Below are 139,936 nucleotides of genomic sequence, written 5' to 3'. Positions count from 1 at the left end.
TACAGTTTAACGTTGCGTCGTTTGTTTTCTCTTATTTTTGAGTGTAAATTGACATTGCGATAATAATAATAATAATAATAATAATAATATCTTTATTTAAAGAGAGTGACTCATTTGGATTAAACCAATTTTCAATAAGGCTCTCTACATGCATACAATGTTAACAATATGAATAAAAATAATTAATCTACTGTTACACACATGTAAACAATAGACGTATATAAAGTAATATAACAACAACAACAAAAACAACTATGGTATACATTGTGGCTTAACTTATAAATTCAACACTTTTAAAAATAAAATGACTTGTAAGAGTTTTTGAATGCAGATATACTTTTTGATTTTTTAATTTCACTGGACAGTGAATTCCACACTTTTGGACCACTAAAAGAAAAACTTGATTTGTATAATTCTGTATTTGATTTAGGGACAATAAAATTATCCGATGATGAAAGTCGAGTATTGTACGATTGTTTACTACTTGTAGGCACAATAAGATTGGATAAATATTTTGGTGCCAGTTGGTGTTTTGATTTATACATTAATAATGATTTGTGGTAAAATATTCTCTTAGTAACAGGAATGATTCCAGATTTTTCAAATAGTTCAATAGATGGTTTTCGAATATCGTGTTCGTTTAAAATAATTCTAGCTGCCCTTTTTTGCAATTTTAGTAGACTGTCAACTAAAAACTTGTTACAGTTTCCCCATACTGAACAACAGTAATCCAAATGTGGAAGAATATACGCATTGTAAAATAGAATTCGTGCATTGTGATTCAAGTATTTCTTGATTCTTTTTAATAAAGCTAATGAAGAATTAACTTTTTTGATTATATGATTAATTTGATCATACCAAGAAAGAGTTTTGTCAACAAAAATACCCAGGACTTTTTCACAGTGACTTTCATTAATCTTTTGGCCATTAATGGATACATTTAATGTGTCATTACACATTACAGACAGTTTTTGTTTTGAACCTATACACATTGTCTTAGTTTTTGACACATTAACTAACATTTTGTTTTCATCAACCCATTGACAAATATTTTCTAATACAACATTGAGTGTCTGACTTATATACCTTTTGTCTTTTCCAATTACAGAAATAGTGCTATCATCAGCAAAAAGATCAAGATTATGATTAGGATTACACAAAGGCAAATCATTAATAAATATTAAAAATAATATAGGACCTAAAACGGACCCTTGAGGTACACCTGCTTTTAATGTAGATACATCTGAAAAAGTATTTGAAATTGATACGACTTGATGTCTATCAGCTAAATACGAAGTAAACCAATGAATTGAATTATAAGAACATTTATATTTTTGTAATTTTTGAAGGAGCAGTTTGTGATTTAGAAGATCAAAAGCTTTACATAGATCTAAAAATACTGCCCCTACTAAATTTCCTTCATCAACGGCTTTTAACCATTTATCTAACAAAGAAGTCATAGCAGTTTGACAGGAATGGTTTGCACGAAAGCCTGATTGCATGACATACAATAGATTATATTTGTTTAGAAAATTCATGAAATGAGTTTTTACGTGTCGCTCAAGGATCTTAGATAGTAATGGTAAAATTGCAATAGGTCTGTAATTAAAAACATCATTTTTTGAACCTTTATTTTTAAAAACTGGTAGAACTTTAGCCAGTTTGAATAACGATGGGTACACTGATTTTCTTATGCTTAAATTAAAAATGTGGCATAATGGAACTGAAATTAGGTGTGATGACATTTTTAAAAACTTTGCACTGATATTATCAAGACCTGTTGCTTTTTTCTCATCAAGTGTGATTAATTGATGGAGAACAAATTCATTAGTTATTTGTGGTATGGTAAAAAAGACATTTTCTGGTACACGACATGAAATATAATTATCAAGTTTTCCAGAACAACTGGTGCTTGAGTTTGAATTAAGATTAACATTTTCAGTAATATTTGTAAAATAATTATTGAAAGTATCAGCAATGCTTTTAGGGTCTGTAATTGGTTTATTACTACAGTCATTTAAGATTGCATGGTTATGATGATTTTCACTACCATTTACATTATGCAAGTGTTTCCATAATTTGCTACTATTTCCTTTTTCTTGTTCTAATACTTCAGTATAAAAATTTTGTTTTGAATTTTCTATGAGGTATTTAACCTTATTTCTCCAAAATTTATAGTTATATGTGTCTTTTTTCTTATGATAATAATCACGTTTTTTCATGCCCTCCTTAATTTCATCATTTATCCACTGATTTTGATAAACATGTTTAACTCGCTTTTTAATGAGAGGAGCATGATGATTTAACACTTCAGTAAAAATATTTATAAAACTTAGTAGCGCTTCATCAGGATCATCAATTTCTAGTATACTGTCAAAGGGACACTGAGATAAATGGTGAATAAAATCAGTCTCGTTAAAATATTTTGTAGATCTATAAGTTATATAATCATGAATTTGCTTTTTCGTTTTGAACCCTCTTTTATGAGAAATACATACTGGATAGTGATCACTAATTGAATATTTTGGAACTGCAATATAATTAATATTTTCTGGCAGATTACAATACACATGGTCAATTAAAGTAGATGAAGTTTTAGTTACTCTGGTAGGTTCTGTAACCATTTGACTCATGTTGAAAATATTTTTGATGTGTGACCACTTAGCATGTTTTTTACTTGACATTATATCAATATTAAAATCTCCCATAATAATAGTTTCCTTTTCTTCAGTGTCAACTTTTAACATCATGGTTTCAAACTTAGTAACCCAGTCAGCATTACTGTTAGGTGGTCTATATACATAACCTAGTAAAATAGGCTTTTGATGAATATTAATAACTTCTATCCACATTGACTCAATTTCTTGCATTTCCAAATCGATCCTTCTAAGCGTATTTATTTGTTTTGAAGTATAAAGTAAAAGCCCACCCCCAGATTTATCAATTCTGTCTTTTCTATGTAAATTGTACCCTAGAATATTGATCTCTTTATTTTTGACACTACTTGACAAAAATGTTTCACTCAAACATAAAATATGCGTGTTTGATTTTGAATCCGAAATTAAGTATTGTATTTCGGCAAATTTTGGTAAAACATGGTTTATATTTAAGTGACAAATGTTAAGGGATTTGTGCGGGAATATAAAAGGATTGATCTGGGTATACTTGGAGCATTCTGAATTTTGCTCAAGAAGAAAAATCGCAATACAAACATATACAATGAGAATAACTATAGAATGATATAAAATACAATCGTGTGCTTGACTTGAGCAGAATTCAAAAGTTTCTTCTAATTCCAGACGTTTGGACGAAATGAATTGTGGATGTTGATAATCTTGATTGGTTGTCTCTAATGGCGCATATCTCCTCCCTGTTATCCTCTCCGAATAAAAATTTTGTTCAAATTGTGAATTTGAATCGTACAATCTAAGCATTGTGTTAACACAAGAAATAATGTTATGGCTTAGAACTTTAGCACCGTCTACGTTGGTATGTACATGGTCCTGAAAAAGCAATTGATTAGGACGATTGCCGTACAAAAAGTCTAACGTGTTATCTAGTATTTTCACTTGATTATCTTCAACTGTTAGTAACTGCTGGTTTACTTCAGAAATAATATGGTTTGACTTGTAATCTGAAGGCCTTGGTAGAATTGATGAAATAATTATTTGCGTTTCCGGTAAGCTCTGTTTTACCGTGTGAATAAGATTTTTATAATCATTTATTATAGTACGAACAGTATCTCTATCAGACACATTGTTGGTTCCAACATGCACAGCTATGACATCAACACAGTCGAGTTTGCCATCAGATATATGCTCTATAAGGCAATTCTCAATATCCCTTATTCTTCCTCCACGGATAGTCTTTACTTTTGTTGTGATGCTATTTGTTGTCATTTTTCTGGCCGACATTCGTTTTAGTGTAGAACTTCCTATTAGAAATAAGTTTTTCTTGTTACTGTTTTTCTCAAATAATGGATATTTGGGACGTTCCAATTCTGTCACATGATACTGAACGTTTGGTATTTGTTCACCCCTTTGTCTCAAAAACGGTTCTGGTGTGTTTGGAGTAGTTGATTGGCTTGTTCTATACTGTAATCCACTTTTTACTGCATTACTGTATGTTCCAGGTGTCATTTTTGTTGAGGTTAAATTATTTTTTTCTCTTTTGCTGTTTGGGGTACTGGTATGTATTTGGGCAACTCGTTCTTGCATAGCGATATTTTCGTTTGATGCCTTTAATGATTTAACTTCTTGGATTACTGAGTTAAGTTTATCCCATAAACTCTTAGATTTGTCAACGAACGTTTTGTTATTAGAGTTAATGTCCGCTTTTATGATCTGGGTTTGTTCTAACACTTCTTCAACAGAGGCTGATGTTGAACTAGTTTGCACTTTTACTGTGTTTGCCAAGGAAACAAATTTATCATTGATATCTTGAAATTGTTTATTTGAAGTGTCAATGTGACAGTTTACAGTGTCGTTTAAATTTGAGATATCTTCAGATGTAGATAGAAGTAAACCTTCAATTCTTCTTAATGCGGAAATAACACCAAATGATGGCGAGCTGGTAAGACGTGTCACGGTACTTGTCTATCCCAAATTTATGTATTTGGTTTTGATGTTATATTTGTTATTTTCGTGGGATTTTGTCTGATGCTTGGTCCGTTTCTGTGTGTGTTAGTTACATTGTAGTGTTGTGTCGTTGTTCTCCTCTTATATTTATGCGTTTCCGTCAGTTTTAGTTTGTTACCCCGATTTTGTTTTTTGTCCATGGATTTATGAGTTTGAACAGCGGTATACTACTGTTGCCTTTATTTAAAGGATAATGCTAGCTCCTGTATGCAGTCTGTCTCATATGACATGCGGGTTTTTTTCTGGAAGATAATTCATAACATATTAATTCAAATAACAAATTAACATGTTAAGAAACATTGACCATATTATCTATAAAACAGCAACACCATGACAAAAAAGAAGTAAAGATCTAGACTTACAACAAATAAAGACATTACAAAATTAATATTATATAACACAAGTTTATTGATGTCGGCTTACAGAGTAAGCATTCCCGGCTTCACGTGTAGCATAACTCGAGTTCTTCATACGTCTCAAAATCAGATGATAGGTATTATTCAGTGATGACATAATGACGGAAAGAATTGTGGTTACGACATGTAGAAGATATATGTGGTCATTTAAGTTTTGAAGTTCGGCAAGATAAAAAATATTAGGTACAATAATTGTATATGAGATACAATAAACGAAATCATGATAAAGATTTGTCATCTAACTGTGAAACCATTGCCAGTAAATTAGACGGAGATTTATCAATACATACTTACAATATCATAAGCCATGAATTTGTTATTCTGTAGTGAAGAATGAATACCGATCAGATAATATAAGAGAAAAACAAATCATATCTTTTTTCTTTTGTCTTAAATTAATATTATTTATTAATTTATACGACTGCCCTTTTCTAGAAAACTGCAGAATCAATTCATTAATTATCTTAAAAAATCACATGTAATAATTTTATTCAGCTTTTTCCGACAAAATTAGAACGTTTAATAACTTATGAAAATATTCATGTTTTAAAACTTATATCATATATAATAACTAACAGAAAATAGTGATTTACTTTATGATCCTATCCAAATTTGAAATATCAGAATTATGGAGTTGTTTCCCTGTGTCCGAATATAGCTGGATGTTCTCAATACGACTGCATTCCTTTTATACTAAGTTTAAAAAATTTATACAAGCTATCTAATTATTATAATGAACCATAATGTCTTGTAAGCTTACAATCACATATACAATTATCTGTATATATATAAGTGCCTATAAATCGGAATCGTCAACTGTGAAATTCCAATTTTTACAATAAATTAACCACAGATCCAACACAAACTACCATTCGAGATCAAAACCACCTTTCAAGAGATGTACGACCAAAAACATATCGATGACACCTTTGACTATCTTCGACCTCTTGAGAACGGAGCAAAGGCTGGAAGATTCTATATGTTGCCAAAAATACACAAAACTGGCAATCCAGGTCGACCTATTGTTTCAGCGAATAGTCATCCAACTGAACAGATATCCGAATTAGTAGACAATCACTTTAGACCTCATGTTAAAGAACCGTTACATTCAGGATACGAGTGATTATTTAAAGAAAATGGAAAGCCGTAATCCTCTACCAAACAATACTCGCATCCATAGACTCGTCTTCTTTATATACCAACATTCTACAAGACGAAGGAAGAGTATCGTGTGAAGAGGTATGGATAATTTGTAGTGAAAAAAATCCTCCAAATGAGTGCCTTGTTACACTTCTGAAACTGTTTACTGAGACATAAAATATGTTTTATTTTTTTCATTTTCTTCTGGTTCCTCTCATACAACCATGTCTGGATGAATATTGTTTTATTCTTCTGACATCTGACCTTGAAATCTGACCTAAAGGTAAAACTACTTGATGTTTTTATGATATCTGTCCGTGACATAACTTTTCAATCCTTTGACATAGGCTTTTTATAATTGACGCGTGATTGCAACACCTAAATATGATGTTTCTATAACCATGAAAGATCACTGACGTCTTACTTTGATCCTTGTTAGTGTCAAGAAATAAAATTACAAAACTATTGTTCATGTTCACCCCAAAACCCATATACAAGTTTATATTCTTACTTGCCATGGCACGACTTTTTCATTGCAACTAAGTGTTTGCCCTGTACATCAGGTTATATTTCTAAAAATGTTTCATATACCCAATTTTAAACACTATATATTCTTAATTCTGCGTTAACTACACCCCGCAGCCCTAACTGTTTAATTACTTGTCTTGCAGCATTTATCGAACTTGGTCATTTAAGGATGTGACCACAGATATCTCCATTTGTTTGTAGAATAAGGATACTATAATTATGCAGTCAGAAATGAGTTTATATTGACTGATACAACCAATGCAATAGATGAAATACCAAAAAAACTAAACTAGAAACAATGCAACAACATGCAAAGTCACTTATGAAAAACGGTTCAAATTTTTATTTTTGATCTTCATCTTCAAATTCCATGAAGGTATGCTACGATAAGATAAAATTGGACATTATACTATTTTCTATAATAGCATTCAAACAAAGGTAATATAAAACGTGGGAAAAAATCACTCTTTCTAAATTTCGTTTATTTTGGCATATGACTGGTGTAGAAAAGTAGTTAATCAAAATATCACTTCGGTATCTTTCGTATGTTTAAAGAAAGATGATCGTAATCAGATGTAGTATTCTAGATAAACAGAGAATTAGATTACAGGTATTATACTATACACCTGTATGGGTATTTCCAATTTGCAGGTTTGATCCAACATTGATACGAAAAACGGGTACAGGTATCCTTTATATTTTAATTTGTGCTGTATATTTAAGATTTGAAAAAAATAATCAAGCCGAGGGCACTTAATAAAGGATTACAAGCCTAACTATTTTCAATAGAATCTGTTTTAGATACTACGCATTCACACATTTGATGTTATCTTAAAACTAATGAATCAATTTGCAGACTTCTAAACTACACTGGTCAGCGAGGAAAAAATGAAAGTGTTTGTTTTGCTGTCTTATGGTAATTAATGACATAAACTGAAATATCAAATGATAATTTGATAAATCGTATTTAAAGATTAAGATGAACTGAATCGTGTATAAAATAGCACAAAAATATTCAAGGCGGAAGTTTGTTTTACGCACCATTACTTTAAACTTTCATCATGTTTCGAATATATACCAATAACATTTAACATTCGTAATTTAGGCTAAATTGTACGGGAAAATTTGCTTCTGTAAAATCATATCTAATTTTGACACTTTGTTTTTTTTTTTTCTCTCTTTTTTAATCTTCCAGAAATTAATCCGTATTAATTTACTGCCAGATTGAAATTCCGAACTGAAAATTTTGAAAATTCGTAGACAATCAGAAAATTTCCTAAAAACGTAAAAAAGCTTACAAGTGTTAGAATAACTAGAACACAACCGCGAAAACGCGGGCATTGAGAGCGTTGTGGAAAGTATGTAAACCGTTGTAGGATGAATTTTTGTAAAAAAAGATTTTATGACTGGAGAATTTCAGGAAAATTATCAAAATCATAGGTACTAAGGGACAGGACAATTTTTTTTAGCCCCTTTTTTCTAAAGTCCTTTATTTTTATGTTTTCTGTTTATTTCAATTATTTTGGCGTTTTTCTGTTTACTATTAACATACATATATACTATAGATAAAGTATATTTGCTATTTACTATCAATTCCAAGTTTACTATCCACGGCGGACGGTCACTGAAATGTTATATACTATATAAAGAGTCTTTTTATTACATATATATCAGTGACCGCCGTGGATAGTAAACTTGGAATTGATAGTCTCTATATAATATATCTGTGACCGCCGTGGATAGTAAACTTGGAATTGATAGTAAATAGCAAATACACTTTATTTTATGTATATGTATCATCATAGTTAACAGAAAAAAAGCGAAAATAATTGTCCTGTCCCCAACTACTTATAAAAATTATGTCACAGTGATTTAAAACTGTCCTAAACGGAAGTCTTGTCTGTGACTTAAAAGTCCGTCCGATGACGGACACCATATCCGGACGCCTTTATTTTCGTTTTCCTCCAAAATTAACCCAAACCGAATAATCATATGCGAGAATGACAAATGTGACTATGCATGGTACCTATAGCACATAGAGGCATGATGATTAATTTATTGTGGTAGGAATAGACGAGACACAAAAAAATTAGGTCTTCTCATTTAATAGTATAGATGTTTTAGCTATATGATGATATCAAAATTGTATATTTGCCGTTCATGGTTGTATAGCATTTAGAAAAAAATCAAAACATTGTATTTTTTGTTTTGAAATCCGGTTCAAACTTGCAGTCTTTTTTAATAAGGCTTATTATTAAAAGTTTATAGCAAACATAGGTCAAAAGACATCAGACTTATACCTAAGGGGTACCTTTTACCTGAAAGAGTAACTATATATAGTTTGTACTTGTCTTGGTATTCATTCTCCTTTATATCTTCTCAAGCAAGATGACCTAGAGAATTCAGCTGACTGGCATATATAACAGGAAATTGACCACCGTCATGATTCTTTATATTATTCATCACACCGAAACATACATGGATAATAGCTCCACGAGATTCCCGATTGATCTCGAGCCTCGTTTTCATTCATTTTAAGTATACAATTTATTAGTTTCAGCAAATATGCAAAAAGTAAAATGGGTAAAAGATATAAGGTTTAGTTCATGTCTGAAATCATTCTAATATATTGTAGCAAGGTACCCCCACCCCCTCTTTACTTTGGTAAGAACACCCCCTCCCCCTCTTTTGTTTTTGTAACAGTAAAGAGTATTTTATTTGTAGGTGTAATATATGGAACGCCATGACTGCCTTATGTTAATGATCAGCATTATATGCAGTGCTCACAACATTATATGCAGTGCTCACACCATTATATGCAGTGCTCACAACATTATATTAAGTGCTCACAACATTATATTAAGTGCTCACAACATTATATTAAGTGCTCACAACATTATACGCAGTGGTCCAAACATTATATGCAGTGGTCACAACATTATATGATGTGGTCAAAACATTATATGAAGTGCTCACAACATTATATGAAGTGCTCACAACATTATATGAAGTGATCACAACATTATACGTTTTTTGTTGTATGATGAGATTGATGTATGATGAGATCATTCGGTAAACTTCGTTTTTTAGCGGAAATTACCGAATCCATAATTGGTAAATTACGGTAATGCCCAGCAAACCATATCCAGAAATCAACGCCACTTTGCTTATTTGAATATTATACTAAAGAAATCGGATACGGGTCACGGAAATTACATTAAAATGATAGGGAATTTTCAAAAAATGTCTGTTTTAATTTTAATTTAAGTGGTAGACAGGTTGCCGGGGCAGAAAATGAATATACACAACAATATACATCATTTAAACGAAACATAATGACTGTTGTTGCAAAAATACAGGTTCCTGAGCTATTTTAAAAATCGAAGCGAGAGGCTTTTAATATTGCAGTGTAAAATACAGGCTAAAATGGCTGAAACGTCAAATTTGCAGACTTCGTGTTGAAAATTGGCTACTATGGTCATTACAAAAACAGGTTGCGGGGTGAAATTTGAAACTTGAATTTCCCAAAGAATAAGCAAGTCCAAACCTTGTATGTGTAGTCGTTGAACTCTAGGTTCCCACGTAAAGTTAAAATGTCACTATTTCAAGAAGAATAAACTCACGAAAGCACGAAAAATTCACTAAATTCGCGTTCATTGTTTTGATTTTGACCGCCTGACAACTTTACGGAAATATCAAAGTGATTGTAAATAAGGACTCTGTGACGGGCAACTTATAATATCCGTGTTTTAAAGATTTTAATGATTTTAATGATATCAAGCCAGTCCAGTTCAAACTACTATCACGTGGTACAATTCTCATTTACATATTATGAATTTTAATTAGCAAAACCACTACTAATTTCTGGCTATGCAAATTTAAACAGTTATTAAAGTCATGTTATCATAAGGCAGTATACAATATTTAAAACTGATTGAAATAAGTAAGGAAAAGATGAAACTAAGAGGTGAATGATTGAAGTAGTTCTGTTCGTCGTAAGAAATACGAATGGCAAAATGTAAGTTAAATAATAAAATGTTTATTTAATGAAATATCGAAGGAAAATTTGTATGATATATTCCTCGAGTTCATTTCCTACTGAAGAACTTTAGCAAGGTGCCACTTTATAGTCCGTACTCAGTCTTAAAAAGCTTAATTACCTTTTAAATAAAACAGTCAGCTTTCTATAACACATACGTGCCATATTACGCTAGCTTATATGTCATGATAGAGTCATTTTTGGCATCGATTTTCAGAATTTGGCATTTTTACATAAATAAGTATCTAACCGATATGGAAAATGCAGTTTAAAGCATTTCATTGTAGGTGTTTAACATAACTTTACATCAATTATTCCATTTTTTTACAAGCTTTTTAGCACGCCAAGTAGTTTGTCTTCTTAGTATGATCAGCAGTCTTTTTTATTTGGTCGGGTTGTTGTCTCTTTGACACATTCCCCATTTCCATTCTCAATTTTATATAAAAATATAAACTTTCATAAGAAAAATTTACCCTTTCAAGACCCAGTTTAACATCTTCATCTAAAGTTATCATCTCTTATGAAAACTGAGTTTGTGGGGATGAATAAAACGTTTACTACGTTTGTTCGTCAGTTTGCACGGTTAATATATATACAAAAGTGGTATGCTTGCCAATGAAACAACTTTCCACAAGAGACAAAATGACATCACAGAAATTAACAACTAAACGGCCACAGTACGGCCTTCAACAATGAGCAAAGCCCATACTGCATAGTCAGCTACAGAAGGCCCCGAAATGATAAACGTAAAACATTCCTAATTTATGTACAAACAAACGATCGAAAAACTAACATGTATATAACACATTAACAAACGACAACCACTGAAATAAAGGCTCCTCCTGACTTGGGACAGACACATATATACAGAATGTGCGGCGGGTTTTAACATGTTAGCGGGATACCAACCCTCCCTCTAACCTGGGACAGTGGTGTAACAGAACAACATAAGAACGAACTATGAAAATCAGTTGTAAAAGGCTTAACTCATCAGATGGGTACAAATATAAATACATCTAACAAGAAAATAGAGTGGACGTGGGCGGGTACTTGTATATCCCAACAACAAAAAGACACTATAAGTACTGATCTGAGAGTACTCGCAGTTACTGACAGCTAGTTCAAAGCCACTAACAACTAATAAAAAAAACCATGCATCAGTGGCGGATCCAGAAATTTACATAAGTGGGGGCCCACTGACTGACCTAAGAGGGGGCCCGCTCCAGTCACGCTTCAATGATTCCCTATATAAGCAACCAATTTTTTTTCTCAAAAAGGGGGGTGCCCGGGCCCCCTGGCCCCCCTCTAAATCCGCCTCTGTGCATCTAAGTTTTGCATTTAGGTAAAGATTGAAACAAACTGTGAGTAAAAAAGAATGATTTACTATATTGGATAGTAACGATTGTCCATGAAAAAAGAGTCATTTTCAATGCTCTTCAACTTTGTACTTGTTTGGATTTATAAATATTTTGATATGATCGTCACTGATGAGTCTTATGTAGACGAAACGAGCATCTGGCGTACTAAATTATAATCCTGGTACCTTTGATAACTACTTGACCTAAAATAATTCTGGTTAAGGTACATTAAGATACAAAATATAATCAACTACAAGTCATAGAAGAATAATATCTTTTAGATCGCACTTCTTTGATAACAATGGACCTCGAAAAAAGATTCAAATTTGTGTTTAGGTCCAGATGATAGCAACAACACATAAAAGAGGAATGCTATGTGTGCTGAGCACTTCTTTGATTTTATTTTAAGTCCACACAATTTATTTTGTAACAGAAGCACAAAAAAAAAACGATACTCGTTATTATGTCAATATATAATTGTAATATAATTATATTAATGGAAAACTTCTAGTATTGTTTTACTGTGAATTCTTCTCGTTGTTGTTATTGGCGTTCTAATTCTTCACATACACATACAAGCTTGTCTATAGTCTGGGGATTTCTGTTATTTTTGCTACTAATTTTTTTTCCATATCCCATGTTAGGATCAATGTAAAAGGTTGAAAATTTCATATCTGAATATTTTTTTTCGTTATCTGGAAAGTTACTTTTGGCGACGGATCTTGATTGTTTCTGTGGGACTTCTTTCTCATGGATATGGATCACTCGCGGAAAAAAAATGGAAAATTGTCGAAACTAATTTGACTTTTATGTAAAGCATAGACCGAATTATATTCTTAAAAGAATTTAAATTCACAAACTTGTTATTTTGCACCAAACATTGCTGTGACATGCCTTTTTAAAATATGATTGAAAATCGTAAATGTTTAAGTTAAATTCTATTTGCAATTGATGACCAACATTGATAAAAAAAAATGCAATGAACAGTATACTTCTGACAGATATTTGGTTCTCCTTGAAAAATACTGGGTCATAACATATCTTAATTACAATCCCGAGTAATCTGTATATATTTATTCAGAAATCCACAATATATGTGTATAAATCTACATGTTTTAATACGACTGCAAGAAAAAATGAAAAAAAAAAAATGGTCGTATATTGCTATCACGTCGTCGTCGTCAGCGTCCCCGAAGACAGATGTTTTCCGGATAATAACTTTTGTTTAAGTAAATAGAAATCAATCAAATTTTAACACAAGGTTTATAACCACTAAAACCGTGGCTCAAACCGTTTAGGAATTAGAGGCAAAAAAGAGGGAAAAACAAGGGTTTCTTGGTTAATGGTCATTTAAGACAATTTGAAACAAGTGTAAAGAAGGTAATCCAAATATATGAAGGTAATCCAGACATGTTTGATTACCTCCCTTACACTGCTTTAAAATTATGTGTAAAGATTTTTTTTTCCCCATATCAGATTTCAGAAATTAAAAAGAAAAAAAGTGGGGGATACATTTTTCTTTTCTTGAGGTTGGGGTCAGTATGCAACAGCATAGTATATTGCACAAAACAACAAAAAAAGGAGGGTATTTTTTTAATTTTTAATTTTTGGAAGGGGTGGGGCAATTCGCAACAGCGTAGTGCAAAAGCAAAAAATTAAGTATAAATTCAAATTATATAACCAATTTTTAGTTCTTTGACTACAGTTATTCTGTGTCAGAAACCTATTATGTGTCAAATATTTAATTACATTCCAAATTCAGACCTGAATCAAGCGTGAATAGTGTGTCCATTTTTGTCCGAACGGTTCAAGGTTGGACCTCTGCGGTCGTATCCAACTGCGTTCGGCGAAGCAATTTAATAAAGACTTAAATATAATTTTATATACATATTAAGTTGTGAATATGGTGAAACTGATCCTCAAAATAAGTTTAAACTGCCCTGGTGTGGAATAAATTTGTGTTAAATTGATCATACTTCTTAATTTACTTATTTCAATCAGTTTTAAATATTGTATACTGCCTTAATGATAACATATATAATAATAACTGTTGAAATTTGTTTGCTGGGCATTCATTTACCGTAATTTACCAATTATGGATTCGGTAATTTCCGCTAAAAAACGAAGTTTACCGAATGATCTCATCATACATCAATCTCATCATACAACAAAAAACGTATAATGTTGTGATCACTTCATATAATGTTGTGAGCACTTCATATAATGTTGTGAGCACTTCATATAATGTTTTGACCACTCCATATAATGTTGTGACCACTGCATATAATGTTTGGACCACTGCGTATAATGTTGTGAGCACTTACTATAATGTTGTGAGCACTTACTATAATGTTGTGAGCACTTACTATAATGTTGTGAGCACTGCATATAATGGTGTGAGCACTGCATATAATGCTGATGGCACTGCATATAATGTTGTGAGCACTGCATATAATGTTGTGAGCACTTAATATAATGTTGTGAGCACTTAATATAATGTTGTGAGCACTGCATATAATGTTGTGAGCACTTCATATAATGATGTGAGCACTGCATATAATGTGAGCACTTAATATAATGTTGTGAGCACTTTATATAATGTTGTGAGCACTGCATATAATGGTGTGAGCACTGCATATAATGTTGTGAGCACTAAATATAATGCTGATCATTAACATAAGGCAGTCATGGCGTTCCATAGTAATGCTGTTTTATGACAAGAGTTATATACTGTGGTCTAGACAGCTGGCCAAAACATAATTGGCTTTATAAGTATCTTATAATTGTTTACATATGAGATTCTGTAATGTTTCTGAAGTTTCATTGTTGACATTGTTTTTATTATGTTTTGGAAAAATGATTCTTCAGGCAGAAGACATGAAGGTATGTACAGGTGTTGATGTAAATGGTATAGAAGCAGAATTTCAGTTTAATGGGTTACAAAGATATAAATCTCCTCCAGATTATTGGAAAAACCTTGGAAATTCCAAATCAAGATCAACAGACCAAAAAAATGTTGGAAAACACATAATAATGGAAAAACTAAGTCATCTTCCAGCAAATTCATGTATAGCATTTACTGATGGGTCCTGTCTTGGTAGTCCTGGCCCTGTAGGAGCAGGTGCTGTCATCTTTCCATCAAATAATCAACCACAAATTGAAATTAGTAAAGCCGTATCCAAGAAAGGATCAATACTAATCGGAGAACTGATCGCCATTAAACTTGTTGTTGACCACTTTTTAATATCAGAAAACAGACAAAACACAGACTCAATTACACTTTTTTCAGATAGTCAGACCTCAATTGGAATTTTAACTTTAAACTGGAAATCAGAGAATTACATCAAAGTCATAAGAGAAATTAAGAAAAACATGAAAGTATTAAAGATGAATGGAATTCCATTAAATTTTGAATGGACACCTGGTCATGCTGATATCCAAGGAAATGACATTGCTGATTCACTGGCCAAAAAAGGAGCTAAAGAAGCTGAAAAAATAGAAGAACCATCAGAAGTAACCAGGCAGGATATAAAACGTGCAGCAAGAGAAAGTGTTTTAAGAAAATGGCAGAACCAATGGGAATCAAGTCAACGTGGCAGAAATTATTACAACTATCATCAAAAAGTCTGTCAGAAAATACCAAAAGATTTACCATCCAAATGGTCGTTTTCAATTACTACTAGTTTGAGAACAGGTTATTGTGATCTAAATGATTATAAATCCAAAATTATACCATCATCAGACAAAAACTGTTCCTGTGGAGAGCCAGAAACTGTAGAACACTACCTTTTACATTGTTCTAACTATGAGGAGGCTAGAGAGAGGATGAGAACATCTATTTACTTTATTACAGGAAATATACACATGGATTTAGACACCTTATTAGGAATCGATGAAGAAGACATTAATAGAGACAATCGAAACGAGATATTGTGCCATCTGGAAAATTATTTAACGGAGTCTGGTAGATTCAAAAACACTATACAGCAAAAAACACTATAAATCTATATCAAAATTAAGTCAAAATTTTTTAAGCAGCAGCCACAATTTCAATTAAGTACATGAGTGAACATTACATATGTGAAGAAACTACAAAAGAGGAAACGTACACAAGTGTTTACAGTGTCATTTGGGACACTTACTAAAGACTAAAGACATGTTCAACAATTTCTATTTATAGCTTGGGGTTCTTACATATTGCTTCTAAGACTTTCTGAGTACAATAACTGTGTATAACTATAGTAGTCGGGGTATGCTTTTAGAATATGGATGTAGTTTTACCTGAAATATGTTTTTCAGACCGTCTATTATTTTGAGATTTTCCATCATTGTAAAAGTTGCAGAAGACGTTCATTCACACGGACTTTTAGTAAAAACTGAGCCATGTCAGCTAAAATTACTTATACATGTATTTTCCTGAAGTCGAATTGACTTTCAGAATTCATATTAGATCAGTGAGAAGTTGTAAATTACGGCTTTATCTGTCAAACCTCGTGTCACTGCAACTTCTGCCATCCTCGCAATCCGCCATTGTTAACAAGTACGGTCTGCGATTCGATTGGCTGGGAAAACTAAAATTCTTTATTTTTTATTCTTTTATTTAAATAACTTTGTACACTATACCATTTTTAAGTACATACTTATCTGCCATCCTCGCAATCCGCCATTGTTAACAAGTACGGTCTGCGATTCGATTGGCTGGGAAAACTAAAATTCTTTATTTTTTATTCTTTTATTTAAATAACTTTGTACACTATACCATTTTTAAGTACATACTTATTTTAAAATATGTTTTAGTAATTCAAATGTTCGATTCTGTTGTGTCAGAAGCACTGTAGCACACTAGCGCACATTTGAACTCTCGAAAGGTCAATGGTGTACGTGTGTAGATGATTTGATTGGTTATCGATCTGCAAATGCACAGTTGACCTAAAAGGGGTGAAATGTGCGGCGCGGGTAGTATGAAAAGGGCCCGAAAACGCTACTTCGACGTCACTTTTTCCATATTGACATAAGGAAGGACTTTAGGTAGCAATAAACAGTTAGGAAAAAATATTAAAATTTGCCCTTATAAATTTTACCATCCCCTTTTCATTGCTTTCTTGCAATATCCAGCTTACTGTTTGTGTCATATATGGGCATATGTATGTAATCAGAATCTTCCATAGATTTTATATCCAGTATATAAAATGGTTAAATATAATTTCTTTTGGGTGTATCCATGGCAACAATCTGCATTTATTTGTTATAAAATATTGCAAAAAGGGGGGAAAAGATGTCACATATTTCCCCAAAATTTGGCTAAAAGTAGAATTTCAATCGCTTGAAGTAATACCTTTTCAGAAACTGTGTACATATATCATTCAGCAAATCCAATGAAAACCATATGTCTTTCATCTCATTTTTTTGTAAAATTGCGTCAAAAACTTCGTGTAGAAAAAAAGTGTTTGTAAACATTACATTAATTTCTGGACCGATGGCCGGTCTAGCTATGAAAATACGGATTGTCAAATAGAAAACAGCCCATAAAACATGTAAAAAATAATCTTGATGCTCTTATAAACCATCTTTGAAGGCTAAATTAGCACTCAGCTGTCTAAAAATGAATTTTATTACACAATAACTTTCCTATTTGAAAAATCCACAGGGGCCAAAATGCGAAACTAAACTCCTAACTGTGTATTGCTACCTTAATAGTAAATATTTTTTTCAAATTCTCCCTTTTAACTTATTTTCTGTGTTCTGCTAGGTAAATCGAGCAAAATGGCCTTTTATTTTTGGAAATTGGTTGAGTAATGAATATTTTATGAAGGTTAGCAATTGACACTGAAACGCGACAAAAACTGATTTTAAAGAAAGGTGCCAAGTCAAAGTGTAAAATCTTGTCTCTACCTCAATTTTTAGCAAAATCTTAAAAACTATACCTCTTTTGTCAGTTTTTTAATGTTGAAAATCTTAATAAGATCTCTGATGATGCAAAATAGTACAAAATTTAGCAATTTCAAGCATAAAAATGTTAATCTTTATGCTTATTGCATACCAAAGACTTGATTAAAAAACTTGGGGATAGGGAATCAATTTCTTACTTCTGATTTAACTATACATTTAAAATATGCCAAAATGTAACATGAAATCTTGATTAAAACAATAATTTGATATATTCGCAAGAAAAAAACCAACGCGTTCAATACTTAGGCTACTACATGCAGCCCAATCCTTCAGAAGCAAGAGTTAAGCCGATAGAGTACAAATATAAGCCTTGTGTCAAAATGTCTAATTTTGGTTGCTAAGGACTGTAAACAATAAAATTAATATGTATTGTCATTCTTAAACACTTAATTTCCTCAGAAGTTGATTTAGAATCTAAATATCAATAGATTTGTGGCATGAAAAGTCTTAAATTATACAATTCTGAGCTTGGTAAGTATGCCATCAAATAGTAAATATTTTTTTCAAATTCTCCCTTTTAACTTATTTTCTGTGTTCTGCTAGGTAAATCGAGCAAAATGGCCTTTTATTTTTGGAAATTGGTTGAGTAATGAATAATTTATGAAGGTTAGCAGTTGACACTGAAACGCGACAAAAACTGATTTTAAAGAAAGGTGCCAAGTCAAAGTGTAAAATCTTGTCTCTACCTCAATTTTTAGCAAAATCTTAAAAACTATACCTCTTTTGTCAGTTTTTTAATGTTGAAAATCTTAATAAGATCTCTGATGATGCAAAATAGTACAAAATTTAGCAATTTCAAGCATAAAAATGTTAATCTTTATGCTTATTGCATACCAAAGACTTGATTAAAAAACTTGGGGATAGGGAATCAATTTCTTACTTCTGATTTAACTATACATTTAAAATATGCCAAAATGTAACATGAAATCTTGATTAAAACAATAATTTGATATATTCGCAAGAAAAAAACCAACGCGTTCAATACTTAGGCTACTACATGCAGCCCAATTCTTCAGAAGCAAGAGTTAAGCCGATAGAGTACAAATATAAGCCTTGTGTCAAAATGTCTAATTTTGGTTGCTAAGGACTGTAAACAATAAAATTAACATGTATTGTCATTCTTAAACACTTAATTTCCTCAGAAGTTGATTTAGAATCTAAATATCAATAGATTTGTGGCATGAAAAGTCTTAAATTATACAATTCTGAGCTTGGTAAGTATGCCATAAGGTAGCAATAAACAGTTAGGAAAAAATATTAAAATTTGCCCTTATAAATTTTACCATCCCCTTTTCATTGCTTTCTTGCAATATCCAGCTTACTGTTTGTGTCATATATGGGCATATGTATGTAATCAGAATCTTCCATAGATTTTATATCCAGTATATAAAATGGTTAAATATAATTTCTTTTGGGTGTATCCATGGCAACAATCTGCATTTATTTGTTATAAAATATTGCAAAAAGGGGGGAAAAGATGTCACATATTTCCCCAAAATTTGGCTAAAAGTAGAATTTCAATCGCTTGAAGTAATACCTTTTCAGAAACTGTGTACATATATCATTCAGCAAATCCAATGAAAACCATATGTCTTTCATCTCATTTTTTTGTAAAATTGCGTCAAAAACTTCGTGTAGAAAAAAAGTGTTTGTAAACATTACATTAATTTCTGGACCGATGGCCGGTCTAGCTATGAAAATACGGATTGTCAAATAGAAAACAGCCCATAAAACATGTAAAAAATAATCTTGATGCTCTTATAAACCATCTTTGAAGGCTAAATTAGCACTCAGCTGTCTAAAAATGAATTTTATTACACAATAACTTTCCTATTTGAAAAATCCACAGGGGCCAAAATGCGAAACTAAACTCCTAACTGTGTATTGCTACCTTAATAGTAAATATTTTTTTCAAATTCTCCCTTTTAACTTATTTTCTGTGTTCTGCTAGGTAAATCGAGCAAAATGGCCTTTTATTTTTGGAAATTGGTTGAGTAATGAATATTTTATGAAGGTTAGCAATTGACACTGAAACGCGACAAAAACTGATTTTAAAGAAAGGTGCCAAGTCAAAGTGTAAAATCTTGTCTCTACCTCAATTTTTAGCAAAATCTTAAAAACTATACCTCTTTTGTCAGTTTTTTAATGTTGAAAATCTTAATAAGATCTCTGATGATGCAAAATAGTACAAAATTTAGCAATTTCAAGCATAAAAATGTTAATCTTTATGCTTATTGCATACCAAAGACTTGATTAAAAAACTTGGGGATAGGGAATCAATTTCTTACTTCTGATTTAACTATACATTTAAAATATGCCAAAATGTAACATGAAATCTTGATTAAAACAATAATTTGATATATTCGCAAGAAAAAAACCAACGCGTTCAATACTTAGGCTACTACATGCAGCCCAATCCTTCAGAAGCAAGAGTTAAGCCGATAGAGTACAAATATAAGCCTTGTGTCAAAATGTCTAATTTTGGTTGCTAAGGACTGTAAACAATAAAATTAATATGTATTGTCATTCTTAAACACTTAATTTCCTCAGAAGTTGATTTAGAATCTAAATATCAATAGATTTGTGGCATGAAAAGTCTTAAATTATACAATTCTGAGCTTGGTAAGTATGCCATCAAATAGTAAATATTTTTTTCAAATTCTCCCTTTTAACTTATTTTCTGTGTTCTGCTAGGTAAATCGAGCAAAATGGCCTTTTATTTTTGGAAATTGGTTGAGTAATGAATAATTTATGAAGGTTAGCAGTTGACACTGAAACGCGACAAAAACTGATTTTAAAGAAAGGTGCCAAGTCAAAGTGTAAAATCTTGTCTCTACCTCAATTTTTAGCAAAATCTTAAAAACTATACCTCTTTTGTCAGTTTTTTAATGTTGAAAATCTTAATAAGATCTCTGATGATGCAAAATAGTACAAAATTTAGCAATTTCAAGCATAAAAATGTTAATCTTTATGCTTATTGCATACCAAAGACTTGATTAAAAAACTTGGGGATAGGGAATCAATTTCTTACTTCTGATTTAACTATACATTTAAAATATGCCAAAATGTAACATGAAATCTTGATTAAAACAATAATTTGATATATTCGCAAGAAAAAAACCAACGCGTTCAATACTTAGGCTACTACATGCAGCCCAATTCTTCAGAAGCAAGAGTTAAGCCGATAGAGTACAAATATAAGCCTTGTGTCAAAATGTCTAATTTTGGTTGCTAAGGACTGTAAACAATAAAATTAACATGTATTGTCATTCTTAAACACTTAATTTCCTCAGAAGTTGATTTAGAATCTAAATATCAATAGATTTGTGGCATGAAAAGTCTTAAATTATACAATTCTGAGCTTGGTAAGTATGCCATAAGGTAGCAATAAACAGTTAGGAAAAAATATTAAAATTTGCCCTTATAAATTTTACCATCCCCTTTTCATTGCTTTCTTGCAATATCCAGCTTACTGTTTGTGTCATATATGGGCATATGTATGTAATCAGAATCTTCCATAGATTTTATATCCAGTATATAAAATGGTTAAATATAATTTCTTTTGGGTGTATCCATGGCAACAATCTGCATTTATTTGTTATAAAATATTGCAAAAAGGGGGGAAAAGATGTCACATATTTCCCCAAAATTTGGCTAAAAGTAGAATTTCAATCGCTTGAAGTAATACCTTTTCAGAAACTGTGTACATATATCATTCAGCAAATCCAATGAAAACCATATGTCTTTCATCTCATTTTTTTGTAAAATTGCGTCAAAAACTTCGTGTAGAAAAAAAGTGTTTGTAAACATTACATTAATTTCTGGACCGATGGCCGGTCTAGCTATGAAAATACGGATTGTCAAATAGAAAACAGCCCATAAAACATGTAAAAAATAATCTTGATGCTCTTATAAACCATCTTTGAAGGCTAAATTAGCACTCAGCTGTCTAAAAATGAATTTTATTACACAATAACTTTCCTATTTGAAAAATCCACAGGGGCCAAAATGCGAAACTAAACTCCTAACTGTGTATTGCTACCTTAATAGTAAATATTTTTTTCAAATTCTCCCTTTTAACTTATTTTCTGTGTTCTGCTAGGTAAATCGAGCAAAATGGCCTTTTATTTTTGGAAATTGGTTGAGTAATGAATATTTTATGAAGGTTAGCAATTGACACTGAAACGCGACAAAAACTGATTTTAAAGAAAGGTGCCAAGTCAAAGTGTAAAATCTTGTCTCTACCTCAATTTTTAGCAAAATCTTAAAAACTATACCTCTTTTGTCAGTTTTTTAATGTTGAAAATCTTAATAAGATCTCTGATGATGCAAAATAGTACAAAATTTAGCAATTTCAAGCATAAAAATGTTAATCTTTATGCTTATTGCATACCAAAGACTTGATTAAAAAACTTGGGGATAGGGAATCAATTTCTTACTTCTGATTTAACTATACATTTAAAATATGCCAAAATGTAACATGAAATCTTGATTAAAACAATAATTTGATATATTCGCAAGAAAAAAACCAACGCGTTCAATACTTAGGCTACTACATGCAGCCCAATCCTTCAGAAGCAAGAGTTAAGCCGATAGAGTACAAATATAAGCCTTGTGTCAAAATGTCTAATTTTGGTTGCTAAGGACTGTAAACAATAAAATTAATATGTATTGTCATTCTTAAACACTTAATTTCCTCAGAAGTTGATTTAGAATCTAAATATCAATAGATTTGTGGCATGAAAAGTCTTAAATTATACAATTCTGAGCTTGGTAAGTATGCCATCAAATAGTAAATATTTTTTTCAAATTCTCCCTTTTAACTTATTTTCTGTGTTCTGCTAGGTAAATCGAGCAAAATGGCCTTTTATTTTTGGAAATTGGTTGAGTAATGAATAATTTATGAAGGTTAGCAGTTGACACTGAAACGCGACAAAAACTGATTTTAAAGAAAGGTGCCAAGTCAAAGTGTAAAATCTTGTCTCTACCTCAATTTTTAGCAAAATCTTAAAAACTATACCTCTTTTGTCAGTTTTTTAATGTTGAAAATCTTAATAAGATCTCTGATGATGCAAAATAGTACAAAATTTAGCAATTTCAAGCATAAAAATGTTAATCTTTATGCTTATTGCATACCAAAGACTTGATTAAAAAACTTGGGGATAGGGAATCAATTTCTTACTTCTGATTTAACTATACATTTAAAATATGCCAAAATGTAACATGAAATCTTGATTAAAACAATAATTTGATATATTCGCAAGAAAAAAACCAACGCGTTCAATACTTAGGCTACTACATGCAGCCCAATTCTTCAGAAGCAAGAGTTAAGCCGATAGAGTACAAATATAAGCCTTGTGTCAAAATGTCTAATTTTGGTTGCTAAGGACTGTAAACAATAAAATTAACATGTATTGTCATTCTTAAACACTTAATTTCCTCAGAAGTTGATTTAGAATCTAAATATCAATAGATTTGTGGCATGAAAAGTCTTAAATTATACAATTCTGAGCTTGGTAAGTATGCCATAAGGTAGCAATAAACAGTTAGGAAAAAATATTAAAATTTGCCCTTATAAATTTTACCATCCCCTTTTCATTGCTTTCTTGCAATATCCAGCTTACTGTTTGTGTCATATATGGGCATATGTATGTAATCAGAATCTTCCATAGATTTTATATCCAGTATATAAAATGGTTAAATATAATTTCTTTTGGGTGTATCCATGGCAACAATCTGCATTTATTTGTTATAAAATATTGCAAAAAGGGGGGAAAAGATGTCACATATTTCCCCAAAATTTGGCTAAAAGTAGAATTTCAATCGCTTGAAGTAATACCTTTTCAGAAACTGTGTACATATATCATTCAGCAAATCCAATGAAAACCATATGTCTTTCATCTCATTTTTTTGTAAAATTGCGTCAAAAACTTCGTGTAGAAAAAAAGTGTTTGTAAACATTACATTAATTTCTGGACCGATGGCCGGTCTAGCTATGAAAATACGGATTGTCAAATAGAAAACAGCCCATAAAACATGTAAAAAATAATCTTGATGCTCTTATAAACCATCTTTGAAGGCTAAATTAGCACTCAGCTGTCTAAAAATGAATTTTATTACACAATAACTTTCCTATTTGAAAAATCCACAGGGGCCAAAATGCGAAACTAAACTCCTAACTGTGTATTGCTACCTTAATAGTAAATATTTTTTTCAAATTCTCCCTTTTAACTTATTTTCTGTGTTCTGCTAGGTAAATCGAGCAAAATGGCCTTTTATTTTTGGAAATTGGTTGAGTAATGAATATTTTATGAAGGTTAGCAATTGACACTGAAACGCGACAAAAACTGATTTTAAAGAAAGGTGCCAAGTCAAAGTGTAAAATCTTGTCTCTACCTCAATTTTTAGCAAAATCTTAAAAACTATACCTCTTTTGTCAGTTTTTTAATGTTGAAAATCTTAATAAGATCTCTGATGATGCAAAATAGTACAAAATTTAGCAATTTCAAGCATAAAAATGTTAATCTTTATGCTTATTGCATACCAAAGACTTGATTAAAAAACTTGGGGATAGGGAATCAATTTCTTACTTCTGATTTAACTATACATTTAAAATATGCCAAAATGTAACATGAAATCTTGATTAAAACAATAATTTGATATATTCGCAAGAAAAAAACCAACGCGTTCAATACTTAGGCTACTACATGCAGCCCAATCCTTCAGAAGCAAGAGTTAAGCCGATAGAGTACAAATATAAGCCTTGTGTCAAAATGTCTAATTTTGGTTGCTAAGGACTGTAAACAATAAAATTAATATGTATTGTCATTCTTAAACACTTAATTTCCTCAGAAGTTGATTTAGAATCTAAATATCAATAGATTTGTGGCATGAAAAGTCTTAAATTATACAATTCTGAGCTTGGTAAGTATGCCATCAAATAGTAAATATTTTTTTCAAATTCTCCCTTTTAACTTATTTTCTGTGTTCTGCTAGGTAAATCGAGCAAAATGGCCTTTTATTTTTGGAAATTGGTTGAGTAATGAATAATTTATGAAGGTTAGCAGTTGACACTGAAACGCGACAAAAACTGATTTTAAAGAAAGGTGCCAAGTCAAAGTGTAAAATCTTGTCTCTACCTCAATTTTTAGCAAAATCTTAAAAACTATACCTCTTTTGTCAGTTTTTTAATGTTGAAAATCTTAATAAGATCTCTGATGATGCAAAATAGTACAAAATTTAGCAATTTCAAGCATAAAAATGTTAATCTTTATGCTTATTGCATACCAAAGACTTGATTAAAAAACTTGGGGATAGGGAATCAATTTCTTACTTCTGATTTAACTATACATTTAAAATATGCCAAAATGTAACATGAAATCTTGATTAAAACAATAATTTGATATATTCGCAAGAAAAAAACCAACGCGTTCAATACTTAGGCTACTACATGCAGCCCAATTCTTCAGAAGCAAGAGTTAAGCCGATAGAGTACAAATATAAGCCTTGTGTCAAAATGTCTAATTTTGGTTGCTAAGGACTGTAAACAATAAAATTAACATGTATTGTCATTCTTAAACACTTAATTTCCTCAGAAGTTGATTTAGAATCTAAATATCAATAGATTTGTGGCATGAAAAGTCTTAAATTATACAATTCTGAGCTTGGTAAGTATGCCATAAGGTAGCAATAAACAGTTAGGAAAAAATATTAAAATTTGCCCTTATAAATTTTACCATCCCCTTTTCATTGCTTTCTTGCAATATCCAGCTTACTGTTTGTGTCATATATGGGCATATGTATGTAATCAGAATCTTCCATAGATTTTATATCCAGTATATAAAATGGTTAAATATAATTTCTTTTGGGTGTATCCATGGCAACAATCTGCATTTATTTGTTATAAAATATTGCAAAAAGGGGGGAAAAGATGTCACATATTTCCCCAAAATTTGGCTAAAAGTAGAATTTCAATCGCTTGAAGTAATACCTTTTCAGAAACTGTGTACATATATCATTCAGCAAATCCAATGAAAACCATATGTCTTTCATCTCATTTTTTTGTAAAATTGCGTCAAAAACTTCGTGTAGAAAAAAAGTGTTTGTAAACATTACATTAATTTCTGGACCGATGGCCGGTCTAGCTATGAAAATACGGATTGTCAAATAGAAAACAGCCCATAAAACATGTAAAAAATAATCTTGATGCTCTTATAAACCATCTTTGAAGGCTAAATTAGCACTCAGCTGTCTAAAAATGAATTTTATTACACAATAACTTTCCTATTTGAAAAATCCACAGGGGCCAAAATGCGAAACTAAACTCCTAACTGTGTATTGCTACCTTAATAGTAAATATTTTTTTCAAATTCTCCCTTTTAACTTATTTTCTGTGTTCTGCTAGGTAAATCGAGCAAAATGGCCTTTTATTTTTGGAAATTGGTTGAGTAATGAATAATTTATGAAGGTTAGCAGTTGACACTGAAACGCGACAAAAACTGATTTTAAAGAAAGGTGCCAAGTCAAAGTGTAAAATCTTGTCTCTACCTCAATTTTTAGCAAAATCTTAAAAACTATACCTCTTTTGTCAGTTTTTTAATGTTGAAAATCTTAATAAGATCTCTGATGATGCAAAATAGTACAAAATTTAGCAATTTCAAGCATAAAAATGTTAATCTTTATGCTTATTGCATACCAAAGACTTGATTAAAAAACTTGGGGATAGGGAATCAATTTCTTACTTCTGATTTAACTATACATTTAAAATATGCCAAAATGTAACATGAAATCTTGATTAAAACAATAATTTGATATATTCGCAAGAAAAAAACCAACGCGTTCAATACTTAGGCTACTACATGCAGCCCAATTCTTCAGAAGCAAGAGTTAAGCCGATAGAGTACAAATATAAGCCTTGTGTCAAAATGTCTAATTTTGGTTGCTAAGGACTGTAAACAATAAAATTAACATGTATTGTCATTCTTAAACACTTAATTTCCTCAGAAGTTGATTTAGAATCTAAATATCAATAGATTTGTGGCATGAAAAGTCTTAAATTATACAATTCTGAGCTTGGTAAGTATGCCATAAGGTAGCAATAAACAGTTAGGAAAAAATATTAAAATTTGCCCTTATAAATTTTACCATCCCCTTTTCATTGCTTTCTTGCAATATCCAGCTTACTGTTTGTGTCATATATGGGCATATGTATGTAATCAGAATCTTCCATAGATTTTATATCCAGTATATAAAATGGTTAAATATAATTTCTTTTGGGTGTATCCATGGCAACAATCTGCATTTATTTGTTATAAAATATTGCAAAAAGGGGGGAAAAGATGTCACATATTTCCCCAAAATTTGGCTAAAAGTAGAATTTCAATCGCTTGAAGTAATACCTTTTCAGAAACTGTGTACATATATCATTCAGCAAATCCAATGAAAACCATATGTCTTTCATCTCATTTTTTTGTAAAATTGCGTCAAAAACTTCGTGTAGAAAAAAAGTGTTTGTAAACATTACATTAATTTCTGGACCGATGGCCGGTCTAGCTATGAAAATACGGATTGTCAAATAGAAAACAGCCCATAAAACATGTAAAAAATAATCTTGATGCTCTTATAAACCATCTTTGAAGGCTAAATTAGCACTCAGCTGTCTAAAAATGAATTTTATTACACAATAACTTTCCTATTTGAAAAATCCACAGGGGCCAAAATGCGAAACTAAACTCCTAACTGTGTATTGCTACCTTAATAGTAAATATTTTTTTCAAATTCTCCCTTTTAACTTATTTTCTGTGTTCTGCTAGGTAAATCGAGCAAAATGGCCTTTTATTTTTGGAAATTGGTTGAGTAATGAATATTTTATGAAGGTTAGCAATTGACACTGAAACGCGACAAAAACTGATTTTAAAGAAAGGTGCCAAGTCAAAGTGTAAAATCTTGTCTCTACCTCAATTTTTAGCAAAATCTTAAAAACTATACCTCTTTTGTCAGTTTTTTAATGTTGAAAATCTTAATAAGATCTCTGATGATGCAAAATAGTACAAAATTTAGCAATTTCAAGCATAAAAATGTTAATCTTTATGCTTATTGCATACCAAAGACTTGATTAAAAAACTTGGGGATAGGGAATCAATTTCTTACTTCTGATTTAACTATACATTTAAAATATGCCAAAATGTAACATGAAATCTTGATTAAAACAATAATTTGATATATTCGCAAGAAAAAAACCAACGCGTTCAATACTTAGGCTACTACATGCAGCCCAATCCTTCAGAAGCAAGAGTTAAGCCGATAGAGTACAAATATAAGCCTTGTGTCAAAATGTCTAATTTTGGTTGCTAAGGACTGTAAACAATAAAATTAACATGTATTGTCATTCTTAAACACTTAATTTCCTCAGAAGTTGATTTAGAATCTAAATATCAATAGATTTGTGGCATGAAAAGTCTTAAATTATACAATTCTGAGCTTGGTAAGTATGCCATAAGGTAGCAATAAACAGTTAGGAAAAAATATTAAAATTTGCCCTTATAAATTTTACCATCCCCTTTTCATTGCTTTCTTGCAATATCCAGCTTACTGTTTGTGTCATATATGGGCATATGTATGTAATCAGAATCTTCCATAGATTTTATATCCAGTATATAAAATGGTTAAATATAATTTCTTTTGGGTGTATCCATGGCAACAATCTGCATTTATTTGTTATAAAATATTGCAAAAAGGGGGGAAAAGATGTCACATATTTCCCCAAAATTTGGCTAAAAGTAGAATTTCAATCGCTTGAAGTAATACCTTTTCAGAAACTGTGTACATATATCATTCAGCAAATCCAATGAAAACCATATGTCTTTCATCTCATTTTTTTGTAAAATTGCGTCAAAAACTTCGTGTAGAAAAAAAGTGTTTGTAAACATTACATTAATTTCTGGACCGATGGCCGGTCTAGCTATGAAAATACGGATTGTCAAATAGAAAACAGCCCATAAAACATGTAAAAAATAATCTTGATGCTCTTATAAACCATCTTTGAAGGCTAAATTAGCACTCAGCTGTCTAAAAATGAATTTTATTACACAATAACTTTCCTATTTGAAAAATCCACAGGGGCCAAAATGCGAAACTAAACTCCTAACTGTGTATTGCTACCTTAATAGTAAATATTTTTTTCAAATTCTCCCTTTTAACTTATTTTCTGTGTTCTGCTAGGTAAATCGAGCAAAATGGCCTTTTATTTTTGGAAATTGGTTGAGTAATGAATAATTTATGAAGGTTAGCAGTTGACACTGAAACGCGACAAAAACTGATTTTAAAGAAAGGTGCCAAGTCAAAGTGTAAAATCTTGTCTCTACCTCAATTTTTAGCAAAATCTTAAAAACTATACCTCTTTTGTCAGTTTTTTAATGTTGAAAATCTTAATAAGATCTCTGATGATGCAAAATAGTACAAAATTTAGCAATTTCAAGCATAAAAATGTTAATCTTTATGCTTATTGCATACCAAAGACTTGATTAAAAAACTTGGGGATAGGGAATCAATTTCTTACTTCTGATTTAACTATACATTTAAAATATGCCAAAATGTAACATGAAATCTTGATTAAAACAATAATTTGATATATTCGCAAGAAAAAAACCAACGCGTTCAATACTTAGGCTACTACATGCAGCCCAATTCTTCAGAAGCAAGAGTTAAGCCGATAGAGTACAAATATAAGCCTTGTGTCAAAATGTCTAATTTTGGTTGCTAAGGACTGTAAACAATAAAATTAACATGTATTGTCATTCTTAAACACTTAATTTCCTCAGAAGTTGATTTAGAATCTAAATATCAATAGATTTGTGGCATGAAAAGTCTTAAATTATACAATTCTGAGCTTGGTAAGTATGCCATAAGGTAGCAATAAACAGTTAGGAAAAAATATTAAAATTTGCCCTTATAAATTTTACCATCCCCTTTTCATTGCTTTCTTGCAATATCCAGCTTACTGTTTGTGTCATATATGGGCATATGTATGTAATCAGAATCTTCCATAGATTTTATATCCAGTATATAAAATGGTTAAATATAATTTCTTTTGGGTGTATCCATGGCAACAATCTGCATTTATTTGTTATAAAATATTGCAAAAAGGGGGGAAAAGATGTCACATATTTCCCCAAAATTTGGCTAAAAGTAGAATTTCAATCGCTTGAAGTAATACCTTTTCAGAAACTGTGTACATATATCATTCAGCAAATCCAATGAAAACCATATGTCTTTCATCTCATTTTTTTGTAAAATTGCGTCAAAAACTTCGTGTAGAAAAAAAGTGTTTGTAAACATTACATTAATTTCTGGACCGATGGCCGGTCTAGCTATGAAAATACGGATTGTCAAATAGAAAACAGCCCATAAAACATGTAAAAAATAATCTTGATGCTCTTATAAACCATCTTTGAAGGCTAAATTAGCACTCAGCTGTCTAAAAATGAATTTTATTACACAATAACTTTCCTATTTGAAAAATCCACAGGGGCCAAAATGCGAAACTAAACTCCTAACTGTGTATTGCTACCTTAAGCACACATTACTAGTAAAGTTTCTAGTGTAGTGCATTATTATTTTAGCATAATGAATAAACGTATTTTATAGTAAGATACATAAGCTAGTAAGCTCTAGCTGCATTTCTGATCATATAAGGTTAACTTTATTAACAAGGTGTTTAATAATTAAACACATATTTTAGAATTCTATCAAAATTCATTCTATTCACAACTCTGAAAAAGAACATTATTTAAGTTTTCTATACATAGAAGATTGGCAGTGTAAACTGGTTAAACATTACATTGTATGTGTTTAGATTCTTAACAATTAGGGATATACTCAGATACACCTTTATTATTAGTAACTTTATATTAACATGTACAGATAGCTTATATGTTACTTGTGACCCGTTACTAGTAAGTTTCTAGTACCCTTGTCCATCATTTTGGACTTTCATTAATTGTAAAGACTTCAAATATACGTTACTGGCATTGTCTCCAGTATGAATGTTATTCAAAATTACCCCTTTTAGTGACCAAACACCTTAGCAAACTGTACCTTATATTTATATGTATATATATGTATAGTGATCTCAGTATCTGTGCATCTGGAGAAAAACTAAAGAAAGCTCATGAAATAGCTCTGGTACAGTCAATCTAGCATTTTAATGTTTGTCAAATTGAGTAATATATTGAATTTTTGCATGAACATTCTGCCTGAGCAAAATGTTGAAATAAAGTATTGAAACTTGAAACTTATCCATTTCTATTAACATAGAGACATTATATAGACCGCAGACATAGATATTACTTTTTGGTGTTTATTGTTTCTTTCGGTATTTGGTCAGTGGTTCTTTTTTTTTAGTCAGTTCTTGAATAGTTTCATGGTCTAATAGTGTTTAGAGATTTTGGTGGTCATTGATACCCTCTATCATGAAAACCCCTTGCACGCTACAATATGTTCACGTTTGACTGTTATCACGGGTGTCATTCGGTATATTGAGAAAAATGATCGTGAAATAATACCTAACGGTGGTCAAGTACTGCGTTTGGGTCGTGAAAGCTCTGGTATAAGATCGTGAATGAAATCTTATCGAGAACACATATTCAAGGTCAAGTACTAATCTATTTTTTTTATAAATTATACAACAAATTTACAAAATAATAAAGCTGTCTGTCAAAACTACAAAAAGCAGATTGCCCCTCGACATTTCAATGACATTAAATATGTTACAAACAAACAATCTTTTTTTCATAATTCGAATGACTATTAATGCAACTTTTCTTTGAAAAATGTCATTTCATTTTAATGATTCAAATGGTTCTTAAACTTACTTTGTATTAGCATAGTCAGCAATTTTGCCAAAAAAATAAAAATTTACAAAAAAATGATTTTTCGGATCGTGAAAGATCGCCTACCGTATTTTGAAGATCGTGAAAAGGATCGTGAAAGATCTGATGCTATGAAAACGTTGAAAACATTGTCTAATTATAGAATAATTTATATTTTCAATTGGTGTAGCAAATACTAAACTTGCATGACTCACCTGGTTATTTTTTTGTTGGTGAATAGAGCTATAATTGTTCAATGCCATAGGATCTGATTATTTTATAATACTTCACCGACTAAGTGCCTTATAGCAATATCATTCCATTTGTCCGTTTATCATAAGTTTTGATTTCTTATACAAATTTAATATTGAGATTAGAACTTATCGACTCAATCTAATTAAAATTAAATCTCTCACTCGCTCATTTTTTAATGCTTGGTCGCTGCGTTGGAGCTCCCACGCAGCGACCAAGCATTAAAAAATGAGCGAGTGAGAGATTTAATTTTAATTAGATTGTTATCGACTAAATTACAATTCAATTTGGGCATCATGCATAATTGAGGTACGTTGATTGGTAATTTCCCCAAGAATTTGGGTACAATGACGTATAGCTATTGTGAAAAGAATGATCAAACGATCAAGGTATCAACCCTTACACCAAAAAAAGCGTACACATGTATATATATTCAGGATGGATGCATTAAGCATTATAGAAAGATATATCATACTTACATGTATACTTTTCGATAATTTAAGCTCCCGAAGGTCTTTTCATCTTGTAAATCTACTTAACTAGACAGGTTTTTAATTAGTTTAATAAATTTTAAGGAAAGGTGTAAAAAAAATGAAAACATTAATGTTCGTTCTTGTTACAACATTACACGCTTCCACTAGTTGCAAGTATATCAATTGATAAAAGAAATTTGTTTTCTGACTATTAAGTCTGGTCCGGTGTGGTACCTTTGCGCTTTTGGTAGGAAAATTGCGATTTTTAAATGAACATTTGCACTTTAATTTTTTGGGACATTTGCACTTTTTAAAAAAAGGACATTTGCGCTTTATCAACATATCATAAAAAAAAACATTTAATATAAAAAAAGAACAGAAAACATTTATATATTTACATACAGCTAAAATCATCAAGAGGGTGGATGGGAGTAAATTCCTTATAACAACCATGACTCTTTCTAAAAGTACAGCAGGTGGTTAAAAAATAAAATTTCGGTCTTCACTAATCGAAACAAGGTTAGATAAACTATGATGGTATAGTTTCTCGGACTATTCGTGCAACAGATTTGACACAAGAGGAACATAGTTTCCAATTCTAAATCCACTAATAAGAAAGCTAATTAAAGAATAACATCAAATTTAAATGTTTAATCCATAAACGGATTTTTTTTTAATATGTCTGGTTTACCAGGGAAAACATCTGATTTTGTCGTTTGTTCGGAAAAACTTTCAAAGAATATGTAAACATCTTTCCATGACTTTGGTAAATTTTCTAAAGATTACAGATAAACTATAATTGGTAAAAAGCGAAAATGTCTTGTCAGTTCTGTACAGGTGTATCAAAGTTGAAAGCGCAAATGTCTATAGTGTATGAAACGCAAATGTCATTTGGTGTTACAAGTGAAAAGACGCAAACGTCCTGCGTCCGTCTGGCCACGCCTTGTCTTTCACGGTCAAGATAACGTGTTGCCCGATCTTTCACGATCAAAAAAATGTGATACGCGATCTTTCACGATCAATAATGATAAATGATGAAAAATCATGAAAATTCAATGTTTTCAAAAACAAAAAGAACGGTTTCAAGGAAACAAACTTTTATTTAACTGTAATATCTGACACACCAAAGATTCAAATTAAAAAAATATCATTATATATTGGAATGTGACCATTATAGGTACAAAAAGTGGTGTTTTTTAATGAATCCCATAGACTTGTGTTGCGCCTTTTGTGTTTTCTCATAAAGTACTGCACATTTTCTTTTTCTTATTGCACAGTATTATTGAGAAAGTCAAATCCTTTTGACAGACAATTTTTTTTTTCAGATTTGTTCCGCGTTTCGAAAATACAGCAGATTTTTCACAGATTTTGAAGTAGAATTACAATAAATTACATTCACGATCCGATACCAGATCTTCCACGATTTAAGCGCAATGCTTGACCGTTAAGTATTCTTTCACGATCAGTTTTGCCTATATACCGAATGACAACCGCCGTTATAGTACTTAGTTATAGTACTTAATTGTTTAAAAACGACAAAAAACAAAACAAAACAAAACACACACTGAATAAAAATGAGGGTCACTCAGAATAGTTGAAACACTTTTTTTAGACCTTAATAGATGTAAGAGTGATGTATGGGATGTTTTCATAGTCATCATGAGAAAAACATTTATATTGTATATAGCTTGAATTATTTAGTTTGTTGTGAATTTGCTTCAAGTTTTTTCTTTCTTATATTCATTCAAAGTGAAACATGTTTTGATCTGAGCGTCACTGATGAGTCTTATGTAGACGAAACGCGCGTCTGGCGTATTAAATTATAAGCCTTGTACCTTTGACAGCTATTAATGGAAATTTAGTTACCGATTCAATACGAATTGTTCTATTGCTTTTGTCAATTGAATTTAAAGATTTTTTGTAAGAAACTATTTACCTCGTCTCATTATTGTAATAGTTCCCCGTTTCAACGCAGTGCGTGGGATATATAAAAAACGTGCACACGTGCATGATCTCAGTTTTTATATAAAAAAAATGTATAAATGTTTATTTTAGAAACTAAATCTTCTAAATTCTACGTTTCTTGTAGTATTCTACGAAATTTACACCAAATGTTCATATCAATAAAGTCTTTTACAAGTCTAAAATCAGAGCAGTTCAATTATTTGTGCAGGACTTACTTGGAAACGTAAATTCTATTGAAAATATAATATTAGATGCAATCTCAAGGTTACTTATCTTGTCCGAATTGTATACAATTCATACAAAGGACCAATGCTATTGTCATGACCACACTGATCTCTGAATCTGCAACAACGAATGACATATTCCATTGTCAGCTGACAGGTGGTAATTGATTTCATTGTTCGTAATAACACATTTACATATTTAACAGACAATGATTGAAATAAGCATTATTGGTTTTTTTCTCTAAGAGAAACGTTGCTTTTTTAAGAAGAAAAACTGCGGAAACATCGTTATAATTTTTAAGTTATTCAACATGAAATGGGCTTTTATTCTGGTATTATGTATTATATTATTTGTAGTTCATATTTTTGCAGCAGTTGCTTTAGTTAAAACCAGAAAACTAGGAAAAACAGATTTTTTAAGTTGGCTTTTTTTCTGATCATAAGTGACGCCTATTTGATGATTGTTTATGCGTGGCATACAATTATAATGAACACCAATTATTATAATACTGAAGGTGCACACCAAGATCAGTGTTTATTCATGATACATTTCATTCCTGCATCAATCCAATATTCCCTGTTGATGACAATCCTTATGTGCCTGTACAGATTAAACGCGACATTCAGAACACCAAAACAATTGTTGACGCTTTTTGCCTATTGCTATAGGACTAGGATTTCTGTTTTCACACATTTACTTCTTTGTACGAGGTGTCTTGGAGTTTCTCGGGAAAATCCAACACGAAGAATTTTCATGTGGACCGAAATATAAAGCACAGAAACGTTTTCTTCTTTTTGTAGATGTTCCAAATGCCTTGTTTGTTGCAGTGATTGTATTCTGTTATGTCATAGTAATTTTGAGAATAATTCGAAATCGGCGTCAGGTAAATGTAATCGGAAACTTGACTGACTTACAACTTCAGCAGAAAAAGAGAGCAGCATTGCGAATGCGCAATAACATGATTATCTTTAGTTGTATCATTATCGTAACAGCTGTTTCAATTTTACCAAGAACGCTCTATGGTCTTTATGTCAACTTTACTGGTACTATCGATGATGACATCGTTAGAGCCACTAACAATTTGCTTTTGCTCAATCCTTTAGTAGATCCCTTCATATATATTTTCAGTATCAAAGAAGTGCGAAGTAAGTTAACATGCAAATTTTGCCAAACGAACCATACAGCTCCTGTGACAACAGCTATACAACTAGCAAATTCGGTTACACCTGGTGATATATCTGATGTACCGAAACAGCCTATGACCACACGGATATCATGAAAAATGGAGGGAACACTGTATTGTAATTTTTAAAATGATCTGACGGATATCAAAAAAGTATCAGAGGACGAAAAACAAAGACGATTTAAAGGGTTTTCTATTTTGAATGGAATTCATCTTCCAGTAACTACAATAAATTATTGATAGCTGTGTGGTAGGCATTAGAAATAAACAATTGACATTAAAACAATTCTTAATACAATGTACGTTTTTATTAATTTGCACTATAAATAAAAGATGCCATTGGATTATTTGTCAATGAAAAACACCCGACAATAAAACGGCAAAAAGCATAGATATATTGAGGACAAAATAGGAATTTTCAAAATGAGAAAACGCTTGAATAGTAATTTGCCCTGAGCCTAGACAAGTTGTATATAAACAAACAAAAAACCCTTAAACTTTTTTGTCTTTTTAGATTATTTACTTTTACTGTTTAGTCTATTTTTGGTAGTGTCCATTTGACATAGCTCAGTACTTGTACATCCCATCATTGTGTTATTGTGATGTTGTAAATTTTTGTATTCTTGTCTTTCGTTTTTGCTAATGTGCTTTGCATATATGCCTTTTCGGTATTCTTTTTTGACATATTTGTTTGTTTTTATAGTGATTGGGATTATAACACAATGTTGACTGCTGTACCCCTACTTTTTACATTTTTACCTATTATCTCTGTATGTTTTGTTCACACATCGTTGTTAATATAATAAAATTTTATGCCACTGTCATACAAGTGAGAGGTTAAGCTAACTATAAAACCAGGTTTATTCCTACATTTTCTACACAAGAAAATGCCTGTACCAAGTCAGGAATATGACAGTTGTTATCCATTTGTTTGATGTCTTTGAGCTTTTGATTTTGCCATTTGCTTAGGGACTTTCCGTTTAGAATTTTCCTCGGAGTTCGGTATTTTTGTTATTTTACTTTTTATATAATATATAATAAATATTTAATTTGGACTTAAAATTTTCAGTTTAAGAATGGCTCATCTGGTACTTCATGAATATAACATAATTTTGTTCATGACCTTATGGTACTACAACAAGCAGGCAATTATGAAACAGCAAACTACAAGATTTAATAAGGAGTTTATTGCACAATATAAATTGAATGTAAAATTAATAACTACATTATGAAATGCTTATAACATTAAGTCGGTGTTAATGTAAAAAAAAAAAAAAATATTTAAAAATACAAAAAAACAAATGAAAAAAAACCTAACAAGATCTTATTCAATGAGATTCTTATCAATAAAATACATGTTATTACACACACATAGACATCAATAGTTCATCATACATTCTTATATAAAACACAAAGAGACATACCACATAACAAGGTTTGTTCACTTGAAAATTTTATTTCAATTTACAGTGAAAAGACGTTTTACGCAAGGTGTTCATTTATTTATTTATATATTTTTTTTGTAATTAATTGGTTTTAATTTATTCAGATGACCAACTGATTTTAAATCTTACAAAAAATTTTTTACAAATGGAGTTGTATATGAAATAAAATCATCATAGAAAACAATATAAAAATTTGTTTGCCACACTCATGTTTCATCTTCAAAAGACTCATCAGTGACACTTAATTCAAACAAAAGCCAAAATAACAAAGAAGGTTGACAAGCATTGAAGGCCAACAAATCTGAAAGGTTTTGCAAAATACAGATATAGTAATATTTTCCAAATAAACAGTGAAACATGAAAGTGCTGGATACTTATGTGGATGCACTATACTACCTTTATGCCATTCATGTAAATTCAGTCCTATGATATAAATATTTTGTGTGTTTGAATAACTTCTCTGTTTTATTTAGGTCCATCAAAGGGAATACAGAAGATACATATAAACTAGAGGCTCTCAAGAGCCTGTATCGCTCACCTGACTCTACTTGGGTTTTTGAAATCATATAAAAACAGATAAAATTTGGCTACAAAGTAACAACACTTGGCCAGCACCTCATAAAGAAAGGACTATTCATGCTATGTTTGATTTCATTCAATTCCGTGGTTCTATAGAAGAAGACTTTTGTATGCATTTCCCATAGGGTCCTATGTTAAACTAAGCCCCCTGCTGGCAGCTATCTTGGATGATGGATCGGAGACAAAGTAACAACACTTGCTCAGCATCTCATAAGGAACATTCATGCTATGTTTGGTTTCATTCCATTCAGTGGTTCTCTAAAAGATGTCATTTGTATGCATTTCCCATAGGGTCCTATGTTAAACTAAGTCCCCCGCTGGAGGCCATCTTGGATCATGGATCAGCTACAAAGTAACAACACTTGGTCAGCACCTCATAAGGAACATTTATGCCATGTTTGGTTTCATTCCATTTAGTGGTTCTCTAAAAGAAGTCATTTGTATGAATTTCCCACAGGGTCTTATGTTAAACTAAGTCCCCCACTGGCGGCCATCTTGGATGATGGATCGGCTACAAAGTAACAACACTTGGTCAGTACTTCATAAGGAACATTTATGCCATGTTTGGTTTCATTCCATTCAGTGGTTCTCTAGAAGAAGTCATTTGTATGCATTTCCCATAGGGTCCTATGTTAAACTAAGTCCCCCGCTGGCGGCCATCTTGGATGATGGATCCGCTACAAAGTAACAACACTTGGTCAGCACCTCATAAGGAAAATTCATGCCATAATTGGTTTCATTCCATTCTGTGGTTCTCTAGAAGAAGTCATGTGTATGCATTTCCCATAGGGTCCTATGTTAAACTAAGTCCCCCGCTGGCTGCCATCTTGGATGATGGATCGGCTACAAAGTAACAACACTTGGTCAGCACCTCATAAGGAACATTCATGCCATGTTTGGTTTCATTCCATTCAGTGGTTCTCTAGAAGAAGTTCAAAATGTAAAAAGTAAAGGATGACGACGACGACGGACGACCGACGGAGGACGCCAAGTGATGAGAAAAGCTCAGGTGAGCTAAAAAAGAGATATTACATGTTGATTACAAGTACAGTTCAGCAGTTCTTAAAAATCGATGCATGTATATAAAAAAAAACTTTATAAAAACACCTCTTTCAAAATCAATACCACATAAATATTTCATAGATGGAGAACATTTAACACTATAAAATTAACAAAGAGACAAAAAAAACCAAGGAGATGGTAATGAAAGAGGCAACAATACAAAAACAGAATTTAAAAAAAAAAAAAACATATCTAAAAATTACATTACACAATCCTAACAGATACTATACATTGAAGGCCTTCAATAAACATAATGATTGTAATTGTCAATTTGTCAGTAAGATGCCGAGTACAAATATTTTTTATTTCCATTTAAGTACATGTATAAACAATTTTAACATACATAGTGCTATAAAAAAATGTAGATTGGGAAGGGTATATATAATATGATAAAACACATAATCTTCCATATTAATATGGAAGGTCTTACACATGAATTATATACCTCTCTGGAAATTTTCATATTTTAATAAAGATGTAGAACAATTTTTAATTGCTATTTCAAAATCATAGATTGAAGAAGACACCATAGCTGCCTTAAGCAAACTCAAATGGATCAAAACATTTAAAATGGTATTTCTTGTGTCCTAAATGTCAATCAGTTGGATTCTTAAACATGTTAGAGATGCATATTGAACAAAAATATATTGTAAAAAAAAAAATATCTAACCTTATTATTTCCTTTGGAGAAAAAAACTGAAGAAAAAAAAACAATGAACATAATTCAAATGTTTTGCTTTGATAAACTGCCATTAATGAATTAACAGTTTTGGACTGTAACAAATCCAAAAATAAATTAGGATTATTTCTCCTTTCCCAATTTTCTCTAATTATCAACATTATTTATTAATTACTTTTTAAGTTTTTTGACAATTTGAGCAAATTTTAAGATGAATGATTCATAAAAGATTTGAAATGTTAATATATTTTCATGTTAGTTAATATCATATGTTATGTTATTACAAAGGAATTAATAATATATTTTGTTCCCCTTGGCCTACCCTGTTAACAAATGGAATTGAAAACATTTACTTTCCATTTCTACATGTACACATACAGTGGCTCTTTAACAAATAAACAACTTGAGCATAGATTAAAACACAAAACGAAATCATTCAGAAAAAAAACTAAATGAGTGGACATGGTCAGATGAATAATAATGTCATTAAAAGATACTAAAACATGTTGACTTAAAAAATTACTGAAATTGAATACAACATTGAAAGTCATGGTTATGTTTTTTCTCAATTGTAATACCCATTTCAGAGGAAAATGCTTTACAAAGTTCTTCCTAAGTTAGTATACATATGTAAAGTGAGAATATTGACCATATTTGAGCATCTGCAGGTTGGGACTATATATTTTCTGAATTTCAATTTTAAGACTTTTACAGGTTACTATATTTATTGTGCCAATGGTAGGGCTTGGTTAAAAATGTATTATATATTTTACTCTATAACATGGAAGAGACATCCCTCAAAACATTTGATACATTTGCAAAAATACTGAAAAAATATCCTATTCAGTTCTTTCTTTAATTCTATAAGACAGAACAGCCAAAACAGCTTTGCTGAGGATAGTCAGGAGCATGAACTTTCTTGTCTAATCCATACACTATAAAGTCAGAGTCTGTGTCTTCCCATTTGTAACGACAAACTGTCACTGGTACTATCCTTACTCTGTGTCTCTGTAAAAACATAAAAAAATGACATGTTTACTTTAAAAAGCCGAGCAGGATATTCAACAAACAAACATTAAAAGATACATTGGCATCTGTCTTAACGATGTAATAAGCACAGAGAGTCGATCTGTCTTAACGATGTAATAAGCACAGAGATTCGATCTGTCTCAATTTGAACGATGTAATAAGCACAGAGATTTCGATCTGTCTCAATTTGAACGATGTAATAAGCACAGAGAGTCGATCTGTCTCAATTTGAACGATGTAATAAGCACAGAGAGTCGATCTGTCTCAATTTGAACGATGTAATAAGCACAGAGATTCGATCTGTCTCAATTTGAACGATGTAATAAGCACAGAGAGTCGATCTGTCTCAATTTGAACGATGTAATAAGCACAGAGAGTCGATCTGTCTCAATTTGAACGATGTAATAAGCACAGAGATTCGATCTGTCTCAATTTGAACGATGTAATAAGTACAGAGATTCGATCTGTCTCAATTTGAACGATGTAATGAGCACAGAGATTCGATCTGTCTCAATTTGAACGATGTAATGAGCACAGAGATTCGATCTGTCTCAATTTGAACGATGTAATGAGCACAGAGATTCGATCTGTCTCAATTTGAACGATGTAATAAGCACAGAGAGTCGATCTGTCTTAATTTGAACGATGTAATAAGCACAGAGATTCGATCTGTCTCAATTGTGCTATTTTATGAGATGTATCATGCACCAGGAATCTTTATAATTTCTGCTCTTTTACAAGATGTATCTGCACAGAGTCTGTTTCATTTGTGCTCTTTTTCAATTACTATATTTGTGGCTTTTAAAACTTTTTGTCTATTAAAAGTGAACATGATGCAGGATTTTATCAGATACATGTCTTGTGCATACAAAAAATGCATTGTAAATATTAACTCTGGTAAGTTTTATTATCTTTTGTAAATTAACATCATGAATTTAAATGAAATCAAGTTAGTTAATTATTTATAGTTAAATCAGGTCAGTCGTATTTAGAAGGGATAGATCTCTTGGTATCATTACAGAAATCCTTCAGGACTTCATTTTGATGAAAGATATTTATAAAAAGTGTGGGGTAATCCCATTTGTTCAAATCAAGAAAACCAAAGGTTAGGGAAAAACACCACTACCTCAAGAAAGAAACAACAAACAAGAATGTGTCCAAAGTACACGGATGCCCAACTCGCATTATCATATTCTATGTTCAATGGACCGTGAAATGGGGGGTAAAAAATCTAATTTGGATTTAAAATTAGAAAGATCATATCATAAGGAACATGTGTACTAAGTTTCAAGTTGATTGGACTTCAACTTTATCAAAAACTACCTTGACCAAAAACGTTAACCTTAAACTCACACTCATTTTCTAAGTTCAGTGGACCGTGAAATTTGGGTCAAAAGTCTAATTTGGCTTTAAAATTAGAAAGATCATATCATAAAGAACATGTGTAATAAGTTTCAAGCTGATTTGATTTCAACTTCATCAAAAACTACCTCGACCAAAAACTTTAACCTGAAGCGGGACAGACGGACGAACGAATGGACGCACAGACCCCTCTACTATTGTAGGTGGGGCATAAACACAGTTAAGACAGCTTAAGCAACATGAAGCACATTAACAACTGCACTTTAGTGTTAATGTTACGGTAGGTACCTGCATGAGAACTCTCTCTGAAGGAACACAGGTGTTTAGAGAGAAGACAATTGAAGAGTACCTGCATGAGAGCTCTTTCGCCCTGAAACTTGTGTTTGGATATAAGAATATGATATAATACTTGCATGAGAACTCTCTGCATAGAATACTTGTGATTATATATAAGATTATGATATGTTACCTGCATGAGAGCTCTCTCCATGAGACACTTGTGTTTGGATAATAGATTATGATAGTTTACCTGCATGAGAACTCTCTCCATGGGATACTTGTGTTTATATATAAGATTATGATATGTTACCTGCATGATACTGCTCTCCATGGGATACTAGTGATTGGATATAAGATTATATGTTACCTGCATGAGAACTCTCTCCATAGAATACTGGTGTTTAGATATAAGATTATGATATATTACCTGCATGAGAACTCTTTCCATGGGATACTGATGTTTGGACATAAGATTATGATATGTTACCTGCATGAAAACACTCTCCATGGGGTAATGATCTTTGGATATAAGATTATGATATGTTACCTGCATGAGAATTCTCTTCATGGGATACTGGTGTATATATATATATATATATATAGAGATTAATACATGGCCTTTTCCATATCAGCCTGGGTATCATCCCGAGACCCCCATATCAGCACCTCAACTCCGTCTCGGGCTGATATGGGGGTCTCGGGATGATACCCAGTTGATATGGAAAAGGCCATGTATTAATCGCTTTATCATATACTTCCGATGATAGTTTCATGTAAGGCAAATAAACAAATGCAATAACTAAAACAGTCAAAAACTTTATAAAGAAGTTAAATTATGAATCAAATATACTATAATTGTCCAACAACAGCACCACTACCTCCATATATATGTATGGTAACATTTCCTACAGAGGCATTTGAAACATTGGAAATTTGGAAGAGTTTTATGATCATTATTACTCCATGTTTGTTGTACTATAAAATGATTCTTAATTGTCAATGGCATTTGTTAGCAAGTACTAAACTATCCCCACAAAAGTTCCCGTAAATTTTGACGTCGTCATAAAAAATATCTGACGTCACAATGGAAAAGAAAACAATCGATACCGGAAACACCGGAAGTAACTTGCACGAGAAGCACTGTTATGGGTTTTTGCACAAGAGGCCCCTGATATGGGTTATCAGCCCGAGTGGGAAATTATGGCTTGTGTACTTCCGCTCATTACACATATGCAAAAGCTATCATATCAATGCTAAGTATATGATAAACAAACTGTGCAGTAGTACATTAAAGTAAAAAAGTTCAAAGGGGCGTAACTCCTAGAAAAAAAATTGAATCGCAATTTCCTGTCGATATGCACAACTTCATAGTATGTCCTTATTATCTAAAATGGTTTCGTGAAATTCTGTTGTGTGGTTTGAGAGAAGTTCCAATGACAAACTGTTGCAGTAGTACATTAAAATAAATAAGTTCAAAGGGGCGTAACTCCTAGAAAAAAAATTGAATCGCAATTTCCCGTCGATATGCACAACTACATAGTATGTCCTTATTATCTGAAAAGGTTTCGTGAAATTCTGTTGTGTGGTTTGAGAGGAGTTGCGATGACAAACTGTTGCAGTAGTACATTAAAGTAAATAAGTTCAAAGGGGCGTAACTCCTAGAAAAAAGATTGAATCGCAATTTCCCGTCGATATGCACAACTACATAGTATGTCCTTATTATCTGAAAAGGTTTCGTGAAATTCTGTTGTGTGGTTTGAGAGGAGTTGCGATGACAAACTGTTGCAGTAGTACATTAAAGTAAATAAGTTCAAAGGGGCGTAACTCCTAGAAAAACAATTGAATCGCAATTTCCCGTCGATATGCACAACTACATAGCATGTCCTTATTATCTGAAAAGGTTTCGTGAAATTCTGTTGTGTGGTTTGAGAGGAGTTGCAATGACAAGAAACAGGACTGACGGACGGACGGACGGGTCAAAAACATTATACCCTCCACAACCCGTTGCGTGGGGTATAATAAGATTATGATATGTTACCTGCAAGAGAATTCTCTCCATGGAATACTGGTGTTTAGATATAAGATAATGATATTTAACCTGCATGAGAACTCTCTCCATGGGATACTGGTGTTTGAATATAAGATTATGATATTTAACTTGCATGGGATACTGATGTTTTGTTATAAGATTTTGCAACGTTACCTGCATGAGAACTCTCTCCATGGGATACAGGTGTCTGGATATACGATTCTGATATGTTACCTGCATGAGAATTCTCTGCATGGGAACCTGGTGTTTAAATATAAGATTATTATATGTTACCTGCATGAGAACTCTCTCCATGGGATACTGGTGTTTGGATATAAGATTATGATATGTTACCTGCATGAGAACTCTCTCCATGGGATACTGTTGTTTGGATATAAGATTATGATATGTTACCTGCATGAGAATTCTCTCCATGGGATACTGGTGTTTGGATATAAGATTATGATATGTTACCTGCATGAGAACTCTCTCCATTGAATACTGGTGTTTGGATATAAGATTATGATATGTTACCTGCATGAGAATTCTCTCCATGGAATACTGGTGTTTAGATATAAGACTAGCTGATGCATTATTGATTTCTTGCTCTGCAAAATGCTGGATTGGATATACCTTCAAATATAAAATGATTTACAACATATGTGTACATATAAGAATATTATGCCACTTAAACATGCTTTAAAGATTGACATAAAGACAATTCAGTCTCCGTTATTTAACACAATTTGTGCTTCTACATATATGAAGTAATTAATTTCACACCAAAGGTACAATGGCATAAGTTCATTTTTTATGATAGCCTCATTGGTTTCTCCATTAGATTTTTACTAAATGTTTAGACTTTCACTAAATGTTTTCTCATGCATCAGAGGTCCCACCAACCTTAACTAAGAGACAACATGCTTTGTCTATCATTATAAACGTTAACATAGCCAAAGTGTTATGAAGCTGTCAATTTATTGTTCATTTAGCCAAGCAATCTCTTGTTAATAATACAATAATTAATCTATCAACCAATCTTTTTCATGGCAAAAATTTGCACACAAAAAAGAATCATGTAAGACATATCTATTAATTAATAAAAAATATATAATTGAAAAAGCAATTTATATGCTAAAAGATCGATTCCATCAAAAATGGCTGAAATATCAAAATGGAAATACACTATCAATGAACCAAAGAAGATATCTATATGACGATGGGCAAAATAATAATCAGCATATTCCTTTTACTACAATAATAAAAAGTTACCCTAGGATAAGTTTCTTCAAATGCAGTCTGTCCTTCCACCTTCTTCACAAGTTTGTCAGGTAAACTGGTTCTTTCTACAATGTGGTTGTCATCATGCTTATGCCTATAAACATTAAAATAGTCTTTTAATAGCATCTATTGTAAATTTATTATTACAATGCATGCTGGTATTTATGACTTCTCTTGCACTGAATTTGAATCTTATTTATAATAAGATGTACAGTGAAACCTGGCCAACCAAATCTTGCATAAATCAAAAACCTGTCTAAACCAAAAATGTTCTCAAGTCCAGTCATATCAAACTTAAGGCATTGTGAACCTGATCAAACTGAACATCTGCCAAAACTGAACAAAATCTTTTGTCATGACGAGGAAATTGACATGTTTCACTGTACTTGAAAAGGTGGACAATGGGATCCCTCAAAGTTTGAAGTCATTGACACAGGTATAAAGTGTAAAATTTCCCATAATTGAGAAATAATTGATGCAAGCTATACTTTTATTGTAGTTTTAACATGGTTAGGCATTATATTCGTGATTATTTTTGCCAGAGCAATAGTGAGGGCTAAAATAACACAAATGTAATGCCTGCCCATGTTAAAACTACAATAAAGTTTAGCTTGCATCAATTATTTGGTTTCTGATTACCGGTAGGACAATTCTGGTAATTTCTATGTCCGATGTGTATGAATGTAGATCATCTGTGTAGGCTCTTCCATGAACCTCCTATCAAACGACAGGAAATGTGATTTTTCAGAGGGAGGAGTTTTGAACAGCCGGCCTGAACGGTTGTCATATCTAGGTCAAATATGTCATTTTAGAATTGCAACACATTACAGTCATAATAAATGAACTACAGTCGAACCTCGTTGTGTCGAAGTCGAAGGGACCGGACCAAAGTATTCGACTCATCCGAGGTTCGACTCATCCTAGGTTGAGTGTGTCGTCATAAATTTTGAATGCATGAAATACGGTATGAAATGTGTGTAAACTAGATACAATGAACAGTGTGCCTTTTTTCGATATGACACTTTATAACTGTGTATTCAATCTCCATTTTTGGTCCTTCGTAATAATTAAAAAACACAAGTACAGATACAAATCATGCACAAATAAAATCAATAGTCTACACAAATACAAAAATGTATTTACAAAGGTCAGTCACTATAAATTATGAAATCACTCGTGGCATGAAATAAGTTCTGAACAGTCTCTGAAGAGGTCATCTGCTTTACATTAAATAATCATGAATCTATTATAATTGTCCTAATCCTTTTATCTATTGTAATTAATGAGTTTTAAATCTAACGATTCATTGAATCTCGGCTTGGGTTATTTAAATTCGTTTCGTTTTTATCTCGGGTGAAAAATGTTCAACACACTAACATTCCGCTTGAACGATCATCAAAGGTGTTAATTAGCGGTCACCATAAACATGTCATTTTAACTGTTATACAAACAAGTATGTTTACTCAGCTTCAATCTCTTTTGAAAATGATTAGTTGACATACGAAATACATCCAATTTAAATTTTTATCATTAGGTCTGCATCTTTCGAAAATTCTTACTTTCGAAGTTCGAGACATCAGGGTCAATTTACATTAATTTTACTTCGACGGGACTATAAAATTTACTCGACTTAACCGAGTATTCGAATCAACTGAGTTTGACTCATCAGAGGTAATTATGCATTGATCAAACGGGAATTTTACCGGGACTGAGAAATTACTTTGACTCATCAGAGTTTTCCACACAACCGAGTTCGACACAAGGAGGTTCGACTGTAGTAACAACATGCATCATTTAAAAGTTTGGAAGTGTTCTAAGTTGATGAAATATCAAATGCATGCCAATTTGAAAAAATTCATTATTCTGCAGTAGTCAATGTACGCATGTGCAAACTAATTTTATTGGATTTAGAGCATGGGTTTATCCACAAAGCGAAAGAAGCATGTCATATTAGAATGAGAGATAATGGATTTGTTTTAGAACAACAACATTTAAAAATAAAGTTCAAAAATATTTGTTTAAAGGGATTGACAAATACCAGAAATTACTCTAATACTGTAAATGGTTAGCCATCATAATACATAATTCTAATCTATTGGTACTTACCATTTAATGGTCAGTTGTATGAAGTATTTGAGTATTCTATGACCTTGACATATTTTACAAATAACATTGCCTTTACTGTGACAGGTCAAACAACTGTAAATCAAATATTGTTTCTTTATAAAGAATCAAAAACAACAAAACAGATCAAAGGAATTGTATTGTAATCTAAATATGAATGTTTTTCATTTTACTGAAAATGTTCGCAAAAAACATATATACAAATGTTGATTGCAAATCTGCACATAATTTTTATATAAATTATGGAATATGCATATAACCAAACATATAAATATATATATACAATTCATCTAAACATCAACCCAACAATGTTAGATCTGTAAATTTGCTTTCACAGATTTTTTGTCCTTCCCTCGCCAGGATTCGAACCCCTGCTACTGAGATATCGTGACACCAAATCGCCTGCACTGTATCCGGCGCGCTACAGAGGCGGATTAAGGGGGCCCGGGCCCCCCTTTTCGGGGAAAAATTTGGTTGCTTATATAGGGAATCACTGAAGCATGACCTGAGCGGGCCTCCTCTAAGGCAGTCAGCCGGCCACCTCTTATAAAAATTCTGGATCCGCCACTGCGCTAGACCACACGACCACCTTGGCTTCACAAAAATAAAGCTTTCGGTGGCCGGGTGTTACCTTTCCTCGTCAGTTTTAATGTAGCGATGTAATACAGTACATGATATATAAGGCATGAAGATGTTATTGTTATTTATATCAAATCGGATGAGAATCCAGGATTTTTAAAGGGGGAGGGGTCTAGCAAGTCAATATTTAAGGTAAAACTATATTTAAAAAAAAGGACTACGCATCTACCATACACGAAGCTCCTTGAAAAGGGCGTGCCTTCCGCTCCCTTCTCCCCCCAAAAAAATCTGCCTCGTCAATTTTAAACCCTTTTACCCAATATATTCATGTAGCTGTACAGTGGAGGCTACGGGACTACAAAGTAAGTAGATATCAGATTCTGAATCACCGAAAATCAACTTATATTTTCATGTCTAATTTGATAATTAAATTTTAACACATTTATACCTTTTTTTAAATTTGTTCTTGACAATTTTTTGTTCATTTAAAAATATAGGGACAACTGAGTTGGTGTTCAATTCCCACCCTAGGCATTCATTTATATCGGCTGGTGCAAAGCGGGCAGTTTAGCTTAGTGGCCCCACATTGACTCTGTTGTTCATATGTCAATTTAAAAATTCAGGCAGCCTCCTTTAGGTCTTGCCATCTTTGTTTTTCTTTTCGAAAATCATACACAACAAAACCATGGTATAACCAAAGAACCAAAGAACTGCTTGTATATATATATATATATATATCCAAATAAAGGGATTCAGGGGCTTGTGTAGCATTCATAAAGCAATTGTCTTAAAGAAATGGAGAAATATGCAAAGAGTAGCCACCTAAAAATGAACTTCCAGATGTGAATTTTTCTTCTATATCACTTTATGCAACAGAATAGAACTTACTCTCTTTTACCTGTACCATTACAAAATGGACATGCTTCTTCATCATCCATTCTTTTCCCAGATCCAGAACAACTTGTACATCTATTCTGAAATTAAATAGGATAAGTACATTTCACTAGAAATCAAGGCAATTTCACTATCTGTACAAATCTATATTCATAAGGAAAACGAATTTACATAAAATAAGAATGTGCCCCACTAGCAATATCCTTTTTCTATGACTCAAAGAATGTGCCCCACTAGCAATATCCTTTTTCTATGACTCAAATGACCACAAGACAACTAGAGGCAGGTGTATATACAATAAAATAACCTCTAAATTGTTCGAACCAAAAAAAAAAGATGTGAATAAATTTTAGCAGAGATGATCAAAGATCTTCTATATAATTCACTCAATTTCAAATCTGATAAAAAATAATTAAGATATGACAAAAGACCATCAATAACACAATCCCTATGCTGTAGCAAGGATACGGATACGACAAATTGTTAAACTCGTGTTTGGTCAACCTCCAACAGAAAATTTGACATCAATACTCACAATAAGAATAATCAAATTTGAAAAAAAATGGAATTAAAGGGGAGATTAATGATCACAAAGCAATCAACCAACAACAAAAAAGAACAACACAAGACATGACATGTGTTTGATTTTATGATATAAGGTGTAAATGACAGAACTGATTGTCAGTGGTAAATTTATTTACAAGTTTTGTAGACCCAGAGCTTAACCAATCAATAGAGACCTTAGAGCTTGATATATCATCAAATGTCTGTTGTACTTATTAATGACCTCTTAAGATGTTTAAGTCATTGGAATGTTTATTTAATTTTAATTCACTTATGTTAACCAAATCAAAATATTTTGCCGACAGATTTTCTGTATGCAGCAACTTCAATTTGACCAAGTCTCTCTTTAGCAATTTTATAATTTCACTGCAGAAATGTGATCTGAAAAAATGATGGAAAAAAGTATACATGGATTTGAAAGAAAGAAGTATTAATTGATTTTGAGAGAAAAATTTGATTGAGGCATATGTAGACTTTCTACATTTTATTGTGTCCTAAAGCTTACCTGTCCTCTACCCTGGCAGTGCCAACATCTTATAAAACCAACGGCAAAACAATTGTGGCAAGGCTAAAATAAGAAATTGTGAAATTTGTGAATCATGTCTCAACAATAAATAACTTTATCTCATAGATTGAAGAGGTTGGACTTGTTTATCATATCTGTAATGCACCTGTATAAATAGGATTTCAGTTCTGAACATATTATCCTCAATGATAAGTCAACATCTGTTCAATATTCCCGCATTTCTATTCTTGAATTTCTGTTGTAACAACCAACTTTATTTCTAACAAGTGATATAATGCAAAAAACAGAAAAATTCATTTTTAAATCTTTCATCTTACCGGAATTTTTCAATCAGATCTGATTTTGAAGACCAATTATGTTTATGCTATCTTTCAACCTAAAAATCTTGACGATTTATGAGACTATTTATTTCTTTCCATACTTTATAGTGTGTCTTTCTATGTTGTGATGTTACACTATTGTTTTGTGTAAGGGTGAAGGTTAGTACCTATTATCACATTTAAACCCGTTTGTTTGCACCTGTTCTAGGTCAGGAACTTGATGTTCAGTAGTTGTCATTTATTAATGTGGTTCATAAGTGTTTTCTCCTTTTTCATTTTTTATAAAGATTAGACCATTGATTTTCCTGTATGAAGGGTTTTTCACAAGACATATTTTGAGGCCCTTTATAGCTTACTGTTTGGTGTGAGCCAAGGCTCTGTGTTAAAGAACGTACTTAGACCTATAATGGTATATCTTTTATAAATTGCGACTTGGATACAGAGTTATCTCATTACATTGGCAATCATACCACATCTTCTTATATCTATTTACAGGATTTTGTAATTTCTCTTCTTCACATTTGTGTCCTCGCCCCATACTATTACCTTAGTTGTAGCTGTATGTGGAACTTCTGATTCTCTCTTTTCATCTTTAAACAATTTTTTACACTGAGCAGGGATATCCCATGGTCCAGGGGCTGGTCCATTCTCAGGTCCATCTAATGGTCCTCCTGAATAGTAAAAATAACTCTTTATAATATATAAGCAGGTACACTCCTTGGAACAGGACTTACTCATTATCTGGTCCTGCAAATGGTCCTCCCAAAAATTTACACTGAGCAAATATATCCATGGGACTAAAGGTATGGTTTATATAAGCTAAAGATTCAAGGCAATCAATCCTTCACACGATTTTCAGAAATTTCTTCTCTATTTTCAATTCTTACTAATGAGTGGAACCATGTTTTTTTTGAAAAGGTAAAGTGTGATTGATATTAATTCTTAAAGATGATAACAAATTTATCCTGTAAACAATTTTTGGGTAGCAAAAACTGGGTCTTTTACATTATTTTTATATCTACTGGTATATCATTTTTTTGTCAAATTGTCTTTTATTTTTGATGACAGAGACATTTGACTAAACTTTTAAAACATACTTCATAAAGATGATGCAGGCCATGTTTGGTTTAAAATGGCCAAGTGAGTGTTATAGATATCTTTTTAAGATTGAAAACAGACTCTCGGTGATGACAGAAGTAGACACTAGGTCTTGGGTTTTAGAGCATTAGGAAAATAATCCTTATAATCATAATAACATGTATGAATGAACCCCTTGCTATCTATATCTTATTCTTATAACTTACACTTACCCGTGTATGGTACAAAAGTCCACTCTGTTGATCTGGCTTCTGTGTATGTGTCTAATTCATACTAAAAAAATATAAATCTCATTAGCATCTAAAGAGGTTTAAAGAAACTGATATCACTTTCACTACGTGTGTGTATATATATATATATATATACTAACAGTGTTGTAACCAGATGCTCCGCAGGACACAGCTTTATACGACCGCAGAGGTTGAACCCTGAACGGTTGGGGCAAGTATGGACACAACATTCAAGCTGGATTCAGCTCTAAATTTGGATTGTGATTAAATAGTTGACACAGCATAGGTTTCTGACACAGAATGAATGTGGTCTAATGAACTTAAAATATTTTTTTTGCCTTTGAGCAATTCACTATGCTGTTGAATATTAATCCTCTCAAAAATGTTTGAAGAAATTTTCTTTTTATTTATGAAATCTGAAATGAGAAAAATTTAAGCCCCCCCCCCCATTTTTTTTTTCACATCCCCCTTTCCCTTTTTCCAAAACTGATCTCAATTCAAATTTCTAATGGAGTTTGCAACAATAACTACTCATTTAAATACATCATAAAATATTAAAATTTAAAATAAAGTGCTTGTTATCACTGAATGGTAAAGATTGTTTTAATTTATCAGTTGGTAGTAAAAGTGAATATACATTGTATATTGTATAAAACCAGGTGCTCCGCAGGGCGCAGCTTTATACAACCGCAGAGGTCGAACCCTGAACAGTTGGGGCAAGTATGGACAAAACATTCAAGCGTGATACAGCTCTGAATTTGGATTGTGATCAAATTTTTGACATTATATGGGTTTTTTACACAAAACAAATGTCAAGATTTTACAAATCAATTAAAGATTTCTTCTTCAAACTTATTTAAATCTAAAATTAAATAGTTGACACAGCATAGGTTTCTGACACAGAATGAATGTGGTCTAATGAACTTAAAATTTTTTTTTTTGCCTTTGAGCAATTCACTATGCTGTTGAATATTAATCCTCTCAAAAAAATGTTTGAAGAAATTTCCCCCCCCCTCCCCCATATTTTTTCACATCCCCCTTTCAAATTTCTAATGGAGTTTGCAACAATAACTACTCTTAAATACATCATAAAATATTAAAATGTAAAATAAAGTGCTTGTTATCACTGAATGGTAAAGATTGGTTGGTAGTAAAAGTGAATATACATTGTATATTGTATAAAACAATGATTTAAGTTGATTCAACTACTATTCTGAACAAAGAAAGATAACTCCAATTGAAAATTTCTTGTTATTGCACAATATTGTGCAATTAGATATTTCTTGCTATTGCGCAATACTTTGCAATTGAAAATATTTGCTATTGCACAATACTGTGCAATTGAAGATTTCTTGCTATTGCGCAATACTGTGCAATTGAAAATTTCTTGCTATTGCACAATACTGTGCAATTGAAGATTTCTTGCTATTGCTGAATACTGTGCAATTGAAAATTTCTTGCTATTGCACAATACTTAATATAATAATTTTGGATCCTTATTTGAACCAACTTGAAAACTGGGTCCATAATCAAAAATCTAAGTACATGTTTAGATTCAGCATATCAAAAAAGCCCAAGAATTCATTTTTTGTTAAAATCAAACTTAGTTTAATTTTGGACCCTTTGGACTTTAATGTAGACCAATTTGAAAAAGGGACCAAAAATTAAGAATCTACATACACAGTTAGATTTGGCATATCAAAGAACCCCAATCATTCAATTTTTGATGAAATCAAACAAAGTTTAATTTTGGACCCCGATTTGGACCAACTTGAAAACTGGACCAATAATCAAAATCTAAGTACATTTTTATATTCAGCATATCAAAGAACCCCAAGGATTCAATTTTTGTTAAAATCAAACTAAGTTTAATTTTGGACCCTTTGGAACTTAATGTAGACCAATTTGAAAATGGGACCAAAAATTAAGAATCTACATACACAGTTAGATTCGGCATATCAAAGAACCCCAATTATTCCATTTTTGATGAAATCAAACAAAGTTCAATTTTGGACCCTTTTGGCCCCTTATTCCTAAACTGTTGGGACCAAAACTCCCAAAATCAAACCCAACCTTCCTTTTATGGTCATAAACCTTTTGTTTAAATTTCATAGATTTCTATTTACTTATACTAAAGTTATGGTGCAAAAACCAAGAATAATGCTTATTTAGGCCCCTTTTTGGCCCCTAATTCCTAAACTGTTGGAACCAAAACTCCCAAAATCAATCCCAAACATCCTTTTGTGGTCATAAACCTTGTGTCAAAATTTCATAGATTTCTATTTACTTAAACTGAAGTTATAGTGCGAAAACCAAGAAAATGCTTATTTGGGACCTTTTAGGCCCTTTATTCCTAAAATGTTGGGACCAAAACTCCCAAAATCAATCCCAACCTTTCTTTTGTGGTCATAAACCTTGTGTTAAAATTTCATAGATTTCTATTCACTTTTACTAAAGTTAGAGTGCGAAAACTAAAAGTATTCGGACGACGACGACGACGACGACGACGACGACGACGCCGCCGTGATACCAATATTCGACCAAAAATTTTTCCAATTTTTGTGGTCGTATAAAAATTGTGTAAACTTAAATTTAATGACAGCAACAACAATCTATCGTACTTATCTGAAAAAAGCATTTGTGGCAACCCATCCTGGAATTTTACATTACAACTTTATTTCTCATATTGTTAATGTGAATTAGACATACAGGCCAGTCTTTTAAATATACAGCTTGACTTATTTTGTTTTCACTGATTTATTGTGGGAAACAGAGTGTTTGGGTCCATTGCATTTACACCAACTTTTACAAAATCAAATCTTTCATTTGCGCCACAGGGTTATATTTCATTTGCACCAAAAGATATAAATTATATTGCACCATTTCTTCTGATTTTTCTATTGTGACATTCTAAAATAAAGTGACCATGTCTGATGACATCACATATAAAGAACACAACTTTCTGAAAATCTATGAAAAGGAAGGATAGAAATCATTTGAGAAACAGTTTCCACAACTCTTGTATAACAATATTTCTCCACTCTTAACAGTTAAATTTTAATTCTTTAAAAAGCTTGTCAAACCTTGTGCTTTAAATATTAAAATTTAACTGTCTTGAGTGGAGAAATATTGTTACACAGTGGTAGACTCTATATATATCTAACCTTCTACCCAATAATCTTACATGAAATGCATTAGATGACTGTAATTCTGTAAATGTTAATTCTTCTACAGGCTTTTTACCAAAGCAACAGTTCTCTCCAACATACAGTCTCAATGCTTGTCTGGCCTCATCTTCTGATATAACTGATAGACTGTTAAAACATTTTAAAAAGTTCAAGTTACCATAGCAACAGTTCTCTCCTACATACCGTTCTAATGACTATCTGGCCTCATCTTAAATCACAGCCAAAAATGATAAAACAAATCCAAGATTTTACGCATTGATTAATGAATTAGGGTAGGTCACATTCCAGTCGCATTTTGGTACTGAAGTAATCCCCCACCCTTTTCATGAGGAATTGATGCAGTTCCCCAAGAGGAAAAGCTCTTGCCATGTAAAAGTCTGTTGTTTAATTGTTGAGAGTGTCAAGGGAATGTGTATCACAAAGTGTTTCAGTGTAAGGTCAATATTTAACATATCTGCTACGAAAACTAATTTAATTTTGCGGGGCAGACATGCAATGACAGCATGTAAATTTCAGATCCAAACTGGCTTTTGTCTCATTTTAACCCCCAAATGATCTTGAAATGGACACATAATAAAGTATGCTGGTCATTACCCCATTGTGGAATAAAACAATATTCATGGATTTTATGTGAAAGAAGAAAAACGGGACACCCAATTTCAACTTTATTCATTTTAGTAATATAGATAGTCATGAATAGTTAAAAATGCCCAAATATTGTAACATTTACCCTTCAAGTACTTAAAAGGAGTGGTCTGACAGTTTCAGTCAAAAGAATAGCATGTAGATCTTGACATTCAGAACATTTCTGCTCTGTTCAATTTTCTTTGTCTATCATTGTTTACAACCTGCATTTTACTCCACTGTTATATTTCTAACCATGGCTACCTAGTGTGTTGACAGTTAACCAAGAACAGACAACAGATGCCAAACAATATAGAGAGCTCACACATAACCAGGTGAGCTGAATAATTAGGGATTTTCTCTCCAGCAAAAAACAACAATTACCACATTTCTTTTTATACATTGTTTTAGCTCTGGAAACTTACTGTTGATGTACTTATGTCGAGTTTGTCTGCAAATAAATTTAAATAACCACTATCATAAATTTGTAAACATACTTGGTTATATCTTTTCTTTCTTCCGGTGGCTGTACTACATCTTCAAATGGAGGAGGGGGTAAAAAATCTGGATGAAAAAAATATATTTTCAATTTAAGTGGCAACAACCTTGGTATAAACTGTAAATTGAACATAATTGCATTTTAGATTTATTTTTTCAAAGTCTTTACTTTTGTAACTCAATGTGGAAGTTAGCAGAGAAAGTAAAAATCACAGATACATGTATTACATAGAATATTTTGAAATCTAGCCAATGGGAGATAACCCATGCTTAACACATTTAATCACATTCGTCTCAACTCGGCCGATTCCGTACCCTAATCTAAGGAGAGTAGCGGATTCTATCGAGGATTGCCGAATGATTTAATCAAGGACAAAATTTTGTCAGGTAATAGACGGTAACTATATCTGTACACGATAAATCTATTTCATTATTTAAAGTCATAAGAAACGAGTGACCAGTGAAAAATAATGTTCTTCCAATTCTTACACCAATGCATACAAACATCATAAACTTAGTCTTCTGTGCACGAATTTGTCATTTTTTTCGTGTTAATTTCGTCCAATCGTCAAATTTTTTTTCAATCGGTCAGTGTTGTTATGAAAATATGGCAGGTAATTAAAGTTCGTGTTTTGAAGCCGAAGTTTAACGATTGTCACCTGTTTGTCAACAATCGACAAAAAATCAACAAAAAAGCATTGAAATTCAGCACGTATTTAACATGTAAATTCCGATAACAGTTTATTTTAAGGACATCCATGCGTATTGTGGTCACCAGATTTTTACGAGATGGGTCACACTGAGGTCACTTTGCATACGGAAAATATGTTGGGGGAATTGCCTGGAAGGAAGCAATGAAAATAAAGTAAACTTCTTCTAAATATGAATAAATTAACGAATTTTGTTCAGAAAAAAGTATATGTACATAAGTTTTATAATGAAAACTATCCATTGAGTTATAAAAAAACATATGCATTATTTTTTTTTGATTTGAGATTTCTTATGACTTTAAAGGTGGGTTTACATAGTACAATATTCTATCCTTTTCTATCAGATATTTTTTTTCTAAAATGTAATTTTTTTTCAATGAGCACTAAATTCAGATGTTGTTTGGTAAATGAATAAAAAATCATATCGTGATAACAGAATCCTGTATGATTTTCCAAGACAACAATATCGAATCAGATGAAAAATCGGTTGGAAAATCGAATCTTATGAAAGTACCTTTAGGTACCATTTTCATGAGTAATGTAATGAGCAATTCTATAAAAATTTAGTATTAATTTTTTTATGAATGGATGTTAGAATATCAAAATACATGTGCATCCGATGAAATTATCATATTAAATATCAATATAAAAGTTTCTTTGCTAATAACATTTACTTTTGAAAAAAAAACTTATAATATAGAAAAGTATATATTAATTACGTTATAAAAAGGTAGCATATTAACATGACTATAGCTATTTCAAATTTACCTTTTATAAAAAATTACTGATTACTTGTAAGCTGTACTAACTTAAATACTTTTAGTTCAATAGTTTATGTGAATCTTTCTTGAAGTAACACATTTAAATTGAACTTTAAAAGGGCTTCAATGTATATAAATTTATTTGCAAATTATCAAAATAGGCAATTTATTATTAAATTAAATTTGAAAATTATTTATTACATGGTCTTTGATCATCACTTAAATAATACTTAAGTTTGTTAAAGCTCAGTGATTATAAATTTTTTGAAAAATGTAATAAATGTAATAAAAGACTACATATGCATGACAAATTGTATTTTCTTTTTCATCACATAACTTCAAATATGCACACACATAAATAAATCAATATCCTTACTAAATGATTCACATCCATTTTAAAAGATTTGAATATAACAATTAATCAATATAATCAATCAAATTATAACTTCTGAATATCTCCACTGAATTAATACTATGTAATGAATGTGGGTCCCAATGTCACAGAAATCACCAAGAATTGATGGAAGATGAATTGTATCAAATTAGAAATAAAATTAATGATTAAAAATCATTTGATATTTTCTAATATACTTATATTTTCTGAACCTGTTCTTTGATCATGTTATAATTTTACTATTTAAGAAAGTACATTTAAATTCTTAAATATCATAGTCATAATAACTGATATGTTATCACTGTCATATGGATACAAAAACTTCACCCCGTTCACCCCTTCATTTAATTCCTGTTATTAGAATGATTTTAATATCTTAACCTGCAACATCTGCAGACAAATGATTAAACTGTAAAATGTCATACAAATATCTTACCTCCAGAGAATCCAATATTCTGGTACCCAGGTATTGGGCTCAACCCATCCAGAGTAGGTGCTGTAGGCTCTGGAGGTGCTGCATCTGGATTATGATCTACATCTTCATCTGGCATGTCCCCTGCATACTTTGGCACCTCTATTTTAGGGGGTGGGGTAGAATGTAAAGGTAAAACAATTGACATAGTGAACAGAATAAACAGAATATCCAATGGTTACTACAATAATATTTCTCAATTATTCAAAGACTTCCATCATGAAAGTATTTTTTTACGATACAACAAACCACATTCCATAAATTGATTGCAGATTATACTGATCAGTCACTGCAAAATTCATTAACTGTAAAGGTATGAAGCAATCAAATAAAAATCATGTTTGTGTCTCACATGGGTGGTTGTTATACTTTCACAGAGGATCTTTACAACATAAAGTAAATAAATAACATTCATACTTTACAAGATGTTTGCAGATGAGTATTTAACTCTACATGAAAGGTCAACTAATTGTAATTTTTATTGGAATACCTTCATTCATATTTTACTTAAAATACCGTTAGTCATAATAACCGCACCTTGATATTTCAAAATACAAATTGAATTTTTTTAATTCTTTTTAATAAAACTTAAACTTGTGGTTTAATTTATTATTTCAAAATCAATTTCAGCAAATTCAGTTTATGGGTGAGATATTCAGTAGTAATTGAATATAATGAACTTTTCTATTTATTTTATAAAACATGTTTACAGGATACAATGGTAAAAAGGTCCCACCCAAGAGACAATACACCAGACAAAAGATCAACTGATCATGAATAATACTATACAAAAATCTTTTACCTTTTTCACATTCAAATATTCAATATACAGGAAATTTATATTTTCAAAAATTTTCTTTTTTTTCGTTAATAAAATGTATGCTTCCTTAACTTTTAAAATTACAATGAAAATTTCATACAAAGCAAATATAAACACAAAAAAATACAAACAGAAGATTATTTTTTAATATTACAAGATATATAAAAAATTGAAATTGATAGTAGAGAAAATTTGCCTTCAACAGTAACATGTAGCTCTAAATAGCATTTTAATTTCAATGAAATATGTAAAATTATGAAACAGAAAATATATTTACCCTTCACCTATTCATTTTACTTTTCATAGTATTAGACCAAAGTTATGTCATATTCAAACTTACTAACCGGGGAAAACTGTGGATTCATGTGTATTTTTTTAATTTTCAAGGGTACCAATTTTCATGGATTAAGGAAAATTAGCATGTTCGTGGATATTTAATTTCATGGTTTTATTGTAGTCTGCATATAAGTCTATAGAAAATTTGATTTTCATTGACATTAAATATTGTGGTTAACCTGTACCCACAAAATCCATGAAAATAATATGGTATCCATTTATAAAATAACACAGTTTGATGGTTTTACATTTGTCATTTTAGGGTAATTTATGGCTTACTATGTGATATGGGATTGGCTCATTGTTAAAGGCCATACAGTGACCTTTATGGGTGAGATATTCAGTAGTAATTGAATATAATGATCTTTTCTGTTTATTTTATAAATATAAAAATTATTAATTTCTGTGTCATTTGGTCTCTTGTGAAGAGTTGTCTCGTTAGCAATCATATCACATCTTTTTTTATTATATCCAACAAATAATAATGAATCCATATTAGATACTTTTTGCTATAATTTGTTCTTTGCTTTGAATACCTAATTCTGGTGGTGATGTTTCACAGTGAACAAGTTTGATAGATTTAGACTACAACAGAATGGTTTCTGGTACAGGGTTAATATAAAAAGAAAGATGTGGTATGATTGCCAATGAGACAACTCTTCACTAAATGACATGTAAATTAACAACTATAGGTAACTGTATGTGTACTAGTAATACTACTTAAGGTGACAGACCTTATTAGAAACATCCTACAGTTGAAACCAAAGTTACAAGATTATCACTTATCACCAAAATTGACAACTGTCATTTTCACCAACCAAATATACTAGCTGAGTAAAAGCTCAGACAGAAATTAACATGCATGAAAGTAGGTTGAAATAATTACACCACCCACCTACCATGCCTAGCATTTACAATGAAAAGAGGGTAAAACTACACTGCACAGACTGCAGTGCATTTGGGTCATTCCAGAGCAGTGTTTTCAGTGGCTAGCATTATTTACCTATAAACTTTAATACATATCTCTTAATTTATCACTTATTATAAACAGCGAAAACAAATAAGCCTTGACAAATACAAAATGAATGCTTGAAAAGATTGAGGTTTACTTTACTCAAGCATTCATTTGGGCAGAGTTTTGCTTACAGTAAGCTGGTGAAGTTGAAGCAAAATTCTGCCAATAATAAGCTAAAATAAACTAGCAAATTCAAGTGCATTTACAGAGAGGGTTGTGAAATGGTGGAGTAAAGAATGATGCCTGATGGTTTAATTTCTATATGTCTTTCCTTCATTCTAAGTCTAATCATAACAATTTCTATATAAATCTATAGGTAACTTATGTAAAAATTTCAGAAGAGATATAAATCAGATTGTTTCTACATAAGTGAAACTTTTCAAATATTTGTGTTTCAGGTTTCTTATCAGCCTGCTGTAAACTCTGAAATTTTTGCAATGACTTTTTTTTTTTTTTTACAAAAATAGCACAGAAATAGTTTTTGCCCAAAAATTTTGATTGCATTATTCGAACCATTTTCTGAAATCATAATAATTTAAATATTGCATTTATATTTCTGTCCATTTTTCAAGAATCCAATAGTATATATACAAGTGCACAGAATTTGTAAACTTTACTTTTTTTAAGTTTCATACCTTACATGTGTACATCCTTATCATGAACTGTCTAAACCTTTCAGAAAAAATTAAATTTGTTGTTGGGCTGCTGTAAGTTTGATGTGAAACTTACCATTATAAAGATATCAAGCTGAGTTATTTATTCGGAAATAAAAGGAGTTGTGATGAAAGACATCTACTAAACAACACAAACAAACAAACAAAAAACAATTACCGGTACAAGTAAATATCACAAAAGGACCTTACCTATAAGAAACCTGAAACACATATAACAGGCTATTATTTAAACTTGGAATTATTTTTAATTATGGAATTTGCTTGTTTTCTTGTTATTGAAATTTTTAATAAATTCCATGTTTATTGTGTACTGAAATGTTCTGTGCTGTGCACAACACTTTCCATAACAAAGAAAATAGTTTATTTTCAATAGAATGTGCTGTGCCGCGCACAACACTATCTAACCAAAATACATTTCAAAAGATTATAATACCAAAAAAACATGGAATTTATTAAAAATTTTAAACACAAGAAATTATGCAAATTCCATAATTAAAAATAATTCCAAGTTCAAATAATAGCTTGTTATATACTTACTTGTTTGGCCTATGACCTATAAAGCTATGAAAATAAACAAGTTCTGATGAGACACTTACCCATGAACACTGAAGAGGTAACCTAGGTTTCAACATGGTTTCCATTAATTAAAGAATTACAATATCTTTTGTAATAACGAAAAAAAATACTTTCCAGTTCGTACAGTAAAGAGTTATACAACAAGAACATATATTACATTTTAAACAGAATTACAAGCTTTTTTATTTGTTGCCGTTGTTATTTCAAGATAAATAGGGTGATTCTGCAAATTAAGGAACAGGTGTTTTACTGAATTTATGAAAGAAAATGTGGAAACGAACAACAAATTATAAGACACAAAATTGGAAAGGTCTGGATATTGTTGAATTTTGAAAGGACTTACTATCTATATTCAAACACATGCTCTCAATGTGTGTTGGGTGGGGTATTAAAAAGCTCTTGCCTTGTTGATATTAGACGGACAATATCTATGATGAAGATTCTTACCTCCTGTCTGTCCACCCTCTGCAGAGTTGCTAAAATATAAAGACAGAGTGGTAGTCAAAATATAAGTTATAGTAAACATGTTATTTAGGTGGTACCTAACACTACAGGGAGAGAACTCTGTAAAAATTAGCTAAAACGTTTAAATCACGTTGTATTCCTAAGGAAATACTAAGCGTCTTAATGATCTAAATTAGTGTTTGTCAAACTGCTGTGTATCCAATGATTTTTTTCCAAGAAAGTCTTTGGTTCAATGTTTTTGAAGTTTTTATATTTTTGTCAAAGGGTCAAAGTAAATATTTTGTTAAAATTTTATGAAATTAAACAAACCAAATTTATTTTAGTCCAGGTGTTTGGTACCACCTTAATTTTCTGACCATGCCAGACCCATTATTGGTAGTCAAAATCTTTTTAAAAATCAGGTGCTCCGCAGGGCGCAGCTTTATAGACCCTAGTGGTCGAACCCTGAACAGTTGGGGCAAATTTGGTCACAATATTCAAGCTTGATACTGTTTGAATTTGGATTGTGATCAAATTTTTGACATAATGTATGTTTTTGTCAAAAAATTAATGTGGTCAAAGATCTAACAAATCTATTGCACAATACTATTTAATTGAAATTGCTTCTTGAAGCTTTTCAAAATTCGAAATTTGAAAAATTGTGAAAAAAATGGAATCCCTTAAAATAATGGTAAACAAAAAATCCATCCCCAACTTGAAAACCCCCTTATAGCAATAACCCTTAAACTCAATCCCATGCTTTCCTTTGTAGTATTGAACCTTGTAGTACAATTTCAGAGAGATCCATACACTTAAACACAAGTTATTGTCATGATTGTTTGGAAACTAAAAACATTCTTCTTTTTGGCCCTTTTTTTGGCCCCTAATTCCTACATATTTTGGGCAATTAACCCAAAACTTAAGCCTCTTCTTTGTTTTATGGTACATAGTGGTACAATTTCAGAGAGATCCATACAATTACACACAAGTTATTGTCTGGAAACTAGAAAAATACTTGTTTTGGCTCCTTTTTGGCCCATATTTCCTAAACTTTGGCCCCATAACCCCTAAAATGAAATCAAAACCTTCTACTTGTAGTTTTCAACATGGCGGTATAATTTCAGAGCAAATGAAATACTTGTACACAAGTTATTATCCTGAAACTAGAAAAATGCTTCTTTTGGGTCCCTTTTGGGCGGCTAATTTCTAAACAATTGGGACCATCATCCCCAAAATTGATCCCAACCTTCCTTTTGTGGTATTGAACCTTCTGAAAAAAATTCATAAAGATCTATCCACTTAAACTAAAGTTATTATCCGGAAACAATGTGTCTTCGGACGATGATGCAGACGACAACATCATACCATTATACGATCCAAAAATTTTTTGGGGGTCGTATAAAAGTGATGTAGTTGTTTGATGCTAATCATTTTATATAATTAATCCAGAGGGTTTAGTTAAGGGGGTTGTGAGTTAGAATCCCTTACAGTGCAGGTGAACTTCTAAACGGTTACCTATTCAACACTATAATTAGATCATTGAATATTGTTTTTATTGGTATAAATACTGATTCTGTTATCAGTAAATCAAAAGCAAACTAAATATTATTTTTATATACATATACACATTCATGGATCGACAATCTGTCGATACCTGTATCTTGGCATTGCACAAGGTCATGTTTTTCTCTGACTGTTTATGATGTCTTTACATTGGATGTTGGTTATGTACTGATTGATAACTTAGTCTTAGATGCATGATTTTTTTTTTATTAGTTGTTAGTGGCTTTAAACTAGCTGTGAGTAACTGCCAGTACTTTCAGATCAATATAAAGCATCTTTTTGATGTTGGGATATACAAGTACCCGACCAAGTCCTCTCTGTGTTTTTGTTAGATGTATTTCTATTTGTATCCAACTGATGAGTTAAGCCTTTTTCAACTGAATTTTATAGTTCGTTCTTGTATGTTGTACTGTTACAACACTGTTCCAGGTAAGGGGGTGGGAGTGAATCCCGCTTACAGGTTTAACCCTGCCACATTCTGTATATATGTGCCTGTCCCAAGTCAGGAGCCTGTAACAGTGGTTGTCGTTTGATGATGTGTTGCATATTTGTTTTTTGTTTATTTTAACATAAACTAGGCCTTAGTTTTCTTGTTTGATTAATTGTTTTACATTTGTCATTTTGGGGTCTTTTTTAGCTGACTATCTTATATGGGTTTTGATCATTGTTGATGGCTGTACAGTGACTTATAGTTGTTAATTTGTGTTTTTTGGTCTCTTGCGGAGAGTTGTCTTATTGACAATCATACCACATCTTCCTTTTTATATTATTGACACCAATCTTAATTGACTAAGATTGTCAATTTTCCTACTGAAGGTTGTTGGTTTTCTCTGGGGCACTCACTCATTTGTATTTCTTTAATGTCTGTTTATGCTAATATATTCCTAATCACAAAGTTTCAGAAGAGGACAGAAAGATAATACAATGTAAGCATTTTCCTAATTACTGTTTAACTATCCAATATTTTTTGTATGGAAATGGAATTGGACACAAATGACGGAAAGACAAATGTAGTCATTTACTCTAGTCAAACTTTGTTCCAAGAAATTTTTTTATGACCTTAGGTTTAACAATGAACCATAGAGATTTGAAGCATGTTTCTAGAATGCACTGAAGCAGATATGTTTTTAGGTGTAGTACCACAAAATCAGAGTGCGTCACATGTACATCTGATTGCATACAAAAATAGGTCGAAAATAATATTTCCTTAAATTTGAAAGTTGTAGATACTTTATTTCATATCAATTTCATTTCATTGCAGCAAAACATTTCTGGGTCATAAACCTTATATCTTGGGTATTTTTAAAAGCACCATTATTTCTTTATTTGGCCCACAGTTGGTCCTGTCATTATCAGAGTAGGTCATGTCACTTTTTCTAAAGTTTCTTACAATTTTTTTTAATTTTTTTTCTTAAATCTATTTATCAAATGATGAAATCTGATTAAATTTCAAATTTGAGATCAATCCTTTGAAAATTGAAAAAGTTATAATTTGCATTTTTCATTTGGTCCTGTCATTCGGGTCCGTGTAACACTTATCAATTCAAAGTTTTAAAAAGTTTTGAAATTTTAGATTTTTGGAATTTTGATCAAAGCTTTAAAATATCAAAATTTCAAATTGTGTAAAAGTTTTGAAATTTTGAAATTTTAACCAAATTATTAAAATATTAAAATTCTAAATATCGTTTTTAAATTTGATAGTTTATTTTGTAATTAAAAATGATTTGATATATTTCATGCTATTTATTTAATATAAGAATGATTGTTATCAGAGCTGTGTTTACATCAGTGTTTACAGGTACCCCTCTTTTCGCCCCGTTTCTATTTTTGATATTTTAATCAAAAATTTAAAAAATCAAACTTTCAAAAAGTGAAATAATCAAAATGGCACGTTAGAAGGGGGAGGACAGGGGTAAGGGAGACAGGGAGAAAGGGGGTAGGAGAAAGGAGAAAGGAGAGGAAGGCTGGGAGAAAGGAGAAAAAATAAAATATCTCTCCTTTTAAAAACTTTTCTAATATTTCAAGAAAAAATATCTCAAAAGGAGATGTTTTATTCTAATGGGAGAAAGGAGAACGGAGAAAGGAGAAGAGGGGTGGGAGAAGGGAGAAGGGTACCCCCCTGTCCTCCCCCTCACGTTAGGTTTAATATTTTAAAAGTTTTGATAAAATTCCTAAACTATCAAATTTATAAGCGATATTTAGAATTTTAATATTTTAATAATTTGGTTAAAATTTCAAAATTTCAAAACTTTTACACGATTTGAAATTTTGATATTTTAAAACTTTGACCAAAATTCCAAAAATCTAAAATTTCAAAACTTTGAATTGATAAGTGTTACACGGACCCATTCGGTCCAGTCATTAGTGTAACCCATGGTTTACTTCTCGGGTGAAGAAATCTGGTACATCTGACTACCAGCTAATCACTTTAGGCTCTTCAATGTTTGGCCTTATCAATAATCAAGTTTTAGAAAAAATAATAAAACTTGTTTCTTGTTTACATTGCATAATGAAAACGTCAGCATCTTTTTATGAATCACGAATGCATTTGATTATCACTTTGTAGTATACTTTCCAAAACGGAAAACTTTTATGGGCGGGTCTATTTTCGTTTTTGACAAGTCCCCAAATCGCAACCGTATAGTGTTGTAAATGTATATTAATATAAACGAATGAAAGTATGCTTGTCATGTTTTACCTGTTATCCATTTTACTACAGCTCTTTTTCTGTTGGTTTTCTTCAAAGTGGTCACTCTCCAACTGGTCCAAAACAAGAAACCGGACACAAAAGTATGGTCAGTCTCAGTACCAGCGAACCACAATTTTTAAAACAAACAAGTAATAAGTTGCCTTCTTAAAAGAAAAAGAAATGCAATCGTGAACCTAATTAATGCAAGTTAGGTTATATAAGATAATTTTTTTTATAAAAATGCATGATTTCACCTTATTCATAGAACTTGTTTATAAATGTACTTTTAATAAAATATAAGTATCAAATATCATAAAAAGTAAAATCTCAAAAATATTGAACTCCGAGGAAAATTCAAAAAGGAAAGTCCCTAATCAAATGGCAAAATCAAAAGCTCAAACACATTAAACGTACGGGTAACGACTCTCATATTCCTGACGTGGTACAGGCATTTTCTTATGTGAAAAATGGTGGATTAAATATGGTTTTAAAGATAGCTAAACCTCTCACTTCAAGCTTGTTTTACAGTCGCATCAAATTCCATGATTATATTGACAACGATGGATGAACAAAACAAATAGACATAGAGTATAGATAAAAATGTCAAAATAGGGATACAGCAGTCAACATTGTGTTTTAATCTTAATCACTATAAAAACCACCAAATATGTAACAAAGAAGTACAAAATGGCATATACATATATAGACCAAGCATCATGATTAGCTAAAATTAAGGAAGAATACACATATTTACCATAGTACAACACATTAGGATAATATGGTCTTAAGCAATGTCTAGCTTAAAAAGCAGGTTGTCAATTTATACCGTTTCCCATATTTGCATATTAAAACGCATATAAATGATGATATTGGAGAAGGAAGACTGCTTCTTTTATCTCAATTCTTTTCTTGGATAAGATGAAATTTCATGTTCACCGACTCCAATTCTCATATTTGATTTATAACCTACTAAAACGTATGTCCAAATTATAAAAAAAAAAGTCTGCCAAACTAAAACCAATAATTAATAAGGAATGTGCTCTATGACATGTATCAACAATTCGTTTGTATTTTTGTCTAGACGCTGTCTAATTAACCAAAGGATTTTTCTATGTCTGTTAGATTCCATATTAACGGTTAATTATGTTTTGTCACACATTACTGATTGAACAAACACATCCTATTTCGCTTTTTTTTTTATATCTCGTAGCTTATGTCCCTTTAATGTCTTTAACATATTAAAAATAAATCAAACATTTAAACATTCAGCCTTATTTTCATAATTTGAGAAACGCCACTCTATATGATTCTAATGAAGGCAATTGATACAAATGGACAAACATGCAATTCGGTTCTACGAACACGTTACTGATGAAGGCTTTTTGATACAAAATTGCAAATGGAATTGGCTTTGCAGTCAGTAAACTTAACTAAATCTTTGAAGTTTTTATTTTAAATTGCCGCTGTTGAAAAAAAATAAATTCAGGATGATATTGGTCCTATACCTCATTGATTTTAAAGTTAAATCTACCTTTCATATCAATACACATTTATGCATTGTACTACGAATAGGCAAACATGTTATCCAGAGGGTGTCTGTTTCACGTTTGCCTGAAATCTTATGTACAGTCACGTACGGCTTATCGAAAGTGCGAACGTTTATTGAGTTCAGACATTGTCATGCACCTTTCTCTGGTGTTGAACATTCCATTCGATGACAATCTCTATGGGCAGGGCGTAATAAACAACTGCAACTTTCTTCTAGTGGTCTACACTGAAATTAAGCTATGTATTCAATTTGATTATTTGCTAGCCATCAGATATTAGAAGTTAACAGTACGAGTGTGCTTTGATTTTTCAAATCACGATTTAAATTTACCGGAATCACTCATGCGAATGTGTGATATAACCGTTTAATAACCTACTTTACTTTACAGTACACAACACTGTTATTGAAAATAAAACATGTCGTAGTTTATAATAAACTTTCGCTCACTTTGGACAAGGACATTATATACACATGGGTCAGAAGGGAAGCAAAGGAAACAAAGGTAATAATTAATAAGACATTGAGTGTCGTCTCTGTTTATATTTGAAATAGGTCAACCGAAACATATTGAGATAATCGAAATTATACACTAACATATATTAGTATAGATTGATCAGTCTAATCTTATTTATTATATTGACACACCACAACCATATGTTTGTTTTTGTTTTTACATATGGCTATACGAGTTGTATAATGTGCAAGAAAATACTAATTATAGATGTTTCATGTTTTTTTTAATTCTTAATTCTTGCTGTATTTCTATTTGAAGATTTTTTCCATTTTGCTCTTTCAATTACTATTTTTAACACCCCCCACCCCCCCCCCCCAAATGGATGTAATAAGGTGCTCTGAAATGGTACGTGCGCGAGTTCTATCTCCAATATTTTTCTTTTGTAGTCTTGTCTCTCGATGCAATTTAAAAATACAACGATAATTAAGTCGTATTCGACCGTATGCCACAAACGACAAAAAAAAAAAAGAATGGAGTAAGATTGACTGTTCTTACGGAAAGTGAAATATATCTTTATAAAAGTCAGGGGTGGGTCCAGGTAAGGGCGTAATGGGCGTATGCCCCCTTTTAAAAAACAAACAAACAAAAACCTATCGTAATCTGCTTATATTGTATTGAATATGGCAATTTATCATATTCATTAATTTATGGAGAGAATTCGGCATACAAAATTTCAAACTCTGACACTTTAACTATAAAATTTACATGTTCCAAGTCAGGAACCGTTGCATTAGTGCATTTCACAATTAATTTATGTTTTTAGCCACAAAAAAAAAAAACGCCCCTGAAAGTGAGGTTATATGTGGTATAATTGCCTATGAGACAACTACGTATATATCCACCAGAATTAAAATGAAGTGGTAGAATAAAGTAATTATAGGCCACCATGCATGACCATTTGTTACACATATAGACCATATATATCAGTTTTGATGTCGTCCACAAAATATTCTTAAAGTTGACATATGAACGATTTTATACTAGACAAATTAAAACGTAAAAAAAAATTAGAATTCAACAATACGAATCAATACGTATCTGCTCAAAATCCGATGTGAAAACTACCTTTCTTTTGTAGGACCTTCAGTTAATCCACAGAGTGGCCAGTATGGATGGTTTAAATTTCTTTGTGACAGTTCAGAAGAGAATATTTTTCTATTTCTCAAAGAAAACTCTTCGATAGTAAACATCTCTATGAGAGTTAGTAAGTTAAATACTGTTGGTTTATATATAACAATGCCAAATATATCCTGTTATACCAGGGAGAACTATACTCATACTAAGATATTTACACATCCATATAAATAAAAAGAAAATCACCAAAGGATTACCAAAGATCTAATTATTTGTAACAGAGACATATATACACATGTATATATGTCTCTGTTTGTAACATATTGTTCGAGGCCTGCCGTTAAAGGAGTAGGTTCAGTAAGACCCCTTTTTTGCCCAAAATATAGCAGTTTTAGAAAATTGTGAAAAAGTAATCTTTAAGCTATATTTTGGAAAGTAAAATGCTTCTGCTACATAAATGAGAGCTGTTTTTGACAATACAATGCACACATATCGCGTTCTAGCATCATTAAGTCATGCTAAAATACTGAAATCTTCAAAATCTTAGCATTTTGGTTAATTTTTACACGGTTTCCGTCTAAAATGAAAGTGGCCGCATTCGTGTTCATTCATAATATTGAAATGTAAGTTGTATTTGATAATAATACAAACCATATATAAAGGTTGAGGATGAACACGGATGCGACCACTTTCATTTTTGACAAAAACCATCTAAAAAGTGACGTTTTTTGGCATATTTGATACATTTTTCATATTTAAGCTTGAATCAGCGTGTTTTTAATAACTAAATCAGTTAAAATCTTTCACCTAAACTAATCGAATCAATTGAAATAGACACTTAAGTGTTTATAAAGTTGTCCAAAAACTTTCGTTAGATGAACCTGAAATTTGAGGCCAAAATCGGCCCTTACCGGACCTACTCCTTTTATCATGATAGAGTTATTAATTGCAAGGAAGCCATTGCATTAATGCCATTCCAACTGACAAAGTTGAAGCTGTTCTTAAATGATTTTACGAACGCCACCATGATTTTGTTGCCCGATTTTTAATATACCGAATGTGACAGTGTTATCACTGTATTTTTACGCAACACGACTGGTGCTACTAGTGAGAAGTAACTGCTAACGTTTCCGGAACACATGAGTTCCACCCCGTTGACTGGCATAATTCGATGTGGCATCTGGCATTGGAATTTCCAAAATGGCTGCAGTTACCATGGAAAATGCGAAAAAGGTCAAAATGCTGCCGAAACCTTAAAATACAATTTACTTCATAAAAATGGTAGGTCAAACCCAGTGATGGTTTTGATGGTATGTTCCCTCTCTTGTACAAAAGTGGCATCTGTTATTAAAGTTTTGGAAATGGTTGCCGTTGGAAACAGCAAAAAAAAATAAAAAATTAAAATACTCAAACTTAAGGAAATGAAATAGCAGTTTTAGTTGTTATTGATGTTTGTCTTTTAATTGTATGATTTAATTTCGCTATAGTGTTTTTTTTTTTTTTCTGTTTTTATCGGACTTAGCCTATAGCAAACAATAACGATCACCTAATGTCTGGCAATACCCTTTTGAAAATCTTTACTGACCTCCAAATGTTGGGTGTTTCTCATTGAAGTGTTTCCTAGATCTTCCTTCTTCCATTCATATATATATATGCTGTAGAAGAAACATATAACATTTTAGATTTGTTTTATTCGAGCCCTGACCTATAATGATCTATAATAACACTGTTACTTAGTGCTATTATTCAGACGTACGAATAAGACGGTAACATTAAAACAAAATATTCTTTAACTTTCATTATATTTTGTATTACAGATGTGTATAAAGACTTGTCATCTGGGGAAATGTGTTCCTGTGCGTTCTTCTTAGAGCAAGGATTACTTCCAGAGTCGATGGGTTCCACGTCAGCTATTAGAGTTCTAGGAAAGTGCATTATGCGTGGCATGTGTCCTCATGTTATAATGGATTTGTGTGGTGAAACCGATATTTTGAAAATCCCATCTTTTACAGAAAAGATTTTTGAACAAGATGTCACAATAAAAGGCCCATTAGAAGAACGAGCTTATGGTGGTCTTTATCTCATACATATACTTGTTATTCTTGGCAAAACAGAAAAATTGAATGAAATTATGTCATATTTTAAGCCCTCATGTTCTGGAGGCTCTATGGAATTAACTATGATAACAGATGCTCATTATTTTACGCCATGTTATTTAACACTTGTACATAACCAAACTAAATGTCTTTTTGATCTCCTACAGTATAACGAAAAGATGATTGAGTATTGGCACTATGAGAAAACAACAGAAAATACTGATCATGATAAACAATGTACATTGCTAGTGTCGTGTGTTAAAATGGACAGACATGACATTTTGGACATGTTATTATCAAGATTTGACCGAAACCCGTCTTTTCACACAAAATATCTTGAACGCATTTATTGGGCAGAGAAAAACACAGCACTGGAGTATGCAGTTGAACATCGAAAAATTGAAAGTATGAGAATTCTTAACAAATATGACACAACAGTTGATACACACAGACAAAATGTACGAACAGCGGCGGATCTATGTGTTATCAATAATGATATGGAATGGATGCGTGCATTTCTTGAGTTAAAGAGTAAAAAAGAGTTAGAAGTATGTTCTATCTTCAACTTAATAGCAAAAGGTAAATTATTACAGTTTGTCTTATCTTAAAACAACTAAATATATAAAAGGTAAATAACTGAAGACAGTATATCCTTTCTTCAACTTAATATTTGTGCGTTTTTCGATCTCGAACTTAACATCAGCAAATAAATCACAGAAGTATGGTCTATCAATCTCCAAGTTATCATCAACAGGTAAATTACAGAAGTATGGTATATCAATCTCCAACTTAAAATCAACAGGTAAATTACAGAAGTATGGTCTTTTTATGTATTTTTATGTGCGTATTGTTATGCTTTTACTTTTCTACATTGGCTAGAGGTATAGGGGAGGGTTGAAATCTCATAAACATGTTTAACCCCGCCGCAATTTTGCGCCTGTCCCAAGTCAGGAGCCTCTGGCCTTTGTTAGTCTTGTATGATTTTTAATTTTTAAATTAGTTTTTTGTGTATAATAAATTCGGAGTTTAGTATGACGTCCATTATCACTGTACTAGTACACATATGTTTTGAGGGGCCAGCTGAAGGACGCTTACGGGTGTTGGAGTTTCTCGCTACATTGAAGAACCATTGGTGGCCTTCGGCTGTGGTCTGCTCTATGGTCTGGTTGTTGTCGCTTTGACACATTCCCCATTTCCTTTCTCAATTTTATTTATCAATCTCAAACTTATCACCAACAGGTAAATTACAGAAGTATGGTCTATCAATCTCAAACTTATCATCAACAGGTAAATTACACGAGTATGGTCTATCAATCTCAAACTTATCATCAACAGGTAAATTACAGAAGTATGGTCTATCAATCTCAAACTTATCATCAACAGGTAAATTACAGAAGTATGGTCTATCAATCTCAAACTTATCATCAACAGGTAAATTACACGAGTATGGTCTATCAATCTCAAACTTATCATCAACAGGTAAATTACAGAAGTATGGTCTATCAATCTCAAACTTAACATCAACAGGTAAATTACAGAAGTATGGTCTATCGATCTCCAACTTAACACCAACAGGTGAATTACACGAGTATGGTCTATCGATCTCCAATTAAAACCAACAGGCAAATTACACAAGTATGGTCTATTGAATTAAAACTTAACATCAATAGGTAAATTACACAAGTATGGTCTATCGATCTCCAACTAAACACCAACAGGTAAATTACACAAGTATGGTCTATTGATCTACAATTTAACATCAACAGGTAAATTACAGAAGTATGGTCTATCGATCTACAATTTCACACCAACAGGTAAATAACAGAAGTATGGTCTATCGATCTACAATTTAACACCAACAGTTACACTACACAAGTATGGTCTATTGATCTACAAATTATTTAACATCAACAGATAAATTACAGAAGTATGGTCTATCGATCTACAATTTAACATCAACAGGTAAATTACAGAAGTATGGTCTATGGCAAGGCCGTAACTAGGCATCTTATTTTAGTGAGGCAAAATAATTGAGCCGAGCGAAGCGAGGCGAAAATTGTATTTGGAGGGTATGAAATGAACGGTGCAAAATCCTGCATTGTAGGCATTTTTAGAGAGTTTGATAATGTTTTGAATTTGGACACTTTTTATACAATTTTTTCATATTTTAAGACTTTTACAAACACCAAATTTTTAACAACTTTATTTAAATTAATAAATAAGATAATCATCCAAATATCAATTTGAGTCTGTTGCCAGATCATAGAACAAACATCGATTCAGTAGAGTTTGCCAAATTTTTCTATTGCCGGTTCAGTCAAATTGTTTTAGAATCATAATTTGATCTGCTGATATCCTTATCGTGGTGAACATGGAGCATGGCAAAACCGCACAATCTCTCGCCACTCAGGCATGCTCTTTTCCAAGTTGTCAGTCGTTTCAGGGCAGTATGTGTTTCTAAAGGTAGCACATTATCATCAACACAATGATCAATGTCTTCTTCCAATTCCTTCTCCATCGGCAATTCGGTAGCATCATTGGTAGTAACAGTTTTGTTTGCAAAAGGGAATTACGCTTTCCTGTAAGTACCATCATACAGTCGCATTTACAAAATATTAAACTCGCTTTTATGCTGACAAAGAGTAGACAAACTAGGGATAGAATGAGATAAGATACATGTATATGATTCTATCTATAGAGTAAGTATATATGATATGGGTACAGGGAAATTGGAATGGAGTTTTTGACGTTTATACATGTAGGTCCGTAATTTCAAATTATTTCTGGAAATAGTCGGAGGTATTTCAGTTCCAGAATCTATAAATTTAGGGATTAGGGGTTGGGGTGTCCGATTCCAGAACCCTGAATATAAAGAAACGAAATTCCGTAGTCCCGAATAAGTAAAGACAAATCCTGTGTTAAAGGTTCTTAATTCCATTCCTCAATAATGTCAAATTGGAATATGGGATATTTTTAAGATTAAAGAAACATGGACAAAAAAGTAATCCATGTATGTTTCATATTATTTATATTTTATTTATCTGTAAAGAGAAAGATTAAAGTTCGTGAAACAGAGAAATGAATACAGACAGGACTGCCCCCTTGCGATGCCCAGTACTTGATTTGTCAGTCTACTTATCGTTTTTGGATTATTCTAATGAAGTTATATGCAATACTCAGAATCTGTTCACAAAAAAAATATACTAGAATTATTCCTTCTTTACCTTCAGTGTCGCTTTTCCTTTTTCTGCTAGAGCCTGTTTTTAACCAGAGATCCATGATGATTATCGTTACTAGGTTAATGTAATCGAGAAACATCACCCGTTGAGATGCTGAGTTATATCCAGGAAGAAAAGTTTAAAAGAAATGATGACAAGTTATAGAAATAGATTGAGACAGAACAACACTGAATGACTATTATATTTATATATATGTATAAAAAAAAAAAAATCATTGTCGAAATTTTAGTGAGGCAGTTGCCTCACTTGCCTCAAGGGTAGTTACGGCCTTGCTATGGATTTCCAACTTAACACCTACAGTTACATTACACAAGTATGGTCTATCGATCTACAATTTAACACCAACAGGTAAATAACACAAGTATGGTCGATCTCCAACTTAACACCAACAGGTAAATTACAGAAGTATGTTAATTCATGAATACTTGGAAAGTACTTTTACTTCAGTAATTTGACCCTGAATTTATTTTGGTGTAAATTAGAACACTTTAGAATTGATTTAAAAAAACAATAAATTAATAAATGAAAAATAGAAAAAAAGGTCCAAAAGATATAATAAGATCAGATTTAGTGCAAAAGTTAATTGTATAAGGTAATTAACGTTGATCACCAGTTCTTTTTTTTCAGGTTCTCTTGAAATGTTAAAACTTATTCTTCAAACTCTTCAAAAGAAGAACACATTTTTCGGAAGAATAAGTTCTGAAGAGATAAATGTTGCTGGAAGGAAAGAAAATGACCTTTTAGTGGATGCATTGTTTCTTCACGATACACAGAAAGTTAAGATACTGTTAGACTACGGTTTCAACAGTAATATATTCTATAATGGATTCAGTTTATTGTGTTGGGCTCGAATTTTGGGTCTGGATAACATATGTCACCTTTTATATGCCAAAAATGGTAAATGTTTTCGAACTGAACATTCACAAGATTGTTGTTTGTTTCTAGGTGTTATTTCACATCCTTCAAATACATTAGTTCATGTTGTGTCTTTGGTAGAACAAGATTGTGACGTGGATTACTGCAGTCTGAAATGTACATTTCCTTTAATGATGGCCGTTCGTTACAAGAGATTTGATGTGTTCGAGTACTTAATCAGACGAGGTGCACTGAGTAACAATCCGAATCTTTTCACCGAGAATCATTTGCCTTTAAGGAGTCTATGGAAATTTATAGTAATACTCATTAAAGAAAATGGAGAATTAGATTTAGATGAAAATTTATCACTTTTAAAGTCTAGAAATGAATGTAATGGATGTAGACAACTACTTAGGATGGTACTACAGACGACATGCACAGTTTCCTGTGAGACATTAAAGGAATTATCAACCAATTGTAAAGATAAAAAACTTATTGAAATTATTTATGAGAAAGTTCTTCCGCCAAAACTAATGCAAGCTTGTAGAAACACCTTGCGTCAACACTATGGACAATTTTTGTGGAAATACATTGAATATATAGAGAATACTATTCCCAAGGGACTAGTGAGATATTTACAGTGTTTAGATGTCATAGAGGATTTTTGTGAAGAAAACGAAAATACAGTAGGAAAGATTGGATAGAATTATGACATGTTTTCTTTAAATAAATCAGTACTACTTGGAAATCCATTGTTCTCATTTATTATACATATTAGAAGCAAGTACATAAATCTACATCTTAAAATCAAACGTAACTTTCATTTTTTTTTTTCCAAATCCCAATTTTGTGATACACTTCATTAATTTTACAAATGTTTATTTTTGTGAATCAGTTGCATTATAAGATTAGATGAATAGAAAGCGTATCATTTAAGGAATAATAAAGGCAACAGTAGTATACCGCTGTTCAAAACTCGTAAATCGATGGACAAAAAACAAAATTGGGGTAACTAACTAAAACTGAGGGAAACGCATTAAATATAAGAGAACAACGACACAACATTAAAATGTAACACACACAGAAACGGACTTAGAATTAGACAAAATCCGATGAGAATAACAAATATAAAATCAAAACCACATACATGAATTTGTGATAGAAAAGTACGGTGACACGTCTTATAGTAATGTGACAGAAGTGTACTTGAAGAATTGGTGCCTTTAAATGGTGATGTCAAATCAAAATTGACAAGGACAACTCTTCAGCTACAGTACTGTTATTCCTGTTGTAATGCATTAAAAAATAAATTGAACATATTATTAAAGAGCTTGTAAAAATATAAAAATCTGGAATAAAATTCCTTGGAACTTCATGAATGATTTTGTCTCATAAATCAAGGCAAAAGATGGTGTCATACAAACGAAAATGTTTAAACAGAAGGTTATTTGATTACTAAAAATTGAGAACTGAAATGGGGAATATGTCAAAGAGACAACAACATGAACAAAGAGCAGACAACAACCGAAGGCCACCAATGGGTCTTCAAGGCAGCAAGAAAATCCTGCACCTGGAGGTGCCTAATCACAACAGGCCTAACCTTGGAAAAAGTGATCTTTGTTTGTTTGTTTGTTGTACTATTCAGATTAAGATGCAATTTTGTTAAACTGACATATTTCAGGTAAGGCAGGTTATGTTGTACTTTGGATCATGTTGTATAAATCAAACTTTTGTGAATTCAAGCAATTCAAAATGGCAACCCAATTCATGTCAAATATGGGTTTGACAGTAAATTTTAGCAAATGTCAAAAGTTGTTACATATGAGATTAGAATTTCCATTTACCCTCTTATTAAGGGGTCATAAAAAATTGTCAACCATTTTCCAAAGTGAGGGGGTTAAAAAATCAACATTTTTACTGTATGCTTTTTTTTCCATCAAATAAAATAGTTATGTTTCAGTTTCTTTTCAATGCAAGTTTCAATATTAAACTACACTTTAATAGACAGGATCTTCTTTTTATTAAAAATGATCGATTCTTGTCTTGAAATCTGAAAACGGTTGATGTATGCTTTTTGAAGGAGGGTGGGGGGGTCTGAAAAAGTGTATGTTTTGTACTCTTTGGAAAATGGTTGACAATTATGGATGACCCTAAACAGGACAGATGTTTGATTAACATTTTTAAATCCCTTCTATTGGCTATTACTTTCAGTACAAAATGATAAAGTAAACAGGATGAATACCCAAGTATGCTGGAGAGCCGTGGTGTAGTGGTTAGTGCATCGGACTACTAACACAAAAATTCCTGGTTCGATTCCCATTCAGGGATGAAAATTTCAGGTACTGAATTTTTTTGCTCTCCCATGACACCATTTGCGATTATGGTCTTGAGACACGATGATGGTCTGTCGGATTGGGACAATAAATGGCTGACCTGTATTAAGAGAGAGCCATATCTCTTGCATATTAAAGACACCCTTGTAGATTTCGAAAAAGAGCAGGCTAATGCCGCTACAAGCAGCACTCGCACCTGCACAGTGGAAAGGGATTATTATAAGTTGCAAAACTTGTTTCCAAATCCACTATTAATAAATATGTTTAAACTTAAGTATGCTGTGATATAAACCAATCTTTTTCTGTAGTGTATGTAAAGTCAGACCAAATAAAATGTCGTGCTTATGCTCTGGCAATGTTTAAGCATGGTTAAATTAACAAAATGGTAAAATATGAAACAAAACTGTCATCAGGTAAACTCTTTTTAATAAATAAATACTTTATCATAACAAACAACTAGTTGTCATGGAAACAGGTGTCAATTATCAATGAGTATCACAAAATAAAGAACACTGACTTCTTTGATTTAAACATTTCTCTGGCCCAGATTATGTTTTATACAATGTGTGGAGCAAATAAATATCCCTTTATTAAAATATATGTACAAAAGTATAAGTGTTTATAATATTAACCCTAATATCATTCAAACATAGTCCCAATTAATATGCATGACTTTTGAACTTCAATCTCGTGTAGTCATCATCACAACAATAATACATGCCCAATGCATTCAAACTATTTCATTTCTATGTTATTGATCCACTAAATCTGGCTCATATATTTTAACTGTTCTGTTAATCATCAAAGATTCTGATGTAAATGTCTATTTGGAATTTGGAATGCTATATTTATAAAAATATGTAATAAAAGTTATAAAATAAAAGCAAAAACAAAACCATTTCAAACAGTCCTGGGGAAATGTGAGATCTGGTGATTTAAGATAAGCAATGTTTCAAAAACTTTTGTTTACCTTGATTACGGAAGCACGAGTTCAAAATTGCAAGTTAGGCCAAAAAAAAAGTATGTGTTTTTACTGTATCCCTACCTACCCTAATTGTTTTTGCCATTTTTGATTAAGCACTGTTATAGTCAAAATGTTGCTCCCATAGACTCAATTTAAAAAAGAAATCTCTACCTACCTACCCTATTTTTTTTCCAGTATGTGACAATAAACACACATACTTTTTTGTTTGGCCTTATTATCTCTATCTGTTACAAAGATATGGACATTGGAAACTACATAAATATAATAGACAAAACTGACTAAATTTTGTCGATCAGTTCACTCTGCATCAAACCTTTCATTTATCTTCATAAAACTAAAGTAAGTTTGTCAAAATCTGCACAGTTATTCACAGGTTAATATTAACACAGTACAAATGAATTTGCCATCTGTAATTTGAAATTTTCAAGAATTCATATTTTGGTACCAACACTTACAAACGGTGGTACAAGCTTCAAATTTTTTTAAACATTGGTACATTTTAGCTTTTCAGAATCGGGTAAATATAAAACAGATCCATTAAAATCTGGTGACAAAATCATTCAGAAAATTTATGTAGGAAATGAAAGGCAATTGGGATCCAATTTCAGTTAATTGATTTAACATTTTTTATTTACATAAAAACTAAAAAAACAAAAAAAAACACCAGAAGTTCAGTTGCAGAATAAATGATCAGTTCAAAGAGTTGCCTGCATCAAACTAGTGAATTGACTGTTTCAAATACAGAACTGTTATACCTTTCACAATGTTCAAAATAATATACAGAAAACTTTTTCTGGAGCTTGTTAAATGGCATTAAACATGGAAACATATTATGTTAGTTTCTATTCTAAAGAACTTTTGACATAAAAGACTATATTTCTTTTAAAATTAAATCTTCATATTGAGAGAATTTATATGTAACAAAGACTAACGTTAAATCTCAATATGTTTGGGTTAATTATAATCATCTAAAATAATCTAAATGCTTTTACAAAGCATCTTTCAAAGCAACATTTACATATATTACAAAATAATAAAACAAAAACAGGTTTAAAACAAAAGATAACAACATTTCATTGTACCACAGGGTTAAATTATCATGACCTCATTTTAAAGGAAGACTAGCTGGTGACTTAGTCACCTAATAGTTCTGTCTGTTATATAATATCTGAGGTATTATATTTCTGGTGGTGTTTATCTAATAATAATACTATGAAAACTGACTTTTTGTAATTGTACATTATATATGACCCTTAAACCTTTTCGACAGTTGACCAATCATATATTTGTTGAATGTTCATGTTGCCATTCTATTGATATTTAGTTCATCTGAGTGTCCACACTCATCTTATAAAAATCTGATGACACTTTGTTATAATTACAGTTTTGATAATTGTCATGTAAGCACATGAAATTTGTACCTACACAATTTTGAAGGTGTGCATCATTACAACAAATTTGAGTATTGTTAAAAGGTTGAAGAAAAAGATGGAGTATTGTCAGATCCTTATAAACAAAGTGTGGACACACGATCAATACTTAATGATTAATAATTAATATAATTTATTCGCCAACATCTGCGTCTTTGTCTCCAATCAAATACAATAAATGGAAAGCCACAGCTAGGAATGAAGTTCCTAATAAATCCCCGATAGCTGTGAGGTATGGTATAGCTACGTTGTCTGGATCATCCCCCAGTCGCCATATCAGATGGACCATCCAGTTTGCCAAAAACAACAGAATAATCACCTGTAAGGAAACAATCATCTCTAATTATTTTTCAGGGAAAGTAAAAAAAAGGATAGACTTTACAAAATAAACAAAACATTCAGAGATAGTAAACAATTTAAATAATATAAAAATATATTGCATTTGTGTACAAACAAAACAAGCATATAACATTTCAAATAATTGCCACGGTATAAGGATTTTTATTATGCAGAAAAGAAATTCAGCTATTTTGATTGGTTGTAAACATTTATAAAACTTTGACAACTCAATGTTTGTATCTTCAGGAAAGACATTTGAATGACCTCCTGTACATCTACAATAAGAAAGGTATTAAACTTATCTCCATTACATGTACAATTAGAAAGGTGTTTCAACTATTTCCCTTACATCTACAACAAGAAAGGTATTAGACTTATCTTCTTACATGTTCAATAAGAAAGGTATTTCAATTATCTCTCTTACATCTACAACAAGAAAGGTATTTCAATTATCTCCCTTACATCTACAACAAGAAAGGTATTACACTTGTCTTCCTTACATGTACAACAAAAAAGGTATTAGACTTATCTCCCTTACATTAACAATAAGAAAGGTATTACAATTATCTTACTAACATCTACAATAACAAAGATACAAGAATTATCCCACTTACATCTTCAAAGACAGGCATTTGAATTATCTCCCTTACATTTCAAACTCTTAATGTTTCTGCACAGCAGATTACTGCACTACTGTTATCAAAACCCTAGTATACTTTAATGTTATAGTTAATACCAAAGATTATAATTCCTGTGATAAATTTCGGAAACATTCAAACACATGAATATGTAAATACTTCTTTTATTCATTAAAGACACAAATTAATCATTTCATTTAAATTTTAACATATTTTTGTCTATTAGTTTACTTAGATTTTTATATGCTTGAATGTTTTCTTAATTTATCATTATTATAGGAATTTTTATTATTGTATATTAGAGGATGAAGTCTGCATTCAAGTAGAAAATGAATATGATTATTAAAATACAATGTAATCCAAATCATTACTTTTCTCTTTTCTTCCCCATCTTCCATGAATGCAATGTAATATTTTGCTGTCTAATGGGGACAGCATCTGCATTACAATAAAATCCAATAGCCAAGCTGTTAGCATATCAAAGGGAGTAAGTTTTTTCTAGAAAACCATATTAAAAGAGCACATGATTTCCCAATTATTTTATACCAGATTACCTAAGTGAAAAATAATAATAAATTTTAATTTTTTTTAATTTGTACCTTTTTACAGACTTCATACCCTTTTTGGAAAATAAGAGTTCATGTTTATTATATATACAAAGTTAAGTGTTGCGTTCCTGCAAGAAAAACACCATTTACACAGACATAATTTTGGTCCAATCTTTGATCTATTAGCTTGACCTAAAAAGATAGAACCATCTCCCTGTCTTGACAAATTATATAGAGGTCTGTTTATGGATTTAGTTTATATCATTTGAACCAAAATTTTGTTACAATATCACTTTTGCAAATGTGCAAATAACGAACAAAATATCATGAACTAACCATGCTAACATTTATAACTTTATAATTTAGACAGATAGGCGATGTTTCTTACATTAGATTTCTTATTCATGTTATTCTAGATTTAATTTTTACAGAAATTAAAATGGTTTTCAACAAGTTTGTGACTAAGATAATATTTCCAATTATGGTTCAGAAAATGATGCTATCCTGCAGTGCATGGTTCCTACATCAAATGAGTGTAAACATGGCCTTTATTATGGGTTTATGTCATGGTATTCCTTGTTGTTCTATTGTCAAACATTATAACCTAGCCCCCTTTAATCTTAAAAAAAAACATACAACATTACTGTACTTATTGAAATTGATGAAAAAATAAAATGGAATATTGTAGTAGGCATAAAATCATATGACATAATGGCCTTGCAGAAAAAAAACCGAAGTATATACATGTATCTTATTGTCCTGTCTACGACTGGCTTATAAATTAACTAACTTTCAAAAACTCCAATGAGTCATTATTAAATCAATATTCAGTATATAAAAGATATTGTAAAGTGGGAAAAGAGTTCAATGGTAAATGATCAAAGGCATTCAATAACAAAGTTTTAATCAGGCATTATCTTTTTCTAGAAAACAAGTATTTTTAACATGTTTGCTTTAACTGCATGTAATAAATATTTCAAAATGTTATAGTTAACATTACTTATTCAAGTTGTTGCCATAATTTGAAAGAAAGGTCTAATAAAGAAAGTTTCGTGAAAAGCTACACTAGAACATTTAAATATTTATCATGTGCAATACTTAAGTGAAATCTAATTATAATTTAAGAATATGTTAGTACTATACCAAGGTATTCTTAAAAAATTTACAATACAGAAAAACTTCATAGTGAAAGCCTTTGATCTAGTAATTCCAGTATCCCAAATTATAGGAAGGATCATCCAATCCAAAGAGTTCATTAGGAGAAGCTGTAAGGATCACCATATCCAAAAGAAGCCCCACATTTTTACCAGATAAATATAGCATATGAAAGGCAACAGCTAGGAAAGCTGTGCCAAGTAAATCTCCAATAGCAGTTAAGTATGGGATGGCAAAATTGTCTGGATCCTGTCCCCAATTCCAAAACAAGTGTACAATCCAGTTTGCCATAAACAGTAAGATCAAAACCTAAAATGTGTACATACATATGAAATATCTAATTAGTTAGGCCATATAAAAATAATGATCATCCTCTATCCAGATTTGTATGGAATAAACAGAGTAAATCTCTTTGCTTTTTGTTTTTTGTATAAACAATACTTTTAAATTACAATGTTAAACCAGGACAACTACATTCAATAATTCATTGCATGATCAATAATGCTGAAATCTGCACAAATCAATCAAGTGGTTCAACTAAAATCACTCTTGCTTCTAAATACTGACAGATCTATCCAATGATAAGTCACACGATCATTCCTTTGCTAAACCTGAACAAATCTACTTAATGATTCATCTCACAATCACTATTATGCTAAACCTGGACAAATTTATGACTATGTAATGATTCAACACACAATCACTCTGATGCTAAACCTAGACAAATCTACTCAATGATTCAACACACAATCACTCTGAAGCTAAACCTGGACAAATCTATGTAATGATTCATCTCACAATTACTCTGAAGCTAACTCTGGACAAATCTATTCAATGATTCAACACACAATCAACTTGATGCTAAACCTGGACAAATCTACTCAATTATTCAATACACAATCACTTTGAAGCTAAACCTGGACAAATCTATTCAATGAATTATCTCACAATCACTCTGAAGCTAAACCTGGACAAATCTATTCAATGAATTATCTCACAATCACTCTGAAGATAAACCTGGTCAAATCTATTTAATGATTTAACACACAATCACTTTGATGCTAAACCTAGACAAATCTATTCAATGATTAAACACACAATCACTCTGATGCTAAACCTGGACAAATCTATGTAATGATTCATCTCACAATCACTCTGAAGCTAAACCGCGACAAATCTATGTAATGATTCATCTCACAATCTCTCTGATGCTAAACCTCGACAAATCTATTCAATGATTCATTTCACAATCACTCTGAAGCTAAACCGCGACAAATCTATGCAATGATTCATCTCACAATCACTTTGATGCTAAACCTCGACAAATATATTCAATGATTCAACACACAATCACTCTGAAGATAAACCAGAACAAATCTATTCAATGATTCATCTCACAATCACTTTGAAGCTAAACCTGGACAAATCTATTCAATGATTCATCTCACAATCACTCTGATGCTAAACCTGGACAAATCTGTTCAATCAATGATTCAACACACAATCAATTTGATGCTAAACTTGGACAAACATATTCAATGATTCATCTCACAATCACTCTGAAGCTAAACCTGGACAAATCTATGTAATGATTCATCTTACAATCACTCTCAAGCTAAACCTGGACAAATCTATTCAATGATTCATCTCACAATCACTCTGAAGCTAAACCTGGACAAATCTATGCAATGATTCATCTCACAATCACTCTGATGCTAAACCTGGACAATCTATGTAATGATTCATCTCACAATCACCCTGAAGCTAAACCTGGACAAATCTATGCAATGATTCATCTCACAATCACTATGCAATGATTCATCTCACAATCACTTTGATGCTAAACCTGGACAAATCTATGTAATGATTCATCTCACAATCACTCTGAAGCTAAACCTGGACAAATCTATTCAATGATTCATCTCACAATAACTCTGAAGCTAAACCTGGACAAATGATTCATCTCACAATCACTTTGATGCTAAACCTGGACAAATCTATGTAATGATTCATCTCACAATCACTCTGAAGCTAAACCTGGACAAATCTATTCAATGATTCATCTCACAATAACTCTGAAGCTAAACCTGGACAAATCTATTGTAATGATTCATCTCACAATCACTCTGATGCTAAACCTGGACAAATCTATTCAATGTTTCAACACACAATCACTTTGATGCTAAACCTGGACAAATATATGTAATGATACAACACACAATCACTCTAATGCTAAACCTGTACAAATCTATTCAATGATTCAACACACAATCACTCTAATGCTTAACCTGGACAAATCTATTCAATGTTACAACACACAATCACTTTGATGCTAAACCTGGACAAATCTATGTAATGATTCATCTCACAATCACTCTGAAGCTTAACCTGGACAAATCTATGTAATAATTCATCTCACAATCACTCTGAAGCTTAACCTGGACAAATCTATGTAATAATTCATCTCACAATCACTCTGATGCTAAACCTGGACAAATCTATTCAATGATTCAACACACAATCACTCTAATGCTTAACCTGGACAAATCTATTCAATGTTACAACACACAATCACTTTGATGCTAAACCTGGACAAATCTATGTAATGATTCATCTCACAATCACTCTGAAGCTTAACCTGGACAAATCTATGTAATAATTCATCTCACAATCACTCTGAAGCTTAACCTGGACAAATCTATGTAATAATTCATCTCACAATCACTCTGATGCTAAACCTGGACAAATCTATTCAATGATTCAACACACAATCACTCTGAAGCTAAACCTGGACAAATCTATGCAATGATTCAACACACAATCACTCTAAGGGTGCTATAAACAGTTTCGTATAAAAAAATAGGGGTTATTCCCCGACTAAAAATAACCATGGAGGGAAACCCCTGTTTATTCACTCAATTGGTGAAAAAGTATCATGTTTTTTGTATTTGATTGTAAAAATTAGTTAATTAGCTTTCAATTAAAACAGGTTGAATGATTGAAATAATTTTAAAAATTATATTAACTTTACATGTTTTGAGGGGAGACAACACTGTAAACATCCTGTTTTTTTGGCCGTGAAAATTGAAAACTTATTTGCAGCCACTGTAGCTCTTTTCGAAGCAGGAAACCGTACCCTGAAACAAGATTTTTTTGAAAGGCCAGGTAAAAACCTACAAATTTCATACAGTTTTGATTATGTAAAATGTGCATGAATCATAGCTTCATGGGTGTGCACATGACCTGGTTTCAAGTTTTTTATGTTCAAATTAGACCTTTTTTTCCCCTTGTTCATTGGATGGAATATTTTTAATATATTAAAAGTACACATTATTTTTATTTCATTATAAACTAGAGAACATTCTGATTCCAGTGATATCTAGTTTTATACAAGTATCTTTATTAATCAGTCCACCACTAAGGGTCACTTATGCATGGTCCCTCAAAATGTGACGTCATAGAAAACCAGATGCTCCGCAGGGCGTAGCTTTATACGACCGCAGAGGTTGAACCCTGAACGGTTGGGGCAAGTATGGACACAACATTCAAGCTGGATTCAGCTCTAAATTTGGATTGTGATTAAATAGTTGACACAGCATAGGTTTCTGACACAGAATGAATGTGTTCTAATGAACTTAAAATTTTTGTTTTCTCTTAGAGCAATTCACTATGCTGTTGAATATTAATCCTCTCAAAAAAATGTTTGAAGAAATTTTCTTTTTTATTTATGAAATTTCAAATGAGAAAAATTGAATCCAATTTTTTTAATCACATCCCCCTTTCCCTTATTCCAAAACTAATCTCAATTAAAATTTCTAATGGAGTTTGCAACAATAACTACTCATTTAAATACATCATAAAATATTAAGATGTAAAAAAACTGCTTGTTATCACTGAATGGTAAAGATTATTTTAATTTATCAGTTGGTAGTAAAAAGTGAATATACATTGTATTTTGTATATAACAAAGATTTAAGTTGATTCTGGACAAAGAAAGATAATTCCAATTAAAAAAAAATCTTGCTATTGCACAATATTTGGCAATTAGATATTTCTTGATTACTATTCTGGACAAAGAAAGATAACTCTAATTAAAAAAAAATTTGCTATTTCACAATATTGTGCAATTAGATATTTCTTGCCATTGCGCAATACTGTGCAATTGAAAAGACTTGCTATTGCACAATACTTAATATAATAATTTTAGATCCTAATTTGGACCAACTTGAAAACTGGGCCCATAATAAAAAAATCTAAGTACATTTTTGGATTCAGCATATCAAAGAACCCCAAGATTTCAATTTTTGTTAAAATCAGACTAAGTTTAATTTTGGACCCTTTGGACTTTAGTGTAGACCAATTTGAAAACAGGACCAAAAATGAAGAATCTACATACACAGTTAGATTTGGTATATCAAAGAACCCCATTTATTCAATTTTTGATGAAATCAAACAAAGTTTAATTTTGGACCCCGATTTGGACCAACTTGAAAACTGGGCCAATAATCAAGAATCTAAGTACATTTTTAGATTCAGCATATCAAAGAACCTAACTGATTCATTTTTTGTCAAAATCAAACTAAGTTTAATTTTGGACCCTTTGGACCTTAATGTAGACCAATTTGAAAATGGGACCAAAAGTTAAGAATCTACATACACAGTCATGACAGTTAGATTCGGCATATCAAAGAACCCCAATTATTCAATTTTGATGAAATCAAACAAAGTTTAATTTTGGACCCTTTGGGCCCCTTATTCTGTTGGGACCAAAACTCCCAAAATCAATACCAACCTTCCTTTTATGGTCATAAACCTTGTGTTTAAATTTCATAGATTTCTATTTACTTATACTAACGTTATGGTGCGAAAACCAAGAAAAATGCTTATTTGGGTCCCTTTTTGGCCCCTTATTCCTAAACTGTTGGGACCTAAACTCCCAAAATCAATACCAACCTTCCTTTTGTAGTCATTAACATTGTGTTTAAATTTCATTGATTTCTATTTACTTAAACTAAAGTTATTGTGCGAAAACCAAGAATAATGCTTATTTGGGCCCTTTTTTGGCCCCTAATTCCTAAACTGTTGAAACCAAAACTCCCAAAATCAATCCCAAGCGTTCTTTTGTGGTCATAAACCTTGTGTCAAAATTTCATAGATTTCTATTCACTTAAACTAAAGTAAGTTATAGTGCGAAAACCAAGAATTTTGCGGTCGTATGAAAACTGTTGATTGCACCCTAATGCTTAACCTGGACAAATCTATTCAATGATACAACACACAATCACTTTGATGCTAAACCTGGAGAAATCTATGTAATGATTCATCTCACAATCACTCTGAAGCTAAACCTGGACAAATCTATGTAATGATTCATCTCACAATCACTCTGAAGCTAAACCTGGACAAATCTATGTAATGATTCATCTCACAATCTCTCTGATGCTAAACCTGGACAAATCTATTCAATGATTCAACACACAATCACTCTGATGCTAAACCTGAACAGATCTGTGAAATGATTCATCTCACAATCACTTTGATGCTAAACCTGAACAAATCTATGTAATGATTCATCTCACAATCACTTTGATGCTAAACCTGGACAAACCTATTCAATGACCCATCGTTCAATCACTCTGATGCTAAACCTGGACAAATCTATTGAATGACCCATCGTTCAATCACTCTGATGCTAATTTTGGACAAATCAATTCAATGATTCAACACACAATCACTCTGAAGCTAAACCAGAACAAATCTATTCAATGATTCATCTCACAATCACTCTGATGCAAAACCTGGACAAATCTGTTCAATGTTACAACACACAATCACTTTGATGTTAATTCTGGACAAATCTATGTAATGATTCATGTCACAATCACTCTGATGCTAAACCTGGACAAATCTATTCAATGATACAACACACAATAACTCTGATGCTAAACCTGGACAAATCTATGTAATGATTCATGTCACAATCACTCTGAAGCTAAATCTGGACAAATCTATTTAATGATTCAGCACACAATCATTCTGATGCTAAACCTTGACAAATCTATTCAATGACCCATCGTTCAATCACTTTGATGCTAAACCTCGACAGATCTGTGAAATGATTTATGTCACAATCACATACAACTTAGTTACAATGATTTGATTAAATACAATGTCATCTGGGAGAAAATATTAATAATCTTAAAATGTAACTGACAATATATTTCCTAATTCAAAAAGATTTCAATATTATTGTATAAATTTTGGGTATTTTTTCAGTAAATTTAATTTATTTTAAAAATCAGTCACCACATTGGAAATATGAATTATAAATCGGGTTATGTATTTCACACAAAATCAAATAATCCATAAGCCCAAAATATTTTAAGAAGCACCAACAACAATGAAATAAGCAATTTTGTAAAAATTTACCCCAAAAACTAATCTATTAAAAAAGATTTTCAAGAGTAGTTATACTGTACCTGTAGCATTGCTGCTGTGAGATAAAACGATGCAAATGTCCATGTGATTGATGTGTGACCTGCTTTCATGTAAGCTATAGTATACATAAATATTAAATGCCCTGGTATCACTAATGCTAATAACACTCTTGTAGCTTTTGCTGTAACATCTACAAAAGACAAAAATTTATTTAGTTAGTTAGATATGATAAAGGTCTATGTTTTTGAACTAGGAAACCCCCCAAAAACACAATATAAAACAATATTTTTTTTAAATCTAATGAGTGGTTCAGAAGAGGTGATCTTCTTTTGTAGATATGGCCAAGCACTTGCTTTGCTATGGAAAATCTTGCAGTTATAATATTCTTACTGATGAAAAAAAATAACAAAAACTTTCACTATAGTCGCTGTCATGTAAAATTGACATTGTGTTCAGGGTTTCCCCTGGGTCAATTATTTTTTTCGCCACCTCTTTCGCCAAAACGATATATTTTTCGCCACTTTATTTATTTTATCGCCAAGTAACATAAATATATTTTTCATTTAAAATTTACCTTTTTTCTACCCCCTCCCTCCCTTACATAAGATGATTTTGTCCCATTGTGTCTATGATTATTTTCTCAAACTTAATTTAGAGTCTACATTTTAATGAATAAACACTAAACATTTACTTTAAAACATCAGAATTTTTTTAACTTAAAGGGAAACTTCGCAAAAAAATCAAAAATTGATATTATGTTCATTCTGTATAAAAATGCTCAAATTCATAGATATTAAAGTTTTATTCCGCTAGATAAGCGATCACCATCGATTTTAAATTTAGAGTATCAATTCTCTGCGATCCGCCATTTTGTCTTCTTTCCCGATTAATAAAAACGATATGTCTATAAACCACAAAGAAACAAAACTACAGTAACCGATGTAGTCGTAATTGCGTGTCGATATCTTGTCAATCGTACGGTTGTTTTATCCGACTAACTAACTTGATACGAAAAATATTCTTACTTTTTTTAAATTACCATGGTCTGTTGTTTTTAAACTGTTGATATTGGAATTAGGTGAAAAGTCAAAGTTGAAATCATAAATAAGTGTTCCGTAAAAATTGTTTTCGAAAATCTAATTTGTTCATAATTCTTTAAAGTTATAAACAAATATATTTTGATCTTTCCTCATCTGATCACCAGCATGGCTAAAGGTATTACTTCCAAAGGTATTGTGAGGGGTGTGAGGTGACACGTCCAGGTATTCAAGCAATTTCCTGTCGGGCTTGCAAGTTCATGCATCGTTTCACTTCTGCAGGTATTGATCAGTGTACACGGCTGATAACTTATAACTTATAACTTTCCATTTTGAACTATCAGATGAATAATATACAACTCTGTCTTACTTGTCATTACTAAACTCATACGCTTGTTTATAAATAACATTTCTGGTGTAAAGAATATAATTCATAAACATATAAATAATACCCAAAAAATAAGATTTGATGAAATTAAAATCTATTTAAATATTTTTTCCAAGGGTGAATTTGGGAAAATGTAATATATAGTCATTGTCAATAGTGAAGGACAGATTGGAACAGACCAGAAATATTGATTTAAAAAAATGTACGCACTTGCCGACGATTCGTGTATACGACTGGATAGAAAGTTACGCAATTTAAAATATATACATGTATACATTGAACATAAGAAAAAAACATATATTTTGAATAAATAGGGGTAAAAGTGTTGTAAATAGACTAGTCCACGTATGCCAACAGTATGTAATCATCGAATGTCGATAGACTATTGTATACCAGAAGAAGAAGAGAACCAATTTGATTTAAATACAGGTCGATGTATAACTTTTGCTTTGGTTCATTGAAGCTGTGGACCTAGTAAAATCACAGATTTATATTTCAATAAGATTGTTCTCGAACAAAGGAAGTAATTCGTCATCACAATTGTTATATATGCCACTGGACGAACACTAATTATCCCCAGGGAATGTGAATATTTTGCTGGGAAACTTTTGAGTATCAAAGTTTCAAATTAATTTCGGGATTTATTTTCTTTCTTGGTATTCAATAATAGAAAAAAGAATAAATTACTTGTTCGCTAAATAGGGGTATTCTAGTCAGATAAAAGACTTTTAGTTATATTTAAAAAATAGGGAAATATGACATTAAATTGGTTCTGTCTTTTTTTTAAACATCGTTAAAAAGATGTGTGTCTAAGGTGAACGCCACAAGAACCCTGTAATACTAGTACAAGAGTATAGCATGTAAACATTCCTTCTCAATAATATGGTTGTATTGGAAATCTTTTCATACAGATTGACAACTCATTGTCCGATATGCATGTAATATTTGCCACATGACGCCCATAGTTCTTTCTACCATCATCATCTTATTCTGTGATATTGCTGTAAACATCGATGGTTCACACCCAAACAAAATGGGAGTAATGGACCTTCAGAGCTTCTCCGTGTTATACACTTGTGAAATATATAGACGAAATTTCTGTACTGAAATGAATCTACATCTCACAAACAGGATTTTCAAATAACGATTGTGAGTAATCACCTTACAAACCAATATAAACGTATGGCAAGATATAACCATGAAGGAATTTAGTTTTTGTCAGATGCAAGAACTCATCACTATATATATCATAAACGTATACGTATATATATGCATACAGTTTCAAATATTAAGAACAAGCGGTCGATGTCGATAGTCTGTTTTCTAACTGTTCAGAGTTAGACATGTCACTTGTTCATTCTTGGAAGCCTTCATATTCCACGTCTAACGATGGGAACTCTTTCTGATTGTGTTGACTATAAATGCTTGTATGGTAATTCTGTCGTTTATCTGTACAAGCGGTTGCATTTGCTCTCCTTTCCCAACAAACAAACGAACGAAACGCCACTAGTCTGATTTCTCTGGAGCTCATCCTCAATGGCTCTTATACGTCAGGAAACTTACATGTATACTAATAATGATTGTTTCAAGAACAACGATGTATGGACGAACTATTATAAATTCGTCAATATCAGTTATGCATGACTAAAATATAACTTTTATTACAACTACTGTATTACTTATTTGGATTAATGACGGCTATCATGTTCAACATTGCACAAATATTATCATAGAATTTTAAAAAAAATCCTCAAAAATCCTCAAAAGAAATAATGCCTTAGCTTAGATAATTGATATTCTTTTCACAAAAAGTTCGTGTAAATGATTGTCAAATGAATTTAATTATGTAAGAAAAAATGTTAAAAAGAAACTAAAAAAAAATCATGCATGTTGTATGTTGTATTTTTTTGTCAATTAAAAACTTTAAAATTGCAATAGTTTTATTAGCATTTAAACACAGCCAGATTTGAATACAAGTTAAGAAATTCCGGTAAAGTCAATGATATCAAACAGATGTACAATGGTATATCAAATTGGGTAATATTGCATTTAGTTTTTATAAAAGATTAAAACTACTATTTTTTGCTTCATATTTGAATCTTTACGCCAATTGCCGCTAAGAAAGTAATCAAAAATTGTTTCCTTTTATTTTTATACACTTTCGGAATTACGAATCTGAATTTTTTCAATTAATTTACACAATTTAATTATTGTATCTTTATTCTCATCGTGTATTAAATCTTAGTGTATTAACATCGTGACAGCATACTCTTTCTTATCCTTTCTGTTTATCCTTTCCAAATAACAACATTTATACCTGTGTACGCTTGAACTCACACCTGCGGCTAAATAGCTACAAGGTAAACGAATTGACCTCAAGCCGAGAAATATACAGTGACCTTTACAAAATAATATACACACTCTGCTCACACATTAGTTGCATTGAAATGATTATCAAAACAATAAAGGTAAATAGAACTGAAATATTTTCAGTTCAATATCAGTAAAAATGTTCAATAAATATTTTATGAAAAAAATCTCAACAATAATTAATTAAATTTATTCAAAAACATTTACTAGAGATAATTTTATAGGAGTTTAATTCAATCAATACAAAACGGTATATGCATATTCATTTTCGTTCATTCTTATATTGTGGTTAATAACTTCGACCATTCGTCAGCTGTGCGCTTTTAATTACGTATATTGTCGATAAGCTATAAGAGTTAAACAGATTTTATTTTTTCCCAGAATTCAATAAATTGGGCTAATACGTCACGACCCACTCGAGAATTCAACCAAAAAAGTTACAAATACTTGATTTTCTCTGTTATTAGAAGGAATATAAATTTAAAACTTTGCAAATGTGTTTTTTATGTTAAGATGAACATAATTAGATGATAAGTAAAAAATCGCGGAATTTCCCTTCAAAAGGGAAATATATTCATTGTTTTTTAAACAACTTTTCTAAATGAGGGGCTGTATACTTAATAATAAAGTCCTGAAATATAACAAATTAATGTTGTTTTTTTTATCATATAATACCAGTATAGTTCGTAGGGAAAGTTTCTTTAAAAGAAAAATCATGATGTGCCTTTTTGTACTAAGAAGTGTTTTTTTTACAACAAAACAAAAGCTTTTATCACATGAAATTGATCCATCCCTCATTTCATGTGTAGTCATTACATTGAAGAGTTAATCTTTCGAGGGGTTGTTCCCAACCTTTTGGATATATTTCGTCATAACGAGTTTTTTTTTCTTGACCATTGAAAACAATGGTAAATGAAAAAGTTGAGACGTAAAACTATGCTTGAAACACGTGTGTCACTCAAACGACTTTAAAGTAGTCTCCCTAATCAATTACCTATAAAGTCAAAGGATAATTAAAGTTTTAAATCGGAGATTTTTCTTGCTTTTGAGCATTTTTCGTCACAACAACAGCTTTCTTTTCTAAACTGAGGAGAGGAGACGTAAAAATTTTGCTTCAAACACGTGCGTTGCAAAGTGGTAAATAATTTCTGTATGTGACATTTAGCGGAAGCCATTTAACCATATCATTTTGTCAAACAATTCAATCAACACCTTTATTAATTAGTCCTTTGTTGTTGATAGCTTTAAAATGCAATCAGCTGATTATTAATTTTCTGAGCTCAAGGTAAATTCCGGGTATTGTCTGATCGGGTTAAGTCCGAGAAACTCGAAAAAAGTAAATAAACAAGATGGAGGAAAATAAATCGTTATATATATTTCTTTCGCCAAATTCTTTTGCAAATGACGAATTTTTATCGCCACAATTATTATTTTTTCGCAAATTGCGAAAATGGCGACCGCCAGCGGAAACCCTGATTGTGCTGTTTGTCAAAATATTTTTATTTGCCAGCTGCATTCACTGGAGATGACGTTTTTCAATTAGTGGAATCAAAATTCTTTCCAAAAAACCACTACTGTCCTTCCTTCTGATGTGTTTGCACTGTATAATCCTGACCTTCACATAATCCAAGATTATTTTCAATGATGGAATCTGACATTTTTATTACTGAAAGTGTTGCCGTGGAGTTTCACATAAAGTCTATTTGCTTGGGCCTCTCAGATCTTTTCATCATTTTTATTGTTTACATGAAAAAAGGGAGGGAAACTGTATCACATCAATGACATGTTCATAGATGGAGAATAAAGAATTTTATTGTAAATAGAAACCATGATGGCGGATTGACAACGACAAATAATCTTGGATAAATGTAGGTCATGATTATACAGTGCAATCACAACAAAAGGCTTAGAACAGTACTGGATTCTTGATTCCGCTAATTGAAAAATAGTACTTTTTTTTCTTTATTTCATTAGACAGTCTTGAATCAAACTGCTTATATTTGTTCAGAACATTTCATTATCTTATAAGCTTAATAATGATTAGAAATGTAAAACTTACTTGATTTACAAAATGTTCCAAATACATTTGGACAACCTTTGACATCCTCCACTATTCCTTTTCTCTTTTGTAAATGTAATAATGTAGTAATACGACTAGCTTGAACAGCGACTAAATTTCCTCCCACCCCTGAAATATAACAATTAATAAATACCATTACATCAAAATCATTTATCATCATTCAATTACTTTTCCCAAAAATGCTCTTTAACATTGAGTGAATGTTATTCTGTGAATTAAGGGATATTATTGATAATTACACAAGAAATATGAAGAGATTCAACTTAATTATTAATGAAACAGAGAAAAGACATGAGTTACAAAATTTAACTGGCAGCCACTAGACAACTAGTACTAGCAATTGATAAAACACAAAATGAAACATACATGTTTTTTTTAATTTTTAATTGTTTAGAACTTACACAGGTTAAAAAATACTGCTATTTTAACATATAAAGGGATTCATAGTTAATCACAAATTTGCATACTTCTTAAATCAGGTATTTTCAACCTCCTCCACAGCAACACCATTGATACAAACAATATTTAACAATTAACAAACAGAAATACCACTTAAAACACTTAATTTTAACAATTACATACCTCATACACAAGAAAAGTTTCTATTTGCCACATGTTGAAATAATGCTCCTTTGACAGCTAAAAAGGAACACTTCCTTGTGACTTAGTCACTTTACCAAAGGTTGAAATAGTATACATAATATCTATGTGTACTATCTTATTGAATACACTGGAACACCAAATCAACACATAATATTAAACCTAGCACCAGGGATACCAAATCAACTCAAATTATTTTTTCTAATGACTAGAACATCATATCCACTTGTAATATGTAATCATTTTTCCCAGTAAACTGGGTCATTCAACACATACTGACTTACCATTTATCACAGGCTGAAAAACTGCAATACCATGATAATTCCCTACAGTAAAATCTAATATCAAACCACCTACACTGAAAGAGAAAAAGCCCTTTGTTAAATATATATTGTGTATATTGCTTTCAATATTTAAAAAAAAATGTGCTATTCTCCTACAATTTATGTTGTCAATACTTTTTTTTTCAAATGAAATAGCTATTGAAGAATATGTCATAATAATTCATTAGAAAACAAACTGATGCACTTTTTATATGCATAATTATATTCTGGTAAATGATTGTACAAAAGGTTGGGAAAATTAACAGTACAGGTAATTTCAAAATGTTTGCTTTTTAAAACAATTATCATTTTAGTTGCATGTTGTCAAATTTTCTTCACATTTTGAACATTCAAAAAAAGTTAATATAATTTTAGTTTGAGTAGTTTATATCTCTAACTGGGAACTTGTGTCTATTTTTGAATAAACAATATTGCTTATTATAAACAAGCAATTTATCAGAGAAAAAAAACCTGACAATTTTAGCATAACCAGATGCTCTGCAGGGCGCCGCTTTATACGACCGCAGAGTTTGAACCCTGAACATTGGGGCAAGTATGGACACAACATTCAAGCTTGATACAGCTTTTGATTGTGATTAAATAGTTGACACAACACAGGTTTCTGACACATAATGAATGTGGTCTAAGAACTTAAACTTAACCAGATGCTCCGCAGGGCGCAGCTTTATACAACCGCAGAGTTTGAACCCTGAACATTGGGGCAAGTATGGACACAACATTCAAGCTTGATACAGCTTTTGATTGTGATTAAATAGTTGACACAACACAGGTTTCTGACACATAATGAATGTGGTCTAAGAACTTAAACTTAACCAGATGCTCCGCAGGGCGCAGCTTTATACGACCGCAGAGTTTGAACCCTGAACATTGGGGCAAGTATGGACACAACATTCAAGCTTGATACAGCTTTTGATTGTGATTAAATAGTTGACACAACACAGGTTTCTGACACATAATGAATGTGGTCTAAGAACTTAAACTTAAAAACTTTAAATTTTAAATTGGACATTACCTATTATGGTCCAATATCCAAAATCTAAATACATGGTTAGATTCAGCATATCAAAGAACCCCAAGAATTCAATTTTTGATGAAATCAAATAAAGTTCAATTTTGGACCCTTTAGACCTCAATGTGGACCAATTTGATAACCGGGCCCAAACATCAAAAATCTAAATATATAGTTAGATTAAGCATATATCAAAGAACCCCATTTATACAATTTTTGTTGAAATCAAACAAAGTTTAATTTTGGACCAACTTGAAAACTGGGCCTATAATCAAAAATCTAAATACATGTTTAGATTCAGCATATCAAAGAACCCCAAGGATTCAATTTTTGTTTATATCAAACAAAGTTAAATTTTGGACCACGATTTGGACCAACTTGAAAACTGGGCCCATAATAAAAAATCTAAGTACATGTTAAGATTCAGCATATCAAAGGACCCCAAGAATTCAATTTTTGTTGAAATCAAACAAAGTTTAATTTTGGACCCCGATTTGGACCAACTTGAAAACGGGCCAATAATCAAAAATCTAAGTACATGTTTAGATTCAGCATATCATAGAACCCCAAGAATTCAATTTTTGTTAAAATCAAACTTAGTTTAATTTTGGACCCTTTGGACCTTAATGTAGACCAATTTGAAAATGGGACCAAAAATTAAGAATCTACATACACAGTTTAAGATTCGGCATATCAAAGAACCCCAATTATTCAATTTTTGATGAAATCAAATTAAGTTTAATTTTGGACCCTTTGGGCCCCTTATTCCTAAACTATTGGGACCAAAACTCCCAAAATCAATCCCAACCTTCCCTTTATGGTCATAAACCTTGTGTTTAAATTTCATAGATTTCTATTTACTTATACTAAAGTTATGGTGCGAAAACCAAGAAAAATGCTTATTTGGGCCCTTTTTGGCCCCTTATTCCTAAATTGTTTGAACCAAAACTCCCAAAATCTATCCCAACCTTCCTTTTATGGTCATAAACCTTGTGTTAAAATTTCATAGATTTCTATTTACTTATACTAAAGTTATAGTGCGAAAACAAAATGTCTTCGGACGACAAAGACGACGACGACGCCAACGTGATACCAATATACGACCAAAAAATTTTCAATTTTTGCGGTCGTATAAAAATCACTTTTCTCCCATTTATTCATACTAAAATCTTAAAAGTTAGATGTCTTCATAGCAAAATACCAACAAACTGATCAAATAAATAGAAACTATGGATCCATGTGCTAAATAGTTTATTGTCCTGAATATAAACCTTACCTACTTATCACCATTGCGCTCAAAACAGGAGTCCACCCTTCTCGTATTGCTTCATTAGAATATTTATTTTTTAGTGATATATATATCCATATTGGTACTAAAGCTAGAAATAAAACTATTATTGAGGGTGCCAACCAATGTTGTTTACCTGAAAAAAAGAATAAATTAAATATCTGAATTTATTATACCTCAGTTATCATTTTCTGTATACAAGAGTGCACACACTGAAATGTCTCGCCTTCTTTACTAATCATTGATATTATGTTGATAGTCCTAAGTATAAAGCTTTATTACAACTGTCACATAAACTTAACATTAACCAAGATAGCTAAACAAAGACCAATGAACCATGAAAATGAGGTCAAGGTCAGATGAACCATGCCAGGCAGACATGTACAGCTAACAAAGCTTCCATACAACAAATATAGTTGACCTATTACTTCTATTTAAAGAAAAATAGACCAAAACACAACCAGGTGCTCCGCAGGGCGCAGCTTTATACGACCGCAGAGGTCGAACCCTGAACAGTTGGGGCAAGTATGGACAAAACATTCAAGCGTGATACAGCTCTGAATTTGGATTATGATCAAATTTTTGACATTACATGGTTTTTTTTTACACAAAACAAATGTCAAGATTTTACAAATCAATTAAAGATTTCTTCTTCAAACTTTTTAAATCTAAAATTAAATAGTTGACACAGCATAGGTTTCTGACACAGAATGAATGTGGTCTAATGAACTTAAAAGTTTTTTTTTTTGCCTTTGAGCAATTCACTATGCTGTTGAATATTAATCCTCTCAAAAAAATGTTTGAAGAAATTTTCTTTTTATTTATGAAATCTGAAATGAGAAAAATTTAAACCCCCCCCTCCTTTTTTTTCACATCCCCGTTTCCCCTTTTCCAAAACTGATATCAATTCAAATTTCTAATGGAGTTTGCAACAATAACTACTCTTTTAAATACATCATAAAATATTAAAATGTAAAAAAACTGCTTGTTATCACTGAATGGTTAAGATTATTTTAATTTATCAGTTGGTAGTAAAAAGTGAATATACATTGTATATTGTATATAACAAAGATTTAAGTTGATTCTGGACAAAGAAAGATAACTCCAATTAAAAAAAAATCTTGCTCTTGCACAATATTGTGCAATTAGATATTTCTTGCCATTGCGCAATACTGTGCAATTGAAAAGACTTGCTATTGCACAATACTTAATATAATAATTTTAGATCCTGATTTGGACCAACTTGAAAACTGGGCCCATAATAAACAAGAGTGCACACGCTGAAATGTCTCGCCTTCTATACTAATCATTGATATTATGTTGATAGTCCTAAGTATAAAGCTAAGCTTTATAACAACTGTCACATAAACTTAACATTGACCAAGATAACTAAACATAGACCAATGAACCTTGAAAATGAGGTCAAGGTCAGATGAACCATGCCAGGCAGACATGTACAGCTAACAATGCTTCTATACAACATATATAGTTGACCGATTACTTATAGTTTAAGAAAAATAGACCAAAACACAAAACTTAACACTGTGCAATGAACCGTGAAAATGAGGTCACGGTCAAATAAAACCTGTGCGACTGACATAAAGATCATAAAATATTTCCTGACACCAAATATAGTTGACCTATGGCATATAGTATTAGATAAAAAGACCAAAACTCAAAAACTTAACTTTGACCACTGAACCATGAAAATGAGGTCAAGGTCACATGACATCTGCCCGCTAGACATGTACACCTTACAATTGTTCCATACAACAAATATAGTAGACCTATTGCATATAGTATGAGAAAAACAGACCAAAACACAAAAATTTAATTTTGACCACTGAACCATGAAAATGAGGTCAAGGTCACATGGCATCTGCCCGCTAGACATGTACACCTTACAATCGTTCCATACAACAAATATAGTAGACCTATTGCATATAGTATGAGAAAAACAGACCAAAATGCAAAAATTTAACTATAACCACTGAACCATGAAAATGAGGTCAAGGTCAGATGACACCTGCCAGTTGGACATGTACACCTTACAGTCCTTCCATACACTGAATATACTAGCCCTATTGCTTATAGTATCTGAGATATGGACTTGACCACCAAAACTTAACCTTGTTCACTGATCCATGAAATGAGGTCGAGGTCAAGTGAAAACTGTCTGACAGACATGAGGACCTTGCAAGGTACGCACATATCAAATATAGTTATCCTATTACTTATAATAAGAGAGAATTCAACATTACAAAAAATTTGAACTTTTTTTTCAAGTGGTCACTGAACCATGAAAATGAGGTTAAGGACATTGGACATGTGACTGACGGAAACTTCGTAACATGAGGCATCTATATACAAAGTATGAAGCATCCAGGTCTTCCACCTTCTAAAATATAAAGCTTTTAAGAAGTTAGCTAACGCCGCCGCCGTAGCCGCCGCCGCCGCCGGATCACTATCCCTATGTCGAGCTTTCTGCAACAAAAGTTGCAGGCTCGACAAAAATCTAAGTACATTTTTGGATTCAGCATATCAAAGAACCCCAAGATTTCAATTTTTGTTAAAATCAGACTAAGTTTAATTTTGGACCCTTTGGACTTTAGTGTAGACCAATTTGAAAACAGGACCAAAATGAAGAATCTACATACAAAGTTAGATTTGGTATATCAAAGAACCCAATTTATGCAATTTTTGATGAAATAAAACAAAGTTTAATTTTGGACCCCGATTTGGACCAACTTGAAAACTGGGCCAATAATCAAGAATCTAAGTACATTTTTAGATTCAGCATATCAAAGAACCTAACTGATTCATTTTTTGTCAAAATCAAACTAAGTTTAATTTTGGACCCTTTGGACCTTAATGTAGACCAATTTGAAAACGGGACCAAAAGTTAAGAATCTACATACACAGTCATGACAGTTAGATTCGGCATATCAAAGAACCCCAATTATTCAATTTTGATGAAATCAAACAAAGTTTAATTTTGGACCCTTTGGGCCCCTTATTCTGTTGGGACCAAAACTCCCAAAATCAATACCAACCTTCCTTTTATGGTCATAAACCTTGTGTTTAAATTTCATAGATTTCTATTTACTTAAACTAAAGTTATTGTGCGAAAACCAAGAATAATGCTTATTTGGGCCCTTTTTTGGCCCCTAATTCCTAAACTGTTGAAACCAAAACTCCCAAAATCAATCCCAACCGTTCTTTTGTGGTCATAAACCTTGTGTCAAAATTTCATAGATTTCTATTAACTTAAACTAAAGTTATAGTGCGAAAACCAAGAAAATGCTTATTTGGGCCCTTTTTGGCCCCTAATTCCTAAAATGTTGGGACCAAAACTCCCAAAATCAATACCAACCTTCCTTTTGTGGTCATAAACCTTGTGTTAAAATTTCATAGATTTCCATTCACTTTTACTAAAGTTAGAGTGCGAAAACTAAAAGTATTCGGACGACGACGACGACGACGCCGACGCCAACGTGATAGCAATATACGACGAAAATTTTTTCAAATTTTGCGGTCGTATAAAAACTTAACACTGTGCAATGAACCGTGCAATTGAGGTCATGGTCAAATAAAACCTACGGGACTGACATATAGATCATAATATATTCCTATACACCAAATATAGTTGACTTTTGGCATATAATATTAGATAAAAAGACCAAAACTTAAAAACTTAACTTTGACCACTGAACCATGAAAATGAGGTCAAGGTCAGATGACATCTGCCCGCTAGACATGTACACCTTACAATCATTCCATACAACAAATATAGTAGACCTATTGCATAAAGTATGAGAAAAACAGACCAAAACACAAAAACTTAACCATAACCACTGAACCATGAAAATGAGGTCAAGGTCAGATGACACCTGCCAGTTGGACATGTACACCTTCCAGTCCTTCCATACACCAAATATACTAGCCCTATTGCTTATAGTATCTCAGATATGGACTTGACCACCAAAACTTAACCTTGTTCACTGATCCATGAAATGAGGTCGAGGTCAAGTGAAAACTGTCTGACGGGCATGAGGACCTTGCAAGGTACGCACATACCAAATATAGTTATCCTATTACTTATAATAAGAGAGAATTCAACATTACAAAAATTCTGAACTTTTTTTTAAGTGGTCACTGAACCATGAAAATGAGGTCAAGGACATTGGACATGTGACTGACGGAAACTTCGTAACATGAGGCATCTATATATAAAGTATGAAGCATCCAGGTCTTTCACCTTCTAAAATATAAAGCTTTTAAGAAGTTAGCTAACGCCGCCGCCGACGGATCACTATCCCTATGTCGAACTTTCTGCAACAAAAGTTGCAGGCTCGACAAAAATAAGTCATGAAAATTACAAGCGTTCAACTATTTTGCAGGTCAATAGTTTCAAATGTTTTGCCCTAAATGAAAATATTTGACCGTGAGTGTCATTACGTTTCACAGAATTTTTAACTGTAGGATTGGAAGATGTTGAGAATACTGCAGGTGTATCAACATCGCTTTTTACCTCTTGTATCTAGGGTTGATGTCAGTTTAGGACTTAACCTTATAATTCAGAATATATGTGAAGTTAAACAGTATGGTTGGGTTTCTGCTTTTCATGATTTTTATGCTAGTTAGATGTAGCTTAGTTTCAACATTTATTGTCAGTTGTCTCTTTCTGTATAATAAAACAATTACTGACTAGATATTTGTGGAATGGTAAGTTTATTTTCCCCTTGTATACAACTGTTGCCCCTGGCTATGCTTCAGCACAATAGTTGCACCTCAGAGGACTATAAACTCACTAGTTCACTCATACTCTGTCAATAAGTATAAATGTTGTATTAAAAATTCATTTTTTTTCGTGGGTACCAATTTTTGTGGATTCAGGAAAACTTGTGTATTCATAGATATTTGATCATATTTGTATACCTGCCAAGTCTGCATACAATGGTATATAAAATTCATACTTCATTGAACATTTAAATTTCTGGTTTAACTTTATCCAAGAAAATTGGTAACCCAGAAAAGACACTGAATCCATAGTACATGAAAATTTACATCTGTCTAAATGAGTAATCCAATATTTACTGATAATATGATGAATGAATGTATAAAACACAAAATGTGATTGATTATTTGTTTAGGTTTAGTATTTCTGCCTATTGTAGGTGTTTTGTTTAAGGGCATACGATACAGTATTGAACATGTATTTACAAGTTGATGAAAATTTGCATATAGGCTATTTTTTACCTCATAAAATCAAATATGTAATAAAAAATATACCTTCATGTGCTACTTTTTGAGTAAAATGAGTTCGAAATTTTGTAAATTTGCTCAAAATTCAGATTTGTGTCCATATTTTCTTTTTTGAAAGAAAGACATAACTTTTTTGTTTTAAAAGATAAACACAAAATGGTTTTTGTTAAATAATCGGTAACTTCTGTATTTTATAAGTATCATTAAAAATTATGCACTTTTTATTCCGAAATAACTCTATATTTATCAAATGTTCATGAATAGAGTAAAAAACATCATTTTTTGCTGCATGCTTATCAAAATTAAAAAAATTGCGCTATTTACAGTTTTATAAAATTTGGGTCACATAATCTCCTTGCAAAATGAAACAAATTGCTGTTTTAAAAAATAGGGGTCCATGCACTCGTTTTCAAATTAAATCAGTTTGAATGATAAAAATCAGTCGAAAAATGCATCTTTTCCTGATATGTCAGAGTTTGACGTCGCGAAAATAACATTTTACGTTAGCAACGTCATAACAGTCCCTGTAACTGTATCGTATGCCCTTAAGCTGCATTGTGTAATGGCCCTTAAAAAATTAAAATGATAAATAAATTTAACAGTATTTAGTAAACAATGCATATGGCTATGTTTTTATTTAAAAGTCTTATTCTTTTGTAATATCTATACATTATGGATTATACAAGACTTTTTAAGGTAAAAAACTTTAAATATATTTCATTTCCTTTTGTTTATACTTATAAATACTAGAGTTGAGATCTTTTTGTCATGATTGTTTTCAATGTAAATGATTATTGTTATTTGCTTGATGCCCGGCATATCATATTGAATGTGATAGATATGATAATCCAGTTTTCTTGTTTCAAGTGTTTTACATTTGATATTTCATGACCTTTTGTAGCTTACTATGAGGTGCAGGTTTTGCTCATTGTTGAAGTCAGTAAGGTGACCTATAGTTGTGAACTTCTACATCATTTGGTTTATGGTGAATAGTTGTCTCATTGGCATTCTTATTTTTCTATCAACATTAAGTCATGATGGCATGCTGACATTATTTTTTATTATTGAAATCTTTTGAAATCAATTTTGTACATTTCATTTAAAGATTTATAAGACCCCCTTCTTTTAGCTGTGGATTAAGCTTCCTCAAATCAAAAACGGAAAAATAAATTTCTGAGACAGAGACAGTTTAAGCATTATAAGATCATGTTTTAAGAAATAATATTTAAAAATCTATCTTCACATCTTTAAGCCAATATAGGTGTGTGTAAAATAGAACAAATCTTACCTATTGCATTAAATAAAAAAGAACTAACACCTGAAAGTAACGACAGCGTAGTTAAGTCCCCTAGACTAGCAGCAATAGGTGTCGCCACATTGTCAGGATTAATATGAAATCTCCTAGAAAGCAAAACAACAATTACCATCACAGCACCTACAAAAAGAAAAGAAATTATTGTACCTCAGTTTTCATTTTCTATATAAATAAATTTGGTGTATTTACTGTTTTCTGATTGGTTAAAATTATTAGTTTTATTTTCAATGTTGTCAATTTTGATGGCGACACGCCCACTCTGACGTTGTGTATTCATACGCCAACATGTGTGTACGTTGTTATTGTTAATATAAATAATATAAAAAGTTCTTTAAGCCTTATTTTTGATAGAAATTTATTTATAATGAATGGCAATAATTTATTTTGATTTTATTGAACCATAAAACCAATTTTTGACTCTTCACATTTTACATAATCCGCTTTGCGGATTATTCAATGTGAAGAGTCAAAAATTAGTTTTATGGTTCAATAAATTCAAAATAGATAATAGCCATTCATTAAATAAAATAAAAGTAATTATTTCACTGTTTATACATATTGATAGCTTAACCAAAATTTGATTGGTTGAGACTATCCCACGTGTCATTGAAATCTTCATATTCCCTTCTGAGTATCATATTCAACTCTGAAATGTAGGGACTGCATCATACGACGTTACGCGCGATTAATGTACATAACGTTTGGAACTCCTTTTTTTTGGTAAATAGCGACCACAAAAATAATTGTTGAGTTCAAATTTATTTCAAACGATTAAAACAAAAAAGACAGCCCTCGTGAAATATGAATATTCTTGGGTGAACAAATCTTCATATCTCCCTGAAGCACAAGAAATAAATGTATAATGTTCTTACAATAGTGTTAAAAAGGGAAGTAAAATTTGTATGACATTAACAAAATTAAGGAGGTAATCCATTAAATAAGGAATATATTTAGGAAAATCGTAACAAACAAATGTACCAGTGAATTTCAAGTGCTAAAATCACAAGTCTACCTCATTTAGAGCAAATATTTTCAAATACATTTATCCAAATGAAATAGAAGCATGCATTCACTAGTAAACCAGAGTAAGGGAAGTAATTCAATAATGTGTTTGAAATAGTTTCAAAAATGTATTTAAGCATCTTTAACTTTATGCATCCATATGATACAGATAATTTATCTTACTTAAATGTTTGAAATAATCATGAAAACTGGTGATACAAATGTACCAATTAATTTCAAGTGCTAACACCGTAATTCAGCCTCATTTAAGGCAAATATTCTAATAGACATTTATCTAGATAAATTAAAATCAAACATTCTATAGAAACTTTTTTGTAATGTTATTCTAAGATTGTCATGCTCATTTATCTCTCATTGTTTTATGAAGCTTGTACAAATAGCTTTTACCGTTTTGCCTTTAACTCAAAATATTTGACTTGTAAGGTAAACAGTTGAATGGTTCATAAAGATTAGGACTGTGGTAATGCAGACATGACCTTCCTAAACAATGCTTGGTCAATGCCAATTCATACTACCTACTCAACATCAGATAAATGCCAGTCGTTATTGAAAATATTTATTGTGGATCCATTTATTTTCGTGGTATCAATTTTCATGGATTGCTGAAAACTTGCATAATCGTGGATATTTGATTTCGTGGTTTTGCCAATATCTATATACAAAGCCTATTGAAAATATGTTATTCGTTGAACATCAGAATTCGTGGTTCATCTGTACCAACAAAACCCATGAAAATTGGTATCCAACGAATAATAATGAATCCACATTATCTCCCATTAATTTCCTCTAGCAGCAGATAAGTATTCTATGTATTGTTGGATTACTGTCTCAATGAAGAGTACCTCATATCTATTTAATTAAAACAACCAACCTAATACAAAGCTAGCTACAGCTGCTGTAAGCATACTACTGGCACATAACAGCAGGGCATGGTGTAAATTAAATTCACCATCTGGTATCCATCCCATCACCATTGCAACCAGTGATGCTAAAAATCCTACAACTATTGCCTGTGCCTGAAGAAAAAAGAAAATTCAATTTTGTCAGTCCTAATATAGGCTGTAAAGAAAGCATCAAAACATAGGAAAAAACTGTTTAAATTACACTTATAATATAACAGATTCACAACAATGTTCGAAACAATAATAATAATTTACCAATAAAGAGAAACAAGTCTATGCAAGTATTCTTTAATACTGTATAATTTGTGTATTTGTGTTTTTGTTACATTATTATACAGTTCTTTAAGAGTTCAGTGTTTTATCTGTTATTTTTTGTTTGTGCTGGGTTTTATTGTACTTTTTTTGGTTCAGGTGAGCGGACATTTCATATTTTTAACACATGACCTATTTCTTATTGATTTAACATTTTTAACAAGTAAAATAAGCTGATTAACTGAATGATAGCCGTCTATTATATATCCCATTGTTTGAAATAACAGGCCTCGACAATAACGCTTGTCCGATTGTCCGGTACCAGAGGTAAAAAAGGTCGGACAAGTAAAAGCTATACCAAGCTTGTCCGATGGGACAAGTAGAATCATTCTGCAGAAAATAAATTTTAATCCAACTTTGATGAACAAAGTATAATTATCAACAAAAAAACAAGAAAAGAAGATTTGTTTGACATCTTTCCTTTTTAAAATGAAACTAAATGAAACTTTTTATTTCTCAAGACCCCTCAGACTTGCAATCGATAATTTAAAACTGGTTCTTTGTCAAGTACTTTTAACAGGTAAAAAGCACACTTTTCTCGGAAACCAGTCTAACCGATCCCATTCAACCATGCGCTTTTTCGATAAGGAAACTTTAAAAGACAGTTTGTCACCAGCTCGGAAATGATTCGGCTCCAAGTTTAATAGACAGTTGGGCACCGTAGGAGACATATGTCATAGACATGATTAATAGACAGTTTGACAAGGCAGTAGACATTTCTGGACCAAGACAAATCAGAACCTCTTTTCCTACCTTATTTTGTTGCTTTATAATAATTAATACCAATGTCCATACCGTATTTTTAAAATAAGAATGAGGAAATTATTTACCATAAAAATCATCAAATCATGTTTGATCTTTATGTAGAAAAAACAATACTTGCAATGCAGTGACCTATAGTTGTTAATTTCTGTGTCATTTGGTCTTTTGTCTCATTGACAATCATACCTCATATTCTTTTTATTGATTGCATTTGAATAAAAATAATTTCAACTTTAAAAAATAGGATAAAAATCCAATGAGTGTACATTTAGAGGCCAATCAGATGGTGCCTTTGCAAAGTATGATGAGACTTTAGCATTGATAAAAAATAGAACCTAAGTCATGTGACACAACTAAATTCAGTTGTTCATGGATCATATCTTTTAAAAGTATTTCAAACATGTCAAAGGATACAAATCAAATTCTGTTCAATTTTTTTTTAATTCATTTTGTTCCTTGAATCAACTTGAAATGCAAAAAAGGTTAATATTAAAAAAAATTTGGACAAGTTACAATTTCATTCGGACAAGTAAGTTTTGGTATGTACTTGTCCTACTGGACAAGTTGAAAAAAAGTTATTGTAGAGGCCTGAATAACCATATGCTCAACAAAGTTGTGCAATAAAAACTCTACAGGGAGTCTTCAAATTGATTAATTGAAAAACCTATGCCTTAATAATAATTTCATTTTATTTTGATTATAAGTTTATATACTTTGCCTGAATTGCAATTACTATTTTAATAATTTATAATTTCATCTTTTTACATTTGCCTTTGGCTTTGCACTGTTCCTCTTTTTGAATACTCTTTAAATTTGTGACTTCGTAATATCTAACCTGAACAAGAGCCATATTACCACCTATCATTTTCATAATATCTTACCTGTACAAGAGCCATATTACCATCTATCATTTTCATAATATCTTACCTGAACGAGAGCCATATTACCATCTATCATTTTCATAATATCTTACCTGTACAAGAGCCATATTACCACCTATCATTTTCATAATATCTAACTTGTACAAGAGCCATATTACCACCTATCATTTTCATAATATCTAACCTGTACAAGAGACATATTACCACCTATCATTTTCATAATATCTAACCTGTACAAGAGCCATATTACCACCTATCATTTTCATAATATCTAACCTGTACAAGAGCCATATTACCACCTATCATTTTCATAATATCTAACCTGTACAAGAGCCATATTACCACCTATCATTTTCATAATATCTTACCTGTACAAGAGCCATATTACCACCTATCATTTTCATAATATCTTACCTGTACAAGAGCCATATTACCACCTATCATTTTCATAATATCTTACCTGTACAAGAGCCATATTACCACCTATCATTTTCATAATATCTAACCTGTACAAGAGCCATATTACCACCTATCATTTTCATAATATCTAACCTGTACAAGAGCCATATTACCACCTATCATTTTCATAATATCTAACCTGTACAAGAGCCATATTACCACCTATCATTTTCATAATATCTAACCTGTACAAGAGCCATATTACCACCTATCATTTTCATAATATCTAACCTGTACAAGAGCCATATTACCACCTATCATAATATTTAACCTGTACAAGAGCCATATTACTACCTATCATAATATCTAACCTGTACAAGAGCCATATTACCACCTATCATAATATCTAACCTGTACAAGAGCCATATTACCACCTATCATAATATCTAACCTGTACAAGAGCCATATTACCACCTATCATTTTCCATTTCTCTCCAGGTTTATCCATATTACCCATGTGTGCCTGTGAAGAAAACAGTCAAACAAAGGATAAATCAAAATTTGTGATCAATAATTGCATTTTTGTTTTCAAATAGCCACTTTCAATTAAAAACAGAAAGTTAACATTGAAATACAAAGATATAATCTATAAAGCTTTTTGAGCAAACTTAACAATCTTAATAATTTGATGGAAATAAAGAAATATCTCTATTAAAGTTAATGGTGTTCAGAATTTGTTTAATGATCTTAACAACTATATTTAAAAATATATCAGGCAAGTGAACCAACGTTTTCTGGCAGTACAAACTGGTAAAATAATCCGAATTCAACTTAAATCATTGAAAAATCATATCATTCACTCAAACTACTTGATAAGAAAAGAACTCTTGTTGACATATTTGACAGAAATTGAAGCAAGATTTCTAGACTTGATTTTATGTAGAACACTAAGTCTTGTAAAATCTAGACTTGATTTTATGTAGAACACTAAGTCTTGTAAAATCATAAATAACTTAATCTGCTATATTACCTGCGTAGATAGTCTAGATGCTAATGTCATTTCCAAGTTGCCTTTTAAACCAAGGAGAGAAGGAACTAAAATAAATATCTCAGAAACTTTTGTATATACATCCCAATGCTGAAATTAGAAAAAAGACATTTATTAAAACTCACAGATTTTACTTTAACATATTTCATATTTTACTTCCCTTACAATTCGCCATTGTTGAGCTGTTGAACAAATATAAATATAAATGGAAATGGGGAATGTGTCAAAGAGACAACAACACAACCATAGAGCAGACAACAGCCGAAGGCTACCAAAGAAAGTCATTCTGTTCAATAACTTTTTAGAAAAGAGTGACTTAATATTTGTTGAACAAAGGGACAGATGAACAGCCCCTTGGAAGAACACTGTCCCAGGTTTTGGGAAGGTTGGTACCTTCAAACTAGTTTAACCAAGCCATTTTAATATGTGCCTGTCCCAAGTCAGGAGTTTATAATTTAATGGTTGACATTTATAATACATTTGTTTTTTATTTATTGTTTTGTAGAATGTTTTCTTATTTTGTGCTCTTACATCACTGTACCAGATTAGGGGAAGGGTTTGGCCCCATCTATAAACGTAACTAGTGTAGTAACTCAGCCACATTCTGTATGTGACTGTCCAAAGTCAGGAGCCTGTGATTTAGTGGTTGTTGTTTGTTGCTGTGTTGCATATTTGTTTTTACATGTAGTCCATTTTTTTGTACATAAACTAGGCCATCAGTTTTCTTGTTTAAATTGTTTTACATTTGTCATTACCAGGCCTTTTATAGCTGACTTTACAGTATGGGCTTTGCTCATTGTTGAGGACATACAGTGACCTATAGTTGTTTACAACTGTGTCATTTTGGTCTCTTGTGGAGAGTTTTCTCACATCATACCACATCTTCTTTTTTATAAACAAGCCAACTACAATATAAAGGTTTTAAATGTGCACATAGCTCCCAATTGGCTGGCATTGCAGGACTCAGGGACATGCCTAACAATATGCTGTAGCTATATAGGGTAGACAAAATATTGGCAATTCAATCCAAGTGTCCAATTAACAAAAATGAGTGTCTTTGCTATCCCATATTCTGCAGCCAACATAAAAAAAACGATTTTAAAGTTTTCCCTGTCATCATCATTATCATTAAACCTTTAATATTGTATTCATTATGATTTAACTTAAAAATTTCCAGATTTATAAGGTAAAGGAAAATGCTTATTTCTTTGAAAACATAAGATTAAGCAGTCTATTTCTACCAAGCATGCTCTTATAAGCACTGGATTTAGAGTGTAAGTCAGAACTATTTTATGGAACTTATCATTTTGGTTTGACTGATTTTAGTTATCACATGAATCATTGCTAGTTGTCTGCCCAAATACCTGACAGTCTTTTAATGTCATGATAAAAAGAGGGGCCAAAGATACCAAAGGGACAGTCAAACTCATAGATAAAAAAAAAAAGACGCCATGGCTAAAAAAGAAAAAGACAAGTGGACAAATAAAAGTAGACAAGACACAACATAAAAAACTAAAGACTAAGCAACACAAACCCCACCAAAACTTTGGGTGGGGAGGGTGTCACTTGAAAGTCTGCATGATACATAAAACAATTATACATGTAGTACAAAAGTTCTTCATTTACCTGAACTATATCTAGCACCATGCCAGCACCAACAGTACCAAATCCTGCTATAATGAATGGAAAGAAGACTTGAAGACCGATTGTCCACCAGCTCTCGTCAACTTTGACCTCCCTGTTGTCTTCTTCAATCAATACATCTGGTGAGGCACAGATTTCATCTCGAGATAACAGCGGTGTCTGATCAAAAAGTGTGTTCTCTTCATCCTCATCAGAATAGCCTGCATTAACTGTTCCATTTTCTTGCTTTAAAATATCTTTCATTTGAATTGTTCCTAAATCAACTTCCATCTTTGGTCTTTTATGTGTTACAGATTTTTTAATGGAGGGGTGTTGGGTTTTGGTGGGAGGGTTCTTTCTTTGTCGTAATTCATACCCTTTCTTATCCATTTCAGCCGTCACAATACATTTCAAACCTATTTAAGAAGAAGGGTTGTCACAGAACTATCTTGCCTGAAATAAAACAAAATAAAATAATTCTTGTTTTACTTCACATAATTATATACATGTATATAAATCATGATAATACATCTATCTACAAAAGCAGTTGTCATTAGTTGGTTTTTATATCACTGTCAACTAACTTATTTTCACTCATTTTTGTCGAGCCTTCGACTTTAGTCAAAAAAGCGAGACTAAGCAATCCTCCATTCCGTCGTCGTCGTCCACAAATATTCACTTTGTGGTTAAAGTTTTTGAAATTTTAATAACTTTCTTAAACTATACTGGATTTCTACCAAGCTTGGAAAGAAGCTTGTTTATGATCATAAGATAGTATCCAGAAGTAAATTTTGTAAAAATAAAATTCCATTTTTTCAGTATTTTATTTATAAATGGACTTAGTTTTTCTGCAGGGAAACATAACATTCACTCTGTGGTTAAAGTTTTTAAAATTTTAATAACTTTCTTAAACTACCCTCGGTTTGTACCAAACTTAGACAGAAGCTTGTTTACGATCATAAGATAGTATCCAGAAGTAAATTTTGTTAAAAAAATAAATCCATTTTTTCCGTATTTTACTTATAAATCGACTTAGATTTTCTTCCAGTTAACATTACATACAGTCTGCAGTTAAAGTTTTTAAAACATTTTTATTAGATTCAAAAACTATCCTGGATTTTTACCAAATTTGGACAGAAGCTTATTACAATCAAAAGATAGTATCAAGAGGAATATTTTTATTGATTTTTTTCCTCACTTTTGTTGAGCCTGCGATTTACAGCAAAAGTAGGTGAGACACCGGGTTCCGTGGAACCCTTACAAATTTATTTTTACATTTTGTCACTTCTTGCCAACGTTGCAGGGAAATATTTTGGCTTGTAAGTCTGAAATATTCCATGTATTTGTGATTATTCATTTTTACAGATTATTGACGGTTTTTCAAGTGAGAGGGTGTTTTTAAGCTACAAGGTGACAATCTCTCCCGAAGGTGACATCCCTGTCATCACATGTAGCTGAGAAACATCCTCAAGTTAAAGACCATTGATTATCTATAGCTATTAAGGACTTTCTTCCTAGGAAAAGTAAAGGATGTCATACATTCTCTTACTTGTCCGAGAAAACCACATATCACTTGAGTTGGGTGATATGAAAAATTATCACAAAAAAAGATCAATGTAAAATTTGAGATAATAGCTCTAAATATAATAGAATATAGGTCATGTTGTGTTACAACCAGCTCACTTTGGTGTAGCTATCAAAAAGATAGGGTAACAATTATGAAACCATCACACTTCAGTGTAATCATCACACTTCAGTGTAACCATCACACTTCAGTGTAATCATCACACTTCTGTATAACCATCACAATTCAATATAATTATTACACTTCAATATAATCATCACACTTTAGTGTTACCATCACACTTCAGTGTAATCATCACTGTAAGGAGTACCATCACAATCACAGGTCAGAGTCCTACATCATTTTTATTTACTGTCATGACTGAAACTTAATGAACCAGATGCTCTGCAGGGCACAGCTTTATACAACCACTGAGTTCAAACCCTGAACACTGTTACAGTTAGGGCAAGTATGGACACAACATTCAAGCCGGATACAGCTCTGAATTTGGATTGTGATTAAAAATATGAAACAGCATAGGATTCTGACACAGAATGAATGTACATGTGGTCTAATGAACTTATAAATTATTTTTTTTGCTTTAGAGTAATTCACTATGCTGTCGAATATTTGAAGATATTTTCTTTTTAATTTCTGAAATCTGAAATGAGAAAAATTGTAACCCCCCCTCCCCTTCCAATTTGTTTTCACCCCCCGCTTTCCCTTATTCCAAAAATAATCTCAATTAAAATATCTAATGGAGTTTGCGACAATAACTACTCATTTGAATACATCATAAAATATTAAAATATAAAATGACATACAGTCATGGTTAAAATCAATATTAATTAATACATGTAGTAACGTTTAAAAATAATTACAGCTAATCATCTCAAGACAATCCTCATTTCTTAATACATAATTTTTAAGCAGTGTAAAGGAGGTAGTCAAACATATGTATAACAGTATTCTTAAAATGGAATTTGGATTACCTCCCTTACACTACTTTGTCTAAATTGCCTTTAACCAGAAAAAAAACTTGTTTTTCCCCCTTTTTTGCACCTATTTGCTAAATGATTTGAGCCATAACCCCCCCCCCCCCCCTTAACCATTACTTTGTAGTATGGAAACTTGTGGTATAATTTCAGAGAGATTTAAACACTTAAACACAAGTTATTGACTGGAGACTACAAAAATGCTTATTTGGGCGCCTTTTTTGGTCCCTCACTTATTGAAACCCCCCTTCGAGCAAGAACACCAAAACTCAATTCCAGCCTTTCCTTTGTAGTAAGAAACCTTGTAGTTATAATTTCAGAGAGATCCATACCCTTAAACACAAGTTATTGTCTGTTTCTTTATGGCCCTTTTTTGGCCCCCTTATTCCTACATGTTGGGGGAAATTAACCCCAAACTGAATCATGCCTTCTCTTTGTTATGTTCTTGTGGTTCAATGTCAGACAGATCCATACAGTTTCACACAAGTTACTGTCGGGAAAACTAGAAAAATACTTGTTTTTGGCCTCTATGGCCCTATTCCTAAGCTGTTTGCCCCATAACCCTTAAATTAAATCCCAACCTTCTACTTATGGTATTAAATATTGTGGTGCAATTTCAGAACAATTGAAATATGTACGCGCGTATACACAACTTATTGTCCTGAAACTAGATAAATGCTCGTTTTGGACCCCTTATTCTAAACCTTTGGGACCATAACCCCCAAAATCAATCCCAACTTTCCTTTTGTGGTTATAAACATTGTTTTAAAATTTTATTGATTTCTATTAAATTATACTCAAGTTATTATCTGGAAACCATCTGTCTTCGGACGACACTGACGCTAATGACGACAAAGTGATACATGTACCAATATACGACCAAAAAATTTTTAATTTTTGCTGTCGTATAAAAAGTCAATACATATATATCTGCTTTCGAAAAAACTAAGTTTACATTATTCAGTTTATTTTAAGAATACCTTATGGAATATCACAATATGTCTTCTTGTACAAATGTACATGTAAGTTAAATTTATTAAAAAGATTTCTTTATACAACAGCCCTTTTCATAAAAAATAGAAAATTACCCGGTAGTTGCAGAGATGGGTCCGATTACTTTCAATGTAATTGATTAAATTACAATTACGTTGTCATTTGTACGATTAAATTAAATTAATGATTACATCATTTCTGAAAGTATCTGATTAAATTAATGATTACATTGGCAAAGTAATCATGATTACATCTGATTACAATGAATTGAAAAACAAAACATTTTGAATGATGTGAATGAATAAATGTTCAATAACACAATAGCATTTTTGAGAAAGTATTTTAATTGGTTCAATTATAAAATGATAACTTCAAATTAAACTTCATTTATTTAAATAAACACCAAATTTCACTACATATATATACATAACATTTTATCACCAATGATCTCTGAATTATTTTGAATTAAATTTAATAAAGATAAATCATAATCAAGAGTTTTTTGTTTGTCTTCTGACCTCTTTCATAATTTATATGTATTCCAAGTTGCAGTTTATGGAAGTTTAAGTATGGATGAAATAAAGTTACCAGTTAGTACTAAAAATCATTGCATTTTACATGTCCAGTCCAATACAAAAAAAATTAAACAACATATTTGTCCTTCTTTTAATTTAGTTTGTGCTAATTAGATAAATTTTCATGTCTGATTTATCTTTTATCATATATATTTCCCTACAGCTATACTCAATTTGTAATTGCAATAAAAACAAACCTTAATTAGTCTCCTACCTGTCAATTCAAAGTTGATAAAAATCACAAAAATTAACAAAAGATTATAATTCAGGGTTAAAGAAAAGTATTACTTGAATATATAACAGTTATTATCAAATATTAATATGAAGATCATTATAAAACGATGAATATACATGTATGTAAAATATCTTTTACCAAGATAAAAGATATATAATTGTATTATATGTCTCTGCTTAGGCTAATGATGACTTTTCAATACTGTAACAGTTTATTTTTTACTGAAGAAGACATGCTTAAAGTAACCAAATAATTTTAGTATGTTTAAAATTTATAAAATATGAATAACAAAGAGGTTCATTTAATGACCAAAACACAATTTTAGATTTTTTTCATTGTAATCAGAATGTAATCAAAAAGTAATCATGATTACAGGGTATTTTGAAAAGTAATTGATTAAATTAAATTACATGTAATCAGATTTTTGGCTGATTAATGATTACACTGATTACTTGAAAAATTGTAATCAATTACAGCTGATTAATGATTACAATTACAATTACCCCAAGTCTGATGTCCAGGGGTCGGTATTACTAAGCATTCCTAAGACCTGTCATAAGATATATCTTAGGACATGTCTTATGATCTCTTATGACTATCTATGGACATATCTTTATTAAATGAATTATAATTGTGAGTGTCCACTTTGAAGGCAATACATTGTAGTAAAATACTTTTATTCTAGTTGACACTAAAAGACATAAGATAGTCAGGTTAGATGTGTTTACAAATAAAATTGAGAATTGAAATGGGGTATGTGTCTAAAAAAACAACCTGCCCGTGGAGCAGACAACATCCAAAGGCCACAAATACATGCTTTCAAAGTAGAGGATAAATATTTAAAACATATCAAAATGACATTCACCTCATGCAATGATCTTATAGTTCATAAACAAAAATTGAGTTATAAATTTACATAAGTCATGTTGTAGGCCAAAAATGTTGAAGAGTAGATCCAAAGATATTGATAATGAAGCGTGGTCCAATGAAAACTATTTCAGCTCTCTTTTACTTTTACAGAGTAAGCATATAAGACATTGTTTTAGTCTTTGCACACTATAAAATCGAGAGGGAGGAGTATTTCCCAAAATTATTAGGAATCGTTCTTAAATATTTTGGAAGAATTTAGTTACTAGTATCTAACGTAATTGTCATTGAGGAATGCAAGCTTTAAGTACCATAAATAGTTTCACACTTATTTAAGCCATGATGGACTGCATAAAACATACAATTACATGAAAACACATTTTGCCAACATAAGTCATGAAACATATATTTCTGAAACTTTGTGATCATTGTCCTCTACAGAAAAAGACACGTTCTGGTCTATTTATTGTTGTTCTTTATGCATTGGTGAATTTAAATGTATATTCTAATATGACGTGCTTCTTTCGCTTTGTAAACAACACCGTGATAAAATTCTCGATATATCTATACTTAGCGCACTCCGAGATGTACACAAATGGCTGTTTAAATATGCCTCCCACGTAAATCCACATGTATCGTAACCTATGTGTAAACGGTTGTGGATTTCGCTGTGTTAACAATTACAATTGAATAAAACCCTACAGAACATTTATTCTGATTCTGATGCATAACAAAAAGAATTTACACATTAGAGAACGGAAAAATGGACAAAAACAAAACAAATTAAAATTCCGCGAAATTCCAGTGGTGATTTTTGCGCATTAACGTCATTTCAAAACATGACGTCATACGAATGAAAACGTCAAAGCTGAAGGTTTTTCGATTGCGCTTACCTTCTAAACTCGGATACAATTGCATTAAAATAAGTTATTGAGGTAGGTGTTGCTTGTTTTTCTGTTCTATTGCAATATTCGCACATTTACTGATTTCAGCAGGTCAACATGGCGGCTCCTTGGTTACAACATGTCAACAGTGAATTTGACGGTAGCTTACGATAAAAAATGCAAATCTGATATTGCAAATGCTGTGTTTACTGAGAAGTAAAAAAAGTAATCACATTTTTTCTAGCGGTTATAGTTAAGAAATCATTCATGCAGGTTTATTAGATTTGTTTTACATTTACCGAACAGTGGGTAAAATAGAACAGCCACACACACGGTATACCCATCATCGCTTCAGTTTTTTAATGATCGTATTTGACCTATTAGAATCGAAATAATTCATGGAAGCCATAGATTTGTTGTAAATTTACACATGGCCTGGGCCGTGATATTCGTTAATTTTATCCCTCGCTAACGCTCAGGATAAAATTAGAATATCACGGCCCAGGCCATGTGTAAATTTCCAACAAATCTATGGCTTCCATGAATTATTTCTTAATTTTACTTTATTTTAAATTTTGTACAAGTTAAAACCATTTTTAAGCAATATATACAATCATCCTACTAGATTTTGCTAAAACGTTTGATAAAGTGCCACACCATCGCCTACTACATAAACTTGAGTACTACAGAGTAAATCCTAAAGCAAACAGGTGGATAAGATCATTTCTACAAAACAGAATGCAAAGCGTTATTCTAGAAGGAGCTGTCTCTGAGCAAGTACCAGTACTTGCAGTGAACTAGCAGTGAAAAAATGCAGTGAGCAATCAATACAAACTGAATTATTAGCTGTTTCTGTTGAGTGCCAAACATCCCAATATGTCAACACTTGTGATGCATCTACTCAGACAAGACCTATTCCAGCTCCAAGACTGTCCAAGTTAAAACTCACAGAAGATAAATGCCTACCTGTCCTTGAGCCAAAATCCCAACATAAAAACTCAAGTCCAAATCAAAAAACTATGAACAACCATAGTCCAGAGAAGGTTAAAAAATCAGGTGACAAAAATTTAATCATTGGATCATCAATACTTAAAGGGATTAGAACTTCTGGCCTATCAAAAACCAACATAAGAACATTCAGAGGGGCACAAATTGATAGAATAACAAAGGAAATTATGAATATGGATCTGAAAGCATATAAGAATATTATTCTTCAAGTTGGTGGAAACGACATAAGTGGTGGAAAATCCTTGAAAGATTTTGAAATTGAATATGAAAGTTTACTTATAGCAGCTCGTAGTTGTAGTAACTCTGACTGTAACATCATAGTCTCAGGACTCCCTCCCAGGATTGATGTAGATGTTTACAGGGCAAATGTAGCTTTAGAAAGATTATGTCAACACCTTGGACTAGTTTTTATAAGACAGTATGAAATGTATATGCGTGACAGCTTCAATCAAAACAATCATTTCTATGCTCATGATGGTATTCATTTCAATTCAAGAGGAACATCAAGATACATCAAAACAATAGATAACATAATAGGAATAATCAATACACATGATGAATGTGAGAACTGTGGTGAACTTAACCATAAAACATCCTTCTGTAGATTTAATATGAAAATTAAATGCTTCAAGTGTAATAGGTATGGACACAAACTAAAATCTTGTACTGCTTGAAAAAATGGCAAAGAAGGAAATGCCAATTTAACATCTGTTTCAAACAAATTTGATGTACTGACAATATTATGTTCTGAATGCAATTTATTTCCATGCATGTGTAAATTATTTTCTTTGTCACAAGGGCTTCAGATTTCTGAGATAAAGAAAACTAGAAACACTAGACAAACAATTAAAGACAAGAATGAGAGTAATTTCTCACTTGACACAACCCAGGAAATGTCTACTGTCAAACTTTATAGTACTAATGATGGGTTGATTAATTCTGATAATTTTAACACTGAATCTCAGAAATCTGGACAGGATATATTACTTGGTATTAAACAGCATGATACAAACTGTGTAATGTTTGATAATGAGTCTAATGTAGATAATTTATTATTACCTCTCCCTCAGGTCAATTTAATAATTGATGTGAAATTATCCTATGTCTCTGTGTTTATTTTAGCAATTAGTGTTTGTATATATTATATAATCAATTTAGAAAACCATGCACTGACAGCTAATGATAAGATTTTTAATTCTTATGGTTTTAGTAAATCAAAAGGTATTAGGATTTGTTCTCATAATGTTAATAGGATTGAAAGTAAATATGAAGAAATTAAACATAACCTTATGTTTTCTGATAACCAACCTGATGTATTAGGATTGTGTGAAACATTTTTAACAAAACACACAACTGATAATGAATTACAAGTACCTGGTTATGTATTTGAAAGAAAGGACAGAACATCCAAAGGTGGGGGTGGTCTGATTGTTTACTTTTCTGAAACTATTAAATTTTTAAGAAAAAACAACATAGAAATAGGGGGTAGGGAAACAATGTGGTTTGAAATTAAACCAGATTACAAAAAATCTTTTTTATTATGTTTTGTTTATAGGCCACCAAAATCACTGATAGATTGGGTTGATGATTTTGAAAAAGAAATAAGAATGGCAATGACCATGAATTCAGATATAACAATTATGGGTGATTTTAATTTTAATTTTAAAGTACCAAACAAACCTCCTCAAAAATGGCTAAATGTTTTAGAATCATATAATTTTCAACAACTGATTGAAGAAGCCACAAGGGTAACAAAAGATACTAGTACACTGATTGATCATATTTATGTCAATAATCCAAATATGGTAGAGGAATCACATGTGTGTAGATATGCAATAAGTGACCATTATCCTATCTGTTTAACAAGGAAAGAAGTCAACATAGGCAAAAAGAATACACACAGTACAATTACATATAGAAATTTTAAAAATTTCAACCAAAACAATTTTTTATTAGATCTGCAATCGACACCTTTTCATGAAATTGAATTTGAAGAAAACCCCTCTGACTGTCTACAATTGTTTTATGATATGTTGAACAAGGCTTTAGATAAACATGCTCCTGTTGTTAAAAAGAGAGTTAAAAGGGACAGGCAGCCTGAATGGTATAACAGTGAAATCATTTACGCTAGGAATATGAGAGATAAATATAATGCACTTGGTTTATGGAGTGAGTATAAATTTTGGAGAAATAAAACTAAACAAATTGTAGATAACTCAAAAAAGAATTATTATAAAAATATGGTAAAAGACTCGAATGACCCTAAAACCTTATGGAAATGTCTTCACAGTCTGAACCCAAAAGTTAAAAATACACCATATGAGTTAGCCACAGAAGATAACAATACAACTAAAAGTAAAAAATGTATAGCTGATACTTTTAATAACTTTTTCACTTCCTGTGCTGAAAAACTAAGAGAACAAGGAAATTATACACCTGTTAACAAAGCAGATTTTAGTAATCTAAGTAAATTTGTTAAAAATAAATTACATAAACATGAAAATTTTTCTATACCACCAGTGAACATGAATGAGCTATTTAATGAATTAGCAAAACTTGATATAAATAAAGCATCTGGTATGGATAATATTGGACCAAAAATCCTAAGATTAAGTGCCCCTTTTATTGCATCACCTCTCACATATATATTTAACAGAATGATAGATACTGGTATATATCCTTCATTACTGAAGAATGCTAAGGTAACACCAGTTTTCAAGGATGGTGACAAGCTTCTAGCAACAAATTACAGACCTATATCTGTTCTTCCAACTTTATCAAAATTAATAGAAAAACATGTTTCTAATAAAATGTACAAATATTTATCAAAACTTAAACTTTTACACCCTACACAATCTGGTTTCAGGCCGCAACATTCTTGTCAAACTGCACTTATCAATATCATTGACAAATGGTTGCAAGAAATGAATGATGGTAATTTAAATCTAGCAATTTTATTAGATTTTAAAAAAGCTTTTGATTTGGTAGATCATGATATTCTTTGTTTAAAGCTTAAAATTTATGGATTTAGTGAGGCTTCTGTTAGTTTTTTCAAGTCTTACCTCAATAACAGAAAACAGCAGGTAAACATTTGTAATGTTTATTCTGAACAACAACATGTAAAATTTGGTGTCCCCCAAGGTTCTATACTTGGTCCCCTATTGTTTGTACTATTTATAAATGACCTTCCCTTATGCATTGAAAACTGTGAAACAGACCTATATGCTGATGACACCACTCTTCATAAATCTGGGAAAAACATAGAAAACATACATGATGATGTTCAAGAAGATTTATACAGGGTTGAAGAGTGGTGTAAAATGAACAACATGTTCATTAATGCAAATAAAACAAAATGTTTGGTTACTGGAACAAAACAGAAACTATCAATTCAGACCTGTCAACCAAACTTGATAATAAATTCAAAAGTATTACAAAATTCTTCATGTGAAAAATTATTAGGTGTTAAAATAGACAACACACTTAACTGGAAAAATCAAATTGACCAAGTTTGTGCTAATATATCATCCAGAATATACCTTCTTTCTAAAATAAAGAAATTTTTAGATATAAATGCAAGGAAAACATATTACAATGGGTATATTCTTCCCTTAATTGACTACTGCTGTATTATTTGGGGTGAATGTAAAAATGAAGGGATAAAAAGAATTTTAAAACTCCAAAAAAGGGCAGCAAGATTAATTCTAGATGCAGATCCTTTATCCCTCTCAGCCCCCTTATTTAAAAAACTTGGGTGGATGACAGTTGACAATAGAATAAAATACCACAAATATTTACTTCTATATAAATGTATGCATATGGAAGCACCAATGTACCTAGTTCAAAAGTTTAAACTGAAATCAGATAATAATCCTTACTCCTTAAGAGGCGTCACTCAAGGTAATCTGATAGTTCCTAAGCCAAAAGCTGAACTATTTAAGAAATCCTTTGCTTATTCTGGATCAGTATTATGGAATGGACTACCACACACAATGCGTAAAGCTCAAAACACTTTCACTTTTAAGCAAAGTATCAAGAAGTACCTAACACAACCCTGATAAGAAATGTTTGCTACAATGTATTTGTATATTTTTTATTTTTTATTTTCATTTGATTTTTTGACTACATGTATACATCTTAAACAGCATTATATCTTATGTTAATAACAATACATTGAACTACATGAGTGTAAATTAACTATGTGTAAATTAACTATGTGTACATATCTGTTTTGATTGTATTGTAATTTGTATGCGAGGGCCTCAGGGAAGATTAGTTTATTGTAACTAACTGAGTTTACCCTCTTTAAATAAAGAATTTATTATTATTATTATTATTAGTAGTACTCTCTGGTGTTCCTCAAGGAACAGTTCTTGGACCCTTACTGTTCCTGGCCTACATAAACGACATGCCAGAAACAGCAACATCATCAGAGACCAAACTTTTTGCAGACGACAGCCTCCTCTATCGAACTATCAGTTACCAAGCAGAAAGTGACCTACTACAGAAAGATCTCACATCATTAGAGGATTGGGAAGATAAGTGGCAAATGAGCTTCAATGCAAAAAATGCATTGTACATGTACAATGTAATTAGAATACAACCCAAGAATCGTCCTGTAATACCAACTAATTACAAATTACACGGACACACACTGGACACCCTTGAAGCTAGTAAATACCTGGGAGTTACTATCAGCAATAATCTAACCTGGGACAGACACATCGACAACAAAGTGGTAAAAGGAAACAAAACACTAGGCTTCATACAACGTAACCTAAAAGATTGCACTAAACCGGTCAAAGCAGCAGCATATTCAACAATAGTAAGACCTTTAGTTGAGTATGCTTGCACAGTATGGGACCCTAGGAAACAGGCTAAAATAAAAGCAATCGAACAGGTAAAGAAAAGAGCAGCTAGATTTGTAAACAACAACTACACAGACCGCACACCTGGCTGTGTAACAAAAATGGTAACATCTTTAAAATGGGAAAGCCTTGAAGACCGCAGGAAACAAAATAGGCTATGCATGTTGTTCAAAATCCAACATGATCTGATAGACATAGATAGGCACCAATATCTGACGCCAAACGATAGCCGGACCAGAGGTAAAAACCGCTTCTTCCAAGAAAGGGCCAAAACAGACGCCTTCGCACAATCATTTTTTCCAAGGACCATTAGAGACTGGAACCAACTGCCAACATCAGCTGACACAGTTGATGGATTCAAAGCTGCCCTGAAGGCATGCTCTGCTAAAATTTAGACAGTAACATCCTGTACATAGTTTAAATTGTATATATATAGAGAACGTTTTATCCTGTAAATAGCCAGGAGAAAACTTTCTGTGTTGTCCGACATTGCGTTAGTTTTCGCGGGACCTCATACATTCAAAATTTGAATTCGGTTCCTTACCTGGAAGAAGAAGGGAAGAAAGCACTAACAGAAGACTAGAGCAGTATAGCTTCAAGTCCCTAGAAATAGTCGATTTTTAAATATTATTGACCTATATTTCTCATATATTGCGGTTATATTTGGGATCGAATTTGATTACTACCTTTGTGTTATTATGAAAAGTGATACGGTAACCAAATCATATATGATATAAACGATTTTGGTTGTGCGTTGCTGTTGTTTACAAATTTTGCCAACTTGTCACTTGTTGGTACCACGTTATTTGGTTAGAGCGATACACAAAAAGTTTAACCGTTATTCTGGTACCAGTTACCAGTCTCTAAAAAAAGCAAAGATTGATTTTGTTAAAATTTAAATATACTTTTGATTTTTTTCCTTATTATTTTGATTATGATTTCTTCGAATTTATTTAATACAAAAAAATCAACCGATAATTCAAATTGATAGAGATTATTTCAAAGATGTCTGCGCCCATGGACACATGAATTGAGTACATTGGAAGGCTTACTCTCAAATTTTGACATTAAATGGCGTCAAAAGAGTTATTAGGAGTAGAATTTAGCAAAAATGGTAACAATTTTAATACTTCTCCTAAAGGGTTTTCTTAACAAATGTCTGAAATGGACAACATTGACTCTGTTTACATAAAAAAAAACCCATCTTTTTAATAATATGAGGCAGGCATTTACTGTAAATGGGGACGAAGTCTGTATGAATTTTTTTTTGTAACTTTAATATTTGTTAAAAAAAAAAGAAATGGAAATACCGTAACGTTTCCCGGATTTTGGTTCTGTTGTTATGGATTTTAATTGTGACTTTATTAAAGTTATGTCATTAGTCCAAATAATACACCTTATCGCTATTTGTCCGCCATTGCTGGAAATCACACAGGTTCCCGTGAAATTTTGACGTCATAAAACAAAATGTCTGACGCCACAATGGAAAAGTGATTGTTGTTGACGTCAAAAGTTCAAGCGGACGGGTCAGCCGGGAATAGCGATAAGGTGTATTATGACGTCTGGCAAGGCTATTTTAATTTTTTTTTTGGGACGAGAAAAAAAATAAAATAGCCTTGCCAGACGTCATAATTATTTGGACTATGACGTCATATACAATGTAAACAAAGAAACGCTATCATCAGGTAACGTTTTTTCATATCGAGGAATTATTATACGACCGCAAATTTTGAAAAAATTTTCGTCGTATATTGCTATCACGTTGGCGTCGGCGTCGTCGTCGTCGTCGTCGTCGTCGTCGTCGTCGTCGTCGTCGTCGTCCGGCGTCCGAATACTTTTAGTTTTCGCATTCTAACTTTAGTAAAAGTGAATAGAAATCTATGAAATTTTAACACAAGGTTTATGACCATATAAGGAAGGTTGGTATTGATTTTGGGAGTTTTGGTCCCAACATTTTAGGAATAAGGGGCCAAAAAGGGCCCAAATAAGCATTTTCTTGGTTTTCGCACCATAACTTTAGTTTAAGTTAATAGAAATCTATGAAATTTTGACACAAGGTTTATGACCACAAAAGAGAGATTGGGATTGATTTTGGGAGTTTTGGTTTCAATAGTTTAGGAATAAGGGGCCAATAAAGGGCCCAAATAAGCATTTTTCTTGGTTTTTGCACAATAACTTTAGTTTAAGTTAATAGAAATCTATGAAATTTAAACACAATGTTTATGACCACAAAAGGAAGGTTGGTATTGATTTTGGGAGTTTAGGACCCAACAGTTTAGGAATTAGGGGCCAAAAAGGGACCCAAATAAGCATTTTTCTTGGTTTTCGCACCATAACGTTAGTATAAGTAAATACAAATCTATGAAATTTAAACACAAGGCTTATGACCATAAAAGGAAGGTTGGTATTGATTTTGGGAGTTTTGGTCCCAACAGTTTAGGAAAAAGGGGCCCAAAGGGTCCAAAATTAAACTTTGTTTGATTTCATCAAAATTGAATAATTGGGGTTCTTTGATATGCCGAATCTAACTGTATATGTAGATTCTCAACTTTTGGTCCCGTTTTCAAATTGGTCTACATTAAGGTCCAAAGGGTCCAAAATTAAACTTAGTTTGATTTTGACAAAAAATGAATCGGTTGGGTTCTTTGATATGTTGAATCTAAAAATGTACTTAGATTCTTGATTATTGAAGTTTTTTGGTCCAGTTTTCAAATTGGTCTACATTAAGGTCCAAAGGGTCCAAAATTAAACTTTGTTTGATTTCATCAAAAATTGAATCCTTGGGGTTCTTTGATATGCCAAATCTAACTGTGTATGTAGATTCTTCATTTTTGGTCCTGTTTTCAAATTTCAAATTCTACATTAAAGTCCAAAGGGTCCAAAATTAAACTAAGTTTGATTTTAACAAAAATTGAATTCTTGTGGGCCTCTTTGATATGCTGAATCTAAACATGTACTTAGATTTTTGATTATGGGCCCAGTTTTCAAGTTGGTCCAAATCAGGATCTAAAATTATTATATTAAGTATTGTGCAATAGCAAGTCTTTTCAATTGCACAGTATTGTGCAATGGCAACTCTAATTAAAAAAAATTTTGCTATTTCACAATATTGTGCAATAGCAAGAATTTTTTTTAATTGGAGTTATCTTTCTTTGTCCAGAATCAACTTAAATCTTTGTTATATACAATATACAATGTATATACACTTTTTACTACCAACTGATAAATTTAAATAATCTTTACCATTCAGTGATAACAAGCAGTTTTTTTACATCTTAATATTTTATGATGTATTTAAATGAGTAGTTATTGTTGCAAACTCCATTAGAAATTTGAATTGATATCAGTTTTGAAAAAGGGAAACAGGGATGTGAAAAAAAAGGGGGGGGGTTAAATTTTTCTCATTTCAGATTTCATAAATAAAAAGAAAATTTCTTCAAACATTTTTTTGAGAGGATTAATATTCAACAGCATAGTGAATTGCTCAAAGGCAAAAAAAACCTTTTAAGTTCATTAGACCACATTCATTCTGTGTCAGAAACCTATGCTGTGTCAACTATTTAATTTTAGATTTAAAAAGTTTGAAGAAGAAATCTTTAATTGATTTGTAAAATCTTGGCATTTGTTTTGTGTAAAAAAAAACCATGTAATGTCAAAAATTTGATCACAATCCAAATTCAGAGCTGTATCATGCTTGAATGTTTTGTCCATACTTGCCCCAACTGTTCAGGGTTCGACCTCTGCGGTCGTATAAAGCTGCGCCCTGCGGAGCACCTGGTTAAAAATGAAATTGGTATTGCGTTCCTTCCTATTCTATACAAGACTGATAAATATATATTTTACTCAAAGTTTCATACAAACGAGACCGGAAAAGGAAGTACATTGTAGATTTCTGCGCAGATCCGGAAATTCAAAAACGCGAAAAAAAAAAAATTGAATGATTTTGAGTTCATTAGTACAATGAAAATATCGGGAAAATTTTCCCATTTTTTTAATTTTTTTTATTGAATTTTCTACTGTTATTGGGGACTTCGTCCCCATATTAATTCTTTGCGGGAAAGGGTAACAAGAATCGATGCAGGACGTAACGGCCATACTGCCATGACATCCATGGGATAAAATGGCCATGCCCCAGGGGTTTCATTATCTTTCATGTTGACTGGTACTTTCCACCTTTCTAGGTGGTACTTTTCAATTTATTCCATGAATATCTTATATAAAAATTCCTACATTTAGGCGGTACTTGTCAATGGCATAGGAGGGTAAAAGTACCGGGTACCGCCTCCTAATGAATGGCCTGTGCCCCGAAAAGATGAAACGGCCATACTTTGTAAAGACTATCGTCCATGTTTTTTGTTTTTTTTTAGATGTTATATATGAATTATTTTGATACTTATAGATGGTTATTATAACTTTTTTTTAATTAACTATACTGTTTTAACATTATTTATCATGTTTAAATTTGTTATATCATTTGTTTACACATTACATTTCATTATATATAGGAATGTGTTTAATCTAATAAAATAATATGAGGCAAGCATAATTTACCTGTGAATGGGGACGAAGTCTGTATTAATTTTTTATAATTCAAACAAAAAAAAATATTGTTAAAAGAGACGGAAATACTGTAACGTTTCCGATATTGGTTCTGTTGTAAGGGATTTAGTTGTGACGTTATTTAAGTTATGACGTCATATTCAATGTAAACAAAGAAACGCTGTTATCCAGGTAACGTTTTTTTTATATCAAACAATTATTAAAAATGATTGGGTGTTGAATTCCTTCCTATATTTGTTGATATGTTGATAAATATACATTTTATTCAAAGTCTCATGCAAACAAGACCGGAAACAGAAGTAGATCTAAAAAAAAAGTTAACGATTTTGAGTTCATTAGTAGAATGAAAAATTCGGGAAATTTTCCAGAAATTTTTGATTTTTTTTTTTATTGATTTTTGTACTGTAATTGGGGACTTCGTCCCCATATTAAAATATCATACTGTTTTCTAAATGATTTTTTAATATCTTCCGTATAACAAACAGATCAATATGAACAAATATGAATGACTGTAACTGAAAGGGAGACTAATTTGTGTATGCAGTGGAATGAATGAATGAGTGACATGAGTTTATGAGAGAAAAAGTATGAGATGGTTAATTGAAAAAAGATGCCTTTATATTACATTACGATAAAAATGATTCTTCAGAAATTGTTTATAACTGATAATGAAGAAATAATCAATATACTTACATAATATGGCCCCAATGAGTGATGATGATCAAGCAAAGATTACTCTTATAAGAATAAATAAAGGATCTCTTGTGCAGAAAAAAATACTAAAATATCATATTTAAGTTATTAATATGAATAAATTCTTATTTTATTATTATATTTTAAGTTATAATCTCAATAAAAAAAAATTTAAAGTGTGGACGATACGTCTCACAATGTGTGGCCGATATATCCCATGAACAATGTGGTGGTATGGCCGTCACGTCTCGAAAGCACATTAATGACCGAATAACACTGTTATTATCCGAATAACACTTGTAATGACCGAATTACACTTGAAATTTTAATATTAGCACATATTGGTGATTTTTAAACATTGATTATTAAATAATAATATATTATCGATGTATTTATAACTTGAAAATGATTAACAGAAAGCTGATAAGTTCATAAAGAGCCTTTTAAATTTAGTGCGTACATCCAACATGGCGGCCATTGTGATTTCCTTGGTCACCATATGTTGGATGTACAAATGTACACACTGAATTTAAAAAGTTCCTTATGAATTAAAATGCTTTCTGTAAATCATGTTTAAGCTATTAAATACATCTATAATATACTATTATTTAATAATTAATGTTTAAAAATCACCAATATGTGCTAATATTAAATTTTCAAGTGTTATTTGGTCATTCAAGGTACCGTTTTCTATGCTGTCAAACATTTTCAGCTATCAGGTCCAATAACACTTTCGGATACCGACCTTACACGCTAGTGTTAAGTAATGGGAATCATACGGTGGACAAAATGTTACAGATAAATCATAATGTAAGATTTCTTTCACTGGAAAAGTATGAGGGTAGTTATCATGGTTATGCCCTTTACCGTAAGCTGTCAAACAATCATATCGACTATTGTAATCATAAAATTGGTTAACATTTTACCGTGATTCAACAAAATATTCTTCTCATGATTTGTCAGAGGTCTGAAATAATTTTCGTTACCTTAATTTTTTGTCGAGCCTGCAACTTTTGTTGCAGAAAGCTCGACATAGGGATAGTGATCCGGCGGCGGCGGCTACGGCGGCGGTGTTAACTAACTTCTTAAAAACTTTATATTTTAGAAGGTGGAAGACCTGGATGCTTCAAACTTTGTATATAGATGCCTCATGTTACAAAGTTTCCGTCAGTCACATGTCCAATGTCCTTGACCTCATTTTCATGGTTCAGTGACCACTTGAAAAAAAAGTTCAAATTTTTTGTAATGTTGAATTCTCTCTTATTATAAGTAATAGGATAACTATATTTCATATGTGCGTACCTTGCAAGGTCCTCATGTCTGTCAGACAGTTTTCACTTGACCTCGACCTCATTTCATGGATCAGTGAACAAGGTTAAGTTTTGGTGGTCAAGTCCATATCTCAGATACTATAAGCAATAGGGCTAGTATATTCGGTGTATGGAAGGACTGTAAGGTGTACATGTCCAACTGGCAGGTGTCATCTGACCTTGACCTCATTTTCATGGTTCAGTGGTTATAGTTAAATTTTTGTGTTTTGGTCTGTTTTTGGAAAGATTAGAACTTGTTCTAAATCTTTACTTAGGCACCGGCTTCCCTAACAACAGGACAGGTTAGCTACTGTTACTAAATGTATTCACACTGAAATATAGTTCCCTATGGTTCTGATGTATGTGCACATAATACACATATAAACTGAAAAAACTGGGTATATTATTGGAGCAGTTCATTCAAGAATGTATGTCATTAAGGTGTGTTGATCTGCAGGCTTTTTATGCCCCACCTACGATAGTAGAGGGGCATTATGTTTTCTGGTCTGTGCGTCCGTTCGTCCGTCTGTTCGTTCGTCCGTCTGTTCGTTCGTCCGTTCGTCCGTCTGTCCCGCTTCAGGTTAAAGTTTTTGGTCAAGGTAGTTTTTGATGAAGTTGAAGTCCAATCAACTTGCAACTTAGTACACATGTTCCTTATGATATGATCTTTCTAATTTAAATGCCAAATTAGAGTTTTGACCCCAATTTTACGGTTCACTGATAGAAAATGATAGTGCAAATTTCAGGTTAAAGTTTTTGGCTTCAGGTTAAAGTTTTTGGTCAAGGTAGTTTTTGATGAAGTTGAAGTCCAATCAACTTGAAACTTAGTATACATGTGCCCTATGATATGATCTTTCTAATTTAAATGCCAAATTAGAGTTTTGACCCCAATTTTACGGTTCACTGAACATAGAAAATGATAGTGCAAATTTCAGGTTAAAGTTTTTGGCTTCAGGTTAAAGTTTTTGGTCAAGGTAGTTTTTGATGAAGTTGAAGTCCAATCAACTTGAAACTTAGTATACATGTGCCCTATGATATGATCTTTCTAATTTAAATGCCAAATTAGAGTTTTGACCCCAATTTTACGGTTCACTGAACATAGAAAATGATAGTGCAAATTTCAGGTTAAAGTTTTTGGCTTCAGGTTAAAGTTTTTGGTCAAGGTAGTTTTTGATGAAGTTGAAGTCCAATCAACTTGAAACTTAGTATACATGTGCCCTATGATATGATCTTTATAATTTAAATGCCAAATTAGAGTTCTGACCCCAATTTTACGGTTCACTGAACATAGAAAATGATAGTGCAAATTTCAGTTTAAAGTTTTTGGTCAAGGTAGTTTTTGATAAAGTAGAAGTCCAATCAACTTGAAACTTAGTATACATGTTCCCTTTGATAAGATCATTCTAATTTTAATGCCAAATTAGAGAATTTATTCCAATTTCACAGTCCTTTAAACATAGAAAATGATAGTGTGAGTGGGGCATCCGTGTACTGTGGACACATTCTTGTTAAAAAAACATTTTGATTAGGTAACTGGGTATTGATTCAACTAGTATGATTGACAACTGTCATTATCACTAAACAATCAGAGACAAGGTGGACCTTTAATTACAATGCCCCACCTCCTAAACTGCCAATCAAATTGACCACATTACCTATCAACCCCAGTCTTACATAATTATACAGACCACTCAATATAATTCTTAATACATAAGTATTTGACCTCGTAATTGAATACACAAATGTGTATATTGGATGTTTGATATTTATAAGGATGATAGATTTATTTATTGCCAATTACTTTTGATCTACATTACATAAAGTGATTCTGTAAATTATATCTGAAAGATAAATGAATAATGGATTAACAAGATCTTTAAAAAAATGAAATATGAATATAAATATGAATAAATAAAAGGTATTCAAGTAAGGCCTATAATTTACTTCATAAATTTCCAATAATCATCTGTAATTAATCAACAATTAAATTAGTACACTTTTTTTTATCAGGAATTAGCTTGAAACAGTTTAAACATTTTTTTTTTTTAATTATAACAAACCATTGTTTATTAGTTTATTTCCCATCAATCATTATGTCTATTTTAGTCATTTAAAATGAATATATATTTTTGCAATCAAGAAAGAATCCACATTTCAATAAGATAAGTTTTTTAATTGGTTTACGTTGAAAAAGTACATTTTCAATGCCCTGTGTTGAAAAATACTTTAAAAATTGATCAAAAGGCACTCTAAAACTTTTAATCTTCAATGCCATATAACCTCTGTTTCAACTTACAAAATGCCCCAAAACAACATTTTTCAATTTTTGTTGTTGACACTTTAAAGTTTTAAGCTGTTGGTCCAGATTTAATGTCTTACAAGGATAGTTGGTAACATTTACTAGAAGAATTTTTGCATTTTTTTGTTTTTTGAAACATGTTCAGAACCGGCAACATAATTTCGATAATTAAGATATAAACTGCAGTTTAAATAAAATTGTGCAAATTAAGAGACCCATATTATTGAATTAGAGCTCATTTTATCCTCATACTGGAAAAGCAAGTTTCCTTCTTAAGACCTGCTGTAAATGCAATTTTCAGCAATAGTGCTTTATAAATGTTCATTTTTCCCCACCATGATACCTTAATATGAAATAATTCAAACTACTCTTCTAGTCTTTCCATGAGTGATTTCCATCACTTTGATTCTCATACTATATGCAATAGGTCTACTATATTTGTTGTATGGAATGATTGTAAGGTGTACATGTCTAGCGGGGAGATGTCATGTGACCTTGATCTCATTTTCATGGTTCAGTGGTCAATGTTAAGTTTTTGAGTTTTGGTCTTTTTATCTAATACTATAAGCTATAGGTGAACTATATTTGGTGTATGGAAATATTTTATGATCTTTATGTCAGTCGCACAGGTTTTATTTGACCCTGACCTCATTTTCACGGTTCATTGCCCTGTGTTAAGTTTTTGTGTTTTGGTCTATTTTTCTTAAACTATATTACTATAAGTAATAGGTCAACTATATATGTTGTATAGAAGCATTGTTAGCTGTACATGTCTGACTGGCATGGTTCATCTGACCTTGACCTCATTTTCAAGGTTCATTGGTCTTTGTTTAGTTATCTTGGTTAATGTTAAGTTTATGTGACAGTTGTTATAAAGCTTAACTTTATACTTAGGACTATCAACATAATATCAATGATTAGTATAGAAGGCGAGACATTTCAGCGTGTGCACTCTTGTTTAAAAAGATTTGAGTACAATCAAAAGCCAGAAATTCTGCACCCTTGATGGACACATACTTCAACAGGTCAAACACAATCATTACCTACAAATAACAGAAGACTTAAAATGTAGCTAAGGAAGCAAATTCAAAAATTCGCTTTCTCAGACTCAACCTACAATTCTGCCCAAAAGACTAAGAAAACAGCCTAAATCTCATTTGTCAGATCTACAATGGAAAACGGGGCAATAGATTGTACTCATTATCACATACCACAAACAAGTTAACAACATCAACCAACTAGTAGAGCTAGCATCATTTATGATAACTTTTAATTGTTATTTGTATTTTTTTTGTCAAGAGTCGAAATCTTCTTGGAATTTTATGGGCATTTGAGTTTTTGTGATACTACATGTATAAGTATGTAATATGATAGCAAGCTTGATAAAGTACATATTGACATGCTACAAACCAATTTCTATCTTCATTTTTTTAGACAAAGGTTTAGCAGAGTTATTATCTGTTAAACAAACTGATAGAAAGTCCACTACACCTCCAACCATCTGTAAGATGCCTCCAAGTTCAGGTTAGTTATATTGCTATACATTGCAAGGATAAGTGTATCACTATGTATGTATAATTATATGTGCTGAATGGTTTGAAAGGTTTGGAAAGACAAATGATTACTGTATAAAAAAATAACTGATTTTTGTCGAGCCTTCGACTTTAGTCGAAAAAGCGAGACATAGCGATCCTACATTCTGTCGATGTCGTCGGCGGCGTCCACAAATATTCACTTTGTGGTTAAAGTTTTTGAAATTTTAATAACTTTCTTGAAATATCCCAGATTTCTACCAAACTTGGACAGAAGCTTGTTTATGTTCATAAGATAGTATCCAGGAGTAAATTTTGTAAAAATAAAATTCCATTTTTTCCGTATTTTACTTATACATGTTATAAATGGACTTAGTTTTTCTGCCAGGAACGATAACATTCACTCTGTGGTTAAAGTTTTTAAAATTTTAATAACTTTCTTAAACTATCCTGGAATTGTAAGAAACTTGGCCATGCCAGAAGCTCGTTTATGATCAGAAGATAGTATCCAGAAGTAAATTTTGTAAAAATAAAATTCCATTTTTCCCATATTTTACTTATAAATGGACTTAGTTTTTCTTCCAGTTTACATTACATACAGTCTGCAGTTAAAGTTTTTAAAACATTTTTAAGATTATTAAACTAGCCTGGATTTTTACCAAACTTGGACAGAAGCTTCTGACAATCAAAAGATAGTATCGAGAGGAATAATTTTTCGATTATTTTCATCGTTTTTGTTGAGTGTGTGATTAACAGCAAAAGTAGGCGAGACACTGGGTTCCGCGGAACCCTTACAAATTTAAAGAAAAGAGATGTTGGTTGTACATGTATGTTAATGAACTAGGAAGTTATGTAGATATAAAATCAAAGGACATCAAGCCTTAGGATGACACAACAAAAAAAAAGACATCTTGAACCTTAAGTGTCAAGCCTTAGGATGACACAACAAAAAAAAGACATCTTGAACCTTAAGTGTCAAGCCTTAGGATGACACAACAAAAAAAAGAAGAATGTGTCTGAGGACTCAAGCTTTGCAATTTTTCCAGTAAAAAAAAAGCATGCGGAAACTGTCTCACAACCCAAATACGACCTCTGTCTGCTTGTTGTAGTTCTTATCATTGTATATGAGTTTCATAAAATTTTGATGAGACAAACTTAAGTTAGAGTGTGGAAACAGAAAAAAATGCTTTTTTTCCACCTATGTTTTGGCCTTGTTATTGTAATTGTAATTTAATGCATGGTTTTGTCATTTAGTAATAGTTATATAATGCACAACATTGCCATGTAATTCGCACCATGCCTGATACAGGGGCATAACTCTAGAATGGCAAGTGACTCATTGCCCAAATTCTTATTCTGTGTGTAAGTTTTCAACTTTTGGTTCTAAGCATTTTGTTAAAGCTTCATAAAATTTGCATGAGGCAAATTTGAGAAAGAGAGCAAAAATCAAAATGGGATGGATGGAAAGAACGACTGTCATGGGTAACACTTAATGTCCCCATTACCTTTAGCTGGAGCAGTAAAAGTAGTGGAAGAATTTAAAGTTGATATACACAGATAAACAAACATCTGCAGTAATCAACACAAAACTCTCATAAAAATAAAGAAATTATTGAACATGACATGAGATAACATTTTTAGCATAAGTGACCTGGGCTGTCAGGATATAATGTATTTGTACTTATAGCATCTAAGATTGTTATTGACAAGTATATATGTAGATACAATGTTTTGCCATTGCTAGACCAAACATACATGTCATTTGAAGATTTAATATGAAAAACATATGCTTTTTCTTAACTTTTAATCTAAATTTGATTACAGTTTTATCAAGTGTGAAACAATTTCTTCCTTTGATGAAGGATGCAAACAAAGAACTTGACACTATTCCTGCAGATGACCTTGACATAGAATGTATATCTAATGAAAATGATCATGTTATAGAAATGGTAAGAATTCATTTTGCATTCTTTAAATAATCTTGGATATATTTAAAAAAAAAAAAGAAAAAAAAAAGATATCTTTGTATGAAATAATTGGATTAATATAGTTTAAATGTGTGCATGCCCAGCCCCATGATATAAATGTGCCTGAAAAATATTTTGCATAAAATGTCTATTAAAAATGAAAAAAAAAAGATAATAGGTTTGTACTGAACATTTATACATTTGTATTTCTCTATAGTCTGATAGTGGTAAGATATATTCATCTACTAGACCACTACCATACTATATAACAAAATTCCAAACATATCTTTTCCATATCAGCTTATAAATATTAATGTTTTTATGGAAACAAATAGTGCAAGCACAAACAAAAATTGCCTCCCGTCACAAAGGAAGTTGTTGCCATATTTATGTGCAATAACTGGCTAAGGCTCATTGAAATCTCTTGTCCTTTAATAATGTTATGAATGTCTATTATTTTTTTCACAGAACATTGCATTGTTTGAACAGAGCTCAGGAGAAGATGATTCAGAAGATAGCAGTGAATCATCTGAGGATGAATTCTATGGTCCAGAAGTGACTGAAGAGAATTTTAGAATAATAAAAACAAATACCAAAAAACCACATATAGTGGAGATGGACAATAATGAAAAACCACCTGGATGACATTTGAACATGATTTGTGATAACTGTCATATCTCCGGTGAAGACATTGCCACATTTATGTGGTCACCTTAGAACATTTTTTTAGAATGTATAGTATTCATTGTTCTCATCATTTTTTCTGTGATCATTCATATAAATATGTGATTTATGGTACCAGTTTAGTATCTAAAAGAAATACTTCAAAGATATGAGACATTTTAAAATTTAATTACAGGCACGAATTCAATAGAGACAATGAGAAGAGCTAGCTTTGCATATGTGCTGGACATGTCTCATAAATTTTGTAACCCCAACTTTAAAAGCCAGTATATTTTGGTAAATAAAAGCATTTACAGTATTTATTGTACATATATATCATTACATGAAGTAGGGGAATATTATCAATTTATGTTTTCTGGTCTGTGCCTCTGTCTCCCAGGCTGTTAGTTTGTGTGTTTGTCTGTTTGTCTTTCCTATACGGATTTAAAAAATAAGTTAAGGTAGCTTATCATGAAACTTGCATTACATCAACTTGAAACTCAACACATGCTCATTTTGAAAGGAAATTTAAAAATAGTATACCAAATTAAGTTTTTGACCAAGTTTTATGCTTCTTTGAACATATAAATGTGAAAGTGTAAAATTAGATCATTTTCATGAGTGTTTGGTTAATATAAAAAAGAATATATGGTAAGATTGCCAATGAGTCAAATCTTCACGAGACACCAAGTGACACAAAAATTAACAACTATAGGTCATGGTACAGCCTTCAACAATAACCAGAGCATATACCACATAGTCAGCTATTAAAGGCCCCAAATGACAAATGTAAAACAATTCCATTGAAAAAACTACCAGCCTAATTAATGTACAAAAAATGAATGAAAAACAAATATGTTACACAGCAAAAAATGACAACCACTGAATTACAGGCTCCTGACTTGGGACAGGCACATACATACAGAATGGGGCAGGGTTAAACATGTTAGTGGGATCACAACCCTTCTCCTAACCTGGGACAGTGGTGTAACAGTACAACATAAGAACTAACTATAACAATCAGTTGAAAAAGGCTTAACTCATCAGATGGCCAAAATAGATATACATATAAAAAATACATAAAGAGTGGACATGCACAGTCAGTCACTTGTTGATCCCAACAACAAAAAGACCCTAAGACCTAAGTACAGATCTGAGAGTATTTGCAGTTACTGACAGCTAGTTCAAAGCCAATAAAAACTAACTCATAAAAGAATCATGCAAGATGGCTAAGACTAAATTATCAATCAATACATATCCAACATCCAATGAATTTAGTGTAAAATCGTCATAAACAGTCAAAAAAAAAACCATGCCAAGACACAGGTATCAACAGATTGTAATAAAATGCATATGTATACAGTCAGGATTCTACTTCGTCAAAATTATCTCCCCATTACGCCAGCTCATTTTCACAATCGTAGAAATAGAAGCCATTGTAGGGATGACACGCTACCAATTTTGCTCTTGGAAACGGATAAATTTATCCAAATTGCACCATTACGATCCTTATATGTCAGTTGTATTTTAAAAGACAAATGTATCAACTAGCTAATGAGCATCAGTTAATGATCTTGTCTGCATTGATTCAACTTAAAACTATTGTCTGATCGGTTGTCAGGTGGAATTTTCGAAAATTCATAAATATTTAAAAAAATTCTAATTAAATATTTCGTTGAAGGGCAGACTAGATTATTTTAGTGCAGGCGCGGATCCAGAGCGGGGGTTCCGGGGTTGGAACCCCCCCTTTTTTTTGGACAATCAATGCATTTGAATGGGGACATGTAATTGGAATCCCCCTTTGTCCTGGGTTAGGAACCTTCCCTTTTTAAAATGGCTGGATCCGCCCCTGTAGTGTATGAAGACTATAAACCCTAGTTATCACATACAAAAAATTATAATTTTTCAAAGATATGCATTTTCATCATCCAACTTGAAAGACTGTCAAGTACTTTCATTAAAAAAATATCTATTCGAACACCCCTTCTCTGTTTTTGTGACTCATTAGATAGGTATTTCACTTGACCCATATATTTCATCTTTTAGTACTGTGATTTTTTTGTGTTAAAAAATCAACCTGTAGCTTTGATATATAAAAATAATAGAATCTGAAGCGAGACGATGTATGAAATATTCTTACTTTGTACGATATCAAGACAAAATATTCAACTCAAACACGCCCCAACATAAAAAGTTGCACTTGATTT

General features: G+C 31.7%; 4 protein-coding genes across 7 annotated transcripts; 2 read left to right on the top strand and 2 right to left on the bottom strand.

Moving 5' to 3' along the window:
• Positions 1-15,505: 15,505 nt before the first annotated feature.
• LOC143077894 (uncharacterized) lies at positions 15,506-16,120 on the top strand. The gene has a single exon (XM_076252997.1). It carries the CDS (start codon positions 15,506-15,508, stop codon positions 16,118-16,120), a length of 615 nt encoding a protein of 204 aa, XP_076109112.1.
• Positions 16,121-37,202: 21,082 nt separating this feature from the next.
• On the bottom strand, positions 37,203-67,008 carry LOC143071419 (protein SSUH2 homolog). Of its 3 annotated transcripts, none has more exons than XM_076245695.1 (14): positions 66,887-67,008; positions 62,629-62,657; positions 62,202-62,223; positions 58,725-58,862; positions 56,423-56,489; positions 55,298-55,427; positions 52,096-52,156; positions 51,332-51,456; positions 50,445-50,507; positions 49,370-49,455; positions 47,885-47,977; positions 45,770-45,872; positions 45,032-45,130; positions 37,203-40,806 (listed from the first exon to the last, which is right to left on the bottom strand). In XM_076245695.1, the coding sequence occupies exons 3-14, from the start codon at positions 62,203-62,205 to the stop codon at positions 40,660-40,662; spliced, it is 1,116 nt and encodes a 371-aa protein (XP_076101810.1). In that variant the 5' UTR covers positions 62,206-62,223; positions 62,629-62,657; positions 66,887-67,008; the 3' UTR covers positions 37,203-40,659. The 3 variants fall into 3 exon arrangements, with proteins under 3 accessions (XP_076101810.1, XP_076101816.1, XP_076101805.1); XM_076245701.1 differs by lacking the exon at positions 62,202-62,223 and adding an exon at positions 62,143-62,166 and having other exon boundaries at positions 66,887-66,996; XM_076245690.1 differs by lacking the exon at positions 62,202-62,223.
• Positions 67,009-78,946: 11,938 nt separating this feature from the next.
• Positions 78,947-125,549, bottom strand: LOC143071387 (solute carrier family 41 member 1-like). 2 transcript variants are annotated; one of them, XM_076245646.1, is made up of 12 exons: positions 125,392-125,549; positions 112,720-113,169; positions 111,076-111,183; positions 110,497-110,568; positions 107,661-107,805; positions 105,740-105,886; positions 99,175-99,322; positions 96,830-96,903; positions 95,925-96,053; positions 90,112-90,260; positions 83,785-83,941; positions 78,947-81,271 (listed from the first exon to the last, which is right to left on the bottom strand). In XM_076245646.1, exons 2-12 carry the CDS (start codon positions 113,104-113,106, stop codon positions 81,210-81,212), a joined length of 1,578 nt encoding a protein of 525 aa, XP_076101761.1. In that variant the 5' UTR covers positions 113,107-113,169; positions 125,392-125,549; the 3' UTR covers positions 78,947-81,209. The 2 variants fall into 2 exon arrangements, with proteins under 2 accessions (XP_076101761.1, XP_076101769.1); XM_076245654.1 differs by lacking the exon at positions 83,785-83,941.
• Positions 125,550-125,669: 120 nt separating this feature from the next.
• On the top strand, positions 125,670-138,048 carry LOC143071400 (NOP protein chaperone 1-like). Its single transcript, XM_076245664.1, has 4 exons — positions 125,670-125,819; positions 135,002-135,091; positions 136,924-137,048; positions 137,535-138,048. The coding sequence occupies exons 1-4, from the start codon at positions 125,777-125,779 to the stop codon at positions 137,709-137,711; spliced, it is 435 nt and encodes a 144-aa protein (XP_076101779.1). The 5' UTR covers positions 125,670-125,776; the 3' UTR covers positions 137,712-138,048.
• Positions 138,049-139,936: the final 1,888 nt, after the last annotated feature.

This window comes from Mytilus galloprovincialis, chromosome 1 (genome assembly GCF_965363235.1).
Source record: "Mytilus galloprovincialis chromosome 1, xbMytGall1.hap1.1, whole genome shotgun sequence".
Lineage (NCBI taxonomy): Eukaryota > Metazoa > Mollusca > Bivalvia > Mytilida > Mytilidae > Mytilus > Mytilus galloprovincialis.
Note: the sequence above shows the minus strand (reverse complement) of the source record. Positions and strands in the feature narration are given on the sequence as shown.

Coding starts and splice junctions, on each gene's coding strand:
- LOC143077894 (XM_076252997.1), top strand. CDS start 15,506: ATGAATGGAATTCCATTAAATTTTGAATGGACACCTGGTCATGCTGAT.
- LOC143071419 (XM_076245690.1), bottom strand. Junction 56,490..58,724: donor GAATATTGGATTCTCTGGAG/GTAAGATATTTG, acceptor TTTTTCATCCAG/ATTTTTTACCCCCTCCTCCA. Junction 47,978..49,369: donor AATGGTACAGGTAAAAGAGA/GTAAGTTCTATT, acceptor TTTGATTTACAG/TTGTTTGACCTGTCACAGTA.
- LOC143071387 (XM_076245646.1), bottom strand. CDS start 113,106: ATGGATAAGAAAGGGTATGAATTACGACAAAGAAAGAACCCTCCCACC. Junction 96,054..96,829: donor TTTTCAGCCTGTGATAAATG/GTAAGTCAGTAT, acceptor GTTATATTTCAG/GGGTGGGAGGAAATTTAGTC. Junction 83,942..90,111: donor TCACAGCAGCAATGCTACAG/GTACAGTATAAC, acceptor TACACATTTTAG/GTTTTGATCTTACTGTTTAT.
- LOC143071400 (XM_076245664.1), top strand. CDS start 125,777: ATGGCGTCAAAAGAGTTATTAGGAGTAGAATTTAGCAAAAATG. Junction 125,820..135,001: donor AGTAGAATTTAGCAAAAATG/GTAACAATTTTA, acceptor TCATTTTTTTAG/ACAAAGGTTTAGCAGAGTTA. Junction 135,092..136,923: donor TAAGATGCCTCCAAGTTCAG/GTTAGTTATATT, acceptor ATTTGATTACAG/TTTTATCAAGTGTGAAACAA.